At 43.7% G+C, this 144,179-nt stretch overlaps 2 protein-coding genes and 2 pseudogenes across 2 annotated transcripts in view; 2 read left to right on the forward strand and 2 right to left on the reverse strand.

Annotated features, from left to right (window-relative positions):
* The window catches only part of LOC148521559 (peroxisomal N(1)-acetyl-spermine/spermidine oxidase-like), a 57,178-nt gene extending 55,306 nt beyond the window's left edge, over positions 1 to 1,872 (forward strand). Inside the window, exon 7 of the mRNA XM_088474971.1 lies at positions 1,627 to 1,872. Within this exon, the coding sequence (XP_088331097.1) occupies positions 1,627 to 1,776 (150 nt within the window). The 3' untranslated portion in view covers positions 1,777 to 1,872. The remainder of the gene's footprint in view (positions 1 to 1,626) is intronic.
* Positions 1,873 to 28,351: 26,479 nt separating this feature from the next.
* On the forward strand, positions 28,352 to 74,169 carry LOC148521561 (peroxisomal N(1)-acetyl-spermine/spermidine oxidase-like). The gene is made up of 7 exons (XM_088475004.1): positions 28,352 to 28,654; positions 50,416 to 50,899; positions 60,350 to 60,543; positions 69,606 to 69,858; positions 70,054 to 70,166; positions 72,800 to 72,957; positions 73,939 to 74,169. The coding sequence occupies exons 1-7, from the start codon at positions 28,396 to 28,398 to the stop codon at positions 74,086 to 74,088; spliced, it is 1,611 nt and encodes a 536-aa protein (XP_088331130.1). The 5' UTR covers positions 28,352 to 28,395; the 3' UTR covers positions 74,089 to 74,169.
* Positions 74,170 to 122,589: 48,420 nt separating this feature from the next.
* On the reverse strand, positions 122,590 to 123,142 carry LOC148521562 (elongation factor 1-alpha 1-like; annotated as a pseudogene).
* A 398-nt stretch (positions 123,143 to 123,540) lies between these two features.
* Positions 123,541 to 124,025, reverse strand: LOC148521563 (elongation factor 1-alpha 1 pseudogene; annotated as a pseudogene).
* Between the last annotated feature and the right edge of the window lie 20,154 nt (positions 124,026 to 144,179).

Raw genomic sequence — 144,179 nt, forward strand, 5'->3', positions numbered from 1 at the left:
TTTGGCAGCGCCCCCGCATGAATAAGACATATTATATGTCATAATAATAATTTGGGGTTACAGATGAATTTTAGAGATACTTACTAGTACAGAAGTTCTCCCAATATTCCCTTCCTCCATTTACATAAACTATTAGCACAACAAAGGGCGGAAGTTGCTGAATAATCACATTTTGATCAATATGATGGTCAGACCTGGGCAGAACAGCAAGTTGCCCTAAACAAAAATGTGTTTATACAAAAAAAAAATACAATAACAACATTCCATTCTGTTGGCTTTTCTAATGAACATAAAGGCGTGGAGACAATGCATATTTGGAAATGTTCATAATTTGTCTGCCAATATTTTCTGGCAAATAATCCCATTCTTACACCACAAATCTCTGTGCAGAAAGGATCACACAGGGAGAATACTTGAAGTCATCTAACTTTAGGGGTAAATGCATCAAGCCCTGGGGGTTTATTTACGAAGTGTCGGTTTGCAAAAATGTAAAAGGGCAGAGCTTTTACTAGTAAGACACGACTAATAAAAGCACTTTCCTTTTAAATATCAGACATAAAAAACGAACAGACGTGTCGGGTCTTACAAACTGTCACTTTGCAAATAAATAACCAATCAGCTTCTGACTGTCATTTCAAAGACTGTTAGATAAATGCCAGTTTTAGAAGCTGATTGGTTGTTTTGGGCAACTTCTCCACTTTCTTTCTCTCCAAAGCTTGATAAATCTCCCCCTAAATGTATGGATATTTTTGGTTGCTGCTTAAGTTTGTATTATCTGTATGTTATGTTTAGGATGACTTTTATGAGCCTTTTATTTCTAACAGCCTTTTTCATTATTTAGTTTTAATTTAAGAGCATGATAATATCACATTGGGGGTCTATTTACTAAGCAGTGTTAGGAGACAGAGTGAAAAGTGATAAGGTGCCAGCCAATCAGCTCCCAACTGTCATTTTTCAAGCACAGCCTGTGAGATGACAGTTGGGAGCTGATTGGCTGGCACCTTATCACTTTCACTCTGTCTCTTAACACTGCTTAGTAAATAGACCCCTAAATGATCTAGATTAGCTTAAGTGTACAGTGAAATATGGGAAATTTCTGTTACGATCAATACAAAAATGTAAAACATTGCTTATGGTAAGCAAAGAAGGCCAAACATGCTATACACAAAACCACTGGTGTCACTAGGGGGCTTGCAGGCCGCACAGGGTGACACCATCCGAGGGGGTGACTCCAAAATAGCAGAGCTGTTCTACTATACTGGTGTCACCCCGTTGGATGGTGTCACCGAGCAGCCACACTGCAAGGAGATGCTGTGGACTGCCCCCAGCAGCTGCCAGAGAGTTGGGTAAGGCCACTGAGTGCTGAGAATGGGGGGCATGACATGCGATCATCCCCCCAAGATTGTGACACATAAGGGGCATGGCTTCATGGAGCGAGGCCACGCCCCCATGCAGGCGCGCACATGCGGTTTCATACCACAACCGCACCGGGTGTCATGTAGTGCCGCTACACAAAACAAGTACTGTGTAGGTGATTTGATCTATGTAATAAGTAAGTAATATCATTCTAAATGAAAAAAAAAAAACATTGTGAAATAATCCATCTTACTCTTCTTTATCATTCAGCCTTTGCAGGTTCTTTTTGCTGGAGAAGCCACAGAAAGAAATTTCTTTTCTACAACTCACGGTGCTCTGATGTCTGGCCGGAGAGAAGCGCAGCGATTAATTAGCAGATATCCAGGGCTGGAAGCTACTCATAGCAAAGCCAAGCTCTAGACAAAACTAATTATGAATTTGCACTAATGAATTATTACTAATATATAACTTAAATAGTGCATACAAATAAAAAACTACCCCCAATAAAAAAGTTTATTAAACAGTAATTTTACTACAATGTTGACCTTTTGTATGGTGCAAGTCTGTTTAAATCCAGGAATCTGGTGGATTATCCCCCCCAAATGAATAATCCCTCCACCAGTAATGGTATTTTAAAATATTTGATATAGAACTATACTTGACAGTGATTCCAGTGCTGAAAGACTGGTGTACATACATTTCACTTTCTTCATCTACGTGGAGATAGTTTGAGGGATCAGCAGGCCCCCTAGCGCTATATTTGTAATATTATATATAGCACATTACATTACAATCAGGCTCATATTTTTGCTCCAGACCGCGTTTCTGTATTTCCTCCTTTAGGGGCCTATTTATCAATATTGGTGAAAAACACCTAATAAGTACCATTCAGTATCACCACAAGAATAAGTTCTTTACCATAGCAAGATGCCACAGACTTCACAGTTTCCTCACAATTTGCTCATGCACCGGATCAAGTTCATGCATGCCCATTAACTAAGACTTGCCTGTCCGAATACAGCATTGATCATTTATACTTAAATGCTTACACAAATATTCACAATCTGATAATTACAATTTGTGAAATAGTTCACAATATTTTCTGTTGGCAGATCAACCTCAATTGTTAATTTCAGAGCTACTCATATAAAAAAATAAAATAAAAAGTGAGACTAAATAGAGATATGATGTTAAAAATCCCTCTCCCCAGTCTCCACAACAGTGCCTGCTGACGTCATCTGTAGATGGCATCAGCTATAGCCTTTAAGCTCAGAACACATTTTTTTTGTAGTTTGATTAATTGCACAAGATCACAATTCCTTTGGAAGCGATGATATCATGGCTATGCTTATTGAACACAGGAGGTAAAACTATTGATAAATGCAGTCATTACTAAAAGTCTGTGGAAACAGGTTTTCTCCAAGCTTTCATGAAAAAATAGATGATAAACAGCCCCCCATTGGTGCAGCATTCCATGTAATGCCACCACGGCCGTATTAAGGTCTATAGAAAAGGGGGCCCTAAGGTCTGTAGGGGCCCCTAGGCAACACACGTGTGGCGACCCCTATCAATGACATTATTAAAGTGATATATTGGCAATGTTATGAAATATATATAAAACATACACCGTAGCTATATATACATATATATGGTGTATAATATATGTACTATATATATATTTATATATATATATATATTATATACACTCCTTTTGACTGTCACTCTGTGTATATAAATGTTATTTACAAGCTGTTGCAGTGAATTTGTATATAAATCCTTGGAGTGACGCCGATGTGTTTTTCTATATATTATATACAGTATATATATATACACATTATAAGGGCACAGTCGTGCCCTTATATTACGGCTGAATCTAAAAAAAAAAGAAATATCCATAGAGAATTCCAAAAGGGGTGGCATGGTGTTTAAGGAACTATACCTCAAAAGCTATAGGAAGTACCGAGCTGACATGGGCAGGTAGATCTGTCACTGGGTGCTGCATGCCAAATTTCAGGGCAAAAAAAATAAACAATTAGGACTTGGGAGTAATCTAAAGTTCCAACTGTCAGTTTTTTTCTGACACTCAGTTAGGACCACTTTTCTGCTGTTCTCTACGGTGGATTTTTGGGAAGGCATAACTCAAGGTAGGGGGTGAATTTAGACTTGTTTTATTAGGTAGCTATTGTTCCAGGGTAGGGCCTTTTAGGGTTCAGGTAATTGTGAAAGTTACAGTTTTTAAACTATTACCTCACAATTGCACCATTATAGAGATAGGAAGATTCAATAACTTGCGCAGCCTCAGTAGGAGCCTCCAGTACGTGTACTAACTGTGGCTTCACTTGGATGCACCAAGATGGCGGTCCTCTGTGGTCGGTAGCGGGGGCCGGGATCGGGGGGATGGAAGCCAGCATTTGCTGCGGCCTGGACCCCGGGGGAGGTAGTGGGCATTAGCGGTGGCTGAGACCCAGGGGAGAAAGCAGGTGGCCGTTAGCAGCCTAGGCAGGGTGAGCAGCGTGCAAGACACAGGGGAGGTAGCTGGTGTCAGCGGCAGATGCAGGCTCATTAAGCCTGCATATGTGTGTAAAAAGATTTAATGTGTAAAAAAAAAATTTGACCCTCCCCCAAAAGAGCAAGCAGCACCGGGCTTTTACTGACTTAGGGCTCCCTCGTATTAAGCACAACCAGCACCAGGCTAATCAGAACCAGTCCTGGTTGCCAAAATACAGGGGACAAACAACATTGGGGTCCCCCGTATTCAGCACAACCAGCACTGGGCTCTGATCCAGTCGTGGTTCTGGAAATACAGGGGGAAAAAATGTATTTTCCAGAACCAGCACCGGACTTTTTCTAGCAGGGGGCTGATGCCACAGCCAGGGGAATCCTTCCACTGGACCCCCCAGCCAAAGCATCAACCCTAACCGCTAGTCAGCCCAGATGTGCTTTATTGCACACCTGAGGGAAAGGAGACGCCTTCAGTCTGGATTAGCACCCCTTCCTTATTGGTTTAAAAGCATGGAGTCTGGTAATGCATATGCACACTAGTATTAGGAACAATTCTAGGTAAGTCCTACAAGTTATATACTGTAGTGCAACTTTGGGTCAGTTTTGGTGCGTGGGTCCCCCTGAATTGCTTTGGTTGATCTGTTTCAGGGCACCGCATTATAACACATTTTTCTTTTATAACACATTTTAACCCTTCACTGTGTGTTTATTATACATGTACTTCACTTTTTTATTTTCATTCTTTATATGCAGCTGTGGCTGCTCTTAACTATCTCTTTTACACTGCACTTTTCTTACTAAGGTGGCAGCCTAGCTCGGCTAGTTTGGGGTGTCCTTTGCTCTGGATTTGAACCCTAGTATGTTAGGGGCCTACCCTAAAGAGGTTACCTGGATATGGTTGGTAGGCCCATAACCTTGGCCATGATTATGCTAAAAACCTCTATTGATTGCAAAATTTTATGGCATTTATATATTGTCAGTACTTTGGAGTTGTGCACCTGAGATTTGTCTGTTTCTGTGGATTCAACAATAAGTGTCGATCTCTCTGAGCTGTGAATGTTAATTTGACAATTACACATTTGCACAGATCTTCCCACCTGATCACAAACTTAGGTATGAAGCTGGGAGAAAGCTGGCCGAGTCATATAGGTACAAAAGTATAAAAACAAATCACTTTGTTGGTGCATCGTGTGCACATCATACAGTAAGGGACTTCCTATAAGTATATACTTTTAGCATATGGTTTCAATGGAAACTACGTCCAGCAAACAGCAATAAAGCTGAAATGTATATGTTTGGCGTCCGTATATATGCTGCAGCCCTAACTGGTTACAGTTTCTGGAGTTGCATTTATTGCCTAAAAGTAACTTTGATAAAAGGCATTTTGTTATATATCAATTCTTCCTCCTTATGGAAAGCCCATAAAAACTATTTGTTTGAATATGCAACAAAAAAACAGTCCTATATCTATATAACATTTATTGGGCATACTCAAAATTTTTAAACTTATTACAGTTATTAGAACTGATACCTCTTCAAAACATAAAAATTGGACTGGCCTTGGAGTGTCAAAAACCCTCAAATCATTAAGTGTTAACAAAAGTCCACAAACTTCCATTCTGTGTGTAGAAGTCACTTGGACCAAGCTTCTAAGCGAAATATCTGTGATCAGCTGCCCCCTTTCCGGGTCCTTGTGATGCATACATGAGAACCAGCTCCTGGCACCACACCACACTGCCGCTTGAACCTCGGATGAACCTTACCACCATATCTATACAGATCTCCTGCTCATCTCTATACATGTCCTCTCATTGGTGTAGAAGGTCTTAACACCCTGCAATGTCTTTGATTCTACCGTAGGTTGTTCTTCACCCCATAGCGCTGTAAGCAGAGACATGTCTCTTCTCTACCCCTCTCTCCAGACTAGCCTACTTGACCTCTCATCTGCCCTCCATTGCAAACAGTCAGACAGCAGTGGCAGGAAGACATCAGTAGTACTGGTACCTATACATTTTCTCTCCCACGTACACTAACTAATCACACTGATTATGTGTGGAACATTTTGCATGGGAGAGACGTATATAGCTTATGTGTATCAACTTAATGTTTTTTTTCTCTCTTTAAGCAATAAGTTTATACCTATGAAGTGAAACACTTTAATAAGGACAACTTGTCCTGCAATATTGCATGTGATAACTGTTGTCTAATAGCACATACACGTTAATCTGCCCAGACAATGAGCTTATAGCTACTCTATGAGATGTGTGTATAAAAAACAAATAATCACAGGGGTTACTGTTTATAAGCATTAAGCAATATGTTTACATTTATTTTATGAAAAGTTCTGATAAGGAAACTCATTCGTCTGCTTAGGCAATAATCCTGTGATCGCAAAATTCCTGTTTATGAGCCTGTGACTTAACGTTCCATCCTTATGATCTCTGTCATCCTCTCTGAAGATATCGCTCCAATACCTTCTATCACAGGTTCTCAAACTCGGTCCTCAGGACCCCAAACAGTGCATGTTTTCAAGGTATCATCACGGAGTTACAAGTAAAATAATTAGCTCCACCTCTAGACTTTTTAAATTGTGTCAACGAGTAATGACTACACCTGTGCTCCTGCTGGGTGACCTGGAAAATGTGAAATATTTGGGGTCCTGAGGACTGAGTTTGAGAAACACTGCCTTATCTAATGATTATATTGTTGTCTATATCTCTATAATGCAACAATATGCACATATGTTTCTAATAAATACTGTATATACAAGAGTACTGTGAGAGATTATCATCTTCTATGTCAGTGGTTCCCAAACTGGGTGCTGTGGGGGCACTTGCAGGGGTGCTATGGGTAGGTGAGCCAGGACCAAATCAAAGTATTTATGGTCCGTGTGATAGGCAAAACCAGTGCTGGTGGCTGCCAATCATAAAATACATGAACAAACATAAGCACAACCCTGTCCATAGCCACATAACTGACCCTGCGGATGACAGCTAAGCACAATTTACTTAATTTAAAATCTGTTTTTGAATTTCTCAATAATAAAACTGTTGACCTGGGGATGCCATGAAAGAAATGCTGATACTCTAGGGTGCCGTGATTCTAGAAAGTTTGAGAACCTCTGCGCTATGTGTTTTGTATCTCAGACAAACATCTATCATAGGCATATGCAGAAGCCAGCACAGGGGGTGCTGCTTTGGTACTTCCTCCTCTGCCGGGTCATGGATTACCCCTCCCGCTATTATGTCATTTGTAATATTGGATTTCACTGTGTATATTTTCTAAACAAGGTCCAAGTCACTGGCTTTACTAAAATCATTAATGATCTTACATTTCTTGTGGTATTACTATTTTACAAAAATATGTATTTGATGGTGTTATACCTAATATGTCAGAACAACTTTTAGAGATATATAATTTCCTATTGAATGATTTATGACAAATATATTATGGGGGAATTCAATTAGCCGGGGTTATGCACCACAGCTAATAGATCCCCTTGGAGCTATTAAGTTAGTCCCGAAGTGTGGCTGCTGACAGCCCTTATCAGGTATTTTTGTCAGGAGCTTAGCGGGCTTTGAAAAAAAATCCATGATAATGACTCTGTTATCGGGAAGCCGGCAGCAAAAATACATAGGTCTATGAACTTATCACTAATCCTATGTGTATTCGCTCAAAATCATGTAATTTTTTGGGTGGCTAAAACGGGCTTTAATTGAATTGCCCAAAGGTAATAATAAAATGGCAAGTTCTGTTTTATCCACCCCGAATAATTATCGGGGCAATTTAAATTTCCCCTTATATCTCACTTCTATTAACATACTGTATTTGTATTAAAAACCTATTTCTCGGGGCGTGGCTTGACTGCTGAACCGAGCGGTCGTACTTTCGGAGAGCTCCTACAAAAAACCCCAATAAACGCTGTATTGTGCTATACTTGGGTGTTGAGGCCCCCTGTTCTCTTACACCCGCCCCTGTGGACACAGTGGTCCTATTTTCTGTGGCCTCCAGTGACGGCTCCGGGGACCCACAGGTACTGAGGCCTACCTCGTGCGCACAAGCCGCGGCCTCGATTTCGGACACGGCCTGCCGCTACTCATAGAGGGCCGCAAAAAGAGACTTCCATCCCTGCTGACCTCGGGTGGTCCCGTTGACGCCCTACCTCTCCTCCGGGGGTTGGGCACTGCTCCCGTGGCATTGAGGCCCGCGCCGCACCCAGCAGCCCCGGCCTCGAGTGTGGTGCGCGGACCGCGTCGGTCGCGATTACTACTGCAAACGGCCGTGCACCTCTGCCGCACTCTCTCTGCCTGTCTGCCCATTCAGCCCGGACAGCCCATGTCACCTGTGATCCGCTGCTGAGGCCCGACTTGGAGACATCAACCGCAGGAGGTCGCCATATTGGCTCCTTTCTATTTCCCCTGCTGCCAAACCAAGTTCCCATCCTGCTGTGCTGTGGAAGATATTGGCAGCGGTGCCTCTCACTGGTCCCCCATCTCTCTCTGCACGCTGCTGGTGGCTGCACACGCTGAGGATTTGCCTCTGTCCTCTCCTTGCAGCTGATGCTCTGTGCCCTTAATATAACTGGATTGTGGATTCTGAAGCAGGAACCTCCAGCTGCTCTATACAGCACATCAAGTTAAGTACCCACACCATACCCACAACATATATCCTTACAGCTTGCTCTGCTCCTAACACCCTGCTATACAATATACATGCCCTATCTATCTCAATATTACACTCCTGCTACTGGATGAATATTTCACCCCTCAACATCTCCCTAATAGCAGGGTAGTAGCATCCATGGCTGCCATGTTTTTTCAGTGATATCCATCACTCATCTCTATGAGACCTCCACAGCCCATATTTACCTAATACTGCATTGACTGCAACAAAAACCATTTGACTTTTCATATTTGTTATACGAAGAAGACATTATGCCTAACAAAAGAAGCAAGTTGTCTACTCTCGCACCTTCTATCAAATTTGTAGCACAGAAAACCACCGATTCATCCTCTACTGGGAAATCACCGCTGACAACCAAGGTTGTCCCTTCCCCTAGCCCTGATGTCAATCTTTCTGCTGATGCTCCGCTTACTGTCCGCACTCTCCATCAAATGCTTCAGGCATTCCACACGGACCTTACCTCTGACTTCCAAGTGTCTATTAAACAACTCACCAGTGAAGTGACTGGTATTGGGGACCGTACGAATAACTTGGAGACTAAGATGCAAGAACTAGTTTCCTCGCATAATGATCTTCTAACCTCTCATAACTCGGTCCTCACGGAGTTGACGGCTGTCAAAAACAAATTGGCGATTTTGGAGGAAAGATCCAGGAGGAACAACGTTAAAATCAGAGGCGTCCCGGAATCGGTATCAAACGCAGAACTCCAGGACTTTGCTTTGAACATCTTTCAGAAGTTATTGCCATCTGCAGAGGTTCGCAACTTGTTGATCGATCGCATCCACCGTCTACCGAAGCCCCGCTCAGCTCCGACAGGCTCTCCCAGAGATGTCCTCCTGCGACTTCACTTCTTCCATATCAAAGAAGAGATATTAAGGGCGGCACGAGATTCGGGGGATGCGGAAGTTCTTAATAATCTCCAGTTATTTCCCGACTTCTCGATCCACACTATCAATACACGGAGAACATTCCAACCTCTAACGAAAGCGCTTCGGGATAACGACATCCAATACAGATGGGGTTTCCCGGTGAAGCTTCTCGTGCGAAAAGATGGTTCAACATTTATCTCTTCACTGGAAGCTGGCGTCAAATTGTTAGCAGAATGGGAGATTTCTGTCTCGATTCCCACATCTTCACAAGCTCCTCTTCTCCAATCGGAGTGGTCTCGAGTGGGATGAAGCCGATTTATATTGCCTTTTTGGAATTTTTCGAAGTCTCCTGGTCTTCTATTGGATACATCTAGATTTGTTCAGCAACAGACTACTGTGAACCATCTCAATATTCTTCAGTTATTCGCCACAACCAAGGTCCTTCTTTAGGAACTATGGCCCTCATTCAGACCCACTCACGAGCGGCTGTCCGCTCGCAAGTGGGTTGATGGTCCCCACTGCGCATGCGCATGACGGAGGGAGCTCCGTCGTGCGCATGCGCGAGACCCGACGAGCGAAGGACTTTCCTTCGCTCGGAGTGTCTCATCAAAGGGGGCGTGCTGTCGATGGTGACTGACAGCACGCCCCCTTTGGTGGGCGTGCCTGCCAGATGGAGGCGTTCCCAAGGGAACGCCTACCGTCTGAAGCCGGCCCCACTGACATCACTAGTGATGTCAGTGGGAGTGATTTTGGCTCTGATAGAGCCAAAATCACTCCTGGCCTTGCGGTTGAAAAACCCAACCGCAGGCTTTTACTCGCAGTTCCGATGGTCGCGATGGTCAAGACCATCGCGACCATCATTCTGCACGCTCGTATATGCTGTGGGTGGTGACCCACAGCTATACGAGCGTCCAGGAGTACGCTCCATATTAATGGAGGTGGGCCCTGATTCAGAGCGAGCGCTCTGGTCAGAGCATCCGGCTCTGAATCAGGGCCTATGTTTCTCTTAAATACGAGCACTTCCGGTGTAAGGTCTGTTGTATCCTTGCAATTTCTGTTTATTGTTCCATTTAAAGTCAATGGTTTACTGTTTGATTACAATAATTTTTTCCCCTTCTCCTGCCTTCTTTCTCACCACAGTATGTATTGAAATTATTTCTCTGTTGTTAGGTTGGAGAGGGGATGGTAAATGTGATATATTACTATATGTTTATAATATGTTTCATAATAGGTCTCAGGGATGGGGAACGACACAGCCCGCCCCACATGTTAACCATTTTGCCGTACTGTTTTTTCACGGCAACTGCTGTGGCCCGATATACTGGGCCTTTTGGGTTTTCTACTTCCCTTTTTTGCTTTTGTTTTTAATTTTTTCCCCTTTTCCCTATTTACATGTGTAATCTTTTTTCTTTTTTTTGTTGTTTGGTGACACGTATATTTAAAACATTGTCAATTTTCCACTGTTTTAAATGATCCAATGGTTAAAGTCTTTCGCTAAATGTCAAGGGACTTAACTCCCCACAAAAGAGATGCTTGGCTCTTTCTACTTTCCATCATCATAAGGCTAATATTGTAGCTCTCCAGGAGACGCATTTCTCATCCTCAGCACCCTCCGTATTTAAGGACCATAGATACCCTGTATGCTATACTGCTAATAGCCCTCTCAAACGTAATGGAGTTGCTATACTGTTTCACGCTAATACCCCATTTGAGTTACATAGAAAAATAGAGGATGGGAACGGCAGGTTCCTCATTCTTATTGGGAAGGTTGAGGAGACTCTTGTCACTTTGGTGTCTCTCTATGTCCCTAATTCCCAACAGGTCCCCTTTTTACAAGACACTTTTGAGGAAATATCTAAGGTTCGGCAAGGAGCACTTATTTTGCTGGGTGACTTTAATTTAGTTCTCGACCCTAAACTAGACAGATCCTTCCCCTCGTGATATGGGCCCTTCATTGGCCTTTAAGAAATTATTGGCGGAGTACGATTTGTATGACGCTTGGCGTACTTACCTACCAGATGAGAGAGATTATACCTTTTTTTCCTCAGTCCATAATAGTTACTCTAGAATTGATTTTGTCCTTTTGGATAAAAGAATTCTACAATCTACTAAAAGGGTTAAGATCCTCCCTATTACTTGGTCTGATCATGCGCCTGTCTTATGGATTTGGGATATAGGCCATCAAATTTCTACCAGGCGTCCCTGGTGTCTTCCTGAGTACCAACTAAAAGATCCTGAGACTCTGCAGGCCCTTACTGATTCTCTTAAATTATATATACAGACTAATTATCCTACTGATACTTCTGTTTTCACACATTGGTGTGCCGTAAAAGCAGTACTCCGTGGTACCTCCATCCAAAAAGGAGCTCAATTTAAGGCTCGCTCTCATGAACTACAGAATAGTCTGGAATCTACCCTACTGTCTTTAGAGTCCCAGAATCAAATCCGCCCCACCAGAGTATTGCGCAAACAACTTCAAGAAGTGCGAGCGCAGCTCCAAAAACGTTTTCTGTCACGTATGCAAGCGGCTTTTACTCGTCTTTGACATAAATTTTATACGGCCGGTAACAAAGCATCCCGTCTTTTAGCACGTAAGCTGCGTGGTCATCAAGCTCGCAATAGAATTAAATGTCTTTTAACCCCCTCTGGATCGAAATGCCTTAATCCTCTTGACATTGCTAATCTATTTTCGGACTATAATGCGAAATTATATAATTTACGTGAGGACCCTTCCATCCCCCAACCTTCGGCTAATGTTATCTCCTCTTTTTTAGACAATTTATCTTTTCCTTCTCTAGATGCGGATGGCCTGGTATCCCTGAATGCCCCTTGGTCTTTGAAGGAAATTCAGGAAGTAATTCAGAAATTACCCAAGGGCAAAGCTCCCGGCCCTGATGGCTTTTCAAACTCTTTTTATTCTGTATTTACTGAAGCCTTTTCCCCAATTCTTTTAAACTTGTTTACAGAAGCTTCTGATATCGGATCTTTCCCACCCAAAATGGTAGAAGCACAAATAGTCACCATTCCGAAACCTGGTAAGGATCCCTCTGAGAGTAAAAATTATAGACCCATTGCGCTCCTTAATACGGATGTGAAAATTTTTGCTAAATTGATAGCTAACCGCTTAAACCCATTGCTTCCCCAGCTGATACACCCTGATCAGGTGGATTTTGTTCATGGACGCCAGGCTCCCGATAACACCCGGAGGGTTTTAGATTTGGTTGAATGGGTGTCGTTCAATAAATTACAATGCCTCCTTTAATCTCTTGACACTGAGAAGGCGTTCGACCGGCTCCACTGGGAATATATGCGTCAGGTTTTATATAGGTATGGATTTCGGGGTGACATTCTCCGGTCCATTAATGCCCTTTATTCTGATCCCTCTGCTCGTGTTTTTAGTAACGGGTTTCTCTCCTCACCCTTCTCAATTTCCAATGGAACCAGACAGGGGTGCCCCCTTTCCCCATTAATATATGTGCTGGCCATAGAACCCCTTGCTCAAAAAATCCGCCAATCGTCTGAGTTTCCAGGGCTCTCTATCTATGACACCTCTCATAAATTATGTCTGTTTGCAGATGATGTTTTGTTGTTTGTCACCGACCCGGAGATTTCGTTGCCATCGCTCCACAGCATTTTAGACAACTATAGTGCAGCTTCCTACTATAAATTGAATGTTACAAAAACTGAAGCTTTACCTATTAATATTCCACCTACCTCTCTACGTTCATTAAAGAGTCGTTTCCCTTTTATTTGGAAGAAGTCTTCTCTATCCTATCTGGGAATTAATATACCATCCTCTATTAATGATGTTTTTACTGAAAATTATGTTCCCCTCTTGATGCAATTGTCTTCTCTAGCTACTGCTTGGATGAGCCACGAGATCTCCTGGTTGGGCCGTATAGCGGCGTTAAAAATTATGCTATTACCAAAATTGATGTATCTGTTCCGTGCTATTCCGTATGCTATCCCAGGTAAATTATTGCAACAGATGCGCCGCTTGATGATTTCTTATGTATGGAAGGGTAAAGCCCATAGAATGGCTTATAGTCGTATGGTTCGTCCAAAACCTCGAGGAGGCCTCAATCTCCCTGACCTGACCAAATATCATGAAGCAGCCCTTCTCTCTCAAATATGCGACTGGTTTCTACCCCCTTCTGTTAACCCTTGGGTAGATCTGGATCATTCTCTCCTCCGGCAATTTCCCCTTCCTGACCTTTTATGGATACCCCATAGACTACGACCTCCCATTATTCCCTAAAACAATCTTGGATACTTTAAAAGTTTGGGATTATAATCTCCCGGCCCATTTTGATTTTACCCTGCCTACCAGAAATGTTTCCCTTCAGACGTTGAGCAGGGTTTTACCTAGTCTTAATATGTCCTACTGGATAACTTTGGGTATTGTGTCCTTAGCAGACTTTTTTTCCTCGTCCTCTATTCTATCGTATTTAGACCTTTGCACTAAGTATCCATTGGGACCCCCAGCCTGGTTTTACTATCACCAACTTACACATTGGTATGCTTTGATGAACACCGGCCCTACCATATTCCAGACTCCACCACACCAAATTCTGAGTAAATTTAACAACCCCTCCTCTAGTGGGGCTATATCTTTTTGGTATTCCCTACTATCTCCCATAGCTCCGACAGTTAAGTCCCCTGCTCAGCTCAGGTGGGAGGAAGATCTTCAGCGTACCTTCACCTTCTCACAATGGGAGACTATTTATCTCTCTACCTTCTCTATATCTAAATGTACTAATCACATTGAAATGTATGTAAAACTTTTAAATAGATTATATTTGACACCCTCTAGATTACACAAAATCTGTCCTACAGTCTCAAAGTTCTGTTGGCGTCACTGTCACTCTGAAGGCTCTATTTTCCATGTCTTCTGGGATTGCCCTTTATTACGCCCCTTCTGGGAAGAAGTATTCATTCTTATTAAAGTTGTCCTAGGTCTCGCTTTAACCCTAGATCCCTCCCTCGCCCTTCTCCACTGGTATCCAATCTCCGTTCCCAAATCTGACCGGTACGTTCTCGGCCACATTCTGATATCTGCCAAAGCCACTATAGCTCAGCATTTGAAGACCCCTTCCCCTCCCCCATTTGCCATAGTTATAACTAAAACACAATCCTATTTTGAAATGGAGATGAGGGAGGTTGATTACTCTACAGCTACTTCATCCCCTATTGTGAAATGGTATCCTTGGCATCTGTATGTTACAGATGGAGGAGTGGTACCCCTGTCCCTGCCCTCTCCAATCCCTCGAAGTGCCTCCCCTTTTGATCTGAATGAGACTCCACAGGGGGACCAAAACATTTAATTTAATTATCTATTCTGGTAATTGTGGTTTTTTTAGTCTTTGTTTAATGTCTTTGAATGTACTGTCACCTTCCTATAATTTATTTTATGTATGTTTCCCTTTTTTTCTTTTTTCAGTACCCCCATAAATATTTAGCATTATACTCAATAAAAATTTATTGACGTTAAAAAAAAAAACTATATTCTCCAACAATTCACTTATTAAGACCTATTAGTGCCTCATGCCTAATTAGCTTATTAAGGCACTAAATACTGGCCAATTTGTTTTTTTCCAGATAGATTCTATATCCTTTTTATGTAGTGATCACTGGTTCCAACAGTGATTCACAGGGACGTCATGTAGGTGACTATTGTTTCACATAGTTCTTTTTTTGTGACTATAACAGTGTTTTCTAACTTCAGTCCTCAGAGTGCCTAACATGTTTTCCATATCTCCTTGCTGGAGCACAGGTGCATTCATTACTGGTAAAAAGATCACAGGTTGTACTAATTATTCCACTTGTAATTTTGTGTGGAGACCTGGAAAATAAAAATATGCACTGTTAGGGTTTCCTGAAGACTAGAGATGAGAAACATTGGACTATATGTTTGTGCAGTCTCGATTCCTACCCACTTGGATGAGGGGGGCTGCCGATGTAGATGGTGAGACCGAAGCATGCACACAAGCGGTGGTTGCGCTACACATGCACAAAACACCAACTTCTAGGGAGTGCATCAGCTGCAACCCCTACAAGCCAGGTAGGGCTGGCCAAAAGGCAGAGGTGCGGCTTCCCACTGGAAGCACTCTCTCTGCTAATTGCAGCCTGGACTGGCAGTCTCAAGGGGAGAAAACACCTCCCCCTGGCACTGCCTGTCCTGTGTGTGACTGGCAGGTAATGCTTCCAATGGGAAGTCACTGCCAGTCACAGTGTAGTCAGTGCAGTCACAGACTGCAGCAGGCTCACTGAGGTTGTGGATATTACAGCCATGCAGCCCCTAGTTAATATATACAGTATGGGAGATATATATATATATATATATATATATATATATACAGTGCTGTGCAAAAGTTTTAGGAAGGTGTGAAAAAAATGCTGCACAGTAAGAAAAATGCTGCACAGTAAGAATGCTTTCGAAAATAGAAGTGTTAATAGTTTATTTTGATCAATTAACAAAATGCAAAGTGAATGGGCAGAAGAGAAATCAAAATAAAATCAATACTTGGTGTGACCACCCTTTGCTTTCAAGACAGCTTCAGTTCTTCTAGGTACACTTGCACACAGTTTTTGAAGGAACTCAGCAGGGAGGTTGTTCCAAACATCTTGGAAAATGAACTACAGATCTTCTGTGGATGAAGGCTTGGTCAAATCCTTCTGTCTCTACAGACACTCATTATGGTACCGCTCTCCAGCTCTTCTGTGAACAAACTGCCTTCTGTTACAGCCACATATTTAAAATTTTGACTAATTAGTCCAGAGCACTTGCTGCCATTTTTCTGCACCCCAGTTCCTATGTTTTCATGCATAGTTGAGTTGCTTGGCCTTGGCCACTTCTGGCCAGACTTCTCCGAACAGTATTGATATGGTATAAGAAGCGCTTGGGAAATTATTGTGTGTCTGTATTGTGTCTTACGCGGGTGGGTGTATAATGTGTGTACTAAATGCCTGCAGATCCACTTGAAATATATAAATATATATATATATATATATATATAAATGAAAAATAATAAAAAATAATAAATAAATAATAGCAACAAATACAAGAACCAAGAATACCAGTATTTTATCAGATTCCAAAAATACACAAAGACCCAGAGAGCCCTCCGAGTTGTCTGATAGTATCAGGCATAGGATCGATGACATCTAACCTTTCTGGCTATGTAGATTGCTACCTACAACCACTTGTAGCGGAACAGAAAAGCTACATCAAGGACACCACAGCAACGCTACAAAAATTAGCCAACATTGTATGGAAGGACTCGTTCATACTTGTAACTTGTGATGTAAAATCACTTTATACATGCATAAGACATGCTGATGGCTGTGCACACACTTATCATTATTTATGTAACCAGTCAGACATTCCTAACAGTAAAACAAATTTTATCATGAGCTGCATATAATTTATATTAGAGCACAATTTCTGGTGCGAAGGCCATTACTATAAACAACTGACCGGGACTGCTATGGGCAGTCGATTCGCACCAAGTTATGCGAATTTGGTCGTGACCAAGTGGGAGGACGACCACATTTGGGCTAACAACCAATATGTGGATAAGATTCATAGATGATTTACTCATGATATGGGACGGCAACCAAGAAGACCTGGACAAATTCTTGACTCACATCAACTCAAATGAACTGAATTTGGAGTTCACATCTGCATTCAGCAGACACTCCATCAATTTTCTAGATCTTGAGATCTTTATAGAAAATAATAAGATTGAAACTAAAATATACATAAAAAAGTGGATTGCAAAAACTTCATGCTAGCAACAAGCAATCATCATCCAAAATGGATCAGTAACATACCGGGGGGACAATTTCAACGATTGAGAAGAAACTGCTCCAAAGATGTGGATTTTGAAATAAACTAAAGGAAAGATTTGAAGATAGAAGCTATAATAAAGATTTACTGGATAATAGCCTCAAAGTAACATGCAGAAAAAACAGAAATGACTTCATGAAGTATAAGACATCAAAAAAGAACGATAAATCACATATGGCCTTCATAACCAAATATAACAGCAACATGAAACCACTGGAAAGGATTCTGTACAAGCATTGGCACATTCTCAAAACAGATCCCCTTTTAGCTGATATCATTGCTTCAAAGCCTAAATCGATTTACAGAAGAGCCAACACACTGCAAACATCCCAGACTTCTAGCTATATTCCGTTAGCAGAATCAAGTGTGTATAAAGGCAGAAAAGGATTTTAATACTGCAACCATTGTAAAGGATGCACCACTGTGGAAAATGTAACAACCAAAGGGACATTCAATTTTCAATCAAAAGTAACCAATAAAGAATACGTGGTGAAAGAACATTTAACACAGAGGGAGTCATTTATTTGCTACAATGTGAATGTGGACTTCAATTTGTGGGACGCAAAAAAAGAAAATTGAAAACAGGAATGTGTGAACACATTAACAATATCAGGAAAGGACTAAGGGGGTCATTCAGACCCGCTCGTGTGCGGCAGTACGCTCGCAAGCGGGTCGATGTTCTCTCACTGCACATGCGCATGACGGAGGGAGCTCCGTCGTGCGCATGCGCGAGACCCGGCGAGCGACGGGCTCTCCATCGCTCCGGGTCTCACACCAAAGGGGGCGTGCTGTCGATGTTGATTGACAGCACGCCCCCTTTGGTGGGCGTGCCTGCCAGACGGAGGCGTTCCCATGGGAACGCCTACCGTCTGAAGCCAGCCCCACTGACATCACTAGTGATGTCAGTGGGAGTGATTTTGGCTCTGATAGAGCCGATTTTGGCTCTGATAGAGCCAAAATCACTCCAGGGCTTGCGGCAGCGAGACCCTACCGCAGGGTCTCCGTCGCAAGCCCGATGGTCGCGATGGTCAAGACCATCGCGACCATCATCATGGACGATCGCATATGCTGTGGGTGGTCACCCACAGCTATGCGAGCGTCCAAGAGGCCGCTCCATTTTCAGGGAGGAGGGCCCTGATTCAGAGCGAGCGCTCTGGTCAGAGCGTTCAGCTCTGAATCAGGCCCTAAGGACACACAGCATCTCAGATCGTTTTTTCATGAAGCATAATAGTACTCCCAAAGGATTAAAATTTATGGCCATACAAAAAATAAAAGAAGACTGGAGAGGGGGGACTACATACAACGAATGTCAAAAAAAGAAACACAATGGATCTATGAATTAAAAACTTTACATCCCGGAGGTCTTAATGTAGATTTTGAATCAAGCTCATTTTTAACCAGCACATAACCATTTTACCTTATTTTTTTAAATCCTGTGGTCCACTATATATATATATATATATATATATATATATATATTTTAGTTATTTTAGTTCTTTTATTTTATTTAGTTCTTTTATTTTATATAACTATATATTTTTTATATATACATTTTATATATACATTTTTCATAATTTTTGACATTATATTCATCCATTTATTATATATTTTTTCTTATTTCTGTTCTTATATACGCAATTCACAGTAAAAGTTTAAACAGCAAGCAGTATTTCTGGCTTGCCATTTTAAAGTATTTTTTCAATAAAGATCAGCAATCAGCAAACTTAATAGGTACAGCTGCAGCAATTCTCACTAATTAATTGGTGCAATCACCAGAGTATAAATTGAAGCAACTACTAACAGCCCGGCTTCCTTGACAAAGTCCGTCACGTGGACGAAATGTGTTGGAGCCCTAAAACTACTAACAAGCCGCTGGCTCTTTCCTAAATAGAGCCACTAGCCAGAGAGTTTGCAGGAGGCACAGCAGAGAACAGAGCAGGCTTAGCCGCAACCGCAGTATGCAGAACGGGAGCGAGCAGAAGCATACCATCACCACTGCACTACAGAGTGCAGAGTTCGTCTAGCACTGAGCGCCTAATGTTCACCGGCACAGAAGGATGACTCTGTGTCTCAGGGTACGATAGGGAGAGATACCCGCGTGCATTGCAACAAAGCAGCGGGCACCCAACATCCCCGCAAAAGAGTCTAAACATCTATCTGTTCGTTTAGTTCTTTTATTTTTATTTTTCATTTCTATTTCTTATATTTGTTGCTATTATTTATTCTTTTTTTATTATTTTTCATATATATATATATATATATATATAATTTTTTTTTTTCAAGTCGATCTGCAGGTATTTAGTACACACATTATACACTCACCCACCCACGTAAGACACAATACAGACACACAATAATTTCCCAAGTGCTTCTTATACCATATCAATAATTTTTTCCATTTTCCTAAATAGTAAATACAGAAGCAGCTATAAATCCCCAGATGCGCTAATGTTTTATTAATACAAACTATTCTCCGAACAGTAGATGGGTGTCCCTGGGTCCCACTGGTTTCTGACAGTTCTGAGCTGATGGCACTGCTGGACATCTTCCGATATCGAAGGGAAGTAAGCCTGATGTGTCTTTCATCTGATGCATTTAGTTTCCTTGGCCGACCACTGCATCTACGGTCCTCAACGTTTCCCCTTTTTTTGTGCTTCTTCAAAAGAGCTTGAACAACACATCTAGAAATCTCAGTCTGGTTTAAAATCTTTGCCTGGGAGAGACCTTGCTGATGCAGTATAACTACCTTGTGTCTTGTTGCTGTGCTTGCCATGGTGTATGACGTGTGGCATGAAACTGTCTTCCACAACCTCACATTTGTAGCAGAGATTGGCTGTTCCTCACACAGTTTTAAGCCTCCTATACAGCTATTTCTGTTTCATTTAATGAATGTGTTTCAACCTACATATTAAAATGATGATCATTATCACCTGTTTGGTATGATTTTTTAATCATACACCTGACTAGTCCTACAAAATCTCAGACTTTGTGCAATTGTACCTAGAAGATATGATACTGTTTTAAAAGCAAAAGGTGGTCACACCAAATATTGATTTGATTTAGATTTCTCTTCTGTTCGTTCACTTTCCATTTTGTTAATTGATAAAAATAAACTATTAACACTTATGTCTTTGAAAGCATTCTTACTTTGCAGCATTACACCTACCTAAAACTGTTGCACAGTATTGTATATATATACCTCTATGTCCACTGGGTCAGAAGTCAAGGGGAGGATGAGGCGGTCCTGCCATTTTTGTCTGTAATGTGCCCCATTATTTCTGATGGCAGCCCTGGATAAGATGATGGTCTGAGAGTGGGAAACAAGTGTTAAAAATAGAGATGAGCGGGTTCGGTTCCCAGAGAACCGAGGCCACCCGAATTTAGCATAACCGAGTCGAATCCAAGCAGGCTCGGAGGTTCCCACCTTACTCGGTTCTCGAAACCGAGGCAAAACCATAGAGACGTAAATCTTGCGGTTCGCGAGCTTTCGTCTCTATGATCAATGTAGTATATAAGGGACCACGCGACAGATGCCATTTTCACTCTGGCTGTGTAAAGTGAACAGGGAGGGTGGGTAGTGTAGGGCTGGGAGAGTACTGGTGCTATCTGCTGTGTCCTGGGCTGGTGACTGCTGATCCATTCTGGTCTCTGGTCACGGTGCTGTCACTGCCATTGTGCTGTCTGCTGATCCATTCTGGTCTCTGGTCACGGTGCTGTCACTATCACTATCACTGTGCTGATCCATTCCGGTCTGTGGTCATGGTGCTGTCTGGGCTATCTGCTGTGTCCTGGGCTTGTGCTGTGTCCATCTCTGGGCCCAAGTTCTGGACTCCCCCCAAAAAAAAGTAAAAAGAAAAAAAGTGTCTTTTTAAGTTTTTATATTTTTCTGTGTGTGCATGCGTGTTAGACAGGCTTAACCACAGTAGCACACAAGAGCCAGCCAGCAACGCACGTTGCACTTGCAACCTTTTGCTGCCCGACTCCAGTCGATCTTAAAAATAAAAAACAATACAAGTGTCACTGTCTTATATATTTTTTTCTTCTGTGTGTGCGTGGGTGTTAGGCTTAACCACATTAGCGCACAAGATCCAGCGACTACAGTACAGTTGTGTTCAATCAAAAAACAAAAACAATACAAGTGTCACTGTCTTATATATTTTTCTCTTCTGTGTGTGCATGCCTGTTAGGCTTAACCACATTAGCGCACAAGATACAGCGACTACTGTCGTGTTCAATTAAAAAAAACAATTAAAGTGTCATATTTTTTTCTTGTTTGTGTGGGTGGGTTTTCAGCTTCACCGTAGTAGTGGACAAGATCCAGAAAGTAATGCAAGTTTCAAACTTGTGCTGACAGACTCCAATCGTTCTTAAAAAAAATACAATTAAAGTGTCAGATTTTTTTCTTGTTTGTGTGGGTGGGTTTTCTGCTTAACCCCATCAGTGGACAAGATCCAGCCAGCAACGCAAGTTGCAACCTTGTGCTGACAGACTCCAGTTGTGATCAATCGTTACTCTGGGGCCAAGTTCTTCTGGAGCTGACAAAAAATATAAATCATCATTTGTCTTTTTTTCTAATATTTTTGTGTGTGCGCATGACTGCACATGTGTTAATTTTGTAACCGCACCTTGGCTACACTATTGGTGATTGTGACATTGCTTCTAGACTGCAGAAAAAATATGGAGGGCTGTCACATGACAGGAGAGCAAGGCCAAGAACCACATGTTGTAGCTGCCGGCAGCAGTGCAAGGCTGTCAACTTCCTCGACCTCTAGGAAGGCCCATGCCCCAGGGCTTAAGTCACGTCATCGATATGGTAAAGCAGGTTTTACTGAAATTAAGAAAAAAAATGTAAAAGATATTTGACTTTAGATAAACAAAAAATTGGCAATATGCCATTCACTACACAAAGTGGCAAGGAAAGGATAAGGCCTTGGCCTTCTTACTTTATGAAGAAGACTGCTGATTCTGATAGCCCTTCTGCTTGTAGTAGTAGTGGTGGTGGTCCAATTAAAAATGTGAAAGTTATTAAGTCAGCTCAGGAAAAACCAACTGTGTGCCCTGAGAAATCTAAATCACAAATCCCCGAAGAGAGTGCAAGTGTGTCCGCGGTTGCCATGTGTGAGCCCAACCTAAATACTAGTGTACTGGAGGATCCAGTACACTAGTACTGGATCCAACATTTGTGTGCCCTCTGTAAATGTGGGGAAGGGCAGTCAACATCTTGCACACGGAGTCATTGAGGATGCTTCTGTGGAATTGCACATGGAGGAGGAGGATATTTTGGTGGATGAAGGCGCTAAGGATGATGAGGATGTTGGTGTTGGTAATGAGGATTTTGATGCCGAGGATGTCCTTTGTGTAAGTAAGGCAACAGCTGTTGCCCATGGTTTGAAAAAGCCAAAGCCCATTGTTGTCATGCCGGGACAAAAGACAAAAAAATCTACTTCTCACTTGTAGAATTATTTCCATCCCGATCCGGACAACAGTTGTCAAGCAATATGTGCCCATTGCCATGCAAGAGTGAGTAGAGGGAGGGAACTAAACCACCTAGGAATCTCCTCCTTGTTATGTCACTTGGCGCGCATTCATCAAATATCAAAGTATATGTCGCCAAGTTCCAAAACTCAAAACGCAACAAGTCCAGTGTCACCTACCTGCTCCCTCTCTGTGGGATCCAAGCGCCTTCGACCTCCAACACCAACACTTGCATCATCACCTACATGATAGTGTGAAGGAAGTACAAAAGGAGGATGAGGGGGAAATTTGTGTCCTATCTGACGCTAATGTGCATGTTGATGATAAGGATGTGGTTTGCGTAAATCAGCCACCAGTGGCAGCAGTTCTTGCTAATGATAAAAAGAAAGCCAGAAAAGCAACGTCTTGGGTGTGGAATTATTTTAATCTAAATTCTGACAACAGTTGTGAAGGCATTTGTTCCATTTGTTAAGCTAAAGTTAGCAGAGGAAGGGACGTTAACCATCTAGGCACATCCTCCCTGTTACGTCACTTGCAGCGAGTTCATGCAATTTGTTTAATAAAATTATCATTTGTAAATAAATAACAAGCAGTCCAGTATCAGCTACCAGCAGTTTGGACCATAACATGCAATCTCCACCACCAACACCCTCATCATCAACCTCCTCCTTAATAATTGAAGGTAGTCCTTCCAAAAATTGTTTTGTGGGGCCCAAACAAACCAAGGAGTTCAGCCACAAAAGTGTCAGTCCTAGTGGCTAAAGTGCCTGGTTTGCTAAACTGTGCATGTCCTTTTTAATATCCCACATAAGAGTGGGTGGGAGGGACAATTCCATCTTGCACCTCTTTGCTTTACATTTGGCACAATTTAGGGCATTGCCGACTGACATTATTATAGTTTATTAAACTGCCATCCTGTCTGCCACTGCTGTGTGGCAATGTTTCATAGATGTCCTATATTTTTTTAAACTGCCGTGCGTTTGTGCCACTGCTCTGTAGCTTACTTTAGCCTGCCAGCTCGCTGCAGCCTTTGGCCTGTATTGGTGAAAAATACTGAAATCAATATTGTGAGCTGTGAGGTGGTTAAAATGCCTAGAAATGCCTGAAAATCATTGTTATTAAGGTTAATAATACTGTAGGAACAAAAACAGGCCCAAATTATGTGGTTTTAGCTGTTTTTATGATTTTTTTAAGAAAAAATCCAGAACCAAAACACAAAAACAAAACATGGAGGAGAAAAATCCAAAACCAGATTCAGATCCAAAATCAGGGGAGATCCAGATCCAAAACCAAAACCAAAACACGGGGGTCGTCGCACATCTCTAGTTAAAAAAGATCAGAAACTGAGCATACTGTAACAGAGAATAAAGCAGTGGCCATCCTGATGTGTAGCAGAGTCAGTGCATTGGGAGAGGCTGAGATAGGATGTTAGTGAGAGTAGTTTGGAGGCACACAGGGAATGGTTTATCAATGGGTATTTTGAAATCACCCATGATGATTACTGGGATGCCAAAATCAAGACTGGGATGAATCCTGCACCAGTGTCTTTATCCTAACTAACATCTTCAAATGTCCTTATCTCAAAATAGCTCAAATCTGTAGTTACATATCTCTACCGCATAGTTATATGGCTTCTATGAGGTGCTACCCACTACTCAATTTTTACATATATCATAAAAATAAGAAGAGAAAGGTAAGTAGTTTCGAGGGTGCACTAGCGACCACAAAAATATAATTTAAAAGTTATAAACTTTATTGGTATGTATTAAATATTTATAAGTTAAAATAGGTGAAATATAAAACGACAGAACATGAAAAAAGGAATGAAAAATAGTAAACTGTATTAAAATATATGTTCAACAAAACAACCATTGTCTGTGTCATTCAGTTTCTGTAAATCACTTATTACAGCTAATTGCTTCTAAGTAATCATACACTGTTATGTCTTAGTTTCATACGTTATGGCCAGAGAGATTAATAGAATTTTATTCCCTCACTAAGGAAGAGATGGGTATAGTGTAGTCTAGCCCTTTAATACCCCTTTCACATTGCAAACCCAGGTTGGACCCGGGTTTTGAACCCGGGTCCAACCCGGGTCAGACCCGGTTCAGGGCCTTTCACATCACCATAATAACCCAGGTTATTCCCGGGTTATTGTAGATTTGGTGCCCTTTAACTCAACCCGGGTTGCCCATGTTATAACAGTGTGATGTAATTTTTAAAGGATTTAATTGGCTCTCAATTATGATGATGTTTTCAGTAAAGAAAAAGGAGGGGCTGGGGAATGCTTACAGTGCAGCAATCATGGCCGACAGAACACATGTCACAGATGCAAATTGTGCAAAGGGCCCGATTCAGAGACGGATGCTCTGAACGAGCGCTTGCTCTGAATCAGGGCGGTTTTTGTTTTTGTTGTTCGGCCTCCTGGCCACTCGCATAGCTGCGGGTGACCACCCACAGCTATTGCGAGCGGCCAGGTTGATGGTCACGATGGTCAAGACCATCACGACCATCGGGCTTGCGATGAGACCCTTGCGGTAGGGTCTCGTGGCCGCAAGCCCCAGTGAGCTTCCGGCTCTAAATAGAGCTAGAAGCTCACCACTGACATCACTAGTGATGGCAGTGGGGCCGCCCCCAAACAGCAAGCGTTCCTTTCGGGATCGCCTCCATTTGGCCAGCCACCCCCCCTGCCTGCCTACCAAATGTGGTGAGCTGTCAATCACCATTGGCAGCTCGCCCCCTCTGGTGCAAGACACAGAGCGACGTATTGCCGTCGCTAGCCGGGTCTCGCACATGCACACGACAGAGCCGGCCCCGTCGTGCGCATGCCCAGTGGGCAAACATCGACCCGGTTGATAGCGCTCATCGCTTGCGACCGGGTCTGAATCAGGCCCAAAGTGTGCAGTGCAGGACAGTAATGTAAATACAGAGACATGTGCTCTGTGTGCAGGCTGGTCAGCTGACTGGAAAAAGCCAAACAGCACTATTTTCTTAGACCCGAGTCGAATATCCCGGGTCTGTACCATTTAAGAGCCAAATAACCCGGGTCCGACCCGTGTTTAACCCTTCCTTTAACTCGGGTTGAAATACTGGGTCGGTCGACCCTGGTTATTCATTTTGGTGCATTTTAAACTCATGTCGACCCTGGTTCGATCCGGCAACAACCCGGGAATAACCCAGGTTATTTTGGTGATGTGAAAGGGGTATAAATGTATCCAATCAGTTCCTCTTAGGTTACTGCATAACTGGGCACTATCACCTTTGTAATTTCATCATTCTTATAATATTCTTTATTAACCACACAGATTTTTACTGTGCTGCTCAAATGTATTCATGTCCTGCTATTGAGGATTGGTCCTGGAGAGGTGGTGGAACTCATCTCTCCCGCCGCCTACTTCTCCCCCCCATCACGCTAGTCTGACAGGCCAAAACAAGTTTTAAAACTATTCTTTACACACACAGGGCTCTATTTAATACAATACGCATATTGAATGCAGATTGTAGTGTGATATTAATGACTGAATTTGCATTGCGAATTCAGGCAATATCACAGGGATTTATTACAAATCCCTTGCAGGGACAGAGCTTGTGAAAAAGCTCTGTCCCTGTGAATCCCCTCCGCACTCTAGTCATGGTAAATTTCGGAAAAAAACCATGACAAAGTGCCCGCGCATGCACCAACCGGCCGTCGCTGCTACCCACCTGGTGCTAAGCCCCGCCCCCAGTGCTAAGCCCAGCCCCCCGCGATCGCTGACCCCCGCGACGATACCCCCTCCCTTAATTACACTTACCTGCATGATCGGGGCCTCCGGTGATGTACTTCATGCCTCCAGTCAGGTGATCTCCCATACTGCACTGGGACCCGATCACCTGATGACCGGGCCACAGTGCACTATGGGAGACCAGCTGACCAGAGGGAGGACATCCCCCAGAGCCCCGATCACCATTCCCTGGAGTCAGGTAAGTTAATTTTTTTTTTACAATTAAAAATTACAATTCTGTTTAGACCACACAGCTGATTACTGGGACCGACTCCCGGCTCTGCTCTCCCTATTAGAGTGGAGCAGGAGTCCAGTAAACTGGGGGAGACCCTGGATAACGCCACATCCAGGTGGCGTTATTATCACAGGGCCTCCCTAGGTATTTTTTTCACATTTTATTTTTAGTAACTCTGGTCGGATCACATTTCCCATTACAATTATGGGAAATGCGATCTGCTTACTAAAAATAAATGATACTCAGGGGTTGGAGTAGAATTTTACGAATTCTACTCCAATTGCCCTGTAATAACTATAGGTGATACTAAAATAATGTGAAAAGGGTGTGAACACACCCTTTTTCACTTTATTTTAGTCAAAATAATGTTAATAAATAGAGCCCATACACTGTTGTGTATAGGAAACGGTAAAGTGAATGGCTGAGGGCTATGACAGTATGAAATACATTTTAGATGCTTTTTTAGCACTCCTGCCATCAGCTTAGACATCAATATAAAGGTAACTAGTAGACATGGAAACGACAGCACGACTACGACATTGTAATCGTGCTGTCGTTTCCATGTCTAGTGATATGCCTAGACTGAACGTTCACTCATTCAGTCCAGGCACATCCATCATCCCCGCACATGCTGAACCTGACGGGATCGTCAGGTTGAACAGCATGTACGGTCGATAATAGATGTCGGATACGACCAGCGGACACACGCATCGCTGGTCGTTTCTGACCAAAACATGCCCGATGAATGCACGATTTGCAAGCAATTGCACGATAATGACGTCGTTATCGTGCAATCGCTTATAAAAATCGCTAAGTGGATACCCTCCTTTAGATTACTTAAAAAGAAAAAAAAAAGTCTATATCATCAGTATTATTTTTCTGCCATGCCTCTGAGTTTTTTTTATGAGGTCCCCACAAATTAGTCTATGCCACCTGGATGCCCAATGTTTTTTTGCAAACCCTATGTATTGCCTTCGCTTGATTCTTTCCTTAACTATATGCTGGTTTCTCTGAAGAAATTGAGCCTCCCTAGGCAGACAGTGAGTGGCTCTCTGTCTGTGGGACTTCTGTGCAGGGACTTGGTGGAGGTGGAACTAGTTCCACCTACCATTAGAGGTGACAGAACTCAGTTCCACCCCGTTCCTGTCCACTTTAATCCCTGGATACAACTCAGTATGAATTAATATATATTCTTATTATCTATTCTCACATTAATCACCAATTAGGTTGTGGCAGGTTAGGGCTACGTATGCAGTATCAATTAGCTTCTGCCATTCAATCCTAGCATATTGTTGTTATCATTGCTTTTACTCATGTGCTTCCATATTACCCTGTCCTCTGCCAAAGTTGTCAGTGCTTTCTCATTGCTTTGTTTGGAGGCGGCTAAAAAGTCACCAGGTATACAGTGTAACACATGTATCACTCTCAGTCTAACAGCATAAACAATAACAGTGTGTTTCAATATATTCAGAAGATAGACAACAGCTGCAGAGAGCCTACACCCATTTCACCATTCAGGCTTTGTCAAGGCATTCCTTACATAGCACATCTGGAAGTCTTCACATTAGGTCATTGGGTTGGGCTAAAGCAAAAGAAAAATTGCTTGCAAGAGACTCTTGATTTGTATTTAAGTTGTATTTCTAAAACTAGAGAAAAGCAGGCAACATGCAAATACAAAGAGATAGTCCTGGGACCAGGCTTCTCCTCATCCTCGTGTTCTTCACAGCTCTGGTTCTTTACTATCCCTCTGTGGTCTCCGCGCAACCTAAGTCCATTGAACCTGGGGGCCCTGTCGTGCTGATCATTGGATCTGGTATCTCCGGACTCACAGCTGCTGAGAAGCTGCACAAACATGGCTTCCAAAACATAAACATCCTGGAAGCTACTGGGAGAACAGGAGGCCGGATACGGACACAGAAATTTGGTAATACATAATTATTAGGCTATGTAGTGCAATTACAATATATGTAGTTCTGCCAAACTGGATATTCTGTCACTTAAAATGAATGCATGAGAGCTGGATTGTAGAGCGGCCCCCACTGTATTGTGCTAACTTGCAATAACGGGATCATGTACTAACTATATGGAAGAAATTCTAGTGTGAGTTTAGGGAATGCATCATTGCAGCCACACCCACTACTGCTCAATACTATGATTTGCGGGAGGCTGTTCTACTTTTTCAGGAGTCCTGGAGAGATTGCCATAATTTTTGAGTCTACCGGACAGTCCAGGAGAGCAGGCTAATATGAGATAGACAGATTGAGGTGGATATAAAACTGTAGTTATTACAGACAAGGTTGACAAAAATGTGCACAGGAGAGTAAGAACCCTGCTTGTGAGCACTTGCAGTCTAGAGGGAGAGGGCATTGATGTGATAAATGGAGCTAGTGGGACACACAGTGGACATGGGGCTGGAGAACAGGATATAAGGGGACAGGGTGAGGGGAAAGACCTGGTCTCGAGTAATAGGAGAGACGGAACTGGGGTTGGGTAGATGAGCGGAGGATAATGTCAGTGTAGGGTGATAGGTCTGGTGTGAGGAGATAGTAGCATCATGGGCTGTTAGCAGCAGGTATTATAACATTATAGTTCCCCAATTGTATAAATAAATGAATATAACATTGTTATCATTAAATATGTTTTTGTTTAACCACTTGCCTGGCATGGTCACAATCTTCTGACCACACCAGGCAGTTATTTATCTGCTCTGGTCGCATAATTTTGATCAGTCAGATAAATATGAGGGCGGCTGTAGGAAGAGAATCTTCCTGCAGCTGCTGCTCTCAGAGGGACCTTCCGGTCCCTCTGCTTGCCTGCACACTCTCCCCCTCTGTCTGCTGTGCTGTCGATCACTGCTGATCGGTCAGCAAAGCAGGACCCCCTACCCAGTGGCTGCAAAGATTAGCAGCTGCTGGGAATAAGTAATTAACCTCACCCCCCCTAGTGTACCTTGTGCCTGAAACCGATCTCAATTTGAAATTCCCGATGTTTCCGATGTTGCGATGGTAGCTCTGATCTTCTGATTTTTGAAAAACCAATATATATTTTTACAAATCTTTAAAAAAAAAACTTTCTTTTTTTTATTAAACAATTTTGATAAGTTAAAATGGATGTTACCCACCTAATTCACTCATAAAAAAAACAGAGAATTTTGGAGCGGTTTTTGGTCAGTTAAGGGGTTAACAATAGGTGCAATACAGGATAACTATTGGCTAATATCCAAAAGAGAATAAAAAAAATTAGTAATCGTGAATGGGTGCTCTCAGGCAAAGATAGATTCGTTATAGCATTCATTGGGCTCTATTTATTATTATTTTCACTAAAATAAAGTGAAAAGGGGTGTTTTCACACCCTTTTCACATTATTTTAGTATCACCTACAGTTACTAAAGGGCAATTGGAGTAGAATTCGTAAAATTCTACTTCAACCCCTAAGTATCACTTATTTTTAGTAATCAGATCGCATTTCCCATAATTGTAGTGAGAAATGTGATCTGCCTGGTAGTTACTAAAAATAAATAGTGAAAAAAATACCAGGGGAGGCCCTGTGATAATAACGCCACCTGGAAGTAGTGTTATCCAGGGTCTCCCCGGTTACCGAACTCCTGCTCTGCTGTAACGGGCAGAGCAGAGCCCGGAGCCGGTCCCAGTGATCAGCTGGTCTAAACAGAGTGCAAGCTGATCTCTGCTAAAAACAAAACAAAAAAAACCTTACCTGACTCCAGGGACCGGTGGTCGGGGCTCCGGTGATGGTCAGCTGGTCAGCTGGTCTCCCATGCTGCACTGCGGCCCGGTCATCAGGTGATCGGGTCCCAGTGCAGTATGGGATATCAGCTGACCGGAGGCATGGAAGACATCACCGGAGCACTGATGACTGCAGGTAAGTGCTATTAAGGGAGGGGGGGTCGCGGGGGATCCGCAATTGCGGGGGGTGGGGCTTAGTGTCAGGTGCGGGGCTTAGCACTGGGGGAGGGGTAGCAGCGGTGGTTGGCACATGCGCGGGGCACTAGTCACTGTATTTGTGAAAATACCGTAACTAGAGTGTGGAGGGGATTCGCAGTGACAGAGCTTTCTCGTCGCCATACTATTGTAAGTGCACCTTTGTGGCTTTTTGTTTTTCATATGTCAGTAGAAATACCTGCTGGCAGGGCTGCCATCAGAAATTGTGGGGTCAGGACTGACCAAATAGGCAGCCCCCTGCCAGTGACGTGCGGTTAGGTCAATGGCTGGGGAGGCACACATGGAGATGGGTCTGAGTACTGGGAGCCTGTCTCACCCCCTACTTACTGTAACTCTCCCCTCACTACACTAAGCTCCGGTGTCCATTGATTCTCCTACCTGCATCACTGTGTCTTCTCTTGCTGCTGCTGACTGAGCTCTGATTTCTCTGCAGCTTATTGCCTGTAATGTGGCCCCGCCCCCAGCTCTGCAAGCAGTGTCTGCAGGGGCGTATCTATAATGGGTGCAGGGTGTGCAGGGCACACGGGCCCCTGGGGGCCCACACTACACACCTTGCACCCATATTATCTAATACTTGCCTCTACAAGATTCCACGTCGGGTGTCTCAGCCTGTGCACAAAATGCAGGAAAATGGCCACCGCGGCCATTTTTCTGCTGTTTTGCGCACGTGCAGTGAGGAAATTGCCAGGAAAAATGGCAGCCGCGCCATTTTCAGGGTGACCTGTGCATGTGCAGTAGACTCTGGGCACACTCTAGGGCCCAGAGTCTACTGATGCTGCAGTCGGAGGTCAGATGTGTCAGTTTGCTGCCGGTCACCAGGGAGAGAGGAGGGGGCCCCCGACAGGGAGTGAACACAGGCTCCCTCCTCTCTTAATATGCCCCCGAGTGTCTGACTATACAGAAGCAAGGCTGAACTGCTCACCGCTCCTTCCCAGATATGGATGCCGGGTCCCTGCTGCCGCCGCCGCCCGGCCACCTGACTGAGGCCGCTGTCTCTGGGTCTCTCCCGTCTTGCCGCCCACCCTCGGTTCCGGCTTCTGGCCCCTTGCTGCTGCTGCCCGGCTGTTTGGGTGAGGGCACTGCTCCCGGCTCCTCCGTGTCACGCTACTCGCTCTCGGAGGTGGCATCCGGATACCTGCTGGTGCCACTCAACTGGGGCTGCGGCTGTCGGCTCTCCTGCACCACGCCATCCTCATTTGGTCACAGCTTCTGGCTCCTTGTTGCTGCCACCTGGCTGCTCGGCTGGGGCTGCCGCTAACATCCCTGGCTTTGGGTAGTCTATCTGCAGCACATCCTGTGTTGCCCCTGTGCCCTACACCCAGTTGTGAAGCTGCTGGACACAACTGAAGCTCTTGGGACAATTGATGACGGCTGAAAAGATCTGGATGAGATGCCCCTGAGGTCCTGCTGGTTTCCTGACATCACTGGTGAGTGTTGATGCTCCCTTGCCCTGGTTTTCTCAATTACTAATATCCCAGCCAGCTGATCACTCCAGGGGAGTTAAATAACAGCTACTCTGCAATTCTCCCAATTCTACTTCTCCCTGACTGATGATTTGGCGCCACCTTGTGGTACACAGTAATAACCACAATTTATACATTTTACAAATTCTCTCTTACTACTACCAATCACTTCAGTTTAAAATATTGAAGGTTTTTTTTTCTTGCTATATATACCTCATATACTACTATATTAATATACGGAATTACTCGTGACTCTAATACTTGCTTCATTGAAAATGTGATATTGGCTTCCGCCATGAATACCTAGCCAGCAGCCTCGGGGGGTCTGTGCTCATTTGCAGTTCCTCCATGTGATGTCTTTTTAAGTATCACATTCTGCATGCCCACTTTGCCTTCATATTATTTTATCATCTCTGAACATGGGCAAAGATAAAAAATCTGCTCAAAAGAGGGAGGACCCTCGTCCCCGAAATGACTCCTCTCAATCGGACCTGAGACCCTTCCTTCTCCCAACCCCCTCCAAAGAAGTCCCTGCACTCAATCCATCAGATTCACTTTCAAATTCTTCTAACCCGCCAAGCCCTTCCTCAGTTGAGGATTCCGCCCTTCAATCCTCTTCTAAACTGGGCAGCGTGATTAAAGAAATCTTGACATACATCAAGACATTGCCTACCAAACTGGACCTACAAACTACCATCAGGAAGGAAATGGCGTCTGTTAAACGGGACTTGTCATTACTTTCAGACCATCTCACGTCATTGGAAGAGACTCAAGAATCTACGGACACAACACTATCTAAGTTGACAGACATCATCTCATCACAGTCCGCTGAACTGCAATCTCTAAAATCCAGGGTGGATGATCTAGATAACAGAGGGAGACGAAATAATATCCGCGTCAGAGGCCTTCCCGAAGATGTCCAAACTCCTAACCTTATCGACGCCCTGACTAAAATCTTCAACGAAATCCTCGGCAATGACCCACATGATAAAATTGTTTTCGACAGAGCTCATTGGGCTTTACGTCCTCGAGGTCTTTCATCGGATAAGCCAAGGGATGTAATTTGTCGCTTGCACTATTTTTCTCAAAAGGATGAGATTATGCGTAAAGTCAGGCAAGTGGAAGGTGTCGACTTCAATGGACAGACTATTCACATATATCAAGACTTATCTTGGCATACCCTTCAGCTTCGCAGAGCCTTAAAACCGCTCACTGATGAACTCTGCAAAAGACAGTTGAAATACCGATGGGGCTTTCCATTTCATCTTCAGGTTACTTTCTCCGGTAAATCACATCTTCTCCATAGCCCCTCAGATCTTCCAGCGTTCTCTATGCTAGGCTTACCACCTGTTGAAACGCCTGAATGGAAGGATCCTCTGGCCCAATTGGTCTTACCTCCTCGCTTAGAGAACCACTCTTCTTGGCATTCAGTTCAGCATTCCAGAAGGCGATTGAAAAATCATCCTCTTCCGCCTGAATTGGAGGACACGAGGTTTTTTCCTGATAGTATATTTTTGCTATAAGCTTAATGTTTTCTAATATGTTCAGGTTTATTATTATATTCATAACCTAGGAAATAATTTTTGATGTAATATCTAAATTTGTGATTTATTATAATCTCACTGGCTAGGCCATTATAGTCTTGTAGGTCTCGATTATTTGTTTCTGGTTCTACATTTCGGGGACGACTGATTACCCTCCCTGTAGTTACATGTTTTCATGTTCTAATCCCAATCTTACTAACATTTTCTAGTTTATAGATATTTAGTATCCGCATTTGTCTTTTCTATTGCTAAGATGTCACTGTTAAAATTTATTTTTGTTTTATATTAGGACTGCATTTGACTATGACCCCAAATGACGCCCAACCCGCTATCTATGTTACCATTTACTGAGATATTGGTTTATTATAAATTTTCCACTGTCTCAGACGTGGGAATTCTAATGTTCTCGGTGTTGTATAACATTGTATCTTTATGCTTTTTTGTTTTTTCTCTCTTTTTTGTTTTCTCCTGTTTTTCTGCCCTTTTTTTTCTTTCCCTCTCTTTCTCCCAGGGACCACTACCATACTTCCCTACAAATCTCCTCAAATGACTTCAGTTGCCAAGCTTATTGTTTACTCCATTAACGCTCGAGGCCTAAACATCCCTGAAAAAAGATCTAAGCTTTTACGCTCTTTATGGGCAGATAAAGTCGATGTGGCTATGATTCAGGAAACCCATTTTAAATTTGGGGTTCGCTCCCCTTCCCTTCTTGACCGTCATTATCCTATGGTGTTCTTTAGTAATAGTCCTGAAGTGAAATCTAAGGGAGTTGTGATTCTTTTTTCAAAACGATTACCCATCTCCGATGTTAAAATTTATAAGCTGATTCCAGGCAGAGTACTTCTAATTACTTGTCAACTTTTCCACCAGGACTTTACATTTATTAATGTATATGCCCCTAATCAGGCACAACATAACTTTTTGATATCTGTCCTAGACCAGCTTGATTCTCGGTTAAAGGGTATTATAATTTTAGGGGGAGACCTTAACTGGACCATGGACCCTATACTTGATGTTTCTTCTAATTCCCCTCGATTCTCACAGGCTAAATACAGACAGGTTAAACAGAGTTTCCATAATCACTAGCTGGCTGACTCCTGGAGAATTTTGCATCCCACTGGTCGTGACTATTCATTCTATTCCAACCCCCACAAGACATACTCCCATTTGGATTATTTATTTTTGAGTCACAGACATCTCCACTTGCTCGCTGACGCCAATATTGGTCCCATCACGTGGTCGGACCATGCCCCTGTTTCTTTGACGTTGTCACTACCTGGGTTCTCTTTCGGACAATGGTCTTGGTGGCTTAACGAATCTCTATTACAAGATCCCTATTGTAAGACAGAAGTTGACATGGCTCTATCGGACTATCTAGCTTTTAAAGTTACTCTCGAAGTTTCACAGGTAACTATCTGGGAAGCTCATAAATGTGTAATTAGAGACAAATTTATTCAACTCGGCTCCTACATTAAGAAACGGAAATCTGCACGGATCTCGACTCTACTCCAGCGTATCAATCTGCTTGAGACTTCACATAAATCATCTCTATCTGGCGATATTTGTTTGAAGTTGTCAGAGGCTCGTGCGGAACTCAATAGGATACTTTCTGATGACATAAAGTTATCTTTACGGAAATGTAAGAGCCGGTTTTATCAATGGAGTAATAAGCCAGGGAAACTCCTAGCACGGGCTTTGAGGGCTCAGCGAGCATCTGGATTTATCTCAACTATTAAAGATAGTTCAGGCACATCTCACTCATTGTCATCTAAAATTGCTTCCTGTTTTCGACAATATTATTCGACTCTCTATAACCTGGCGGGTTCCTCTTCTACATCATCACCTCCTGTTTCGTCCCAAGACATATTAGACTACCTCTCCACAGCCACCTTTCCCACCTTGTCTTCTTCAGATAGAGATGCCCTAGAGCTTCCCTTCACAATGGAAGAACTCGATTCTGTCTTATCTTCTTCCCCTTCAGGTAAAAGCCCTGGCCCAGATGGTCTAACCATCGCATACTATAAAACTTTTAAGGATAAACTGGCCCCTATGCTTTTAAATGCCTTTAACACAATTTCCGCAGACTCTCAGTTTTCTAGACAATCTCTAGAAGTATATGTTTCGGTAATCCCTAAATCAGGTAAGGACCCCTCCCTGGTCCGAGCTACAGACCCATTTCACTCCTTAATGTTGATCTTAAATTATACGCCAAACTCATAGCCAATAGATTACACACACACAGGAACCGGAAGACATGTACTGGATGCTATAGCCAGCATCAGAGCAGAGAACCACATCAATAAAGAAAAAATATCACCAGATGGATCTTCAGGCACTAAAGGAAAAACACTTCTCAAAGGATTTGAAGGTTCTCCACATCAAAGCTTCCTATTGCGGCACAGAGAGAGAGAACAGGCTGCAGCTGCCTGGTCACACACCGGGGAGTAAGACGAGCCCCAGGTATTACATTCATTGTGCTTCAATGGACTTAAAGTGACACATCTGAGGTAAAATCCGAAACTTCAATTATAATGTATGAGTTTAAAAAAAGTCACTGCTTTGCTATTTAAAGTAATGGAGATGTTCCCATGCATGACCTGAAATAATAATAATGATGGTAGACAGAACATGATGTCAGGGGCATTTTAAGAGAGGAGGGGGCCCATGTGCAGCCTCCATTTGGCCCCCTTTCCCAGTGATCTGCCCATGCGTAGAAAAGATGTCCCCGGGAAAATAGGCACGGGCTCTGGATACAATGTTCCAGTAAGTAACTCTGCTTCCAAGCCATCTCCAAGCTTAGGAGACAATATTTTACCTGCTGAGTCAGGTGGTATTAGAAGTGCACTTCTAGCAGAGTGCTTCCTTTTAACTAATTCCAGAATATAGTACTCAAAAGTCCAATAATTAAATCATCTGTGCTGCACCCAGCAAAGGCGAATTTGTGGCCTGGCAGGTGGAAAATCCTGCAGAGATATAAAGATTAGTTCAGTTATTAGCAGCTATAGAACACCTAATAGTCTGTACTCAAAAAGAATACACAACACCAAGTACATTGTTTCAGACAAATGGCTTTGCCTCCAAACCTGCTTAGGCAGTTGGTGTTTTAAGATAGCTAGGATAAGCAGCTCAGCATAGGTGCACTCGGGGCCTGATTCAGAGCCGGACGCTCTTTCAGAGCGCTCGCTCTGAATCAGGGCGGCATTTTTTTTTTTTTTGAGAGCCAGCCTCTTGGCTGCTCTCTAAGCTGTGGGTGAGCGGCCAGGTGATGGTCGCAACCATCGCGACCATCGGGATTGCGACGAGACCCTTGTGGTAGGGTCTCGTCCATCGCAAGCCCCAGTGAGCTTCCGGCTCTAATAGAGCTGAAAACTCACTACTAAGGCCGCCCCTTCGGGAACGCCTCCGTTTGGCCAGCCCCACCCAGCCCACCTCCAAAACAGGGCAAGCTGTCGATCACAATCGACAGCCGCCCCTTTTTGGTGCGAGACCAGTAGCGACTGAGTGCCCGTCGCTGGCCGGGTCTCACGCATGCGCATGCCCTAGCCGGCTCCGGCGTGCGCAGTGGGGGACCATCGACCCATTTGAGAGCGCTGTGCACTCACGAGCAGGTCTGAATCAGGCCCACAATCCCTTACAGTGTGTGGACTCCAGCACTCTCCAGTTCCTGTCCCTTCTCACGCGTGCTGGGGAAAATTAGTATCTCATAGCACCCTTCTCAGTATTGCCGGATAACTAATGCTGGAGAGCTTCAGGTGAAGCTCACTCTTTCATGCCTCACTCCTCCATGCCTGCCCTGGCCATGCCCCCTTGCTGCTTCTCTTCACTCTGTGGCTGGCTCGGCTCCTTTGTCAGTGGTTCAGCACACGTGCCTTGTCTCAATATAAAAAATATATTGTTCCAGGCAGCCACCGGCAAGCAGCTGCACAGACAGAACCCATAGTAATGGATAGGATAGATTAATCTATAACTGCTGCAGTGATCAGCAAGGTGCCAGCAGTGGTTATAGATGAATCTCTGTGCCCCCCTGACAACTGTGCCCAGAGGTCAATACTCCAGAAGTTCTACCACTATACAGCTCTCCAGGTATTGGCAGTAGGAGACAGGGATGAGCCCCCCTCTCTTTCCGGGCCTGGAACTACAGTCCTGGCAGACGTATTGGCTGTGCACACATACCGATGAGCTACTGATATATTGTTGCTCCTCACTGCTCCCTCTAATTTAGCCCCACACCTATCACATCATTTCACTTTAGAGGTGGCAGTCAGAACTCCCTCTCTGCCTATGAACTCCCTTGACGTCGCTCACACCAACTAATAAAAACCGTAGTGAGGAGGCAGAGCCATGACATGGTGAACCTGAATTGACTCAACGTGGTTAGCTCTGATTGGCTGCCGGTCTGCAAGCTATGATTGGCTTGCACCAAATGCCAATTCCAAAAGCCAAGGCACCTTTTCTCCCAGCACTGGGTGTCGATCCTCAGCCCCAGTACTGGACTCCCGGCAGCCGCCCACACCGTTACACACATACAACAGCACCTCACAGTATAGAACCTAAGAACCAGTTTCTGCAGTATATTAACTAACAGTATGTTAGTAATAACTGTTCAAATATGTGTGTACAGTTGCAGATGGTATAACAGAGTAAATGTACACACCAGCAGATACCCTGAAGTCACTGAGCAGCTCCGGACTATAACCAGTGGAGTGGTTTATTTAGCAGTAACTTGAATGTACATACTACTAGCCGTTGACAGTATGTTGGAAGCAGCACAGGATGCTAGATGTGAACAACTCTGTGAATGTAGTATATTGCAGAGTCTCACTGAGCTAAGTGGAATACGTCCGATACAGTGACAAGATGATGCCGCATATGCACAGAAATACAGACAGTGGCCAGCTTGTTTATGGAATGCAGCCTTCCTAAAGCCAATATGGAGACTGCACAATATCACTCTCATCTCACATGGCTTCAACATCCCTCCCCCTGTCGTTACAAGGTTCTCCATGTTACGCAAACATTTACTTTTATCTCTCTTATAGCAACTTGTAAAACCCTTGTAAAACATGTAGGGTTTAGTCATGCAGGAAATATCAACATTTCAAGATCTTTCTAATCCATATTTTCTCCGAAACAAGATAAGTGACTGTAATGTAACTCCCTTAGTAAGTAAGTACATCAGCAAGATGGATGCCTTCTCCACAAGCTCACGAATAAAGTGATGCCTGATTTCAATATGTTTGGAACATCTATGATCTTTGGGGCTATGCGATATATCATATTGATGGAATCTTTCATACTTATGAGACTCAAATAATATATGGGGTTTTGTTTTGCACAGGCAAAACAGAAAAGAAAGTTCCATTTGTGGGGCACTCTTATAATATATAAACAATTATGATATGATGAAAATATAGCTAAAACATAACCTTTAATAAGAACATACCTTATAAAATATACATAGGTGAATCATAACAAATATGATATCTCAATACATATAAAAACATCAAGTAGCAAAAAATATTGAAAACAAAGCAGTACACAATTTTTAAATATACTGCCCTGTACTCTGAATACCATACATCATATCAATGTGACATCCGTGGTTATATTTATATATGCATTTCCTATCCAGTCTAGGGTGGTTAAATAGAACCTGTGTATAAAGTACACACAGATAAGGTTAGTATTCTATTGACCTCGTGGTAGGTATATAACAGGTATAGAGAATTAAATTCACAACAATAGGCTAGTTAAAGGTACATTAGCCCTAGGACAAAACTTCTCCCAATAATAAGTTGCGCAATTCTCAAATCAAATAGTAAATATATATATTGTTCAAAGATCACAAAATAAACCTGAAATTGATACCAATATTAATGTGATATGTATCCATGTCTGAATTAATTATAATTTATACATATATCACTTAATGAGAACAGGATAAGGCACAAAAATCAACAATTATCTGAATATCACCATGTGTGCAATATATCAATATGACAGATAATTATCGTCAACGATAGAAATCCTAGTATCTCAATTAACCATCAGCATATATTCCTAGGTGTCACATAGTTTACTTTTAACATAAATAGTTAATTTAAGTACAGGATTATATATAGAATAAGTGAAAGTAAGACACCTAGATGTCCCCCACTTCTACTTTCACCTGTTGTGCCTATTACCTGGCATTGGACAGGGGATGAGAGAGTAGGGGGCTGGTATCCATAGAATTGAAAGTATATTGGTGGGTTGTTAAAGATCCTTTAATTGGGAGTTAAATGATCTCTGATGCCAAATGGTATAGCAGAAATCAAGTGCACCCGGATCAGTCAGGTCGCCACCTTAGAAAAAAAGTAAAGATAATACCTGTACAGAGCTCTGCTTAGTTAGCATGGATATAGTGTTGGATTCAGAGTGTCCGCATCTGCTGGCTGTCAGCTGAAATCAGCTGTGTCTCATCAGTCCCCTGCATGTGCCGTAATACAGCTCACAGCCATCCGCATTGGCTATTATGAAGCTCCGTCTAAGGCAGTGGGAGTGAGAGAGCTCGTGGTCAGCTCTGCATCTGCTGCCTGTCAGCTGAAATCAGCTGTGTCTCATCAGTCCCCTGCATGTGCCGTAATACAGCTCACAGCCATCCGCATCGGCTATTATGAAGCTCCGTCTAAGGCAGTGGGAGTGAGAGAGCTCGTGGTCAGCTGATCGGGTCCGTAGTCGGAGGTACTAAGGGTTGACGCGCGTTTCGTCACAAGGGGCTTGCTCACAACGAGACACCTAAGCATCACCATCTCATTGTCCTGTTTTAACCCTTGCTGGAACCAATGAAATTTCACTCAAAAATGATTGACATGATGTTAAACCTATCATGTCACATATGCACTAAGGCCAATCAACAGCCTTAACAAATGATTGACATATTATCTAGCCAATCCTGTAGAGAACAGCAAAGATAAACAATCCAGCATGTATAGATATAATTCATATTAATAGCAATAAGCATAGCATTACATTTATCATAACAGCAAACTGGGAAAATAATTAACATATTAGTCTGCCAATCTTAAAATAAATGGCAGAGATTAATAGGATCTCCTATTGACATCTAGATTACAAAATGACAGAGTATTGGTCCAATTAACAAATAAATTGGTATCATAAAGTTTAGTTATTAATGATATCCAAAAACCTCTTATGTGTATTTATAACTGATTAAAATAATTTATAGTGCTGTGTATGTGAATAAATTTATATTTCACATGAAAGGCATAATTATTAATAATAGTGAATGTGAGATTAATAAAAAAGGTGTGAATGTGTAAAGGTGAAATAATCAAAGGATTATAAAACTATATGAATGTGAATGTAATGAATGTAATAGTGTGTATATGAAAGTGATTTTAGAGACTATCCAAAATTATGTGAATGCAAAATTACAAATACAACCTAAAATGAACGATAAGTGAAAAAAAGGGGGAAAAAAAGGGGAAAAGGGTTTTATATATAACGAGTGAATAAAAAGGGGGGTGTGAAGTCTGGAATCACATGATTACTGTCTATATAAAAACACTAAAGCTAATATTCTCGTTCATCCCGTTAGGGGCAATACTGCCCAATCTGAACGTCCAGTAGCTTTCCTTCCTAAGGAGTTCCTTCATGATGTCTCCTCCTCTAATGCCCAAATTTAAGACTTCCAGACCAAATACTTTAAGATCTTTCAATGAACTCCCATGTTTAAGATAAAAATGTCTGGCCACTGTAGTAAGTTGTTTCATCTTGGCCCTATCTGATTCTGCATGCCTAATGTGTCGCATATGCTCCAGTATTCTTTGTTTCAACATACGTGTGGTAATTCCGACGTATTTCATTCCACAAGAGCGTGAGATGCAGTAAACAACATTTTTACTGCGACAATTTACATAGTGTTTCAAATGGACTTCTTCCCCAAATTTATCTTTAAATTCCTTGATGTTATTAATATGGTCACAGATTTTACAATTACCACATGGATAGGTCCCTATCACCGATAATTTTTGGGGTAGATACTTAGTATAGTGACTCCTTACTAGATGATCTTTTAAATTCATGGAGCGTCTCCAGCTCATGGCAACTGTTCTATCCAACTTAGCTGCAAGATCTGGATCAGAAAGAAGGATAGGCCAGTGTTTTTGTATTGAATTCACTTCTGGGCATACATTTTCCTGTGGCCAAAAACTGGATTTCTTTTTACAAATCGGTCTAGTAGGAGTTAGATTATCCTGATTATCATCCCTTAAGTCCTCTAATATCTGTAACATTTCCAGATCTTGGGGTGATTGTAAAGTAGTACCATCTTCCTGTGATTTGTTGGCAAAGAATTTTGTTAGGAGGAGTTTACGGCCAAATATTCTAAGATCTGTTTCCCACTGGAACCTATCAAATTTACCAGTCGGTGAAAAGGATAAACCTCTTTCCAAAACTGATATTTGGTTATTGGTCAATATATGATTGGAAAGATTTATAATTTTATGGGGAGATATAGAATTATTTTATTCATAGGGTTCCTGCGAGTATGGTAACGTGCTGGTGATGGGGATTCCCATCTTCTGTTTCCTACCCTTCTTCTTTCCCCTCCTTGTTTTCCTCTTCCTAAATGTTCCTGTGGGGCCCTTCTTTCCCCTAAAAAAGGAAAGTGTTCTGGTTTATTGACTGCTGTTGTATCACGAAAAACTCCTTCTTGTATACCCTCTGTTTCAGAGAAATCTGTATCCGATGAGCTGTAGTATTTAGTACTATGTGTTATGGAAGTATTCTTAGCCTTCTTTGTCCATATGAAGATGTTACCTGTTGAGAAGTCTTTTTTGTCTCTGAGGAATTTATTCTTCTTCCGTTCTATAATGCTAGATTAGTATGTTTCTAGTTCTTTTTTATAGCACTCAAAGCTGTTTTGAAATTTGGTATTTTGTTCCCAAGCTTCCAGTGTTTTACCTATTGTTGTTATTTCTCATTCACATTCCTCCAAAATCAGATGGTTGTGTTTCACAAGAATATGCATCAGATCATAAAAACATTTTAATAAACATGTTTCCCACTCTCTCTTCAGAGTTTCTGATGACAACTCAAAGGTGAGAAAAACCTTAGGTCTCAAATCTCTAGGGACAATTTTTTGTTTAATATAATTTTCAAGACTGGTTAAATTCCAGTTAGTCCTTACTTGCTTATATTGGATTTGTTTCAGTCTATGAAAAACATCCTCCCAAGAGGAAGAAGCTTCTTGTTCTACCGATATGCTCAGAAAAATACTTTCTAAATCTGCTGTTTTACGCTTATAGATCAACTCATTTTTGAGATTAAAACTTGTCATCTCCAAAATGTGACCGTATCTGATAGTAGGAAATGTGAGAATACTGAGTTAGGGAAAACAGATGTAATAGTAAAGTCCGTGCAAATAATTGGAACTGTAAAGACACAGTTATAATCTAGTTTAAACAATGAGGGAAGGGGAAATTGGGAAAAATTAAATGCACAGGATCTAATAAACGCTTAATTAAGTGAGTGATTAAAGTGTACCAACAATATAAATAAGATCATGAGATGAAAATCTCTAAATAATCAACACAGTTGGTGGTGCTCCCTGGAACAAATATATTACTATATGGGGTTTTGTTTTGCACAGGCAAAACAGAAAAGAAAGTTCCGTTTGTGAGGCACTCTTATAATATATAAACAACTATGATATGATGAAAATATAGCTAAAACATAACCTTTAATAAGAACATACCTTATAAAATATACATAGGTGAATCATAACAAATATGATATCTCAATACATATAAAAACATCAAGTAAGAGATGATAATCAGGATAATCTAACTCCTACTAGACCGATTTGTAAAAAGAAATCCAGTTTTTGGCCACAGGAAAATGTATGCCCAGAAGTGAAGGTCTTTATGAATCTTGTCTCCAGGGAACTTGATGATATTTATAAAAATCATAAATATCGTAACCATCCTGATAACCTGACCTGGGAAGAAAGAAAGGCCATAAATGAACTCAAGGCGATGCCTGATGTTATTATCAAACCATCAGATAAGGGCGGTAATATCGTCTTGTGTCCCATAGACCTATACATTGAAGAAGCTAAGCGACAATTGGATGATAAAGGCTGCTATACCAAACTGCTTTTAAACCAACAGATAATTTTTTGGATAATTACATGAATATTGTCAAAAAAGCTGCTCAAGAGGGGGTGATTACTAAACAGGAGCTGGAATTTCTGTCGATTGATAATCCTAAAATTCCAACTTTTTATTTGCTCCCGAAAGTACATAAAAATTTGACTACACCCTCGGGAAGACCTATAGTGGCGGGTATAGGCAGCATTTCTGAGAAGGCCAGTATCTTTATTGATACACATTTACGCCATCATGTTACAGGACTTTCTTCTTACATACAAGATACTACTGATGTATTAAAGAAGATTAATGATATCCGACTGAATGAGAACAACCTATTAGTCAGTATAGATGTAGAGTCCTTATATACTAGCATAGGTCATGATGATGGCATAGCTGCTATAAGATATTTTTTGATGATGGAAGGTCTGGATGACTTCCACAGATTTCTCCTTAGACTTCTTCATTTTGTATTGTACAAAAATGACTTCACCTTCAATGATCAGTTCTTTTTGCAGACGAGAAGTACAGCGATGGGGGCAGCTTGTGCCCCCACCTATGCTAATCTGTTTTTAGGATGGTGGGAGCGGGAGGTAGTTTTCTGTGAGGAGAATGATCACATGATGAAGCATGTCATCACATGGCTTCGATTTATAGATGACATACTGGTCATCTGGGAAGGTGATCTTGAAGAATTACATCTATTCATGAATACCCTGAACAAGAACATGATCAATTTAAAGTTCACATATGAGGCTAGTTCCACCAGTATATCATTCTTGGATTTGAGGATATACAAGGATGATACAAATATGATAGCTACAGAACTCTTCAGGAAACAGACGGCAACTAACAGCTTGCTACATCATTCCAGCTCACACTTTCCTCCCACCTTGGAAAACATCCCCAAAGGTGAGTTCCTAAGACTTAGGAGAAACTGTTCAGATAATACTATATATCAGACCAAAAGTCAAGATCTGGTAATACGTCTCAAAGAGAGAGGATATAGTGGTAAAACGATTAAAAAAGCCAGCAAATTTGCATCCCAAACTAGACGAGATAATTTGATCTATGGGGAAAAGAAGAAAGAGAAATCTGACAAAATCAGATTTGTTGGCAACTTCTGTAAAAATTGGAGAGAAATAAAAAATTCAATACAAAAACACTGGCCTATCCTTCTTTCTGATCCAGATCTTGCAGCTAAGTTGGATAGAACAGTTGCCATGAGCTGGAGATGCTCCATGAATTTAAAAGATCATCTAGTAAGGAGTCACTATACTAAGTATCCCCCCAAAAAATTATCGGTGATAGGGACCTATCCATGTGGTAATTGTAAAATCTGTGACCATATTAATAACATCAAGGAATTTAAAGATAAATTTGGGGAAGAAGTCCATTTGAAACACTATGTAAATTGTCGCAGTAAAAAATGTTGTTTACTGCATCTCATGCTCTTGTGGAATGAAATACGTCGGAATTACCACACGTATGTTGAAACAAAGAATACTGGAGCATATGCGACACATTAGGCATGCAGAATCAGATAGGGCCAAGATGAAACAACTTACTACAGTGGCCAGACATTTTTATCTTAAACATGGGAGTTCATTGAAAGATCTTAAAGTATTTGGTCTGGAAGTCTTAAATTTGGGCATTAGAGGAGGAGACATCAGGAAGGAACTCCTTAGGAAGGAAAGCTACTGGACGTTCAGATTGGGCAGTATTGCCCCTAATGGGATGAACGAGAATATTAACTTTAGTGTTTTTATATAGACAGTAATCATGTGATTCCAGACTTCACACCCCCCTTTTTATTCACTCGTTATATATAAAACCCTTTTCCCCTTTTTTTCCCCCTTTTTTTCACTTATCGTTCATTTTAGGTTGTATTTGTAATTTTGCATTCACATAATTTTGGATAGTCTCTAAAATCACTTTCATATACACACTATTACATTCATTACATTCACATTAACTAATATTACAATAAAAATTCTATTGCATTCATATAGTTTTATAATCCATTGATTATTTCACCTTTACACATTCACACCTTTTTTATTAATCTCACATTCACTATTATTAATAATTATGCCTTTCATGTGAAATATAAATTTATTCACATACACAGCACTATAAATTATTTTTAATCAGTTATAAATACACATAAGAGGTTTTTGGATATCATAACTAACTAAACTTTATGATACCAATTTATTTGTTAATTGGACCAATACTCTGTCATTTTGTAATCTAGATGTCAATAGGAGATCCTCTTAATCTCTGCCATTTATTTTAAGATTGGCAGACTAATATGTTAATTATTTTCCCAGTTTGCTGTTATGATAAATGTAATGCTATGCTTATTGCTATTAATATGAATTATATCTATACATGCTGGATTGTTTATCTTTGCTGTTCTCTACAGGATTGGCTAGATAATATGTCAATCATTTGTTAAGGCTGTTGATTGGTCTTAGTGCATATGTGATATGATAGGTTTAACATCATGTCAATCATTCTTGAGTGAAATTTCATTGGTTCCAGCAAGGGTTAAAACAGGACAATGAGATGGTGATGCTTAGGTGTCTTGTTGTGAGCAAGCCCCTTGTGGCAAAACGCGCGTCAACCCTTAGTACCTCCGACTACGGACCCGATCAGCTGACCACAAGCTCTCTCACTCCCACTGCCTTAGACGGAGCTTCACAATAGCCGATGCGGATGGCTGTGAGCTGTATTACGGCACATGCAGGGGACTGATGAGACACAGCTGATTTCAGCTGACAGCCAGCAGATGCGGACACTCTGAATCCAACACTATATCCATGCTAACTAAGCAGAGCTCTGTACAGGTATTATCTTTACTTTTTTTCTAAGGTGGCGACCTGACTGATCCGGGTGCACTTGATTTCTGCTATACCATTTGGCATCAGAGATCATTTAACTCCCAATTAAAGGATCTTTAACAACCCACCATTATACTTTCAATTCTATGGATACCAGCCCCCTACTCTCTGATCCCCTGTCCAATGCCAGGTAATAGGCACAACAGGTGAAAGTAGAAGTGGGGGACATCTAGGTGTCTTACTTTCACTTATTCTATATATAATCCTGTACTTAAATTAACTATTTATGTTAAAAGTAAACTATGTGACACCTAGGAATATATGCTGATGGTTAATTGAGATACTAGGATTTCTATAGTTGAAGATAATTATCTGTCATATTGATATATTGCACACATGGTGATATTCAGATAATTGTTGATTTTTTGTGCCTTATCCTGTTCTCATTAAGTGATATATGTATAAATTATAATTAATTCAGACATGGATACATATCACATTAATATTGGTATCAATTTCAGGTTTATTTTGTGATCTTTGAACAATATATATATTTACTATTTGATTTGAGAATTGCGCAACTTATTATTGGGAGAAGTTTTGTCCTAGGGCTAATGTACCTTTAACTAGCCTATTGTTGTGAATCTAATTCTCTATACCTGTTATATACCTACCACGAGGTCAATAGAATACTAACCTTATCTGTGTGTACTTTATACACAGGTTCTATTTAACCACCCTAGACTGGATAGGAAATGCATATGTAAATATAACCACGGATGTCACATTGATATGATGTATGGTATTCAGAGTACAGGGCAGTATATTTAAAAATTGTGTACTGCTTTGTTTTCAATATTTTTCACTACTTGATGTTTTTATATGTATTGAGATATCATATTTGTTATGATTCACCTATGTATATTTTATAAGGTATGTTCTTATTAAAGGTTATGTTTTAGCTATATTTTTATCATATCATTATTGTTTATATATTATAAGAGTGACCCACAAAGGGAACTTTCTTTTCTGTTTTGCCTGTGCAAAACAAAACCCCATATAGTAATATATTTGTTCCAGGGAGCACCACCAACTGTGTTGATTATTTAGAGATTTTCATCTCATGATCTTATTTATATTGTTGGTACACTTTAATCACTCACTTAATTAAGCGTTTATTAGATCCTGTGCATTTAATTTTTCCCAATTTCCCCTTCCCTCATTGTTTAAACGAGACTCAAATAATGCAAACTCTCTTTGAGATTTACGGATTCCTTGGCTGACTCAGATAATGCCATATATTCTGCTTCAGTAATGGATAAGGCCACAGTAAGTTATTTACTGCTCCCCCAGCTTACCACTGAGCCTGCAAGTACAAACAGGTATCCTGTATAAGAGTGGTGATCATTCTCATCTGCCCCCCTAGTTGGCATAACAGAATGACTCCAGTGTAGAGTTGCCAGACCTGGTAAACTCTAATTTCAAGGCACGAGCATTTAAGAGAGGAGGGTGCTCGCATGCAACCTCTGTGCGGGTCCCATCCTCTCCAGCAGCAAAATAGACTCTGGCTTTGTGTTAGGGTCTATTGAACATGTGCTAGTCACCGGAGATATCTCTAGTGAGCATGCACTATCAGCCATCACATTGCAATCATACGATGGTGTAACTTTAACTTCTGAGTGTCTGCAGCTGCACAGAAGCAGCAAGCCATTGCATGGGCATTGGAAAGCTGAATCTGATGGCTAGCAATCATTAAATACCTGTAATTCAATAAGAAAAGTACTTCCATTGTATCAGGAACATCGATAGTTGCTAACCATCCATCTGCTTCCAATTTTTATTCCTAGTCCTGGGAGAGGTGCCAGACAGTGGTGTTTCGGCAACCAGTACATTCCTTCCTGTCAGTATTTCAGTCATATTTGTTCACCACCACTGCTCACCGGTGCTCAGCACGTATCTAGGAGTCTAGGCACAGTGACAAAGTAAGTAATAAATATAATGTATGGCTGCCAATCCAGATACTAGATCTATATGAATATGTAACCCTAAAATTGAAAATAACACAGGTTGTAGCCAGGTAACCTGAAGGGTCTGCTTGTAAAGGATTAGCAAACCCAGCTTTCATGATAAATGATCCCAGCTCATAAAGTTCACTTTGAGAAAGAGCAGTAAATTATAGTCAGAAGCACTCACTATTAGACACTATCAGATGTAAACTGCTTCTGTTCATGAAGAGTGAAAAAAGTAAACAAGCCTTATAACATGCAATGCTTCCATCTGCCTTCATTTTTTCTGCAGAATGCCCACTTACTCTTGACATTGTTTTGATGGCTTGGTCTTTGAACAATAGTCCATGTATTGTTATCATTAAGCAACCTCATTTCTTTGTCTATCGCTGATATCCATACACACCAATCAGCTCTTGACTTTGATTCTCGGATATCTAGATGCTCACTGAACACAATATATTCCTCATTGTATCTTCTCTTTGGTTTTCCAATATTTGATCTTGCAGAAGTTCTTTTCTGTGGCTGGATGTCCATGTCTCTGGTTCAGATATGTCTCAAGCTGCAGTTATATCCAGTGACACCTATTTGTTCTGCATTTTAAGTTTCAGGTCATCTTTAATTTGTGCTGTCTGTGTTTATGACATCTCTTGACTTGACAAGTTTTCTAGTATTTGGATTCCAGAGTCTGTACCGTTTATTTTCATGGTAATAACCAAGCATGATACACTTCATGGACTTTGAATCCAGTTTATGTCTGTGTTCTCTCTTTTGGTATGTGTACATAGGCAGTACTTGCAAAAACTCTGAGATGCTTTATACAGGGGTTGTAACTAGGTATTTGAAGGCCCCATAGCAAAAGTTTGTAGGGGCCCCTACATACCACCCAATGGTGAAAAATTTATATAACACATGTAACTTTCACAAGGAAGATGGTCCCCCCTCAGCTCTGGGCCCCATAGCAGCTGCATCCCTGGCATAGGCGTAACTATGGTAGTTATGCCTATGGCTTTATATTCAGTTTCCTTCCTGACCATACTTCAATTGGTGTTTTGTCTTTTAAGGCAGCTGTGGGAGAACATTTTTTTAAATAAGCTGCTGTAGGCAGTGCTTCCACCCAAAATTGCTTGTTTAGGCCTGCGTCCTTCAGCATGCATCTGCAAATTTTCCATAGGGTCAGGGAATTAGGATTGTTGGGGGGTGGCGGCAATAAAGACTGCTGTGGAGGACAAGGGAGAAAGAAATATGGTGGCTGGGTACAGTGGAGGGGCCAACCATCAGAAATATCTATATTGCCTGGAATAGACATCATCACCCCCCACTAGAGGGGGAAAAATAGCAATGAAAGGAAGATCCCCCTTTCTCCCGAGCCAATGAAGGTCTTCTATTATGGCACTCACAGCTGGTAGTATGTATATAACATTTACCACACACTTTTCACATTTTCTATTTTCTGTGTTTTTTACATCTGCTGAAAGAAGATTTATTGGTCAAAGTGACTATAACAGAAGAAAATGTGATTAACCAACAAACTAAGAAAAGCAATCTGAACTTAGGTCAGAAAATGCAATGAATCTTACATATCTTTAATAAATAATTAGACCATGGTTATTATCCTGAGAAAATGTAAGGCAAGTAATAGCCGGATAATTATTTGTAGAATTTACAATTTTTTTTAGCAATACATTATAAAATCACAATCTTATCTTTCAGCAAAGGGCCTGGTTGAGATCGGTGCACAGTGGATCCATGGACCATCTCCAGAGAATCCCATCTTCCAGCTGTCAGCCCATTTTGGTCTTTTAGGCCCGGATGCCATGCTCGAGGAGAACCAGAAAGTAAATGTAGGAGGTCACCCCTCCGCCATCCCAGTTATCTACAGTAGCTCTGGAAAACAGATTAGCCCAGAAGTGTTCCTGAGCATTATGAATTCATACTCATCTTGGCTGGACAAAGCACGAAATGTCTCAAACAGTGATTGTGATCCAGATGCCAGTGTGGGAGGTTTCCTACGACAAGAGATTGCCCGTAGCTCACAGGATTGGGATAAAGCATTGGTTGAAATTAATATGGCTTTATTGAAGGGACTGCTAGATAAGGAGTGCTGCTTCGTGGGAACCCATAGTATGGACCATGTGGCACTTTGTCCCTTTGGGGAGTATTTAACGTTTCCAGGGCTGGATTGCACCTTTCCTAAGTAAGTATCTTAAATAAAAATAATAATAATAATTAAAAAATATATATATTCAAATCAATTGAGGGAGGGAGTCTATTTGTTGAGAAGGAGGTTTTTATTTTTGTGTGTTGTAATTGGTAACTGATGTTCTTGGGACCAGGGCCAACAGAAATCTTGGGGCCCGGTACACTCCCTGGTATGTACATTGTGGTCAGTCATTGGCTCATCCCCGTGTCTCTCCAGCCTCATAACCATGTGTGTCTACAGTATCATCCCCACCTGTATCTCTCTAGCCTCATGGCCACCTGTATCTCTCCAAACTCATCCTCGCCTGTGCCTCTCCTGCCCCACCGCTGTGTCTTCAGCAGTATTCCCTCTATGTCTCTCCTGCCTCATCCCACATGACTCAACATCACCAACTGCTCAGCCCCCTATGTCTCTCAACCTCATGCCCCACTGTGTTTTACAGCCTCATCCCTACTATATCTCTCATCCTCATTGCCCCATGCCTCCGCTTCATCCCCCCATGTCTCTTAGCCTCAACCCCTTTGTGTCTCTCCAGCACATCACCATGTCTCTTAAGCACTATCCATCTGACTCTCCAGTCCATACATACCTTCTGCTGCCTGCCCCTCTTTGCGATTCCTCTGCCATTGTGAAGGCCGTCGAGCTGCCAGTATCATGACTGGTCTGGGGGGCTCATGCACTGCTCTCCAGATATTTCAGAGAGGATGGAGTTTCACAGAATCTTTGGGCCTATTGCAAGTGTCCCCCTTTTACCCTTCTGCTGCCAGCCTGCCAATGATGTTCCTATTTGGCTTTGTAATTACATAGTGATAATTTTTCTTTTAAAACATTTGTGTTCAATTTGCATGAGGGGAAAATGCAAACTTCATAGCTTATATGGGTACTTTATTGTACATATTGCCTACTTTACCAGGCATAAATTGTGTGGAGCTCTCTTGGGGTTCCAGTGAGTACACATCCCTCCCTCATCCTGTTGACTGCTACAGTGAAATAGGGGTGGCTGTGATGTGATTCTGTGAATATTATCATGGCTCCATCTCCCACTGCAAAATACAGCATGTTGTGGTATTTCTCAGTGGATGTCATTAGATGTTATCATGTCCTTATATGCAAATCAGTTAATACTTTCTGCAGTTGTGGATAGATAGCAAAAAGTAGCATGAAAAGTACTAACATATTTGAATGTAAGGACATAATATCATTTAAAGACTTACTAGACTTATATCAGCTCTATGCATCTTCTTAGGGGAGATATAATAAGTGGATAAAATCAGCTACAGGCTATTATCTATTGCATGATTTATATGATCCTCTAATATTTTTTATTTGATTTGTTTTTAATGAATATATTTAGCATTATTAAACAATTTTATTGATACATTAGCCAGTCACAAGAGTATATTTACTAAAGGTCGATTTTATTTTAAATCTCCTTATTTATCATAGTTGATACAAGATACAACATAACAGGTATCCATAGCATATTGCGTACAGAAATTTACTAATGAAGCATTGTGTCCAAAGAATAGTGTGTACAGCACTGCTAATGTGTCTAAAGGTAGGTATTACCATGTATTTAGGCGCTCCTCAACATAAATGCTGTGACGGAGTCGACCGTATAGATGACATAGGTCAGTGTAGACAGAAAATAAAATTTATTAATGAATACAAGGTGATGCATGGAATATAAATGCATACAGTCAAGATGTGCTGTAGATTCAAAAGGGATGAGAATTCACAGAATCAGTTGATAAATACTGGGTGAGGCAGAAAAATGGTATCTGCCATGGACATTAGACATATGCAATAGGTGAATTATATATATTGTGGATGAATCAAGGCATGAAACATAAGACAAATGACAGGTCTGGTGAGTTCTGATTGCAGCAGGAAATGTGACTCCTGTTTTTAAAATAAGCACTATCGTGCAATGTACAAATAAACGGTAATAATTGTACACTTGGTAGTAGGCAAAAAAGTACAGGATATCATACCCGGTGGGTGATGGGGAGCCAGCGGGTGTTGAATTACAGGGTGCCCGGGTTGCCCTGCAAGGCTCCTTACGCTTTACCCAAACGGAAATCAGATCCTGTGGAAAAAGTCCAGAGTCCTTGGAAGTGATTACAGGTGTAGCTTGCCGACGCGTTTCGAGATACTGGGTCTCTTCTTCACAGCACTGCTAATGTTCACGTGTGTGTGTATATATATATATATATATATATATATATATTACAAACAAACTTACCTTGCAGCAGGTCTGATGGGGACAGGACTTGGAAGGGTGGCACCACCATGTAATTAGGCCCTCTCCCTCATGGCAAAATGCCACGATTCGCAGGTCGATCAGGAAGGGGTGGGGCCAATTGACACATTTCTAATGGAATTACATAATATTGGCTCCACCTCCTCCATATTGACCTGCGAATAGCAGCAATTTGCTGCAAGGGGCGGGGCTTAAGAACATGGTGCTGCCCTACATTCCAGTCTGCAGAGAGAGTTTTGCAGGCATGTATGTGTTGCTTTTGCTGTCAACCCCTTGGAGGGTGACACCCGGTGCGCCCCCCCTTCCCCTGCCACTGGATGGATCCCCCAATAACTTGCTTTAGGCTTGATTCAGAGATGTACATTAATGTGGTCAGCGAAAATATGCAAAAGTTGCAGCCACCAGGATTTGTATTGAGACGCACACCAGCGGCTTCGCAAATCCAGCGACTGTGTACAAAGATGCAGCTTGGCCGCAGATCAGTTAATTATCGGATTTCAGAGTAACCCTATGGTCGCGCAGAATGGCCACCGGAACTGAGATGCCAGAGTCATTTTCACTGCATATGGGATTATAGTTGCAGCCATAGATACGCTTTTGAAATGGTTGCAAATCGCTTGCATTTGTTTCACCACCTCCCTGTTGCTACCAAGAAATGGCCTCTGTCTGTCAGTCAATTGGCAACTAAATCCTCACTGCAAGTGACAACGGTAAGAAAACTTGACGCATGCACAGACCACCAATAAGCAATCAACTGTGTAAACATTGGCAATGCGTCCATCCAGGGGTGTCTTAAGAGAGGAGGGGGCCCATGTGCATTCCCCATGTGGGGCCCCCTCCCCTCTCTCCAGCAGCCCAGAGTCTACTGCGCATGCGTAGAACGCCGGAAAAATGGCCGCATTACCACCATCACAACATACTGTATACAAACAGTTAGAAAAGTAATAGATGGGGACTAACAGCATTAGTTCTCTGTCCTTCCTTATTTGAAGTCAATTTGCTAACATTACAGTACAAGACTACCACCAAAGCTATGCTAACATACAACTCTTCAGTCTCCACCAAATGTTTCCAAAACTGACCCCTCCACTTCGCAGGATATCTACATCTCTTACACTCATTACCTGCTCCCATTCTCATTCAATGCAGAGCATTTCAGAACCCACCATACAATCCAGAAAGTATTACAGAGACCAACATGCAATACAGAAAGTATCCTAATGACTGCATTAAAATACAGAGAGCATCCCAGAGACTTATATTTTATACAAAGTAAGGAGCATGCCAGAGACCGGTATAGACAAGAGGTTTCTGCTCCAAATTTCTACCAACTGCTAGTCATTTCACGGAACATGAACATAGTATTAGATCACTTACCTGTAATAGACCTGAGATCTATTGTTCAAAATCCTCCTCCAATGACATACACAGTAAAATCTTGTAAGTACACATGTTGGGTGAAGAAATGGTACTGGAAAAGAAATGTTACAAGTTTTCCACTAGGTAGCACTGGTAATGTGGTGCTGGGTCCACGGCTGCAATGTCCAAATGCAATAAGGTGCTCCCATTACGACTCCTCCGCAAAAAAAGGGGACAGAGACACTATATAAGAAAGCTACAGCCTACAGAGCTACAGTATATGCAAATAGTTTAGTGACCCTGCTTCCCTGATACAGGGCCTGATTCAGAGCCGCTCGTAAGCGGCTGCTCGTTCGCTCTGAGCGATGTTCACACAACTGCGCATGCGTATGGGTCGTAATGCGCATGCGCCAACCAGTCATTGTTGTCGGAAATCGTGCGCTCGCAGAACAGCGAGGGGCTGCTAATTTGATTGACAGAATGTACTGTTTGTGGGTGGTAACAGGGGAAGGTGCTTGAAAACGGGGGAGTGGAGATCCAAACGCAGGCGTGCCAAACGGTCAAAAGGGCGTTTAATGGGAGTGCATAATTAGTAAAGGAGCGTCATCGACCACGTCACTTGGTTGTCTTTTAGCCTGAACTGCTTGCAGTGATAGCGGTAAGAAAAACCTACCACAAGCACTGCGAGCAGTTCAGATGCCTTTCGATGTACCCGATTAATCTAATAAATACCAGAGATGACTTGTGATGTGAACAGCAAAGGGGCGTCTTTACAAAATAGCAAGCGCATTTTTCGTTCGCTCGCTCAGACATAGAGGCGTCAACAAACCGCAAAGAGCAAGCGCTCAATTTAAATAGACGGACCCTTTTTTGGAACGACCGTCCGCAAATAGCTTCCGGGTCTGAATCAGGCCCACTGTTCCTAGGCAGGGCCAAAACTAGGATTGTCATCACCCAGGGCAAGGCCATAATTTGGCACCCCCCCAAAATAATACAACATAGAGGACGAAAAGGGTGTACGGTTTTGTGACACAGTAATGCCCCTTATAACACATTATGCCACACATTAATGACCCTTACACCACATTATGCCACACATTAATGACCCTTATAACACATTATGCCACAGTAATGTCCCTTACAACACATATTATGCAACACAGTAATGCCCCTTACAACACATTCTGCCACAGTAATGCCCCTTATACATTATGCCACAGTAATGCCCCTTATACCATTAATCCACAGTAATGCCCCTTATTCATTAAGTCACAGTAATGCCCCTTATACATTATGCCACAGTAATGCCCCTTATACATTTATGCCACAGTAATGCCTCATATACATTATGCCACAATAATGCCCCATATACATTATGCCACAGTAATGCCCCTTACACATTATGCCGCAGTAATGCCCCTTACACATTATGCCACAGTGTGGCCCCTTTTACATTATGCCACAGTAATACCCCTTACACATTATGCCACAGTAAGGCTCCTTACACATTATGCCATAGTAAGGCTTCTTTTACATTAAGCCAGTGGTTACCAAACTTTTTTGAATCACGGCGCCCTAGTGCATCAGCATTGTTTTCACGGCACACCTAAGCCAAACGTATGTTACTGAGAAATTCAGAAAAAATGTAGTGAAGTACAGTGAAGTAAATTGTGCTTAGCTGTCATCCTTAGGTTTGGTTATATACTGGTGGACAGGTTTGTGCTTCTGTTTGTGCACATATTTACATTACTTTGACAATAAAGAATTTGATTTGATGCTGTATCACCAACCTGAGGCACCCCTGCAAGTGTCTCGAGGCACCCCAGGGTGCCGCGGCGCACAGTTTGGGAACCACTACATTAAGCCACAGTAAGGCCCAATCTCCCTTCTCTTACCTGCCAGGGTGAGCTCGGGGTGGCGCGGGACGGGGCTGCCACATGCTGGGAAACTGTCAGTACTTATGTCATTGTAATGTGGCGCTGCTTGCGAACCAATTGAAGCTCACGGACTGGCAGCCTCTGCTGATTGGCTGCTGGTCCGCGAGCACTGATTGGCTTGCCACCAGCACCACATTAGACTGACGGTGTCTCTGTGCCTCTTAAGGCCGGTATGCGGCTCCAAACCCACAAGAACAGCAACCTAGCCTCCCGGCAGCCTCTCCCCGGCACCCTCTCAAGTCCTGCATCCGGGTGCCGTGCCCCCTTAGCCCCCCATAATTGCGGCTCTGTCCTAGGCTCCTGCTGCTGAATCATGTTATTGACCAAGCAAGAGCTTATTCTGACCTTGTTCTTGCACCTGATTATTCAGCTAGTATTGTTACCCTTCTGCAAATAACCCTTGGCGCTGTATGACAATGCTCCTGACATTGATCCTGAATCCTGAGAACTTTACTCCTACTAATGTATTCCCCAAGAAACCAGCCATTGGATTTTTTCCCTGCACTCACTTTCCTGAAAGAAGCACATTTGTAACACCTTTTATTACAGTGATATGTTAGGGAATAGCACTAAGTAGGGTTTTCTTACCACTTCTCTGTCTCTGAATGGCCCAGATTCTGACCAGGAGGTAAGTATTAAATATAGGCGATTGTATTTCACACACTTTAAATTTATTCCAGAGAGAGAATATGCAAAATAAGACACATGGAATTTAGCAATTTTACATTTAAACAATTACATCACCATAAAATTTACACTTTTTTGTAAGAATGGAAACACTCTGATCCGGTTTCTTCTATTTATCTGGAACACTGGAAGCTCGGATCCACATACTAGAAGAAGAGTTAATCAATAGATATGCAAACTGGCCAATTTCAATAAGCAAAGACAATTCTAAGCAAAATATAACTCTATTATTTTGTGCACAAAACAACTAATAGTTTCTCGTTATTTATGCATGCAAGTGGGTAACTAGTTGATGAGTTGTTTGCAAACAGTGCCCGGGTTGATGTGTAGCTTTTTATAGTAGGAGCTTATGGATCCTCAGGCAATACTAAATCCTACACAGTTATCAGTGAAATGAACTTCCTGACTGTCCTGCCAACTATCTTTAGTATTATGCAGCTCCTTTGGGGAATTATAATTTTCATCCAATTGAACGCGGTAAGAGTTAAATGGTAGTCGCTTTTCCTGGCTAAATTCCCTGCAATCAGGCTGAGAGGAACTGGTATCTCCACGTAAATGATCCTATAGAGTTTCGTATACGGTGTCCTTCTGAACTATTTGTAAGTCCTTCACTACCCCTGCAGAGACACGATGCCTGCTACCATAGAAAGCCGGGGTTTAACTGGGGAAAGTCATTGCAGAGTAATTATAGCAATTTTTGCTGGCTCAGATTATCCTGAGGAGAAAAGGGCTATCTTTATAGGAAGCACTGCTGTCTGCTGATCTCAGCTTATTCTGAAGTAAAGAGGGCTGTAACTGTAGTTAGAGTCTCTGACTGAATCTTAACTCCCTGTGCTGGAGTTTACAGTACTACAAAGTCAATGGACACCCAGGCTGTCTATAGACTGTTGGCCCTGTTGTCTCCCATGCAGAATTCTTGAGATGGGAGTGTATCTGGCTGTCAGCGGGTGTATCTGGCTGTCAGCCGGTGTATCTGGCTGTCAGAGGGTGTATCTGGCTGTCAGCGGGCGTATCTGGCTGTCAGCGGGCGTATCTGGCTGTCAGCGGGCGTATCTGGCTGTCAGCGGGTGTATCTGGCTGTCAGCGGGTGTATTGGGGGTGGAAAATGGTACTCACTGATCTTCCTTAATTATTCACGCCCCGACTGGCCCTGATCAGCCCTCCGCAGCCTCCTACTGTCACTGTGTAGCTGCCCCCGCCTCCACAGCTGCTCCGCCTGGTCCTGCCTTTCAGTCGACCTCCTCAGCTTCCCAGCCGGCAGTCACTTTGTTTGGGGGAGGATACTGGGCGGGCCGGCCGATGATGCTGCTTCCTCCCGGCGGTGACTGACCTCACCGGGGACACGCGGCTCCACACCCGGCTCTCCACTCCGGACTTGCGGTTCCTCACAGCACCTCACAGTAAACCCTGCTACCTTCCGTCAGCGCTCTCCTCAGGCAAACCACTACCCAGCAGCCCCCGGGTGTCCCCCTTATATAGATATGGTCGCGTGCGGGTCTGCTTCCCGCCGACCGCACGCGCCGCTCTGCTGCTCTTGTCTATAGCCCTCTATGGGCTCTCTCTGTTCCCCCTCTTTGTGGCTGCATAAACTGTCCCTGGCGCGTGCCCATCAGTCTCAGTGTCCAGCTAGGGCAGCCGGCTCTACTTGCTCCCCTTCATGGGGGTAGTTTGTTCCAATGTTCCCCAGGAAGGGGTTAACAGGTTCAATTGTCCTGCACATTATATATATCGAGAGACACTGCATGTATATAGCAACCAGCATATCAATCTCTACAGACAAAACAGTTTGCCTAGAATGTAAATGCATTATATATTTTATTACCATGGGTATATATGAATCCACCATTAATCACTCTAGGGGTATCACATTCCTCCCTGCTAGAATGATGCATGTCCCCATGCATTGTTTTCTCTTAATGAATCTTCAGCAAACTATTTTTACATGCAACAACTTTTAGCTACATTTGTAGCAACAACACTAGTAACATCGGGAAGGCCATTGGGCATTGCAGCAACGCTAAGCCAACCCAAATGGCAGCGATGTCTGCTGCCACACTACTGCCAATAACACAGGACCATATCTGCACATGCGCAGTGCAGCTCCTGCAAATGCGCAGACCTTAGACTTTCATTTTAAATGCGACCGAATCGCCACAGCGTCCGAGTCAGGACCAGAACACGCTGTGCTGGGAACAAAATTGAAATAAATTTTATTGTGCCGGCCGCCGGGCTACCATCAAACTGACTGGTCCAAAAAGCACATGCACCCTTGTAACCCCCTGCCAACGGGCCTACTTGGGACTAATATTCAATGTAAAAGCATTTAACAACATTCATTACACTGCAACATTACAATATTGTGTAGCCATACTCTACTCTTTCACGGTCTGCTATTGATGATTGTGTCAATTGCACTTCTAGAATTACTATTATCATTTGTGAGATAGATATAAGTGCGTGTTTTCTGTTCGGTTACTGCTCTCGCCAAAATATTTGATTCAGGTTTTGTCCAATATACACTGGGCCTCATTCAGAGGTGGTCGGAGGATGCAAGCGGTCGCTCAGAAACTGGGCGGCCACTTGCATCCTGACCGGCCGCCTCTGTTGCGGTCGTTAGGCTGTGGGTTAACACCCACAGCTCTAACGACCGCTCCGGTGATGGTCGCGATGGTCAGAGACCATCGCGACCATCGGGGCTTACGACGAGACCCTAGGGTAGGGTCTCCCTTGTCGTAAGCCCCGGAGAGCGTCTGGCTCTGTCTGAGCTTGAAGCTCTCCACTGACATCACTAGTGATGTCAGTGGGGCCGCCCCCAAACGGTAGGCGTTCCCATGGGAACGCCTCCATTTGGGCTGCCACCCCCCCGGCCCACCTTCCAAACGGGGCGAGCTGTCAATCAACATCGACAGCTCGCCCTCTTTGGATCGAGACCCGATATGACCGGCGCTGTCGGTCTTAGCGGGTCTCACGCATGCGCACGACGGCGATGGCGCCGTCGTGCGCATGCTCTGTGGGGGGCCATAGACCCGGTCCGAGCGCATCGGCGCTAACAACCGGGTCTGAATGACCCCCACTGTCTCTATAATTTCTGTCATTGTTCTCTCATGCCTGCACATGTTCTAACTGCTTTATTTTCTCTCTCTCTCTTTCCACTCCCCTTCTGTAGGTCTTTGTCTTACAGTTCTTTTGTACTTGTAGGGGCTTTGAAAGTCTTGTGGACCACATTAAAGCCCAGCTACCCAATGACACTGTGTTACTGAACAAAGCAGTGAAGAGCATTCACTGGAATGGATCCTTCCAAGGCAGCGACTCTCATGTGTATCCTGTGCAGGTGCAGTGTGAAGATGGAAACACCTTTGTGGCCGATCACGTCATTGTCACTGTACCATTAGGTAACATTATGGTCCCATAGGTAACAGTAAGGCATGTGATATTTGGTGTTCTAAGGTAATCTAATCAATTTCTCACTCACCTACCTACAGATTAGCTAATTTACAGCCTGATTCTCAGTCAGACACAAGTGAAATTGAGGATGGATCTCATGGATATCTGCATGTTGAGCATGCACTATAGAAAGAAATAGCTGACTAGTACTACCCATGGACGGAGATCACAAGTGCGGATAAATTCATCTGTCCGTTTATGTGCCACTCTTTCTGTGAAATGGGCACTACCGGGTGGCAACCATGCGGACGGAACTGTTTCTTCTAGTGGGAGTGTTATGAGCATGTCAATGGCGTGTAAGCCAACTTCCATAGCATGCTGATGGAGATGGAACCTCTTTCAAACGGATATTTTGCATCCAGCATGGAGTAGGTGGAAGGCATTCCACATGCAGACGCATGGATGTCTGGCATACATGGGTGAATTCTTGCATTAGCATAAGCCAGTAAGTTGGCTGCGGTGGACATGGAAAACCAGCCACAGATGCATCTGACTGAGAATCAACCTCTTAAGGCCCACATACATGGTGCGATTTTTTTACACAATATGGCCAATTTCAATCAGTCGTAATGACCAATCGTGTAAAAAAATTGCGTTTTCTAGATGGTTACGATGCCGATGAGCATCACCGGCGTCGTGTATCGGCATCGTAGGTCAAATGGTTTTGCAGAAAGATTTCGACCAATCAAGTACGATGTGACACATCTTAATACATCTAATCGTATGATCGTTTGTACAATCGTTCCTTTTCTTCACACAAATCGTATAGAATGTCAAGGGAAGAATTTGCAAGGGAAATCGTATGCGAGATCAGATCTTATACAAATCGCACCGTGTATGGGCACCTTTACTCTCCAAGCTAGTCTCTGGCCTACATATACACCTATTTCTGCTCCCACTTACTGAAAGACGGCAATAGGACCTCGAAACACTTAGATATCCAAATGTATAGACTAACACACACTATGCTCTCTGTTACTTAACACACTAGCATTCAAATGGTTAACACAGCCTACCCTAGTATCAGAGAGTTAACCTTACCACAAGGTAAACATGGTTAAGCACTCAGGACCTCATTCAGAGTCGGTCGTTGCGGCCGCACGGTCGTATGCCACCAATGTTCACTAAACCGCGCAAACTAGCTCTTACGATCAGAAATTTCTCTCTCCTTGAACACAGCCAGGTCGTTAGTTTGAGTGACAGAATGAACCGTTTGTGGGTGGTAACAGGGGAAGGTGCTTGAAAACGGGGGAGTGGAGATCCGAACGCAGGCGTGCCTAATTATGCGAACAGCATTTAATGGGAGTGCATAATTAACAAAGTAGTGTCATGGCACATGTGACATGGGAGGTTTTTGCTCCGATGGTTCCCGATGCTCGCGATTAATCCTTATATCCCAGGAGATGACGTGTGTTGTGATCGAGAAGGGGGCGTTATTTAGTCTTACGGCCGCTTCTTACCCTCGGTCGTTCAGCTAACGATCTCATCTTAGGACCGCAACTTGTGATCGCTTAATTTGCATATACGGCCCCTTTCCCCTACGACCGTGCGGCCGCATATATATATATATATATATATACTGTGTGTATATATATATATATATATATATATATATATATTGTGGCAGTATCACCAGAGGTGGCACTGGTGAATAGCAGATTCTGTGTGGGGGCAGGACTGATCCACCCACACAGAGTAGAAAAGCATTGTGGGAAGATGTATAATTGCTGCCGTGTGACCAGAGCCCCAGAGCCCAGTTGAGGCTGCTGGTGGACACAGCCAGAAAGTCCAGGTGGGGCTGCAGTGTGAGTGAAGCAGACCAGGTGGTCAGGATCATACCTGCAAGGAGGCAGGCAGATCCATATACCTCTGACACTGTCCTTGTGAGAGGCGGCAGCCAACAAGCTGAGAAAGCTATACCAGGCCAGGAGGCCAGTATCCAGTCCTGCATGTGGCAGAAAGGACCACAAATCTCAGAGACTGAGAGACTTTCATGCAGATTAGCTGCTTCTATAGAGAGGGTTCAAGAAGTGAGCTAGTGCCCTAAGAAAGGGCTAGGTTGTTTATTATTTTATTTCTGTTTCCTGATGTCCATGCTGAAGTAAAAGCACAATTTTTCATTTGTTTTACTGGAATGCAATGTGTGGACTCTAATTCTGCATCTAATCACTGCACCACTAACACCAATCTAATTTGTTGTCCCATGTTCCCCATGAAGGCATCATCCAATGATTATTAGGCAAGTCAAATTCTGCTTCACTATTACCGTTTGAGACAAACATGGATGACATGGTGAAGGCCTTGCTAAGAAGCCAACCACCAGAAATGGGCAAAGCTCAAGTCCCAAAAAGAAAGTGGTCAGGGTATGGTGCAAGGTCCGTCCAGAAAGGACTATATCAGCCTGGAAGAATTTGACAATATGCGTAAAGTTTTGAATGAAGGTATATTTTGCTGGGAAGGTTGATGACTTAATGGAACAATTAGCTGATGGTGGAAATTTTCATGAGCATGCTGAAAAGAAATTACGGAGTGAATTGTCCTCTTTGAAAATGGCATTTGAGAAGGAAGAAATAAAAAAATGTGAAGTTCTTAAAGAGACAGACCTCAAATTGGCAGCTATGTCTGAACACCTTAAAGTAGCTAAACTTTTCAAATGTGTTACAAAGTATGAGAATGATTTGCTCCTAGCAAATAATGACTTATTAGAGCAAGCTGTTGTTGAATTGCAGCAAAAGTGTGTGGTACTTCAGCAGGAAGTGGAGGAATTGAAAGAAGGTGTTCAGAGACATCGGAGTGGTGCAGAGCACACACAAGTGAAAGTGGCGAATCTGGCTCTGCTGTTAAAAGGAAAAGACTCTTTAATTGTGTCCACACAAGTAAAGATTGTGAATTGGAAAAAGTTCTTTGGTTGAAAAGTTTTGTGACGTGAAAGAGAAGCATCTCCAGATGCTGCAGACTCACGCTCAGTGGGAAACTGACCGTGAAGGAAAAGAGATGGAGATAGCCTGTCTTAAAGTCAGCTGTAAGGAGCAAGTACAAACTCTCCACTCCAATTTAGCTGCAGCTAGAGCAGTTTCAGAATGTCTGACGGAAAGAAATGTATTCCTGGAGGAAAGTCTGCATAAAGCCGCAGAGCAAAGCGAATCTTTGGAGAGAGAGCTTAACCTTGCTCATGACAGGGCTTGAAAGTTGCAAGAACACAGTGAGAACCTTGAGAAGTGTCTGCTAAGTACATAGGACCAGTTGCAAATGTTCCAAGTGGATGAGATTCCTTGCAGTGACTTTCAGCTTACAGTAATAGCTGAGGGTGTGAAGTCCTCCCAAAGGGGCACAGGTCATGATTGCAAAACAGTGTCTGAAGTTGGCAATAAAGAACTAATGTATATGGTTGGTGATCGCATAACCCATGAGGAAAAGGTACAAGATGTACAGAAGTCTACAGATATGTTGATGGCTTCCAAAGATGAGACTCTTATGTCACTATATGACCACAGTGATGTGAATGTGCCCAAGTCATGCATTTTTGCATTGGAAAACAGAACCTTACAGACAGTTAATGGTAACAGTCTTGTGAAGAGTAATTCTCATGTATATGAAGTGGCAGATAGCCATGAGATCAAGTCTGGGGATCAATGGAGTAAACACTCAAGTAACTTTATGTGGACATGAGAGTCCGGAGTATGAGGGTGACAGTGTCAGTACATGGTCTATTGACGTAAAGCCAAGGTCCAGAAGTTGTGATGCTGGTGACTCTCAGGATACTGTTAGCTCCTCTTCTTCCAAGGGGCCATCAGTGATGTATGCCAGTAGCCAATACAGGGCTTCAAGGCTGCAGGTCAAAGATGGGTTAAGTAGAAGTTGGCCAACAGATGTGCCTTTAGTAGGTTTAAGTGGCAAGAGTAAAGAGGAAGTGTGTCGCTTTGGAAAAAGGTACTTCAAGTTTGTAATGCCTGTTGCGGTATCCAACGAGTTGCTCCTTTTGGAGTTTTATCCTTCTATTAGAAAATAAACCCTCACACCAAGGGAAAACACCCAAAGAATAATAAATAAAATGTTCTTATAAACATAAATATATTTATTATGACATAAAAAATCTATTTTTTAAAAAAATATTTAACAATAAAAGCATATACGATAAGGTGTAACACAACTCAGTTTGGGAGTATAGTGAGAAGAATTTTCCCACCTTAGAATACTATACTCCACATCTGTGGGAACCCAAACAGGTGTGCCACATTGGTACCCAACTCGTTTCGTCCTGTGCGGACTTCCTCAGGGGTAACATACACATAAGGAATAGCGCCTCACCAGGCAAATAAATGGGGATTCTCTGGAATCCAAATCACAGTGAAATAATGCAAATATAGACCAAGAAGGTGCATTAATTTCTGATGATGTTTTTATAGAAGTGTGTATATACCAATAAAGGCACCTGGACCTGTAAATTCAGTTCCACAGCAATAATGAGCACATGACTAATGGTGTCTGTGACTTCCTATTTATTCACCCAGGCTGTGTAACCTCACTTCCTCCAATTACTAATTACCAATATCCTTAAATCAAATGGAATACTTAGTTCTCTTCATGAAGAGTATTCAGTATTCTAGTGTGGGAAAATTCTTCTCACTATACTCCCAAACTGAGTTGTGTTACACCTTATCGTATATGCTTTTATTGTTAAATATTTTTTAAAGAGATTTTTATGTCATAATAAATATATTTATGTTTATAAGAACATTTTATTTATTATAGTTTGGGTGTCTAAAACTCCAAAAGGAGCAACTCGTTGGATAAAAAAGCTTAATCAATATCTCCGAGATCTAAGAACATTTATCCACTTGGATGCTTTTTCTTCAAGTGAAAGGATTTAGCGTGGAACATACAGTTTGAAGGATAACACGGAGATCTGTGGGTCATCATTGCACAATCCTCCATAAGAATTTATCTCTTCCAATATATCTAATCACAACTGAATATAATTTAGAGACTCTTAACTAATATAAGCGCCCTCTTTCATACACTTGTTTGTTTTGTTCAATCCTTCTAATGGGATTTTTGTGAGGGGAGCAGCTGGTGGACTAACTAAATTTTGTAATTTAAGATTTAGCTACATTATCTGAAGCGCAAACTGTAGGCATTGGTTTTGTGTGTATGTATGTATATATATATATATATATATATATATATTTATTATTTATTTATTAACAGTTTCTTATATAGCGCAGCATATTCCGTTGCGCTTTACAATTGGAAACATTGATAGAACAAAACAGGGTAATAACAGACAGACATAGAGGTAAGAGGGCCCTGCTTGCAAGCTTACAATCTATAGGGAAACAGGCATTGATACACAAGGATAGGTGCTATATATATTGCAATTTGGTCTGGCCAGAATGCAGAGTTTCTTGGTGGGCTGCATGATCCAGTCACACAGGAATGTCGGCAAAATGTCATGAGGATTTGAAAGAAAGACAATATGTGAGGTTATGTGTGGACTGTGAGAGGGGATGTGATAAGACATGGAAGCTATGAAGGTTATGTGGTCGGTTCTGGAATCTGATAAGCTTGTCTGAAGAGGTGAGTTTTCAGGGAACGCTTGAAGGATTGAAGAGTAGAGGTAAGTCTTATTGTGTGTGGTAAGGCATTCCATAGAGTGGGTGCAGCCCGAAGAAAGTCCTGTAACCGTAAATGGGAGCAAGTAATGCGTGGGGATGAGAGACGCAGTTCTTGTGCTGAGCGGAGAGGTCGGGTTGGGAGATATTTTGAGATGAGTGAAGAGATGTATGTTGGTGTAATTCGGTTAATGGCCTTATGTGTAAGTAACAGTATTTTGTATTGAATACGGTAGAAAACTGGCAACCAATGGAGGGACTGACAGAGCGGGGCAGCAGACGATGAACGTTTGGCAAGGAAGATAAGCCTCGCAGCTGCATTCATAATGGATTGTAATGGCGATAGCCTGTTTTTGGGAAGACCAGTAAGGAGACTATTGCAATAGTCAATGCGGGAAATAATGAGTGCATGGATTAGAGTTTTTGCAGTGTCTTGTGTGAGATATGGTTGAATTTTGTATATGTTTTTTAGATGTATGTAACATGATTTTGAGACAGATTGAATGTGGGGAACAAAGGACAATTCAGAATCAAGGATGACACCAAGGCAGCGAGCTTGTGGGGTGGGGTGGATTGTTGAGTTATCAACAGTGATAAAGAGATCAGATTGGTAACTGTTATTGGCCGGTGGAAATATAATTAATTCTGTTTTAGAAATATTAAGTTTCCGGTAGCGAGATGACATCCAAGATGAAATGGCAGAAATACATTCAGTGACACGGACCAATACAGATGGTGATAAATCTGGGGAGGATAGGTAGATTTGAGTATCATCCGCATACAGATGGTACTGAAATCCAAAAGAGCGGATTAGTTTGCCAAGAGAGGTGTATATATATAATATATATATATATATATATATATATATATATATATATACATACCTACACACACATATATATATATATATATATATATATATATATATACACACATGATCTCATCTTACAGGATCTCCTGGTGTCAGCAGCAGCAAAAGTTGGACCAGGTCACTGGCCCGATTTGCGGCTCTTTCAAAAGGGGGCGGTGCCTAATGTTGGGAGGGGCAGGGCTTAAAAGTGGGCCGTTGCAGACAACTGCAGTACAAGAAAAAAAACTGGTACATCAGAGAGATGTGGCAGTGGGCCGGGGACAGTGTGTAGGGGCCCCAAAATGTGTAGGGGCCCCGGGACAACCGCCCCTGTTGCCCCTCCTATAATCTGGTCCTGTCTGGTCTGCAATTCAGGAAAGTATTGTAGATGCTAATGTCATTCTTTTTCATTCTGTAACATCACTCTTATATCTCACTGCCAAGGACCTCAGCAAGTATCCCTGACTGGGGGTGCAACTCTGATATAGACAGAGAGCGTAAGATGAATACCTTGCTTATTTAACTGCCACCACCAATGGTACTTACTCAGAAGGGGCCACCGGTCCCTTATCTAACTAACAATTGTGCAGGCTCCCAATCAGTTAAACTGTCGCACCCTGCTTCTAGCAATTATCAACAGTTATAGCATAAACTCCATCACAATTGTGCCGGCTGGGCTAAACAGATGACCAGACAGTTTGCAGGCCCCCTGCTTCGGCAACTAATAACAGTTTATAGCGTAGCCCTAGTGGTCCAATAATCTCAACAAAAAGACTGGGTTTTGGAGCATATATGAAATAAACTAATAAAGAATACTTTATTTACAAAAGAAGTACAATGTTTAGTTAAAAATAATGTTATAAAGAAAATTATAAATTCTCTCTTTAACATTTGTGGTGCCTTCTTGACATTTTTTGCATATTTATTCATATTCTACATTTGTGTATTGGTAATTGTGTATCTCTAAATAGGGTGTTTATTCCTTTTGTTTATTGGCATGTAAATTAAGTGACATTCATATTTTCAGCGCTTCTTCATAAATTTACAATTGTAATGATACGGCACCTATGACATGGGGATGCCATATCTACATATATGATTATCCCAAAAAATGGTTTGTGTGTATACATTGGAATTACTCATCTCAGGCTGTATTATTGTCACATTTGTGAAATTTGCATATTGGGTTCACTTTAGCTGTTATGCACTCAGGACCTTATTCAGCAGTACAGATGGGAATCTGCGCAGATGCATGACCCGTTCTGCGCATATGCAGAACGGGTCGTCGATTCTGCACGTAGACTGGCAGCAGACTGGCAGTGATTGATAGTCTGCTGCCATTTGTGGCTGGGGAGGGGGCAGTGATGCCCTCCATTTCCTGAACAGAGGCGTGTCACCTCAGTTGGGGAGGAGAGAAGAAGCCAGGATCTCCATTGGCTGATGGAGATTTCCTGGCTTCTTCCTCTCATCTGCATTAGCTGGCTGCGTGACCCCATGGGTCCCCTTAGCCGGCTGATGTTCCGCAGAGTATCCGATCTTGCGTTGGACAACACAGCTTGGATACGTAATGCAGCAGAAGGCGTGATGCCTCCTGCGGCATTACCATATCTGCACAGACTGAATTGCAAAGCTGCTTGCGAGCAGCTTTGCAATTCCGTTTGAAGCTGAATCAGGCCCTCAGTCCTGAAAAATTATGCCACAACTTAGTGGTCAATATAACAAATACAGGGACAAAAGCAAAAACTGGACACAAAAGGTAATTCTTCTCAGAAAAGTGACTACTGTGTGGCGTAACGTGAATAAGGGACACGGGATGTGGTCACAATCCCGACAGCGGAATGCCGGATAGGGATTTTTTATAGGCGTCGAAATATAGACGCCTATCATAATCCCGACGCCGGCTCGCCGAGGACGCCATCCCAAACTAAAGTAAATCCGGGGTGCCATGGGGGAGGTGGGGTGGGTTAGGATTAGGGAGTCTAGTGGGTTAGGTTTGGGGGGGGGAGATTATGGTTAGGCACCCCCAGGGAGAGGTTAGGGATAGGCACCCCCCTGGGAGGGTTAGGTTTAGGGAGCGGTAAGGGAGGATTAGGGTTAGGCACCCCTGGGGGTAGGTTACGGTTAGGCCTAGGGGGGAGGTTAGGGTTAGGCACCACTAAGGGAGGGTTAGGTTTAGGGGGGGACAGGGGAGGTTGGGGTACTTACCTGCCCCTGTCGGGATCTTGATCCTGTCAGGCATCCGCTGGCATTTCAATCCCATTCTGAGGGACAATACTATGCGGTGTAATGTGAGTAAGGGGCACTACTGTATGGCATCATTTTAATTGGGGGTACTAATATGTGGGCTTCTCCCCTGGGAGGAAGAACAAAAAGTAGCTAAGTATGACATGAATAGGCCCCAAATAGGCCCCAGTTAGAAGCTGAATGGTTACAACTCGTCCACTTTAGCTCTCCCCAAGGCTTGATACATCTCCCCCTATGTTAGTTGCATTGAGTACATATAGCACATGCATATACTGTATGTTACCAGATGTTTATCTGGTTCCAGGATTCCTGAAGAAAAGAGCCATGGATTTCCTGAGCCCTCCTCTGCCATCAAGCAAAATTCAGGCAATTAATAATTTGGGATTTGGAGCCATTAATAAGATCTTGCTGGAATTTGAAAAACCCTTTTGGGACCCAAACTGCACGGCTATGCAGCTGGCATGGGAAGGTGATTCTCTTACTGAGCCCGAGAAAGACCTGAAGCAAAACTGGATGAAGAAACTGCCTGGATTTGTGGTCCTGAAGCCACCAGAACAGTAAGTGAGACCCAGATTGTAGGACAATTTGCAAAAACAGGAGTCATAAATCAATTTACGTGCTTGAGCTTATGTTTGCTTACAGTCTAATAGAAACTGGTTATCTCAGTAAGCTGCCTTCCTATATAATTTTCTTTCTTGAATGAGTCAGAATATGTAAAATTCTGAGATTCTTCTCATGCTTTCTGTTTTCAGGCCTGGTCATGTGCTGTGTGCTTTCATAGCCGGAAAGGAGTCCAAATATATGGAGACATTATCAGATGAAGAAGTCCTCACCACAATGACTGCTCTCCTGAGACAGTTCACAGGTAATCAGAATTCTGCACACAGCTGACCTCCAAGTCAGTTGACCAAACTTCTAAGACATACATTTTGCAGCCCTTTGAGTTGGTGCTGTACCAAGAGGGCTTTCTAACTCTTACTGTCCTCCTCTATATTGGGCCACCATTGCATGTTCAGGTCTCCCTCTAGGGACAGGCATATGGCAAGGATTTGTTCAGGTGACCTCTGACGTCAGAATGGCATGAACTCTGAGCAGACACTGCCTATATAAGCTATTGTATGTTCTAAGTATGGTTTGTGCTCCTGCGATGTCTCCATAATGCTTCTCTAAGGAAGCATTTGCCCTTACCAAGATGGCAGCCAGTGAAGTCTTCTGCACATGCGCGGTTCCATCTTGTAACTGTGTATAAACGCCACAGTGGAACATGTATGTGTCCTACTTGGCTCTAAAGAGACCCTGCAATATACTGCAGAGATACCTGCTATAAAACATATTGCTATCCATATATGTGCACCGCTATCCCATACAATCACCACTCAAGCTCCGCTCCACCCAGATTCCACGTGTATGTAAACTGTGAGTATGGCTGTACAGACACATTGCTGCACAATAAACCATATTGCTGGTTAAGTCCTGAGCTATCTGTTGCATCTGGGTTTCCATTTACTCTGCTTACCACTATCCAAATAGTACACACATATCAACATAAGCCTCATTCTGACTTCATGATGCTGGCTGAGTATCAGGTCATCCTTCCTTGCTGTGGCATTCCAACAACACAACAATATATATTGTGCTTACCCATGTACCAGCTCTGGCTCATCTTGACTTGGCTCCTTTGTCTGTTATCCCAACCCATTTGCCTATACCTATGATTTTTGGTTTGAATACTCTTTAGATTCCATCCTGTACCAAGTTACTGGTTATCTGCCTTGAAAAAACCAAGCACATACTGTAGCCTGAATGCAAATGACTATAAAGAGCCCTGGCTGTTCAATGAGTTCAAATCAGTGGGCAGGCAATCAGGAATTGGCAGGCCACTAGCTTATTTATTTATAAGGAGGCAATGTTTTATTATTTATTTTAGTTGGGGTCACTTATTTATTCAGAAACTTTTTAGAAAGGCTTCATAAATTGTTGGGCACAATATTTATTGTTACCTATTGCCCAGGAGTACTTGGAAGGTCCCAATGCTATGTATCTGTTGTTTTAAAATGTATCTATTTGTTTTAATCTGTCGTGCCAGCAAAGTGCGTGTTTTATACCCGCCACACATTGGGCCTGATTCAGAGGTGCGAGCTATTGCAGCCATCCCTGCGTAATTTTACGCATCAGTGACTGCATCTTTATCCTAATGCCTCAGGCGATGGGCTTCCTACTAAGATGGCCCCCAGCTGCGGTGCATCATCAGATTGCACCAGTCCTATGGAGGTGCAATTTCACTGTTAGAACATGGCCGCCGGGGTCAGTGCAACTTTGTCTTTGGATGCAGTCACTCACCGTGACACGCTCCACGTCTTGCTAGCCACCCTCCTGTTACCTCCCAGTAATGCCCACTGAAATTGCATGAATTAGTGCGGTAACCATCAGGACGCATGCACATTGTGACTTGGACGCATGAGCTGGCTAAAAACATTGGGTGCTTGCATCTGACATCGCCACTGTGTCCAGCTCTGACACAGGCCCATTGCCTGCAGTTTGGGCTTTAACCCTCCAAATTGATTAGAAGTCACCACAAAATTCTCCCACTATTACATCCCCTCCATAGTATTTATAATAAATGCTGCACTCATTTCAGAGAAAAGAAGAACTATCACACCCTCTGAATACATGTAAGATTATTACTATTACCATAAACTTAGCACTTATAGGGATGGACATTGGAAGCCTGGCATTGAATAGTTGCCGTGCTTCCAACATAAAAACAGTAACCATCGCATCACAACCATACGATAGTATAACCATCGAAGGTTATTCTGTGTGCATACGCAGAAGCAGCCGGAGCTTTGTGCATGCGAACATACCCTGAGCTGCGGACTCCACTTTTGGGTGACCTCAGCTGAATTCAGTCAGCCATTGGTTGGCAATCACTGCAAACCCGATATTCGATGGAAAAAGTACTTTCATTGAATCAGAAACATTGATGGTTGCTAACCATCAGTTTCCGGTGTCCATACCTACTTACTAAACCTAGATGATTTATTTTATAATACAGGAATAGCATAATATAGTATTCAGGGTTAATATAAACTTTTTTTTAATGTACCCCATCAGAGTCTTCCTCTTCTAATTTTATTGAAGCTGTTTTACACCTGACAAAGTTTTCTTCACCCCTCCAACACAGCACATTGGTGAATAACTCTCACTTATGATTCCCTGCCATTTACTCAAGTCAGCAAGGTCCCGTTACGGTGTATAAGCAGGGAAATTACAATCTTGCAGCACGCTATCTTGTTCATTACGGTAAAGAATTGGTTACATATAGAAGTACATGATACATGTGTTGTTTTATCAGATTGCCAGCATAGAAGACAGATCAAAGACCATAAATTCAAGTTGATAGATAACCCATTTGTATCTGAGCAGCACTAGAAAAAAGTATTCAGACCATATATGTAAGATTATAATAGCAATATTTATCTTCTCTTTATTCCCTAGGGAACCCTAACCTTCCCCCTCCAATCAGCATCCTGCGCTCACAATGGTATAGCCAGCCTTATACTGGTGGCTCTTACAGCCATGTGGCAGTGGGCAGCTCAGGAAGAGATCTGGACATCCTAGCAGAGCCACTGCCTACAGACAAAGATGCTCTAAAGGTAATGTACAGTATATGGTAAACCATAGCCAATAAAATGAGTTTGTAATGTTGATTTTGATTACAACAATAACAAAAAACTACTGCTTCTAAATAGAAAAATATAACAACATTAATTGGTGCAATGTTATAATGATCATAAAGCAATTGATGCACTATTGGAAATGTTCATTACTTGGCTAGCAATTTTCTTTGCAAAATTGACCACATTCTAATGGTGCGTAAGCACGTAGCGATTTAAATGCACGATTTGAACGATAACAATATTGTACATATTGTTATCGTTCAAATCCATAATTTTTTGGCCCCTACCAAGCTACCCAAGACCAGCGAGGCGTGGGCACGTATGGACGATAGCGATATCGTCCATCAGCCGTGCATGCTGGCCAACCTGCTCGATATCGAGCAGGTTACTATAGGGACCCGCGATTGTTGATCGCGGGTCGCTATAGTCATTGGTGAGTTGGTGGTGTGCTGGATGATCGATATCGATCATCCAGCACACCGGTGAGGGTGCAGGACGATCAGCCAGCGATATCGTATTGCTGGCTGATCGCTCCGTGTGTACGCACCATTAGTCCTGAGCAGATGTTAATACCACATATTGTTGTGTTGCCAAATTGTCTCTAGTACTGCTAGTATGGTGATTTGATAGGAGTATTTGATCACTAGTTGTGGTTAACGGTATGTGCATTTGCTTATTTGAGTTGACATTATTTGTGTGTAGCTTCTGCTTAAGATGGAATTTTGAGACTTTTATTCCAAACATCCTTATCCATTTTCCTATATTAGTTTAGAGCATAATGAAATCTCACTAAATTAGCTGAAGTGTAGAATGATATATGGGAAGTGCCTGAAACGCAAAGCATGCTAAACATGCTATACACAAAACAACCACACCATTATAGGTGATTTGTTTATGACTATAAGTAAATAAAATGACATTGTGAAATAATCCATCTTATTCATCTTTCTCATTCAGCCTTTGCAGGTTCTTTTTGCTGGAGAAGCCACAGAAAGAAATTTCTATTCTACAACTCACGGCGCTCTGTTGTCTGGCCGGAGAGAAGCGCAGCGATTAATTAGCAGATACCCAGGGCTGGAAGCTACTCATAGCAAAGCCAAGCTCTAGACAAAGCTAATCATGATTTTGCACTAATTATTACTAATCGATTACTTAAACAATGCTTATGTAAAAAAAAAAAAAAAAAAAAAGTACTCAAAATACATTTTTTTTATCATTTTTAACAAATGTTGATGTTTTTTGTATGGTGCAAGTGTGTTTACATCTCTGCCCTGCCCCAAGTTAAAAATCCTTCCCCTGGTAATGGTATGATGCTGATTGAGGCAGGCTTAATCAATGGCACTCAACCATCTAGGATGCCCTTGGTATGTGACCACACCATTTACATAAAAAAAAATCATACAAACTCCGCACTCACTCACTTCTCATTATAATATTAATGTGTCCCCCACTAGAAATAGTCTGATGCTGGTTCTGGATAATACAGGGGTACCATACTCCTATTTCCCCCCCCCCCTGTATTTCTAGAACCAGGACCAGATCAGAGCACAGTCCTGGTTGCTCAAAGTACGGGAGACCCCTACATCATTTGTCCCCCATATTTTGGCAACTAGGGCTTGTTCTGACTAGCCCGGTGCTGGTTGTGCTAGATATGGGGGCCCCCTATGCTTTTTGTCCCCTGTAATTTCACAACCAGGACTGGCCATGAAATACCTGGGGCTGGTTGTGCTTTAGGGGGATGGGGGGTCACTTCATACATTCAACACAGCACCCACCCCCCAGGGGTGCCAGAGATAGCCCCGGGGCTATCAGCCTAGTTCCGGGGTGCCCCAGAGAGGGGGACCCCTTTATTGGGGGGGATCCCCAGCTCCCAAGGGATCCCCGGCCTGGGCTAACTAGTGATCAGGGGTAATGCTTTGGCCAGGGGAGCTGGTGAAAGGGCTTCCCTGGCTGTGGCATTACCACCCCCACTAGAAAGGGTCCAGTGCTGGTATTGGTAAATACAGGGGAACTCTACTAAATTTATTCCCCTGTATTTCCAAAACCAGGACCAGCTCAGAGCCCAGTGCTGGTTGTGCTAAATACAGAGGACCCCTATGTCTTTTGTCCCCTATATTTTAACAACCAGGGCTGGCTCTGAAAAGCAGGTTGTGCTTTGTGGGGAGTCACATCTTTTTTTTATTTTATACATTACATTTTTAACATGCATCTCTGACTTATTGATTTTATTTTCTCAGGTGCATGCCCGGTACTAGTGAGCCCTCTGTCACCCGCTGATGCCCCTGTGCACTGCCCCACTGCTGCCACTACTTTGCACCCTCGCTGCTGCCACTACCCCGCATGCCTACAGCCCACTCCTGCAGTCGTCTCTCACTCTACACCTTCCAAACCACCTTCTGTGTACTGGCTCCTCTTCCATCTGCGCTAGTGTACAATTTTGTTGCCCTTTTCCCCTGCAGGTGGCACGGTTTGCTCCTCCAAACCCTGAGAGTTAATACAGTTTAAAAAAGCAATGAAATTATATAGACAAAAAACCTTACAGTTTCCCATTTCCCATTAAGGGTTCTTAGACATGATCTGAATTTTCACAAAACCTACTCAATTTCTGCCACTCAAACTTAAAAAAGCAATGAAATTCCGATCATTATGGCTGACACCTCTATGGACGTGTTCATTGCGCAATACAAATATGGTATGCCATCACACCCTGTGGTTAACTACAGATTCAGCACTCTGACAAAGTGAGATTGCTGCCACGCACAAAATGGTGGAGCTGCTAATTCTCACATTTATGTGCTCATTGGAATACACACATACAGTCTATGCAACTGAGGTCTGAGCAGTTATGTGGCACCCATATCCCACTCAGTGCCCACAATCTTCCCATTCGGTCACCACAACAATCCCATTGGGTTGCAAAATCCTTCTCACTTTATATACGGTGTCTATCTCATTTAGAATACACATTCAGCTCCGTAATTGCTAAAACTATTATACTCTGTCTATGCATGTACACTTTCATCCTATTAAGATAGTGCGCCCTGGCAGGGAAGAAAACACTTCCTGAGTCACAGTCAAAGGGATTTGAGGCTGTGTTTCCGGGCTGGGTCCTGGATCTGTTTTGTTGGGCTTGGATGCACTCTGGAAGAGACTGGGTTTGATGAAGTACCTGTGCATGAAGGTATATATTGGCAGAAGAGGCCAGCGAATGGATACTGAGGGACGGCTGGTTCTCCGGTTAGCACTGGGAGGTAACTGGACTCTAGGTGAATGGAGGATGGCTGATTCTCCAGTCAGGACCGGGAGGTAACTGGACTCCAGGTGAATGGATGATGGCTGATTCTCTGGTTAGGACCGGGAGATAACTGGACTCCAGGTGAATGGATGACGGCTGATTCTCTGGTTAGGACCGGGAGGTAACTGGACTCCAGGTGAATGGAGGATGGCTGATTTTCCAGTTAGGACCGGGAGGTAACTGGACTCCAGGTGAATGGAGGATGGCTGATTCTCCAGTCAGGACCGGGAGATAACTGGACAGGTGAATGGATGACGGCTGATTCTCTGGTTAGGACCGGGAGGTAACTGGACTCCAGGTGAATGGAGGATGGCTGATTTTCCAGTCAGGACCGGGAGGTAACTGGACTCCAGGTGAATGGATGACAGCTGATTCTCTGGTTAGGACCGGGAGGTAACTGGACTCCAGGTGAATGGAGGATGGCTGATTTTCCAGTTAGGACCGCGGGAGGTAACTGGACTCCAGGTGAATGGAGGATGACTGATTCTCCAGTTAGGACCGGGAAGTAACTGGACTCCAGGTGAATGGAGGATGACTGATTCTCCGGTTAGGACCAGAAGGTAACTTTCAGTGGAAGAAAACTGAGGGAACAGTAATACACTAGAGAAGCACAGTATGGATGAAAACAAAGCAAGATAACTAGCTACTGCAGCAGGTATCATTTTATAAAGGTTGCAGGCAGCTGATTGGTGGAGGTGGAGTCACATGGGCAAATCCAACATGGCCACACCCATTGACTGGAGAGCGGCAGCCCAACCATGCAGATGCTGGAGCCGAGTGCAGGTGTCTGTGCAGGAGAGAAGATGCCGACAGCCAGCCAGAGAGGACAGAGCCACTGCAGCACCATGTGAGTGCTGAAGACCCCGCGGGTGAGAACCCACAAAGGTAAGTAGCGGGGTCTGGTTCTGGGGTCTCTGTGGGGCCTTGTGACAGTACCCCCTTTTCCATGAGTGACCTCTGGACACTTTTTTTGGCTTATGAGGAAACCGTATGAAATTCATTGATTATACGAGGGGCATGAACATCGGAAGAATTAATCCAGATCCTTTCCTCCAGACAGTACCCTTTCCAATTGATGAGGTAATGGAGACAATTAAAATGACAATGGGATCTAGGATTCTTTCGACTTCGAATTCTTCACCTCATTGAGTTTGGACACCAGAGGGCTTGGGAAGAAATTTCTGAAATCTGTTTAGAATTAACGGCTTTAGGAGAGAGATGTGAAAGGAATTAGGAACATGAGGAATGGTGGCAGTCTCAACTTGTAGGCAACTGGATTTAGAACTCTGATTATTGGAAATGGACCGATGTAACGTGGAGCCAGTTTCATTAACTCGGAGTCTGAGATTATGAGTGGAGAGCCAAACCATATCTCCAGTTTGAAAACTTGGAACAGTCCATCTTTTGTGATCAGCGAATCTCTTGTATCGGGCCGAGGATTTGGTCATAGCGGAATGAACCTTTTTCCAAATGTCAGAGAACTGTTGGAGAGATATCTTGGCAGTGGGCACATCCAAAACTGGGAGTAGAGGAAACTCTGGAACTTGGGGATGATGACCAAATACTGTGAAAAAAGGAGTTGATTTAGTATAAGTATGATAATGATTGTTATGAGGTAATTCAGCCCATAGGAGAAGCTTAATCCAGTCATCTTGAGAGGAAGAGATGAAGGTGCGAAGGAACTGCTCCAAATCCTGGTTGACCCTTTCGGTTTGCCCATTGGTTTGGGGATGGTATGCGGTGGAGAATTTTAGTTTCACCTGTAGGGCTGAGCAGAGTGACCTCCAAAACTTTGCCACGAACTGCACCCCCCTGTCTGAAATGATTTCTTGGGGTAAACCATGTAATCTGAATATCTCCCTAATGAAGAGTTGAGCAAGTTACAGTGAAGAGGGTAGTCCAGTGAGGGGTACGAAATGGGCCATCTTATAGAATCTGTCCACGATAACCCAAATCGTATTATGACCCCGTAATGGAGGAAGGTCAGTGATGAAGTCAATTGACAAGTGCATCTATGGTTGCAAGGGAATGGCTAGTGGTTGGAGTTGTCCAGGCGGAGCCTGTCAGGGCAATTTGGGTTAAGCACACTTGTCACATGAAGAGACATAGGACCTTAAATCCATTTTCATTGAGGGCCACCAATAAGATCGCTGGATGAACTCAAGTTTTGTCCATTCCTAAGTGTCCAGAGAAATAAGAAGCATGAGCCCACTGTAGTAACTTCTTGCAGAAATTAGGAGCAATTAAAGTTTTCCCAACAGGAGGCATTGTGGATAAATTGGTAGAAGCGAAAGTGGTTGGATCCAGAATTGGATGAGACAGTTCCATGGGTAGATTAGGGTCACTCTCCATGGAGCGAGAGAGGGCATCGGCTTTGCAATTTTGTGATCCAGGGCGATAGGAGAGTTTAAAGTTGAATCTAGAAAAGAACATCGCCCATCTGGTTTGCCGAGGGTTTAAACAATTTGCAGATTTAAGATATAACAGATTCTTGTGGTCTGTATAAATGGTGATTGGATATTGATATCGCCATTCTTCGAGCGCCAGTTTTATGGCGAACAGCTCTTGGTCACCGATAGAATACTTCCTCTCTGCTAGCAAGAACTTCCATGAAAGGAATCCGCAGGTATGAATTTTTTCATCTTCAAATCGTTGGGAGAGAACTGCTCCGACTCTTTCAGAGGAAGCATCCACTTCCAGTATGAATGATCGAGTTGAATCCGGTTGCTTTAAGATGGGAGCAGAGATGAATGCTTGTTTAAGGAGTTGAAAAGCGGAAGTAGCTTCGACGGACCAATTAGTTGGATCTGCACCTTTGCAGGTGAGGGCTGTGATAGGTGCTACCAATGTTGAAAAACCCTTCACGAACTTGCGGTAATAGTTGGCGAAGCCTAAAAACTGCTGTATGGATTTCAGAGAGGATGGGAGAGACCAATCAAGAATGGCTTGTAGTTTTGAGGGATCCATTTGAAGACTTGTTCCGGAGATGATGTACCCCAAGAATGGTACACTAGAGACTTCGAATAGACATTTCTCCAGCTTGCAGAAAAGTTAGTTGGAGCGTAATCTCAGAAGGACTTCTTTTACCTGATCCTGATGACTCTTCAGGTTTTGAAAAAAGATGACATCAAAGTAGACGACCACATGCTTGTACAGGAGGTCTCGAAAAATGTAATTGACAAAGAATTGGAAGACAGCCGGGGCATTACAGATGCTGAAGTGCATAACGAGATACTCGTAATGCCCATCCCTGGTGTTGAAGGCTGTTTTCCATTCGTCTCCGGGGCGAATACAGATCAAATTATAGATCAAATCCGGGGCGAATACAGATCAAATTAGGCTTGACTTAAGGTAGGGTCTCACTGCCGCATGCCCTGGAGTGATTTTGGCTCTATCAGAGCCAAAATCACTCCCACTGACATCACTACTGATGTCAGTGGGGCCGGACTCAGACGGTAGGCGTTCCCATGGGAACGCCTCCGTCTGGCAGCTTGGCCATTGGCATGCCCATTAAAGGGGGTGTGCTGTCAGTTACCATCGACAGCACGCCCCCTTTGGTGCGAGACCCGGAGCGACAGCTTGGCTGTTGCTCTCCGGGTCTCACGCATGCGCACGTTGGAGCTCCCTCCGTCGTGCACATGCGCATTAGGACATCATCGACCCGCTTGCGAGTGTCCTACGCTCGCGAGCGGGTCTGAATCAGGCCCTCTGTTTACTGAAGACATCTTGGAAATCTGAGTAGGACTTGGGTAGGCCCATGGGATCCTGTAGGGCAGAGGAATGAGCAGGTACTACCCGATAAAGGCAGTTCTTGAAACAAGCAGAACTCCAGGAGGTTATCTGCATAGAAGACCAATCCATTTGTGGAGAATGTTTCAGTAGCCAGGGTAGGCCAAGAACTAGAGAATGAGAGGCTTTGGGAATCACTAGGAAGGACAATTCTTCAGAATGGAGCACCCCAATGGTGAGTTTAAGTGGCATAGTACGATGAGTGATGGTTCCACTTGTAATATGACTACCATCAATGGCAGTTAACGTGATAACTCGAGGCAATGCTTCAATGGGAATTTGATGTTTGAGAACAAAGTCTGAAGTCACGAAATTCCATGCAGCTCCGGAATCCAATAAGTCTAGAACGACTTTGGATTCCCTGGAGTACTCCAACTGGGCTTGGATGGAAGAGTCAGACTTCCTGAGTGAGTCGATGGCTACTCTTAACTTACCTCTCTGTTGTAAGTTAGGAGGAGGCGTTTCCCGGATGGATGGGACAGGTTTTAACTAGATGTCGAGCCGAACCACAGTACATGCACAGATTTTCTTTCTGTCTTTATTGCCACTTTCTATGCTGTAGGGCATGCTCTCTATGTCATAGTTCCACCGTATTGCAGAGAGAAATCAAGTAATCCAAATTGGGCGAAAGGTCAAGGGAAGCCAGATCATCTTTGAGCCTCTAGGAAAGCCCACTCCAAAAGGCTGCAATGAGGGCGTTCTCATTCCAGTTGAGTTCTGAAGCCAAGGTTCAGAATTGGATGACATACTGTCCAACAGTTTTGCTGCCTTGCCGGAGACATAAAATATCTGTTGAGGCGGAAGTGGTTCTTCCAGGTTCATCGAAGATCCTGCACAACATGGAAATGAATTCAGGGTAGTTATAAAGTAGAGGATACAATTTTTCCCAGAGAGGCGAGGCCCAATTAAGTGCTTGCCCAGAGAGCAGAGAGATTATGTAGGCTATTCGGGTTCTGGCTGTCGGGAAGTTGGCCGGTTGATGCCCAAAATCTCGCACTAGTTTAGGAAACCCCTGCATAGTTTGGGGTTACAATCAAACTTGCTGGGAGAGGCGAGTTGGAGTCGAACAGTAAGTGGTGCTGAGGGTGGAGACAACACAGAGGAGGAAATTGCAGCTTGAGCGTTAACTGGAGCAGGGTTTGACAATAGAGCCTGAATGCTATCCAAGTGAGATGACATATCTTAAATGAATTGGATAAGTTGTATTTGAGAAGTTTCTTGTCTCTCCAGATGTGATAGAATATCCTGAGAGGAATCTACTCCAGATCCCTGACCACTTGCCGAGTCCATCGGGCCAGTGCAAACTGTCACAGTCAAAGGGATTTGAGGCTGTGTTCCCGAGCTGGGTCCTGATCTGTTTTGTTAGACTTGGGTGCACTCTGGAGGTGACTGGGTTTGATGAAGTTCCTGTGCATGAAGGAATATATTGGCAGAAGAGGTCTGCAGATGGATACTGAGGGACGGCTAGTTCTCAGGTTAGGACCGGGAGGTAACTGGACTCCAGGTGAATTGAGGATGGCTTATTCTCTGGTTAGGACCAGGAGGTAACTGGACTCCAGGTGAATGGAGGATGGCTGATTCTCCAGTCAGGACCGGGAGGTAACTGGACTCCAGGTGAATGGATGATGGCTGATTCTCTGGTTAGGACCGGGAGATAACTGGACTCCAGGTGAATGGATGACGGCTGATTCTCTGGTTAGGACCGGGAGGTAACTGGACTCCAGGTGAATGGAGGATGGCTGATTTTCCAGTTAGGACCGGGAGGTAACTGGACTCCAGGTGAATGGAGGATGGCTGATTCTCCAGTCAGGACCGGGAGATAACTGGACAGGTGAATGGATGACGGCTGATTCTCTGGTTAGGACCGGGAGGTAACTGGACTCCAGGTGAATGGAGGATGGCTGATTTTCCAGTCAGGACCGGGAGGTAACTGGACTCCAGGTGAATGGATGACAGCTGATTCTCTGGTTAGGACCGGGAGGTAACTGGACTCCAGGTGAATGGAGGATGGCTGATTTTCCAGTTAGGACCGCGGGAGGTAACTGGACTCCAGGTGAATGGAGGATGACTGATTCTCCAGTTAGGACCGGGAAGTAACTGGACTCCAGGTGAATGGAGGATGACTGATTCTCCGGTTAGGACCAGAAGGTAACTTTCAGTGGAAGAAAACTGAGGGAACAGTAATACACTAGAGAAGCACAGTATGGATGAAAACAAAGCAAGATAACTAGCTACTGCAGCAGGTATCATTTTATAAAGGTTGCAGGCAGCTGATTGGTGGAGGTGGAGTCACATGGGCAAATCCAACATGGCCACACCCATTGACTGGAGAGCGGCAGCCCAACCATGCAGATGCTGGAGCCGAGTGCAGGTGTCTGTGCAGGAGAGAAGATGCCGACAGCCAGCCAGAGAGGACAGAGCCACTGCAGCACCATGTGAGTGCTGAAGACCCCGCGGGTGAGAACCCACAAAGGTAAGTAGCGGGGTCTGGTTCTGGGGTCTCTGTGGGGCCTTGTGACAGTACCCCCTTTTCCATGAGTGACCTCTGGACACTTTTTTTGGCTTATGAGGAAACCGTATGAAATTCATTGATTATACGAGGGGCATGAACATCGGAAGAATTAATCCAGATCCTTTCCTCCAGACAGTACCCTTTCCAATTGATGAGGTAATGGAGACAATTAAAATGACAATGGGATCTAGGATTCTTTCGACTTCGAATTCTTCACCTCATTGAGTTTGGACACCAGAGGGCTTGGGAAGAAATTTCTGAAATCTGTTTAGAATTAACGGCTTTAGGAGAGAGATGTGAAAGGAATTAGGAACATGAGGAATGGTGGCAGTCTCAACTTGTAGGCAACTGGATTTAGAACTCTGATTATTGGAAATGGACCGATGTAACGTGGAGCCAGTTTCATTAACTCGGAGTCTGAGATTATGAGTGGAGAGCCAAACCATATCTCCAGTTTGAAAACTTGGAACAGTCCATCTTTTGTGATCAGCGAATCTCTTGTATCGGGCCGAGGATTTGGTCATAGCGGAATGAACCTTTTTCCAAATGTCAGAGAACTGTTGGAGAGATATCTTGGCAGTGGGCACATCCAAAACTGGGAGTAGAGGAAACTCTGGAACTTGGGGATGATGACCAAATACTGTGAAAAAAGGAGTTGATTTAGTATAAGTATGATAATGATTGTTATGAGGTAATTCAGCCCATAGGAGAAGCTTAATCCAGTCATCTTGAGAGGAAGAGATGAAGGTGCGAAGGAACTGCTCCAAATCCTGGTTGACCCTTTCGGTTTGCCCATTGGTTTGGGGATGGTATGCGGTGGAGAATTTTAGTTTCACCTGTAGGGCTGAGCAGAGTGACCTCCAAAACTTTGCCACGAACTGCACCCCCCTGTCTGAAATGATTTCTTGGGGTAAACCATGTAATCTGAATATCTCCCTAATGAAGAGTTGAGCAAGTTACAGTGAAGAGGGTAGTCCAGTGAGGGGTACGAAATGGGCCATCTTATAGAATCTGTCCACGATAACCCAAATCGTATTATGACCCCGTAATGGAGGAAGGTCAGTGATGAAGTCAATTGACAAGTGCATCTATGGTTGCAAGGGAATGGCTAGTGGTTGGAGTTGTCCAGGCGGAGCCTGTCAGGGCAATTTGGGTTAAGCACACTTGTCACATGAAGAGACATAGGACCTTAAATCCATTTTCATTGAGGGCCACCAATAAGATCGCTGGATGAACTCAAGTTTTGTCCATTCCTAAGTGTCCAGAGAAATAAGAAGCATGAGCCCACTGTAGTAACTTCTTGCAGAAATTAGGAGCAATTAAAGTTTTCCCAACAGGAGGCATTGTGGATAAATTGGTAGAAGCGAAAGTGGTTGGATCCAGAATTGGATGAGACAGTTCCATGGGTAGATTAGGGTCACTCTCCATGGAGCGAGAGAGGGCATCGGCTTTGCAATTTTGTGATCCAGGGCGATAGGAGAGTTTAAAGTTGAATCTAGAAAAGAACATCGCCCATCTGGTTTGCCGAGGGTTTAAACAATTTGCAGATTTAAGATATAACAGATTCTTGTGGTCTGTATAAATGGTGATTGGATATTGATATCGCCATTCTTCGAGCGCCAGTTTTATGGCGAACAGCTCTTGGTCACCGATAGAATACTTCCTCTCTGCTAGCAAGAACTTCCATGAAAGGAATCCGCAGGTATGAATTTTTTCATCTTCAAATCGTTGGGAGAGAACTGCTCCGACTCTTTCAGAGGAAGCATCCACTTCCAGTATGAATGATCGAGTTGAATCCGGTTGCTTTAAGATGGGAGCAGAGATGAATGCTTGTTTAAGGAGTTGAAAAGCGGAAGTAGCTTCGACGGACCAATTAGTTGGATCTGCACCTTTGCAGGTGAGGGCTGTGATAGGTGCTACCAATGTTGAAAAACCCTTCACGAACTTGCGGTAATAGTTGGCGAAGCCTAAAAACTGCTGTATGGATTTCAGAGAGGATGGGAGAGACCAATCAAGAATGGCTTGTAGTTTTGAGGGATCCATTTGAAGACTTGTTCCGGAGATGATGTACCCCAAGAATGGTACACTAGAGACTTCGAATAGACATTTCTCCAGCTTGCAGAAAAGTTAGTTGGAGCGTAATCTCAGAAGGACTTCTTTTACCTGATCCTGATGACTCTTCAGGTTTTGAAAAAAGATGACATCAAAGTAGACGACCACATGCTTGTACAGGAGGTCTCGAAAAATGTAATTGACAAAGAATTGGAAGACAGCCGGGGCATTACAGATGCTGAAGTGCATAACGAGATACTCGTAATGCCCATCCCTGGTGTTGAAGGCTGTTTTCCATTCGTCTCCGGGGCGAATACAGATCAAATTATAGATCAAATCCGGGGCGAATACAGATCAAATTAGGCTTGACTTAAGGTAGGGTCTCACTGCCGCATGCCCTGGAGTGATTTTGGCTCTATCAGAGCCAAAATCACTCCCACTGACATCACTACTGATGTCAGTGGGGCCGGACTCAGACGGTAGGCGTTCCCATGGGAACGCCTCCGTCTGGCAGCTTGGCCATTGGCATGCCCATTAAAGGGGGTGTGCTGTCAGTTACCATCGACAGCACGCCCCCTTTGGTGCGAGACCCGGAGCGACAGCTTGGCTGTTGCTCTCCGGGTCTCACGCATGCGCACGTTGGAGCTCCCTCCGTCGTGCACATGCGCATTAGGACATCATCGACCCGCTTGCGAGTGTCCTACGCTCGCGAGCGGGTCTGAATCAGGCCCTCTGTTTACTGAAGACATCTTGGAAATCTGAGTAGGACTTGGGTAGGCCCATGGGATCCTGTAGGGCAGAGGAATGAGCAGGTACTACCCGATAAAGGCAGTTCTTGAAACAAGCAGAACTCCAGGAGGTTATCTGCATAGAAGACCAATCCATTTGTGGAGAATGTTTCAGTAGCCAGGGTAGGCCAAGAACTAGAGAATGAGAGGCTTTGGGAATCACTAGGAAGGACAATTCTTCAGAATGGAGCACCCCAATGGTGAGTTTAAGTGGCATAGTACGATGAGTGATGGTTCCACTTGTAATATGACTACCATCAATGGCAGTTAACGTGATAACTCGAGGCAATGCTTCAATGGGAATTTGATGTTTGAGAACAAAGTCTGAAGTCACGAAATTCCATGCAGCTCCGGAATCCAATAAGTCTAGAACGACTTTGGATTCCCTGGAGTACTCCAACTGGGCTTGGATGGAAGAGTCAGACTTCCTGAGTGAGTCGATGGCTACTCTTAACTTACCTCTCTGTTGTAAGTTAGGAGGAGGCGTTTCCCGGATGGATGGGACAGGTTTTAACTAGATGTCGAGCCGAACCACAGTACATGCACAGATTTTCTTTCTGTCTTTATTGCCACTTTCTATGCTGTAGGGCATGCTCTCTATGTCATAGTTCCACCGTATTGCAGAGAGAAATCAAGTAATCCAAATTGGGCGAAAGGTCAAGGGAAGCCAGATCATCTTTGAGCCTCTAGGAAAGCCCACTCCAAAAGGCTGCAATGAGGGCGTTCTCATTCCAGTTGAGTTCTGAAGCCAAGGTTCAGAATTGGATGACATACTGTCCAACAGTTTTGCTGCCTTGCCGGAGACATAAAATATCTGTTGAGGCGGAAGTGGTTCTTCCAGGTTCATCGAAGATCCTGCACAACATGGAAATGAATTCAGGGTAGTTATAAAGTAGAGGATACAATTTTTCCCAGAGAGGCGAGGCCCAATTAAGTGCTTGCCCAGAGAGCAGAGAGATTATGTAGGCTATTCGGGTTCTGGCTGTCGGGAAGTTGGCCGGTTGATGCCCAAAATCTCGCACTAGTTTAGGAAACCCCTGCATAGTTTGGGGTTACAATCAAACTTGCTGGGAGAGGCGAGTTGGAGTCGAACAGTAAGTGGTGCTGAGGGTGGAGACAACACAGAGGAGGAAATTGCAGCTTGAGCGTTAACTGGAGCAGGGTTTGACAATAGAGCCTGAATGCTATCCAAGTGAGATGACATATCTTAAATGAATTGGATAAGTTGTATTTGAGAAGTTTCTTGTCTCTCCAGATGTGATAGAATATCCTGAGAGGAATCTACTCCAGATCCCTGACCACTTGCCGAGTCCATCGGGCCAGTGCAAACTGTCACAGTCAAAGGGATTTGAGGCTGTGTTCCCGAGCTGGGTCCTGATCTGTTTTGTTAGACTTGGGTGCACTCTGGAGGTGACTGGGTTTGATGAAGTTCCTGTGCATGAAGGAATATATTGGCAGAAGAGGTCTGCAGATGGATACTGAGGGACGGCTAGTTCTCAGGTTAGGACCGGGAGGTAACTGGACTCCAGGTGAATTGAGGATGGCTTATTCTCTGGTTAGGACCAGGAGGTAACTGGACTCCAGGTGAATGGAGGATGGCTGATTCTCTGGTTAGGACCAGGAGGTAACTGGACTCCAGGTGAATGGAGGACGACTGATTCTCCGATTAGGACCATGAGGTAACTCTCAGTGGAAGCAAACTGAGGGAACAGTAATACACTAGGGAAGCACAGTATGGATGAACACACAGCAAGCTATGAGTCCTGTTGCACTGGCAACTAGCTACTGCAGCAGGTATCGTTTTATAGAGGAAGACGCTGACAGCCAGCTGAAAAGGACGGAGCTGCTGCAGCACCATGTGAGTGCCGAAGATGTCATGGGTGAGCGCCCGCAAAGGTAAGTAGCGGAGTCTAGATTCTGGGGTCTCTGTGGGGCCTTGTGACTTCCTGATTTTTGCAAACTAAGGCCGTCGCTTCTTTTTTCGTCATTTTGCTAACAAGTTGTCCACCAGTGGAACTTCTTTAGGACCAGGCGAACCAGAGCAGCCCCCAGGAACCCGGGGTATGGTGGTTTCCAGCACATACATGGCAAAATCTGTATTGGGTATGACACCTCTGCAAAAGTGTTGCAGATTTCTTTCCTCAGACATTAATTGTGCAGAGGCTCTCTCTCCAAAGAGGACTAGCTGTGCTTTTCCACTCTTCTCTCTTTACCAAGGTAGGCCCTGGGAGACTTTGTTGCAGCTTTGTCTCTGTGGTTCCTTTAAGAGCTCAACAAATCCTGGGAAATGTCCCAATATAATAGGATAGGGGAGCTTAAGACCCACTGCGGTGACCACCTCATAAGTGCAGCCCTTTATGGTGAGGCTCACTTGCACCCGTGAGAAGTTTTTTGTGGATTCATGAATGCAGAGTACTTTGACTAATCCTGGCACCTTTTTCACTGGACTGGGCAGGACAGCCTCTGAGATCAGGTTTAGCTCACTCCCTGATTGGGAGTTCTCGGCCATTCAATGATACAGTTTCCCACATAAACAGGGGTCTGGAATCCATTGTGCGAAAACTGGAGTACATAGCGCCCATACTAACACCCACACACTCCATAGGCTCTGTTTTTCTGGACAGTCCTGTCTTATATGACCTGGCTTCCTGCACTTATAGCAAACACTCCTCGCATCTCCAGTGGTGTTTCCTTGAGGAGAAGTGATAGTCACGATCACATGCCAATGGAGTGTCATCTTAATGGGTCACCTATTCCCTGGTTTCTTTTCTGGCATTCTGGGGGATCTCACTGACTGTATTCCCGGTGGTCTCCCCCGTACCCGCAGGTGTGTCTATCATGTGGGGTGCCGGCAGTGAGGAGGGGTCGTCTTTGTCAGTGTGTGTGTGTTTGTGTGTGGTACTTGGAGAACCACAAGTACCAGCATGCGGGGCATTAAGGACCCACTGGGACCTGTAGTTCACCTGTAAAAGAATGTTGAAAGAAACACATACACACCATACAGAGTATAAGTTTAATAAACATACATGCACTCACACATGTACACACACATACACACACATGTACACATACTCACCTATGTATCCCTGTAGCATCGGTTCCCTTCTCCAGCAGAAAATCCATAGGGTTCCTGTGGGAAAAAAAACCTACTCACCGTCTCCTATGCGTGGTTCTGTCCTCTTCTGTCCTCCTTGGGGAAACTTCCTGAGGAGCATAGGAGCAAAAATGTCTTGGGCATTAGTCAGCAGCATTCTTCCGGGCCATATAAGTCCACCATCTACTGGTTCATTATCAGCTCTGTGTGAAAAAATCTTTGTCTAACTGTTCCCGGACACATCCCAATTTTCTGGTTTATTGGAATTGATGATGTTTAAACAATACAGGGATCTATCCACCTGGTACTGTATGGAGCTTAAAATTTGGAGGCTTGGACATAATAAATTTTCCATTCAGCATCTTCCCCTTATGTAATTCAAGGACCTCAGAGACATTTAACGGGAGTGGTACTAGTCCTACATTATGTCGTCCCTGAGGCACATGAGAGCATACCCAACATTCAGTCTGATTTAAGACATTGCCCACCAAGGCATGATAATCCTCTAAAGGATACCCACCCCAATACTGGTTATACTTGGGCTGGCACTGTTGGAGACATCTCTCATTCATTAAGGACCCACTATACTCACAAATACAGTATTCCTCAGACAATAACCCCTCACACTGTCTCCGAGTTTCTGGGATAACAGATCTTTTAGCAATTACTGTACTGAGGGCCTGATTCAGAGCCACTCGTAAGTGGCCGTTCGTTCGCTCCGAGCGATGTTTGCACATCTGCGCATGCGTATGGGTCGTAATGCGCATGCGCCAACAAGTCAGTGCGGTTGGAAATCGTGTGCTCGCAAAATAGCGAGTGCCTGCTAATTTGAGTGACAGGATGAGGCGTTTGTGGGTGGTAACAGGGGAAGGTGCTTGAAAACGGGGAGTGGAGATCTGAACGCAGGCGTGCCAAATGGTCAAAACGGGCGTTTAATGGGTGTGCATAATTAACAAAGCAGCGTCATCGACCACATCACTTGGTTGTCTTTTAGCCTGAACTGCTCGCATGATTGCGGTAGGAAAATGCTACCACAAGAACAGCGAGCAGTTCATACGCTTTTCGATGTACTCGATTAATCTAATATGCGAACGGCCAAGGGGTGTCTTTACAAAATAGCGAGCGCATGTTTTGTTTGCTCGCTCAGACATAGAAGCGTCAAGAGACCGCAAAGAGCGAGCGCTCAATTTAAATAGCCGGCCCCTTTTTCTGAACGAGCGAGCGCAAATAGCGTCCGGCTCTGAATCAGGCCCTGAGTTTGGTCAGATACCGCCCTTGTGAATGTATGGCTCCTTCTCCCAACTCCACTCCATCAATATCACCATCAACCTCTCCCTCCATCATCTGCCCACCGTTACAGAAACAGGACATCTCGAAAAAGCAAGGATGATGAGAATTATGGAAGAAAATAGGAACGCAAACCCTGCCTGCCATTCCATTGCTGGAATAGTGAGCTGCAAATTTCTCTAGCTCAGGTATCTCACTGCAGTCTTTAACTCTCCCAGAACAAGCTCGCAATTGACAGGTCTACGTTATCTGCCTCGACTCCGCCTTTTATCTCCACCGGTTGTTTGACTTTTCTGCAGTGAGTGGAATGGACCCAGGTATCTCTCTCTGATACTTTCAAGGATGTTGTACTTGTCAGCAACTCTTGATACGGACCTTCCCACCGATCTGTCAGATAACCTGAACGTAAGAAATTTCTGATCATAACAAATTCTCCAGGTTCAACATTATGACAGTATGAATACCCTTAAATTGCTAGAGATAAATAATCGCTGTCCAGACAATAATTGTGGTTCCAAAGCACAAAAATTCTTATTGCATTCAAAAAGAAAGGTACATGCTTTGATCTAGTACAATTAGCGCAAAGACAATTAAATACAGAAAATAAGATACAGCCCAATACATACGTGTGCGCACTGGTCCCAGCATACAGTCATTAGTCCAGAAGCCTGTGGTCATCCAAGGAGAATGGCTGTATGTTGGGATCAACAAGCAGGCTATATACTTTACAGATCACAGATAATAACAATGTAGACAGACAAACATAATTCCATTGGTTCTTGCTCTTGGTCTTTGTAGTACGCTGTAGTTCATAGGACAGTTCATATGTTGACAACAGGGATATGGTCCATCCCTCCAGACGAGATAACACTACATACAAAGTACATAGTCTAACCAATAATTCCCTATAATCCATAACCACCGAACGCAAAATGCGACTCCTTCACCGATAGATTCAGATATCTGGAATTAAACAAGGTGTCGGTATGATGCAAAACTTGACAGGTTTACTAAGACATGTGACCACCCACAGCTATAGCGAGCGGCCAAAATGATGGTCGCGATGGTCAAGACCATCGCGACCATCGGGCTTGCGACGAGACCCTTGCGGTAGGGTCTCGCTGCCGCATGCCCTGGAGTGCTTTTGGCTCTATCAGAGCCAAAAGCACTCCCTCTGAGATCACTAGTGATGTCAGTGGAGCCGGCCCCAGACGGTAGGCGTTCCCATGGGAACGCCACCGTCTGGGCAGCCATGCCCCCGGCACGCCCACCAAAGGGGGCATGCTGTCAATCACCATCTACAGCACGCCCCCTTTGGTGCAAGACCCATAGCGATGGTTTGGCCATCGCTATCCGGGTCTCGCGCATGCGCACGACGGAGCCACCTCCGTCGTGCGCATGCGCACTTGGACAACATCGACCCACTTGCGAGCGCTCAGCGCTCGCGAGCGGGTCTGAATCAGGCCCTAAGTTCAAAAATGACAGACAATGGAGTTGTTCTGATCAGAGATGGCCAGCAGATACTTGATGGAATCACAATGATGGAATCAGCCTATTTGGAAGGTAAATGCTAGTTCCTTTGGGCATACAATGATAGTCAGACTTAAAGACAATGGTTCATTCTAGGGGTGAGCGGATTCGGTTCTACTCGGTTCCGTTCGTTTTTTTAAACTGAATCTTATTGGCTGTCCAAAACTTGTGACGGCGGATAGCCAATAAGATTCGGTTTAAAAAACCGAACGGAATCGAATAGAAACGAATCCGCTCACCCGTAGTTCATTCAGAACACTCCTCTGCACCTCACAATATGTGTGTGTTTTTCAATTATCTGCCACAGACATGTCCACATATATATAAAGTATTTTAAATACATATGTGTATCCGTGCGCATTTATTATGTAAAGACTTTAACAGTGTGCAGTAACACGGCAGATGTACGCAATGCTAAATAGCGCCGTACACAATGATATTTTACTGACTACACCAGGTGGCATTGTGCAGACAACGCAAACATGGCGTCTTCAGATATTTTCAAAGATCTGATCTCAGCCAATCATCCAGCTTCGACAGACCACCTTTTGATAGCAAACAATATGCTATCACACTCTGGTCTTAAATTTATTCAGTTATACACTATGAAATATTATTTAAAGTTATGTTATGGGATGGCGCAATGTGGTCATTAATCCATCAATAATGTGTCCCTGGGAGGGACCTAAAACTACCCTTATGTGCACACCGCGGATCTTGGAAGATCATGGGAAAGATGTGGGGATGCACCTAACCTATAAAGGAAGTATTGAAGAGGATAGGGACTTACATTATTTCGGATGTTTAAAATAACATTTAATAATACATTTCATGCATGACTAAATCTATACATCATCTGATGGTACATTCTAGTTCAGGATTGTTATGCAGTTCTTCATTTACCTTAGTATGCATACTATTACTACTAACCACCATCATAATTTCATTCTCCCAGTTTACCACAGCATTATATTTTCCACACTTCAACACAGCAGGAACACATCTGACACATAAGCCAATTACTAAAATGACAACCATTTCCTGGACCCACTCTCCTAGACCGGAGAACCATTTTACAGGATTCAACCAAGAGAACCACTCTTCTACCTTTTCCTCTACCTCAGTCAATGAGGCATTATGGTTCTTTCAAAATTCCCATTTCAGCTGCAGAATCTTATCCATCTTCCGGTCTATCACCTCCTTGGAATTGCCAGTATGATTTGTGATATAAGTGCAACACTTGACACCAATTTGGGTGGCCAGAGTCACACAGTATTCACCAGTAACAGCTGTTAAATAATTTAATACTAGTCTATTTTGCACAAGTTCTTTCTTATAGGCCTGTAGCTCCTTACCAGTGTACCTGAACATGTCATCATACATCTCGGTGATATTATCTATTAATTTAGCAAGGTCTTGGATGTATCTAAAATTGAAAGTACCCCAAGCGATCCTGGTGGGATCTAATGCTACCAAAATTTGGAAGCCAGTTGTTTCGCTAATCTACTGTGTGGCTGTATGTACATCACCAGGTATCATATTTATTTTGTCTCTGTGTTCATACTGTGTGTGAAGATATGGTGATGGTGTGTTTTTATGAATACCAAGCATTTCACCATGTGTAAGGGTCATAACCTCTGGGAGTACCCTTCCCAGATAACATAAACCTTCAGAACTCGGAGAGAGCCACTTATACGCTTTCCTTACACATATAAAATACACATCGTCTGGGAGTACATAAGGAATAGAATGCATCATAATCATCAAACACATTTCCCTAGCAAATGATCCTATCTCAGGTTCTCCCATCTGACTAACACACGTTTCTGGCTGTATAACCCTGGCACAGTACCCTTCTGGAACCGTACCAACCATTTCTTTGGTGTCACTACGTGTATACCGATACCAGAAGTGTCTCCCACTCAATCTAATTGTGCGTAAATGTTAAAAATGTATAGGTTCATTATCAGCTCTTAGTGAAAAGGTCATCGTCTGGTTATTCCCAGTCACCTCCCAACTTCCTGGTTTGTTGAAGTTGGTGATGTTCAAACACAAAAGTGATCTATCTACTTGGTACTGGTGGAGTTTAAAATGAGGTGGTTTGGACATAAGAAATTTTCCATCCAGCGTCTTCCCTTTTTGCAATTCTAAAACCTCAGAGACATTTAATAGAAATGGCACTAACCCTACTTATGCTGTCCCTGAGGCACGTGAGAGCACACCCAACAGTCAGTCTGGTTTAAAACTTTGCCCACCATGTTATGATAATCCTCTAAAGGATACCCACCCCAATACTGGTTATACTTAGGTTGTCACTATTGGATACATCTCTCATCAACTAGGGAACCACAAAACTCACAAATACAATATTCCTCAGATGATAAACATTCATACTGTCGCTGAGTTTCCAGGCTACCAGATATCTTAGCAATTACTGTACTGAGTTTGGTCAGATACTGCCCTTGTGAATGTAGGGCTCCTTCTCCAAACTCCAGTCCATCGACATCACCATCGACCTCTCCCTCCATCATCTGCCCACCGTTACAGAAACAGGACATCCCGAACCAAACAAGGCTGATGAGAATTATGGAAGAAAATAGGAACGCAAACCCAGCCCACCATTCCATTGCTGGAATAGTGAGCTGCAAATTTCCCTAGCTCAGGTATTTCACTGCAGTCTTTAACTCTCCCGGAACAAGCTCGCAATTGACAGGTCTACGTTATCTGCCTCGACTCCGCCTTGTATCTCCACCGGATAGTTGACCTTTCTGCAGTGAGTGGAATGGGCCCAGGTATCTCTCTCTGCCACTTTCAAGGATGTTATACTTGTCAGCAACACTTGATACGGACCTTCCCACTAATCTGTCAGACAACCTGAATGTAAGAAATTTCTGATCATAACAAATTCTCCAGGTTCAACATCATGACAGTTTGTTTCTGGCATATCATGCGACAACAATTTAAATTTCTGCTGCTGCTGTTTCAACTGTTTACTCATTGTTATAAGATACTTTATAGTTTACAGTAACCTCGTTGTTACTCTTCAAATCTTACTGTGGACTTACAATCAGATGAGGTTGTCTCCCAAACAGTATCTCAAAGGGGGACAAATTAAGAGGGGGTCTAGGAGTTGTCCTGATGCTATGAAGGACTAGCGGTAGGGCTTCTGGCCAACCTAATCCAGTTTCAGCCATGATCTTACTCAGTTTGTTCTTAATAGTACCGTTTACCCTCTCCATCTTGGCACTGGCTTGCGGTCGATAGGGGGTGTGAAGTCTACTATTAATACCCATCAACTTACACATGTTCTGGAAGACATCACCAGTGAAATGAGTACCCCTATCACTTTCTATGATTCTAGGGATACTGTACCTGCATACAAATTCCCGAGCAATCTTTTTAGCAGTAAATGCAGCAGTATTAGTGGCAGCTAGATATGCCTCTACCCAATTAGAAAACACATCTGTACAAACTTATACATATTTGAGGTTGCTGCAGGGTGGTAATTGGATGAAGTCAATTTGTATTACCTGAAAAGGTCCGTCTGTCGGAGGGGTGTGGGATGGCTCGGTTGGTATTGTTTTTTCAACGTTCTTCCTCAAGCATGTCAAGCAGGACATTGCCCTCTTTTTGGCTTGGGAAGAGAAACCTGGTGCACACCAATACGCCCTGACCAACTTGCACATACCTTGCTTTCCCAGGTGAGTCAGACCGTGTGCAGCCTCAGCAAAGCTTGGGTAGTATGCCTTGGGTGCCACCGGCTTACCTTGTCCATCTCTCCAGAGTCTGGAGGACTCTTGTCCACATCCCTTTGATCTCCAGACTGCCTTTTCCTGAATGGAACACAAATTTTGCATCTCAATGAATTTCTGCGTATCAATTGCATGAAAAACCATCATTTTATTAACTGGTATTTTAATTCTTAACCCTGTTGCCCATTTGGCAGCTTCATCTGCCCTTCTATTGCCCAGTGACACAGGGTCTTCTTCACATGTATGGGCTTTACATTTGATGACAGCTACTGCCTTTTGTAACTCAGCATACATAAGTTTTATCACTGCAGGATTTATTAAACAGAAAAAAATGGAACAGAATAAAAATGGAATGATATACCATGAATGTATGTGTGTGAAGTGTACATGTGTGTGTGTATGGGGGAAGGGAATTTTTTTTTTTAATTATTCATCTGCACTTCCGGCCCAACTACTCATTTATAGATAAATTGTGGAAAACCATCTATCAGAGAAAATAATTATTGGTGCATGTATGTGCGTGTGTGTGGGGTCTCATGGTAATGTAGTCATGACGGTATAAAGAGATTGTTCTTCGTCATTTACAACAACATAATCCTGTGTATCAGTATACCTGCAAAACTCACCTTCAACCAGCGACTCACCTCTCTCCACCCTTTGTGCATCACATGGCAAGCACGTCACTGGATTTAACGTATTGCACCATTTACCTGGCTGAAGAAACATGTCTGGTTTGGGCAGAATTCAGCAAAGCAGACACATCATGTGGTGTATAAACAATCATGTCATGATCTAATACTACATTCTCGCTCTTGTTTACCAGAAGAGCGTTGCTGCTACACTTCTTAAACACGTTGGGAGTGATCTTGCCACAGTGTCCAACTGTGCACTGTAGTATGCTACAGGTCTGCTAGCATCACCATGTTTTTGTGTGAGGACACCTGCCGTGCAGCCATCAGCTTCTGTATAATATAACTCAAAAGGTTTTTTCATAATCTGGCATCCCCAGGGCAGGTGCTCTTGTCAGACTATCCTTAAAGTTTAGGAAAGCCTGCTATGTTTCCTCAGTATGTGTGATGAGGTTGGGCCCTGAGGATGACACCAATTCCTGCAATGGTAGTACCAAAATAAAAAAAATCTTGGGATCCATGATTTGCAGTATCCACACATGCTCAAGAAGGTACGGATTCTGTCAGTGCTCAAGTGTCGAAGCTCCTGGGTTAGACAGTGTCTCAAGAATTTAATCTTAGTCTGATATAGCTGTAATTTGCCCTTTGCAACCTTGTGTCCTGTTTGTGAGAGATGAAGTATCACTCAAACATGACATAAATGAATTAGAGTACAACACATATTCAGCAAACCCTCAAATCATAAACTGCAATATAATATGTGGTTTACATGCGATCTAATACACAGATAATACAGTATAATACACCACCTGTTACCTTACTAAAAAGTGAATTCCTTAAATGCTGTATTGCAAGGATTTTTTCACATGCGCACATACAACAGAAAATTCTCATATGCAGCATGTACAAACTTATACATAGAGAACCTTCATATTTGGGTTTGCTGTGATTAATTATGAATGCATAAGTTTCAATGCAGATTGCCTAGACTTTCAAGGAGATCAAGGAAAAATTAACACATATAGTAGCTGTTCTGGCCTCAGTTCTCAATGTAAATATTTACTGTAAACAAAGACACCTGATTTTTTTTTTCCTAGAGGTGTAATGACTAAGGCTTGTACAAACTTAGAATTCTTAGAGGTGATTTAAAACACATTTTCTTTTTCTTTTTTTTAGTTACATTTTTTTTAAAAGTTACTTGTTACAATTTTTATCATTTTTGGTATGAGCTGTATCTTCACCTTCCATCGCGTAGGGCAGTGGAGGTGCGCCTGCGCTACTAACTGTACTTTCAGCAACGCTATCTTGCCATGCATACGCGCTCCCTTGCAGTGCGCACACGACGCTATTTAGTGTTGCATGCGCGCTCCCTTGCATTGTGACAGTGATGCTATTTTGCGCCACGTGCACACCACTAAGCCACATGTTCCCCTCATGCTGCCACAGCTTCAAGCGATTGTTATATTTTACTCTTTTCTTCAGAGATTTCACCACACAGATGCTATCTCTAACATTGTTCAATATTTCCACATCAAAACTGCCAATATTCAGAAAAGGTTTCACACACTTCCTCGTCATCTTAACCCATACATCCCAGTGCGTAGTTGCATATGCACCATACTTTGTATGCATTACATGCCATGCCGAACCTGTTGGACCTTACAAAAGCAGTGCATCATCTAACATTTCCACTGTTTGTTTAGCACTCATCTGGGTCAAAACTCGGAACTTTTCAATAGAGATTTAGACCGGTGGACGAATTCACAGGCTGCGTCCACTCACCTACACCCGCTGTGTACAGCCAACTTGCTAATCATTACAGTCAACCTACACAATGAGCAGCAGAATGCTGCCTATACTGCCTATACAATATCCTGCCTTCCGGATAGGGAACACACAGTACCCCTAACCAATGGGAACACACAGTACCCCTAACCAAATCCCTTTTCAAGTACTTTCCACTGCTAGAAGTTCCAATAACCCTTACCCTTTTCAGTGATTTCCTCCACCACAACTCAGTTCCCAATCACGGTCTGCCTCAACCGTGCGGTTCAATCGCAATGCCCAAAGAACCTAACTGATCAATGGATTTTGCAATCACACTGAGAACTGATTTTAACTCTAGGAAACACACAGTAAACCTAGTAATAGGAAACACACAGTACCCCTATCCTGCAATACACCTGCTATGTGTACCCTAGGAAACACACAGTAACCTAGCTCTAGGGAACACACAGTACCCCTAGTAATAGGGAACACACAGTACCCCTAGTAATAGGAAACACACAGTACCCCTAGTAATAGGAGACACACAGTACCCCTATCCTGCAATACACCTGCTATGTGTACCCTAGGAAACACACAGTAACCTAGCTCTAGGGAACACACAGTACCCCTAGTAATAGGGAACACACAGTACCCCTAGTAATAGGAAACACACAGTACCCCTATCCTGCAATACACCTGCTATGTGTACCCTAGGAAACACACAGTAACCTAGCTCTAGGGAACACACAGTACCCCTAGTAATAGGAAACACACAGTACCCCTATCCTGCAATACACCTGCTATGTGTACCCTAGGAAACACACAGTAACCTAGCTCTAGGGAACACACAGTACCCCTAGTAATAGGAAACACACAGTACCCCTATTCTCAGCACAAATATACGTCTATCATGCACCTTTTCTGCGCAGAAAAGAAATTAAACTTTTTCTCAAATATGGCAGTATGATTAAGAGGCTCAAAACAATGTAATCACTCTATCAATACAACAATGCAATCTTGAACAATTTGTTTGAACATGTGGCAGCAATACCGGAAACACGTATACGCTATTGTGCGAATCGCACTTTAGCGTCGAGACAGATTATGAAAGAAACAGACTTTTCTCTCCCGTTCCCAGGTTCTAATCAGCGCTCCTTGAATTCACACAACAACGGTTTTCAGCTTCACAACACCAGATGGTGCAGGTTTCGAACAGTGGGCCTGATTCAGACCCGGTCGCAAGTGCTGAGCGCTCGCAACCGGGTCGATGTTTGCCCACTGGGCATGACGGAGCCGGCTCCATTGTGCGCATGTGCGAGACCCGGCTAGCGACGGGTGCTCCGTCGCTCCAGGTCTCGCACCAAAGGGGGCGAGCTGTCGATGGTGTTTGACAGCTCGCCCCGTTTGGTAGGCGGACAGGGGGGGTGGCTGGCCAAACGGAGGAGTTCCCGAAGGAACACCTGCCATTTGGGGGTGGCCCCACTGACATCATCAGTGATGCCAGCGGGAGAGCTTCTGGCTCTATTAGAGCCAGAAGCTCTCTGGGGCTTGCGGCCACGAGACCCTACCACAAGGGTCTCGTCGCAAGCCCGATGGTCGCGATGGTCTTGACCATTGCGACCATCAACCTGGCTGCTTGCAATAGCTGCGAGCGGACAGGAGGCCGCATATATCAAAAAAAAACCACCATGATTCAGAGCGAGCGCTCGTTCAGAGCATCTGGCTCTGAATCAGGCCCACAGTGTGTTCTTTCCTGCGTTATGGCGCCTTTCCACCTTTTGTTGAGAGACCGAGGACCATGCTATCTAGCAAATTCTCGGTAGCGTGACCTCCAATTACCATGAGCCCCCAACTATGAATACCCCTAAATTGCTAGAGAGAAATAATCGCTGTCCAGACAATAATTGTGGTTCCAAAGCACAAAAATTCTTACTGCATTCAAAAAGAAAGGTACACGCTTTGATCTAGCACAATTAGCGAAAAGACAATTAAATACAGAAAATAAGATACAGCACAATACATACGCGTGCACACTGGTCCCAGCATACAGCCATCAGTCCAGAAGCCTGTGGTCATCCAAGGAGAATGGCTGTATGTCGGGATCAGCAAGCAGGCTATATACTTTACAGATCACAGATAATAACAATGTAGACAGACAAACATAATTCCATTGGTTCTTGCTCTTGGTCTTTGTAGTACGCTGTAGTTCATAGGACAGTTCATATGTTGACAACAGGGATATGGTCCATCCCTCCAGACGAGATAACACTACATACAAAGTACATAGTCTAACCAATAACTCCCTATAATCCATAACCACCGAACGCAAGATGCGACTCCTTCGCCGATAGATTCAGATATCTGGAATTAAACAAGGTGTCAGTTTGATACCAAACTAAGTTCTATACCTTACATATCATATATGCACACTTTATACCATAATGATTGTCTAACAAAACCTTTTCTTAATGCTAGGGAACCTTTTCTATATGTGCTTGCATAAGTAATAGTCAGATATTTACAGGAATTCAGCAATGTGTGTTGTGCGTCTGAACGCAGCGCAAAGACTGCGCTGTGTGCAGGGGTTGTGTACAGCGCAAAAATGTGCTGTCTGTTTGTTTATATTTACAATAGCAACTGTGTGGTTACAGATGCGATCGTTTAAGGTATGTATGTATATATATATATATATATACATGTGTGTGTGTGCAAATGTGCATCAGTGTGATGGGTATATATATATATATACATATATTTATAATTTTATATATATATAGAACCTGAATAACTGCGGCACTCGGAGACTGATATGGAAATAAATATATTGAAAATAGTCACAAAAAAATCCAACGTTTTGGGGCTCTTGGGCTCCTTTGTCAAGGTGTGAACAAGTGAATGAGGTGAAAACATAACTTATATTGAGTAGAGAAGTGACCACCCGCTGCGTGAAGGAAGAACAAGCCGGCCTCTCCGTCTCCATCCGTGCTCCGGCACTTCCGAGGTCGCGGACTGGTGACGTCACGCGTGTCAGGCGCTAGGTTGCCATGGCTACCTAGGATGCTGCTTAACGCCGTGCGGCTGGATCTGTGAGACGAGAGAAGGAAAAAAAGAAGAAAGCAAAGGACCCGTGCTCTGCAGAATGAAGTGGAAGAAGTGAAAAAAGATGAAGCTGTCGAAGCTGGATAATTGGCAGAGACAGGATCGGTGTAAACTTAGATCGGGGCAACGCCAGTTTGCAAATGGCAATGAGACGCCATTTTACAACTGGCCACCCAGGCCATTTTAGTGAAACTCGCCATTATAAGTACATACGGTGAAGCTATTATTTAGCGTCGTGCGATTACCTCGCAATAGAAAGAAGTTAAAGGTCCTCACCATACAAATACAGACAGTCATTAAAACATATAAAACATTTAAAAACATACAAACATATAAAATTATTATCCCTGCAAAACATGTACCATGGTGTACTCCACAAAACACATAGTCGCACAACGCTAACTAGCGTCTTTTCCCAATTCCCCAATACTTACACACTGCACACTTACATAAAAGGTTCCCTAGCATTAAAGTGTAATATCCAAGGTTTATGCAGTAATTATTAATGTTGTGTAATAAAGGTTATTTGATATCTAAGGTTTAGTACATGGTAAGCAGACCATGTTGGGTGTTGTACTGATCCACTGTGTCTCCACAGATTTCCGGTATCATCGGTGAGAAGATCGCAACATGCGTCTGCAAACTATGGACTATAGAGAGTTAAAACATTAAAATGTACTCTGTAATGTTAGCAGCTTAGATTAGCATGCAGTGGAAAAAAGGACACAAAGGGTTGTTAGAGGCTGTTTGTGTCCATTCGAATTGACCTATGAACTATCCTGTAACAGAAGTACCTTTAAGAAGAACCAATGGAATCATGTCAAACTTGTCTATTGTATTGCCTATTCCTGTAAGACTATATATGTGCGCTCTCTGATGCCAGTCGAGAGTCTTCTTGCTGTGCTGCTGACGGAGGTTTCTAATGCTGATGCCGGTATCTGGGCCCAGAGCGCGTGCGTATATAACAACTGTACCTTGGGTCTGTATGATTTATTTGCGCTAATTGTCTTTAGATCACAGCGTGTAACCATCTGTTTTTTTATATTGAATAATACCTTTTTGTGCTTTGGAACCACATTCAAAGTCTGAAAGCATTTATTTACTGTGCTAATCATTACGCTAAATAGCGACAATTTTAGAAGGTATAGACAGGATTGCATAGAGGTTTTAATTAGGTATCCATAAAGCATATCACCAAAATAGTAAAAGGAAAGAAAAATGAAATGCATAGAATGGAATGCTGACTATAATAAACAATGATAAACCCAAATATTAAATAAATATATTGAAAATAGTCACAAAAAATTCCAACGTTTCGGGGCTCTTGGGCTCCTTTGTCAAGGTGTGAACAAGTGAATGAGGTGAAAACATACCTTATATTGAGTAGAGAAGTGACCACCCGCTGCATGAAGGAAGAACAAGCCGGCCGCTCCGTCTCCGCCTGTGCTCCGGCACTTCCGGGGTCACAGACTGGTGACGTCATGCGTGTCAGGCACTAGGTTGCCATGGCTACCTAGGACGCCGCTCAACGCCGTGTGGCCGGATCTGTGAGACAAGAGAAGGAAAAAAAGAAGAAATCAAAGGACCCGTGCTCTGCAGAATGAAGTGAAAGAAGTGAAAAAAGATGAAGCTGTCGAAGCTGGATAATTGGCAGAGACAGGATCGGTGTAAACTTAGATCGGGGCAACGCCAGTTTGCAAATGGCAATAAGACGCCATTTTACAACTGGCCACCCAGGCCATTTTAGTGAAACTCGCCATTATAAGTACATACGGTGATGCTATTATTTAGCGTCGTGCGATTACCTCGCAATAGAAAGAAGTTAAAGGTCCTCACCATACAAATACAGACAGTCATTAAAACATATAAAACATTTAAAAACATACAAACATATAAAATTATTATCCCTGCAAAACACGTACCATGGTGTACTCCACAAAACACATAGTCACACAATGCTAACTAGTGTCTTTTCCCAATTCCCCAATACTTACACACTGCACACTTACATAAAAGGTTCCCTAGCATTAAAGTGTAATATCCAAGGTTTATGCAGTAATTATTAATGTTGTGTAATAAAGGTTATTTGATATCTAAGGTTTAGTACATGGTAAGCAGACCATGTTGGGTGTTGTACTGATCCACTGTGTCTCCACAGATTTCCGGTATCATCGGTGAGAAGATCGCAACATGCGTCTGCAAACTATGGACTATAGAGAGTTAAAACATTAAAATGTACTCTGTAATGTTAGCAGCTTAGATTAGCATGCAGTGGAAAAAAGGACACAAAGGGTTGTTAGAGGCTGTTTGTGTCCATTCGAATTGACCTATGAACTATCCTGTAACAGAAGCACCTTTAAGAAGAACCAATGGAATCATGTCAAACTTGTCTATTGTATTGCCTATTCCTGTAAGACTATATATGTGCGCTCTCTGATGCCAGTCGAGAGTCTTCTTGCTGTGCTGCTGACAGAGGTTTCTAATGCTGATGCCGGTATCTGGGCCCAGAGCGCGTGCGTATATAACAACTGTACCTTGGGTCTGTATGATTTATTTGCACTAATTGTCTTTAGATCACAGCGTGTAACCATCTGTTTTTTTATATTGAATAATACCTTTTTGTGCTTTGGAACCACACTCAAAGTCTGAAAGCATTTATTTACTGTGCGAATCATTACGCTAAATAGCGACAATTTTAGAAGGTATAGACAGGATTGCATAGAGGTTTTAATTAGGTATCCATAAAGCATATCACCAAAATAGTAAAAGGAAAGAAAAATGAAATGCATAGAATGGAATGCTGACTATAATAAACAATGATAAACCCAAATATTAAATAAATATATTGAAAATAGTCACAAAAAATTCCAACGTTTCGGGGCTCTTGGGCTCCTTTGTCAAGGTGTGAACAAGTGAATGAGGTGAAAACATACCTTATATTGAGTAGAGAAGTGACCACCCGCTGCATGAAGGAAGAACAAGCCAGCCGCTCCGTCTTCGCCTGTGCTCCGGCACTTCCGGGGTCACAGACTGGTGACGTCATGCGTGTCAGGCGCTAGGTTGCCATGGCTACCTAGGACGCCGCTCAACGCCGTGCGGCCGGATCTGTGAGACAAGAGAAGGAAAAAAAGAAGAAATCAAAGGACCTGTGCTCTGCAGAATGAAGTGAAAGAAGTGAAAAAAGATGAAGCATATCGCCAAAATATAAAAGGAAAGAAAAATGAAATGCATAGAATGGAATGCTGACTGTAATAAACAATGATAAACCCAAATATTAAATGATGCAAAACATCATGCACAGGAGGACATGGCTACATTTAAGGAAGAAAGATTAATGTAAAGTAATAGTAAGTGAATTGAAACGTCCTCACTACTCAAAAATGAGAACAACAAAAACATAAATAGAAACAAACAATACAGCAACGGGTAGCAGGCTGTCAAAAAAAGGAAAAAGTGTTAGTGATGAGAAAGATACTGTAGATGTGTGTGCTGAGCTGTGAGTGAATGAAAAAAGGGAGAGAGCACCTGCGTATGTATATGATGCAATGAAAGTGAACCATGAGGTGAAATGAATGTATAAAACAAAACGTGACATGTGAAGCAAATAGAATGTGCTGAAAAACGAATAAGTGACAAAGGCCCTGATTCAGACCCACTCGCGAGCGGCTGTCCGCTCGCAAGTGGGTCGATGGTCTGCACTGCGCATGTGCACGACGGAGGGAGCTCCGTCGTGCGCATGCGCGAGACGCAACGAGCGAAGGACTTTCCTTTGCTCGTAGTGTCTGATCAAAGGGGGCGTGCTGTCGATGTTGATTGACAGCACGCCCCCTTTGGTGGGCGTGCCGGGGGCGTGCCTGCCAGATGGAGGCGTTCCCAAGGGAACGCCTACCGTCAGAAGCCGGCCCCACTGACATCACTAGTGATGTCAGTGGGAGTGATTTTGACTCTGATAGAGCCAAAATCACTCCTGGCCTTGCGGTTGAGAAACTCAACCGCAGGCTTCTGCTCGCAGTGGCGATGGTCGCGATGGTCAAGACCATCGCGACCATCATCCTGCACGCTCGTATATGCTGTGGGTGGTGACCCACAGCTATACGAGCGTCCAGGAGGACGCTCCATATTTATGGAGGTGGGCCCTGATTCAGAGCGAGCGCTCTGGTCAGAGCGTCCGGCTCTGAATCAGGGCCAAAGTGTGGAAACATAAGTGAAATGAATGAAAGAAAGTGTGAATATGTGTGTGTGACTTTAAAGTGTGAAGAAAATGCTGGTAAAGGATGATCAATATAAAAAAGGAAAAAATTTCAGAGAGAACCGGTCCCTGTAGGGGTAACCGTAACCACCTCCAAAAGATACCAAAACAAAAGGTCGCCCACCCATAGGGGGGGTCAGAACAAGAGGGAACAAAGGTCCAAACATAAAGAAGAAACCTTAGTCTTTAACCTTTCCTCCAGGTCGTTTAATGAGGTGGAACTTAAAGTATTGAACAAGGGCTTGACTTTCATCCCCACCAATCATCACGATGATCTCACCTGGAAAGTCGATTTACACCGTTTTTCTAGAAAACTCCGCTTACATGAGTTCTTTCAAACAAACCAGACTGAATCACCCCCTTCAATATTTAATAAATTTTTATCTTCTAGGTCCAAGTCCAACTTTGATCCTCAATCCAGTAATCCTTCACTGAAAACTTTTTTGCGTCTTTTGGACAATTCAGTGACCAAGTACACAGGAGCTACCACCACCAGACACCATAACCTGTCTAAAGCAGAGAGAGACGCACTTAAAAAGTTGGGTCAATCAAGATGTCATTTTTCGCCCCGCCGACAAGGGGGTCGGAGTAGTGGTACAGGATTTAAAGGATTATTTGAATGAATTGTATAGACAATTGTCTGACATCAACACTTATTACAAATTGCCAATGGACCCCACTGCAAAATACAAAAAATTATTAGACATTATTCTTTCACAAGCAAAAGAAAACAAGTTTATTTCTGATAATATCTTTAAGGCATTAACCCAAGATTTTCCGGTATCCCCCGTGATGTTCTCAGTTCCAAAGATTCATAAGAACCTCAGTCACCCACCAGGGAGGCCAATTATCTCAGCCCGCAACTCATTATACCAGCCTGTATCTCAGTTCCTTGATGTCATACTTCAACCGTTGGTGGTCAAACAACCCACCTACATTAAAGACACCACCAGCTTTTTAAATCTTCTTCAAACAGTTGATCATGTTCCTGAAGGCACCATAATGTGCGTTATGGATGTTAACAGCCTATACACTAACATTCCTCATCAAGCAGGTTTGGAGGCAATTCAAGAATTTTTAATCCAGGAAAACATGCAGGAAGTAGACAATGCCTTTTTCATGAGTCTTTTAGAGCTCACATTAAAAAGGAATTATTTTTTGTTTGACGGCAACTTTTTTCAACAGTGCTCAGGATGTGCCATGGGCAGTAACGTGGCTCCATTTTTTGCTAACATTTTTATGTTTAAGGAGGAGAAGAAGTTATTTTTTGACAATCCATCAACATCAGTCCATATCCTAAAGTATGCCCATTACATAGACGACCTGTTTCTCTTATGGACGGGAGGAGTATCAGAGTTTATCATCTTCATGGAAAATATTAATACACAAAACTCCCCCATCAAATTCACCTATCAGCACAGCCCTACAGTATTTAACTTCTTGGACGTGCAGATCACCTTGAGAGGGAATAAACTGAGCACTCTCCCGTATTCTAAACCTACTGGCAAAAACACCCTTCTCAGAGCAAACAGTCACCATCCGAAAGCTTTGATTAAAGGGTTACCTAAGTACCAACTGATCCGTATAGCTAGAATCAACAGTGATCCAGGATCGTTCAATAGGGAGTTGAATAAAGTAGTGGAGAGGTTTTTGCAACGGGGTTATGATCCGTCTTCACTGAAACAACAAAAGGAAGAGGTCTTGTCTCTTAACAGAGATCAATTACTACAACCAAAGAACAGAGATCAAAAACAGATAATTCCCTGGAAGAACAAATTTAGCACATCCAGCCCCGTCATTCAAAGTGCAACTAAGGCCCTTTGGCCAATCGTCTCCACAGATAAGGACCTTCCCTGCTTTAGACACAAGAGACCCATGGCCTGTTAAATGAGAGCAAGGAATATACGTGACGTCATAGTGCATCCAGATGTAACGAATTTTGATGCTACACCGAATGCTAATTTCCTTTCTAAAGCCCCCGGTTGCTATAGGTGCTTGCGGTGCGTAACGTGTCAGTATATGACCACGGGCCCCTCTTTTAAACATCCGCATTCAAGTCGATTGATTCAGATTAGACATATTCTTAACTGCATGTCCAACCATATAGTTTATATTATCACGTGCCCTTGCGGTTTGATGTACGTGGGGAAGACCACTAGAGCAATGAGGGAACGCATGGCACTCCATCGTTCAGCCATCAAGACAGCCCTGACAGGAAAATTATCGGAACAGCCAGTAGCAAGGCACTTTGCTGATAAAAAACATCCGCTTTCTTCATTGAGATACATGGCTATAGACCACTTTCCCCCCTCCATGAGAGGGGGTGATCTTGGAAACATACTTCTACAAAGAGAAGCTCGCTGGATCCACAATCTGAACACCATCCGTCCCTGTGGATTGAATGACAAAATTTCGTGGTCCATCTTTAATTAAACTAGACTTTTTTCAATTAACTGAAATCATCATTTGCAGTTTCCAGAAATCCATCTATAGATAACCATCCCAGAGGCATTCTTACATGCAACATCTATATCCCAATAATTTTTTTAACCACTTAACTGACAAATTCTTTTTCCAAAAACCGCTCCAAAATTGTCGGTTTCTTTTATGATTGAATTAGGTCAAGAACATAATTTTAAACTTATCCATCACTATTTTATTTGAAAAAAAATATTTTTTTAAAACACAGTATACCATAAAAATAGCAATTTTTATATTATACTGTAGTGTTGGCCATTGACGGCTGTACCATCGATGGTTCAACCATCATTAGAAGCCATCAATTGTTTTGCGATTGGTCGAGGAGATCTGTGTACACCACAACTGCTGATGTTTCCAAAACATCGATTGAGGGTTGCCATCGATGGTGCAACATTGATGGCCACCAGCAATGGTAAACCACTTGTTTTCAGGTAGACCATTGAAGGTTTGCAAGCCATCGATGGTCAGTTGCCATCCCTAATCAGAGGCTTTGCGATATCGATCGATATATATATATATATATATATATATATATATCGATCGAACATTATATATATATATATAATATATATATATATATACACAGCATATATATATATATATATATATATATACACATATAGACATATACATATATATATACACACACACATGTATATACATATATATATATATACACATATAGTCCAAAGTTACCGGCACTCCTTTACCCAAACAACTGCCCTGGTGCCTGTCCTGTATAAATCCATAAACACAGCAGAATGGACGGCACTCATGAGACTAATAATGAAAATGTAAATGAGACCATGACACCGGTCGGCGTGCAGTCAACGTTTCAGGGACCTCTCCCTTTTATCAAGACTAACATATAACATATAAAACAGACAATAAATACCTTAGTGTGACACCCCAGTGACTCGATCAGCCGCGCGGCATCCGAGTGGAGACCTGATGACATCACTGGCGCGACCATGCGCCCACGTTCCAGGCGTCTCCAGGGGGCGTGGCTATGCTCCGTGCACCATCACCATGGTGATGCATAAACAAATGACACTGCAAAGAACAAGAAATCTGTTGTAAACTTCCAAGATATTACAATAAATATATGATGTCAAGTCAAACTAAAGTAGATGACATGCCTGTGGCACTGAACCTACCTAGTTCTGGGATTAAAAGAAAAATAAAAGTAATCAAAAGGGAGAATAACTAACTGCATCAGAGACTGAACTATATATGACAAATGCAGGGCAAAATAGACCTAATAGACACAAAAGCCTACATACAGAGGACAAAAGGCCTAAAAAAGCTTATAAACATGTTACAAAAAACAAGTAAGGGATGTTCCTTCATTAAGTCCCAATGGATAAACTGTTTGTAAAATGTGTATCCATTTCGCCTCTCTCTGGAGAAGGGCACGTCCTCTGTCACCACCCCTGGGATCTGGGGGGATCCAATCGATCATTTTATAACGAATAGTTGACAAACTATGTTGATGTTCCCGAAAATGTCGAGCAACTGGTAAGTCCGTGCCCTTACCTTCAAGGGCTGCTCGTATACTGGATCTGTGGAGCGCCATCCGTTCCTTCATTTGTCTTGTGGTCTTACCTACATATAGTAAACCACACGGGCATCTAATGTAGTACACCACGTATCTACTAGAACAGGAAAGGGGATAGTTGATGTTATACTGTTTACCTGACCTGGGATGATAAAAATGACCACCCACTTCCAGAAAACTACAGGTTATACATCCTGTGTAATGATAGTTGCCTGCTTTCCGAGTAAGAAAATGGATAGGTTTAATGTCTGTATGTTTAGTCACATCGTTATGAACAACCATGTCTTTGATGGTCCTGCCACGACGGTATGAAGGAAGGATACTTGAATTATGTAAAGCAGGTAAAGAAACATCTTTGGAAATAATTGGCCAAATAGCTTTGGCTGACTTAATCAATTTATTGCTGATCGAAGAATATTCTTGTGTCCACTCCACACTATTCTGTTGGACTGTTTGTTTTGAACTTTATGTTCTAATGCCTCCGATCTAGAAAATGCTAATGCTTTTGCTTTAGCCCTGCGCAAGGTTTTGTAATGATATCCTCGCTTGAGGACTTTAGCGACATCTCATCAATTTGTTGAATGGCATCTGCTGTCTCACTGCAGATCCGCCTTATCCTGAGAAATTGTGAATAAGGAAGGGGCCTGAAAGGAGTGGGCGGGAGCGCCGGGGGAACATAGCAGCAGCCGCAGCTACCAGAGCTGCTCCTACAGTGATTTTACTGATCACTGTTCCGGAGCCGCAGCGGGAGGTTGTCCCGCTAGCAGCCCGGAAACATAGCAGCGGCGGTGGCTACCAGAGCTGCTGCTGCTCCTACACAGTGATCACCTAGTAATCACTGTAGTGCCGGAGCCGCAGCGGGAGCGTCTCCCGCTGGCGGCCCGGATACAGAGCAGCGGCGGCGGCGGCTACCAGAGCCGCCGCCGCTGCTCCTTCACACACAGTGATCACAATGTGATCACTGTAGTTCCGGAGCCGAAGCGTCTCCCGCTGGTGGCCCGGATATATAGCAGCGGCGACAGCTACCAGAGCCGCCGCCGCTGCTCCTTCGCCACGCTTGCAGAGGGACCAGAAGGTCCCTCTGATGTAGGCGGCTGCGGGAAGATTAGCTTCCCACAGCCGCCTAGTGGGCATTTCTGACATGGTCGTATCAGATACGACCATGTCTGGGAAAGCCCAGCCTGGTGCGATCACATCTGATACGACCGTGCCAGGCAAGTGGTTAATACATATCTTTTTAATTCACATTTTTTCCCTATTTTCTGAATTAATACAGGCTATTTGCTTGTTCACAGGAAGATCTGTTTCTTTCTTCCATTTTTTCTTCTTTTTCTGCTTTTCCTTTTTTATATTGATCATCCTTTACCAGCATTTTCTTCACACTTTAATGTCACACACACATATTCACACTTTCATTCATTTCACTTATGTTTCCACACTTTGTCACTTATTTGTTTTTCAGCACATTCTATTTGCTTCACATGTCACGTTTTGTTTTATACATTCATTTCTCCTCATGGTTCACTTTCATTGCATCATATACATACGCAGGTGCTCTCACTCCACACATGCTTTTGTGTTCTGTTCCCTTTTTTCATTCACTCACAGCTCAGCTCACACATCTACAGTATCTTTCTCATCACTAACAGTTTTTCCTTTTTTGACAGCCTGCTACCCGTTGCTGTATTGTTTGTTTCTATTTATGATTTGTTGTTCTCATTTTTGAGTAGTGTCCCCATTTCAGCACGTTTCAATTCACTTACTATTGCTTTACATTAATCTTTCTTCCTTAAATGTAGCCATGTCCTCCTGTGCATGATGTTTTGCATCATTTAATATTTGGGTTTATCATTGTTTATTACAGTCAGCATTCCATTCTATGCATTTAATTTTTCTTTCCTTTTACTATTTTGGCGATATGCTTCATCTTTTTTTACTTCTTTCACTTCATTCTGCAGAGCACAGGTCCTTTGATTTCTTTTTTTCCTTCTCTTGTCTCACAGATTCGGCCGCACGGCGTTGAGCGGCGTCCTAGGTAGCCATGGCAACCTAGCACCTGACACACGTGACGTCACCAGTCTGCGACCCCGGAAGTGCCGGAGCACAGACGGAGAGGCCGGCTTGTTCTTCCTTCACGCAGCGGGTGGTCACTTCTCTACTCAATATAAGGTATGTTTTCACCTCATTCACTTGTTCACACATTGACAAAGGAGCCCAAGAGCCCCGAAACGTTGGAATTTTTTGTGGCTATTTTCAATATATTTATTTCCATATCAGTCTCCGAGTGCAGCAGTTATTCAGCTTCTTTACATGTTTCTTCATCCTGAGGGCACTGGAGCAAGTTGTCTGTGTAGCAGAGGAATGCCGGTCCGTTTGTAGTATATATATTAGGGGTGAGCGGGTTCGGATTTCTGAAATCCGAACCCCCCCGAGCCCCCCCGATCCAAGTCCGATCCGAGTCAGGCTCGACTTTTCCCGCCTGACTCGGATCTGAAATCGAGGCAAAACGTCATCATCCCGCCTTCCGGGTCTCGCGGGTTTTGGATCCTATATAAGGTACCCGCGTCGGCGCCATTTTCTCACTCGGCTGTGGACAGTGAAGAGGGAGGGTGGGAGTTAGGGCTGGCTGGGCTGTGTAGTGTAGTGTAGTGTAGTGCAGAGTAGTGTTGTGCTGTGCTGTGCTGCGCTGTGCTGCTGTTGTCCACTACTTCAAAGTCCATAGGGGCTGGCTGTGTTGTGCTGTGCTGCTGTTGTTAATAGGGGCTGTGTCCACTACTTCAAAGTCCATAGGGGCTGGCTGGACTGTGTTGTGCAGTCAGTTCTCCATAGGGGCTGTGTCCACTCCAAAGTCCTGTGCAGTGTCCCAGTCCTAAAGGGGTGCTGTAGTGTTGTCCAGGGGGTGCTCTGTCCATCAGGGGTGCTCCCCCCAAGTGCTAAAAAAATTATATTTTTTGTGTGTTTGTGAATTGTGTGCGCAGTAGCCGCACGTGCATCAACAAAGTAGTGCCAAGCGTGCGCCTGTGTCATAAGTAAAGGGCCGGCTGGCTTGACCGTTAAAGGGTGCTGTAACCCCCAAAGTACACTCCAGTCCAAACCAAAAAAAAAATTATTTTCTGTGTTTGTGAATTGTGTGCGCAGTAGCCGCACGTGCATCAACAAAGTAGTGCCAAGCGTGCGCCTGTGTCATAAGTAAAGGGCCGGCTGGCTTGACCGTTAAAGGGTGCTGTAACCCCAAAAGTACACTCCAGTCCAAACCCAAAAAAAAATTATTTTCTGTGTTTGTGAATTGTGTGCGCAGTAGCCGCACGTGCATCAACAAAGTAGTGCCAAGCGTGCGCCTGTGTCATAAGTAAAGGGCCGGCTGGCTTGACCGTTAAAGGGTGCTGTAACCCCCAAAGTACACTCCAGTCCAAACCAAAAAAAAAATGATTTTCTGTGTTTGTAAATTGTGTGCGCAGTAGCCGCACGTGCATCAACAAAGTAGTGCCAAGCGTGCGCCTGTGTCATAAGTAAAGGGCCGGCTGGCTTGACCGTTAAAGGGTGCTGTAACCCCCAAAGTACATTCCAGTCCAAACCAAAAAAAAAATTATTTTCTGTGTTTGTGAATTGTGTGCGCAGTAGCCGCACGTGCATCAACAAAGTAGTGCCAAGCGTGCGCCTGTGTCATAAGTAAAGGGCCAGCTGGCTTGACCGTTAAAGGGTGCTGTAACCCCCAAAGTACACTCCAGTCCAAACCAAAAAAAAAATTATTTTCTGTGTTTGTGTGCGCAGTAGCCGCACGTGCATCAACAAAGTAGTGCCAAGCGTGCGCCTGTGTCATAAGTAAAGGGCCGGCTGGCTTGACCATTAAAGGGTGCTGTAACCCCCAAAGTACACTCCAGTCCAAACCAAAAAAAAAATTATTTTCTGTGTTTGTGACTTGTGTGCACTGTGGCCGCACGTGCATCAACAAAGTAGTGCCAAGCGTGCGCCTATGTCATAAGTAAAGGGCCGGCTGGCTTGACCGTTAAAGGGTGCTGTAACCCCAAAGTGCACTCCAAACAAAATAAAAAAATATTTTCTGTGTTTGTGAATTGTACGCACTGTGGCTGCACGTGCATCAACAAAGGAGCAGCGCCAAGCGTGCGCCTGTGTCCCATAAGTAAAGAGCCGGCTGGCTCATTTCTTAAAGGGTGGTGTAACCCACAAAGTGCACTACTCTCCAGCAAAAATAAAAAAATATTTTCTGTGTTTGTGTGTGCTTTAGCCGCACGTATATATCAATATAACATAAATGGAGGACCAAACTTTCTCCGATAAAAATAAAATAGGGAAAGATCAAGAACCACTTCCTCCTAGTGCTGTTGCTGCTGCTGGGAGTTGTTCATCATCCCAGAGAGGAAGTAGGAACATCACTACTTTTACTAAACAATTGACCCTCCAACAGTCCCTAGCGATGAGGATGAAGTACGACAGCAGTCATCCTGAAGCAAAACGTATAACTGAGGCCTTGACTGCTATGTTGGTGTTAGACGTGCGTCCGGTATCCGCCATTAGTGCAGTGGGATTTAGACAATTGATGGAGGTAGTGTGTCCCCGGTTCCAAATACCGTCTAGATTCCTCCTGCATCCTCAAAGCAGCAGCGACAAGAGTGCGTCTGTCTGTTAAAGGGTGGTGACACCCTCAAAGTGTGCTACACAAACAATAAAAATATTCTTTTTTTTTCTGTCTTTGTGAATTGTGTGGGCTGTAGCCGCACTTGCATCCCCAAACAGCAGCGACAAGCGTGCGTCTGTCTGTTAAAGGGTGGTGTAACCCTCAAAGTGCTCCAAAAAATAAAAATCTATTTTTTTAATGTGTTTGTGACTTGTGTGCGATGTAGCCGCACGTGCATCAACATAGTAGCAGCGCCAAGCGTGCGCCTGTGTCATAAGTCAAGGGCTGGTTTGGACATCTGGTCCGGACTGAAGGACGTGCCAACAATTTCTGACAAGTCTACTGTCACTGCATATGATACTGTCCTCAAAGCAGCAGCGACAAGCGTGCGTCTGTCTGTTAAAGGGTGGTGACACCCTCAAAGTGTGCTACACAAACAATAAAAATATTGTTCTTTTTTTTTCTGTCTTTGTGAAATGTGTGGGCTGTAGCCGCACTTGCATCCTCAAAGCAGCAGCGACAAGCGTGCGTCTGTCTGTTAAAGGGTGGTGTAACTCTCAAAGTGCTGAAGAGGGTGAGGAATCGGTGGATGAGGAGGATGAGGACGACATCTTGCCTCCGTAGAGCCAGTTTGTGCAGGGACAGATTAATTGCCAGCTTGTTTTGTGGGGGCCCAAACGAACCAATCATTTCAGCCACAGTCGTGTGGCAGACCCTGGCGCTGAAATGTTTGGTTTGTTAAAGTGGGCATGTCCTGTTTATACAACATAAGGGTGGGTGGGAGGGCCCAAGGACAATTCCATCTTGCACCTCTTTTTTTTCTTTGCATTATGTATAGTTTGGGGCCTAGTTTTTCAAACTGCCATCCTGTCTGCCACTGCAGTGTCACTCCTAGATGGACCACGTGTTTGTGCCGCAAACTCGTATCTTTTAGCATAGTCATCCAGCTACCTCGGTGCAACCTTTTGGACATAAAAACACTATTGTGAGGTGTGAGGTGTTCAGAATAGACTGGAAATGAGTGGAAATTAAGGTTATTGAGGTAAATAATAGCATAGGAGCAGAAAAACCCACAAATTCTGTGATTTTAGGTGTTTTTATGCTTTTTTTCAAAAAAATACAGATCCAAAACACAAAACCCAGAACCCAAAACACGGAAGGGTGGTTTTGGCAAAACCAATCCAGATCCAAAACACGAAGAAAGATCCAGATCCAAAACCAAAACACGAAAAGTGGCCGGTGCACACCCCTAATATATATATATATATATATATATATATAAATTATATATATATAGAAAAAGAAGTTGCGGCGGCACTCAGCAGGACTCGTGAAAAAAGACTCACTACGGATGTATGGTTTCCAACGTTTCAATCTCTTTAGTGTGAGATTTTCATCAGTGAGGTCATTGGCAGTTTTTAATTGCACCACTGATTTCAGTTATCTATATCGAACCTGATTGTCTGTTGGGCACATGCATTACGATATGGCCATTCTGACTTGTTTGTAATAACTGCTTTTCATTCATATTATATTTTCATTTGTAAATTTCACTGCCGCTATTGGCAGTACAGCCATGAATGGCCACCTTATCTGGAGTCATCTGTTTACGTTTGTTTTAGGTCACCATGGTTACCTGTAACCTCACTGCCGTCAATGGCAGTTTTTAATTGCACTATTCATTTCAGTCACTTATATCGAGTTTGATTGCTTCTGGGACACACGTATTGCAATATGGTCATTTTGACTTATTTGCAACAACTGTTCATTTATATTTTGTGTTCATCTGAAAATCATACTGCCGCTATTGGCAGTTTTTAATTGCACTATCACCATAGTTACTCAACGCTGCATGTAATCACGTGCTGTGGCACGTGGGGTGTATGCATTGTGATGACGTCACCTTAACTTGCCCGGCAATCGGATCGCGTTATGCACAACACATGGGTGAGTAATTATAAATAAGTTGTTTGTATTCACTTGTGTACTGTTCCCTGATGAAAATCTCACACCAAAGAGATTGAAACGTTGGAAACCATACCTCCGTAGTGAGTCTTTTTTCACGAGTCCTGCTGAGTGCCGCCGCAACTTCTTTTTCTGTGTACCGAGTAGTGCATTCTACCTGGGGAGGGCACCCAGGCAAGTAATATATCATTCTTACTCATGAATATTTCTCATTGAGTACCGGTTTCATGGACTTCTATATATATATATATATATATATATATATATATATCTTTATCCAGTAACTGGTATTATTGATATTACTTCTGTCTGAACTAAGGGTCTGATTCAGACCCGGTTGCAAGCGCTGAGCGCTCGCAACCGGGTCGATGATGGCCCAGAGCGCATGCGCACGACGGAGCCAGCTGTCGTGTGCATGCACGAGACCCAGATAGCGACGGGCAATCCGTCGCTCCTGGTATCGCACCAAAGGGGGCTTGCTGTCGATGTTGGGTGACAGCACGCCCCCTTTGGTGGGCGGGCCGGGGGGGTGGCTGCCAAGACGGAGGCATTCCAATTAGAATGCCTACCTTCTGGGGGCGGCCCCGCTGACATCAAAAGTGATGTTAGTGGGAGAGCTTTCGGCCTACCACAAGGGTCTCGTCGCAAGCCCAATGGTCGCGATGGTCTTCCATGGATGGTTTTCAATTTAAAAAAAAAAAGACGCCCTGATTCAGAGCGAGCGCTCTGTCAGAGCGTCTGGCTCTGAATCAGGCTTAAGTCAAAAATGACAGACAATGGAGTTGTTCTGATCAGAGATGGCCAGCAGATACTTGATGGAATCACAATGTAATCAAAGGACTCTCCAGCCTATTTGGAATGTAAATGCTAGTTTAGGCATACAATGGTAGTCAGACTTAAAGACAATGGTTCATTCAAAACACTCATCTGCACCTCACAGTATGTGTGTGTTTTTCAATTACTAGTCACAGACATGTCCACCAGACTTGTCTCCCAGCACTGACCAAACCTTGCATTTTTAAATATATATAAAGTCTTTAAATACATACAGTATATGTATCCGTGCGCAATTATTATGTAAAGACTTTAACAGTGTTCAGTAACACGGCAGATGTACACAACGCTAAATAGCGCCGTACACAATGATATTATACTGACTATGCCATATGACGTCGTGCAGACAACGCAAACATGGCGTCTTCAGATATTTTCAAAGATCTGATCTCAGCCAATCATGTAGCTTCGACACTTCATAGTCTACCTCACCTTCTTGCACCCTCCAATTCTCCCACTCCTGCCCTTAGCACCCCTGTACACTCCTTGTGTCATGCATTTGTCCCCCCCTTCCCTTTAGATTATAAGCTCCATGAGCAGGGCCCCTCTTTCTATTGTTCTCATTATCTACTTCTCTTACATATCAGCTATACTCTACACCTCTTTGTGCTCTCTGCCTCTGGACTCCACTACTTTGTTGTTTTCGTCTCTTCAGATGATCTAGACCAGTTGTTTCCAACCTGTAGCTCGCGAGCTACCAGTAGCTTGCAGCCTTAATTTTGGTAGCTCACCTAGCTATAGTAATGTCGAGTCAAATAGGAGGAAGTGACCTCTGACGTTTGCTCCGCCATGGCATTGACGCCATGGGTGAAACTACAGGGAAGCACATCAGGAGATTGCCGCAGCCTCTTCTACAGCAATCACCTGACTCTCACCCAGCCCTGCCGGAAACTCACACAGCGGCCCTGCCTATATCTTTTGCTCCTCTACTGCACGTACCTCCTTAGAGCCGGTAATTAACAGTGAAATGTGCCTGTGCTTCAATAATTTTTTTTACAAACTACAATATCACTAATAATTAAATGCATTTCTATTTTCTATGAAACTTTTTTTTTCATTAAATTACCTTCAATTGTTCAGTTATTGGCCAGATTTTATTTTCTACAATTTTAGTAGCTCTTCAGGAAGTTTCATTTTTCTAATGTAGCTCACACCTCAATTAACATTGAAGACCACTGATCTAGACCCATTTGCTGTGCCCATGCTAATAGGTACAAGTTTTAACATATGCAGAGTATTTCCATTGCACCCCTTGCATCAGTAGCTGTATTGAGATTTGTAGTACTATTAGTTACTTGTCTACTATATTGTACTGTACTGTTTTACCCTGTACTGTCTTATTGTTTTGCCCTCTGTACAGTGCTACGGACCACTTGTGGTGCCCTATAAATAAGTTTTAATAATAATTGTGGGGACTTCTTTGGCATAATGTGGTCCCAGTTTCAAGATGTCTCGGTGGCCCTCTGGGTTAACACTGGAATGTGAGGGAAGTAGCAGGGTGATGAAGGAGAGAAGGGGTCGGAGTGTGAGGGAAGGAGCAGGGTGATAAAGGAGAGAAGGGGTCGGAGTGTGAGGGAAGGAGCAGGGTGATAAAGGAGAGAAGGGTTCGGAGTGTGAGGGAAGGAGCAGGGTGATGAAGGAGAGAAGGGGTCGGAGTGTGAAGGAAGGAGCAGGGTGACAAAGGAGAGAAGGGTCGGAGTGTGAGGGAAGGAGCAGGGTGATAAAGGAGAGAAGGGGTCTGAGTGTGAGGGAAGGAGCAGGGTGATAAAGGAGAGAAGGGTTCGGAGTGTGAGGGAAGGAGCAGGGTGATGAAGGAGAGAAGAGGTCGGACTGTGAGGGAAGGAGCAGGGTGATAAAGGAAAGAAGGGTTCGGAGTGTGAGGGAAGGAGCAGGGTAACGAAGGAGAGAAGGGGTCGGAGTGTGAGGGAAGGAGCAGGGTGATAAAGGAGAGAAGGGGTCGGAGTGTGAGGGAAGGAGCAGGGTGATAAAGGAGAGAAGGGTTCGGAGTGTGAGGGAAGGAGCAGGGTAACGAAGGAGAGAAGGGGTCGGAGTGTGAGGGAAGGAGCAGGGTGACAAAGGAGAGAAGGGGTCGGAGTGTGAGGGAAGGAGCAGGGTAACGAAGGAGAGAAGGGGTCGGAGTGTGAGGAAAGGAGCAGGGTGACAAAGGAGAGAAGGGGTCGGAGTGTGAGGGAAGGAGCAGGGTAACGAAGGAGAGAAGGGGTCGGAGTGTTAGGGAAGGAGCAGGGTGATGAAGGAGAGAAGGGGTCAGAGTGTTAGGGAAGGAGCAGGGTGATGAAGGAGAGAAGGGGTCAGAGTGTGAAGGAAGGATCAGGGTGATGAAGGAGAGAAGGGGTCGGAGTGTTAGGGAAGGAGCAGGGTGATGAAGGAGAGAAGGGGTCAGAGTGTGAGGGAAGTAGCAGGGTGATGAAGGAGAGAAGGGGTCAGAGTGTTCGGGAAGGAGCAGGGTGATGAAGGAGAGAAGGGGTCAGAGTGTGAAGGAAGGAGCATGGTGATGAAGGAGAGAAGGGGTCGGAGTGTTAGGGAAGGAGCAGGGTGATGAAGGAGAGAAGGGGTCAGAGTGTGAGGGAAGGAGCAGGGTGATGAAGGAGAGAAGGGGTCAGAGTGTGAAGGAAGGAGCAGGGTGATGAAGGACAGAAGGGGTCAGAGTGTGAGGGAAGGAGCAGGGTGATGAAGGAGAGAAGGGGTCGGAGTGTGAGGGAAAGAGCAGGGTGATGAAGGAGAGAAGGGGTCGGAGTGTGAGGGAAGGAGCAGGGTGATGTAGGAGAGAAGGGGTCAGAGTGTGAGGGAAGGAGCAGGGTGATGAAGGAGAGAAGGGGTCGGAGTGTGAGGGAAGGAGCAGGGTGATGAAGGAGAGAAGGGGTCAGAGTGTTAGGGAAGGAGCAGGGTGATGAAGGAGAGAAGGGGTCAGAGTGTGAAGGAAGGATCAGGGTGATGAAGGAGAGAAGGGGTCAGAGTGTTAGGGAAGGAGCAGGGTGATGAAGGAGAGAAGGGGCCAGAGTGTGAAGGAAGGATCAGGGTGATGAAGGAGAGAAGGGGTCGGAGTGTTAGGGAAGGAGCAAGGTGATGAAGGAGAGAAGGGGTCGGAGTGTTCGGGAAGGAGCAGGGTGATGAAGGAGAGAAGGGGTCGGAGTGTTAGGGAAGGAGCAGGGTGATGAAGGAGAGAAGGGGTCAGAGTGTGAAGGAAGGAGCAGGGTGATGAAGGACAGAAGGGGTCAGAGTGTGAGGGAAGGAGCAGGGTGATGAAGGAGAGAAGGGGTCGGAGTGTGAGGGAAGGAGCAGGGTGATGAAGGAGAGAAGGGGTCGGAGTGTGAGGGAAGGAGCAGGGTGATGTAGGAGAGAAGGGGTCAGAGTGTGAAGGAAGGAGCAGGGTGATCAAGGAGAGAAGGGTCGGAGTGTGAGGAAAGGAGCAGGGTGATCAAGGAGAGAAGGGGTCGGAGTGTGAAGGAAGGAGCAGGGTGATCAAGGAGAGAAGGGGTCAGAGTGTGAGGGGAGGAGCAGGGTGATGAAGGAGAGAAGGGGTCGGAGTGTGAGGGAAGGAGCAGGGTGATGAAGGAGAGAAGGGGTCAGAGTGTTAGGGAAGGAGCAGGGTGATGAAGGAGAGAAGGGGTCAGAGTGTGAAGGAAGGATCAGGGTGATGAAGGAGAGAAGGGGTCGGAGTGTTAGGGAAGGAGCAGGGTGATGAAGGAGAGAAGGGGTCAGAGTGTGAGGGAAGTAGCAGGGTGATGAAGGAGAGAAGGGGTCGGAGTGTTCGGGAAGGAGTAGGGTGATGAAGGAGAGAAGGGGTCAGAGTGTGAGGGAAGGAGCAGGGTGATGAAGGAGAGAAGGGGTCAGAGTGTTAGGGAAGGAGCAGGGTGATGAAGGAGAGAAGGGGTCAGAGTGTGAAGGAAGGATCAGGGTGATGAAGGAGAGAAGGGGTCGGAGTGTTAGGGAAGGAGCAGGGTGATGAAGGAGAGAAGGGGTCGGAGTGTTCGGGAAGGAGCAGGGTGATGAAGGAGAGAAGGGGTCGGAGTGTGAGGGAAGGATCAGGGTGATGAAGGAGAGAAGGGGTCGGAGTGTTAGGGAAGGAGCAGGGTGATGAAGGAGAGAAGGGGTCGGAGTGTTCGGGAAGGAGCAGGGTGATGAAGGAGAGAAGGGGTCGGAGTGTGAGGGAAGGAGCAGGGTGATGAAGGAGAGAAGGGGTCTGAGTGTGAGGGAAGGAGCAGGGTGATGAATGAGAGAAGGGGTCGGAGTGTGATGGAAGGAGCAGGATGATGAAGGAGAGAAGGAGTCGGAGTGTTATGGAAGGAGCAGGGTGATGAAGGAGAGAAGGGATTGGAGTGTGAAGGAAGGAGCAGGGTGATGAAGGAGAGAAGGGGTCGGAGTGTGAAGGAAGGAGCAGGGTGATGAAGGAGAGAAGGGGTCAGAGTGTGAAGGAAGGAGCAGGGTGATGAAGGAGAGAAGGGGTCGGAGTGTGAAGGAAGGAGCAGGGTGATGAAGGAGAGAAGGGGTCAGAGTGTGAAGGAAGGAGCAGGGTGATGGAGAGAAGGGGTCGGAGTGTTAGGGAAGGAGCAGGGTGATCAAGGAGAGAAGGGGTCAGAGTGTTAGGGAAGGAGCAGGGTGATGAAGGAGAAAAGGGGTCAGAGTGTGAGGGAAGGAGCAGGGTGATGAAGGAGAGAAGGGGTCAGAGTGTTAGGGAAGGAGCAGGGTGACAAAGGAGAGAAGGGGTCGGAGTGTGATGGAAGGAGCAGGGTGATGAAGGAGAGAAGGGGTCGGAGTGTTAGGGAAGGATCAGGGTGATGAAGGAGAGAAGGGGTCAGAGTGTGAAGGAAGGAGCAGGGTGATCAAGGAGAGAAGGGTCGGAGTGTGAGGGAAGGAGCAGGGTGATCAAGGAGAGAAGGGGTCGGAGTGTGAGGGAAGGAGCAGGGTGACGAAGGAGAGAAGGGGTCAGAGTGTGAAGGAAGGAGCAGGGTGATGAAGGACAGAAGGGGTCAGAGTGTGAGGGATGGAGCAGGGTGATGTAGGAGAGAACGGGTCAGAGTGTGAAGGAAGGAGCAGGGTGATCAAGGAGAGAAGGGTCGGAGTGTGAGGGAAGGAGCAGGGTGACGAAGGAGAGAAGGGGGTGTTAGGGAAGGAGCAGGGTGATGAAGGAGAGAAGGGGTCGGAGTGTGAAGGAAGGAGCAGGGTGATGGAGAGGCTGTGGTTTGGGTGGGAGGGAAGGAGATGGATGATGGAGGAGAGGATGGAACTGGGTGTGAGGAAAGGAGAATTATCAGTAACTGATCAAACATTAGAGCAGACTGCAGCCTAGGATGACAGGGCTTCAGTGGCCATAGCCTGAGCAATCATGTTGAGATGCACCCAACTATTCCCAGTACTTTCAGTATCGTTACACTGTGGTATTGGCAGATTTCAGTGTAGATGAGCTGGAAGGGAGCAGTCTCCAGTACTATAAAGAAGATGCAGGGTGCATAGGATGGTGTTTGAAGTAGCACTACTAATAATAATACATTTCATACTGTATTGGTTTTGAGACCTGTTGTTTTGGCGTAGATGGGAGTTAAGGGGGTATGTGGGTTGCAGGGTTATGGGGTTCATTGTATTGTTAACAGAAGGGACATTTATCCTCTTAGCCTCTCACATCTGCATTATTATAGCAGCTTATAGCAGGAGGCAATGTAACAGTGATGTAAAATAATCTATGCTAGAAAATAAAATTATATGTTAGGTGAGGTGGGCCGGAGTAACATTGAGTGACAGTGTCATTATGAATAATTAAAATGTAAGCAGACTCCTTCCCCCATTTAAGGCTCCTTCAGAAATGTCCTGGGCTGGTTCTGCATCCCAATCCACCCCTGGGTGGTGCAGCAGACCCCAGAAAATATATAGACTCAGCTCTGATCTGCACAGGCTCCCACAGAGGTATAGATAGTAGAGGCAGGAGATTGTTAGGGCAACCACCTCTTTACAGGTCCAGAGCACCAGTAGCAGTTGCAAAGGTAATAACTCCAGGAGAATCAGGTATCAGCAATGCAGTTGCACACAGTAGGGCAGACAGGGGGTCGTTATGGCAATATGTAAGAGAGCAGTGTCACTAAAGCACTTGTGTTTAAAATGATGTACAGGATGCATTAGAAAAATATCATAGTTTATTTAGGACAAAAATAGCAAAAAGATAGATGCAATAAAGAGGTCACTAACAATTTTACAGATAGTTTACAATAAATGAAAATCTGTGATTCCTCAAAATACAAAGTTTGGTGACATTTTGGGTACGTATCAATGCTCATGGACCTAGAAAGCAATAATATAAGAAAATCCCCTAGAATCCATTTTGTTGACACCAATGATGAACTGCTTTACACCCAGAGTGTAGGCCAGCAGACCATGCTCATGAGTTTGTCTATTCTTTGAGATACCAGCTTCAAACTCAACAACACCAGCAGCAACAATTAGGTCAGCACAGTCAGCCCGAGAAGTACCAGTGATCATGTTCTTGATGAAGTCTGTGACCAGGAGCATTAATATTTGTGACATAGTATTTGCTGCTCTCAAATTTCCAGAGTGAGATGTCAATAGTAATACTACATTCATGGTCAGCCCTCAGTTTGTCCAAGACCTAAGTGTATTTGAAGGAGCTTTTTATCATCTCAACAGCTTCCTTCTCAAACTTTTCAATGATTTGCTTATCAATACCACTGCATTTGATTAAAAGATGTTGAGGTGTTGTGGACTTTCAGGAATCTACATGTCCAATGAGGACAAAGTTTATGTGTGTCTTTTTTCCATTGTGGGTCTTTTGTTTTAAATTGAGTAATTTTTTTACTGTTATAACAAAAGTTAACATATATATAAAAAACAAATACAGACAATACAATATCCAAAGAAGTTTAGTAGTACAAAGATATATCACATGCTGCATATGAGTTCAGTCCATAAGAAAATAACCACACATGTATACATACATACAAACAATATAAGAAATCCACTGTCAGGAAATACAACAATATGAACATATCAATTAGCTCACATAGGAGAAAGTATGTATCAAACAAAGTCAAAGTCAATAAGTTCTATTGAGCATCCAAAATTCGGCATATATAAAAGCTGTCCGGGTAAGTAGCAGGGTGTCTCCAGAAAAAACCTTGCTAGACACTCACAGGCTTAGGTTCCAAGAGTCTGGTGGCTGCTGGTGATGGCATACAGGTACTTTGTTAGAGTAGTCACTTGCTCACAGGAGATGCTCTATCCCTTGAATAAAGGTATATTAGCACTGGGTTCAAGAATGTTCAAGCACCGTTCCAGCCAGAGTTAGGTACAAAGTCAACGGTATCCAATCTTCTTGATGTAAGTGCTTACTTCCTTTATAATTTCCTTGTATCAACAATTAGGTTAGCACAGTCAGCCCGAAAAGTACCAGTGATCATGTTCTTGATGAAGGCTCTGTGACCAGGAGCATTAATAATTATGACATAGTATTTGCTGCTCTCAAATTTCCAGAGGGAGATGTCAATAGTAATACTACATTCATGGTCAGCCCTCAGTTTTTCCAAGACGTAAGTGTATTTGAAGGAGCCCTTTCTCATCATAACGGCTTCCTTCTCAAATTTTCCAATGGTTTGCTTATTAATGCCACTACATTTGTAAATAAGATGTTGAGTTGTTGTGGACATTCCGGAATCTACATGTCCAATATGGACAAAGTTGATGTGGGTCTTTTCCTTTCCCATTGTTGTCTTTTTTTTTTTTTTTTAAATTGAGTAATTTTTTTTTTGGTATAACAAAAGTTAACATATATAAAAAAACAACAACAGACAATAGAATATCCAAAGAAGTTTGGTAGTACAAAAATAAATATCACATGTTGCATATGAGTTCAAACACAAATAATAAAAAATAGTAATATGTTAAATAAAATATTAACTTGAAAACTTATAACATGAAAAAGAGGAATAATGAAAAAAAATAGTAATATGTTAAATAAAATATTAACTTAAAAATGTATAACTTGAAAAAGAGGAATAATAAAAAAATTTTAATATGTTAAATAATATATTAACTTGAAAACTTATAACTTAAAAAGAGGAGTAATAAAAAATATAGTAATATGTTAAATAAAATATTAACTTGAAAACTTATAACTTGAAAAATAAGAATACAAATAATAATAATATGTTAAATAAATATTAACTTAAAAACTCATTACTATTTTTATTATTCATTTTTTAAGTTATGTGTCAAACAAAAATATTAACTTGAAAACTTATAACTTGAGAAAGAGGAATAATACAACAAATAGTAATATGTTAAATAAAATATCAACTTGAAAATGTATAACTTCAAAAAGAGTAATAAAAATAATAGTAATATGTTGAATAAAATATTAACTTGAAAATGTATAACTTGAAAAAAGAGGAATAATAACAAAAAAAGTAATATGTTAAAGAAAAATATTAACTTGAAAAAGAGTACATAAATGAATTAAATAAAAATAATATACATCATTGGTTGATGTAGTCACACTACCCATGTGCCCCAGCACTGAAAAGGTATTAGCAAAAACAACAAAGCCGGGAACAACAAAACCACTAGTAACTGTCTAACAATAAACTCCATTGTGGATCTTTAGATGTTTTATTATGGACTCCTTATAATGCACCATAAACATGGTGAGAAAAACCATGGAGTGTTTTCTTTAAAAGAAATTGATAATAGCAGAGGTGTCCATGATGGAATTCGGACATATTAAGATGGTCGATGAATTGTTGCATCTCTGCATACGGACTCCTACATATAATGACAAAAACAGAAGAAGGAGGGGGGGTGAATTATAATGGGAAACACAGATTTTATAATGTATCCACTATCCACTATCTAAGCTAAAGCTTCCACTATTAGTATTATATTAGCTGATAGTGGAAGCTTTACACAATGCTTGATATTAGCTATAACCTATAGATATATCCACTGACTAATCTTCTCCAACTACTCTCCCCCTATAATTCCACCATTGGACCTGTAGCCCTTGCATGGTATTTCCATCATCGCCACGCCTGTAACTAATTGCTCTGCCCCCTCCCCTGTGATTGTTTCTCCTTTACTCTATTTTCCTCCTCCAATTCATTATCTCTCCCTCGGTCATTTATTTTACCTCTTCGTTAGTAATTAATTCTCATTCTCATCTGTAATTTATTCCTCTCCCCTGTAATTCATTCTCTATCTACTCTGCCTCCCCTTCTTACCTGATACAAGGGTGCTAAAGGAAAGAAAAAAGAAAATAGGTTTCTTCTTCAGTGCACTTCCCCCAAGATGACATACATTATTCAAATCTATGTACTGATTATTCCATTAAAACATAACCTTTATTGTTAATTCATCCTAAACTATAATTGTCATAGCAGCGAAATATCTATATTAAAAACATAGCTGTAATATAGATATGTTTTTAATATAGATATTTTGCTGCTATGACAATTATAGTTTAGGATGAATTAACAATAAAGGTTATGTTTTAATGGAATAATCAGTACATAGATTTGAATATTGTATGTCATCTTGGGGGTAAGTGCACTGAAGAAGAAACCTCTTTTCTTTTTTCTTTCCATTAGAATCAGTGTGTTACAAGGAGCATCAGTGGTACTCCGGTTTAGACAGGCATCCCTGTTTAGACAGGTTATGTTAGAAGGAGAATATCCTATCATAGAGAGATTTATAAATTAAAAACAGTAATACCCAGAGATACCACTCAGGACAATAACAGATAATGGGCCACATTTATTAACAAGTTTCATCATTCACAGAGAGTGATAAAACTCGCTGCATATGATAAATGGTTCTCCAGCCAATCAGATTCCAAATGTTATTTTTCAGACAAATGACAGGTGGGAGCTGATTGGCTGGAGCACCATTATCATACACAACAAGTTTTATCACTCTCTCTGAATGATAAAACTCATTAATAAATGAGGCCCAATAAGTGGTCATCTAGGGGCCTGTTCATTAACACATAAAATTATCTGGAGGTAATTAGGTTTAGTACTCGCATGGAGTTCTACCTAATTACTGGAGGAATTCATCATTCCTTTTCCCCATAAGTATCTATTCCCGAAAAGCTGTAATTTTTGTGATGACAGCTTTTCAGGAAATAGATACTTTTCCCTATCTACTCTACTTTACTACAGCTGTAATCAGTGCTGCGCATGCGCTGTTACATCCATAAAAGCAGCGCATGCGCAGCACTGCCTACAGCTGCAGTAATTCTGTCCCCCCCAACCCCCCCATCTCCCTTCCGCTCACCTCCCCCGTCCCCCACTTACCTGGCCACTGCAGCCGCCTCAGGCTCCGTCTGCTGTGATGACACTGTGTTCTACAGACAGAGCATTGTAGAGTTTAGAAAAAAAATAAAAAATTTTTTTTCTAAACTTTACTGTGTTCTGCTGGGAGAACACAGTGTCATCACAGCAGACAGAGCCTGAGAAGCGGCCAAAGCGACGGAGGGAGCCGGTGGAAGACCTGCCCACGCTGACAGCAGGTGTCACCTGCTATACACCACCTCAGAGTGGCGTATAGTAACACCATCAAATTCCAAAAATACATAATTTTCGGAATTTGATGAATAGCATAATTCCCATATCCCCATACTAATGTATGAAGAGTGTGGAAATTAACGCAGGTGGACTTAACCAGGAGACATCAGTGATATCTCCTGTGTTACGTGTCTTCATGAATACTAAAATAACGGTAATTAAGGAATATGTCCTTAAAAACGCTATTTTAGTGTTGATGAATACGCCCCTAGAGTTGGAATACAATTTTGACAGAAGAGAGGATGTCCCTGGTATCACACCACATGATGATCCTTCTGGCCAGTGATGGGCTGTTAATGTGAACAGTGCAGTGATTACATCACCAGGGCTCCCTGCTCAAAGCAAATCAGTGATTCAAATAGTGTGATACAGGGACATCCCATCCATTCTCACGTCAATTTGAGTCTTTCCAGAGAGAGGCATCAGTGGCTGGCTGGCAACTTTCAGTCTGGTGAGCAAACACAAGCAAGTGCCCTGGCGCATTGTAATTCAAAAAAAGGGTGTGACAAAAACCCTGTATGTGTGGTTTATCTACTGCGGGTGTGGCTTAAATAGGCAATAACATATTGTTCTGTCAAAAAGCTATAAACAAATATAATACCCAAGATTCTTATCTGACAAAGAAGAGACTATTGTAGTGACCACTATTAAAAACAGAACATTCCTTGAACTGTATACATTACAGAAAGGATTTTAGCTAATGATATACAGCACAGCGTGCATCGAAAACACCCAAATAAAATACAGGTACCATTTTAGTGATCAACATACACAGGAGAGGACTGGTAATTTAGAGTGTCCCCGTAAAATATTCTGAACGCACCTGTGTAAACCTCCACATTATGGCACATATATATAAAAAAATATGTGCAGGATATCCTTTTCGGGGTTACCTGCAAATATTAAGTACCATCTGGATGGATGGATGGGGGTCAGCAGCAGCAGAGATGCTGAGATCCTTTATTTTTTAATGCTAAACTAGCAAATAAGCAAGGAGCCACATACTTAAATTCTGGAAAGTGAATCAGGAAACATACCACTCGTGAAATTTTATATATATATATATATATATATATATATATATATAGATAGATAGATAGAGAGAGAGAGAGAGAGAGAGAGAGAGAGAGAGAATCAACGCAGCACTTGATACAAAAAAAGGATAACATAATGCTTTACCAAGAAAAATACGCACACCGGACAGTCTATGGCATTGCTTAACCGCAGGATTCCGGGGCTATTCAATTCAGTGCGATGTTTGGTCCAACTAAAGGATTTCTCCTCGCACCCTCCTGAGAAGAAATCTGACTAAAGTGACAGCCGCAGGGCCGGCACTTTAGTCAGAGAATGACGGTTCTTGCGACCAAACAACCAGGTTAAGTGAGCGAGAACCGGCATTTTCCGACTTAACAGCGCATTGAATTGAATAGCTCCATTAGCTCCCTCCCGGGGCTATTCAGCTTCACTTTCAATTGAACTGCGGCCTATATTTTTACAAATATACAGATACATATTTATAATATACACACACATACAGTATGTGAAAAATCACACGTGCTCTATATACTTTTTAATATGCACACATATATATTTTATTTTATTAGCCCTGATTAAATCTTTTCTTATAAACATTGAAACGTCTGTGAATTGGTCTCTCGTTTTAACTTTTTTGCAATGAGTGCCGCCTTGAATGGATTGTAAACACCTGGATCCCTGGTTCATGGGTTTCCCGAAGTGAAGGACACTTGCTTAATGTTTCTATTGGATATGGTGAGGAGTGCTGCTTGAGGAATTGCATAATATATATATAGGGATACGTCCGGGATTCCAGTGGTCGTGATGCCGACGCTTATATTACTGGTGCCTGAATGCAGACGCCGATCAGTAAGTAGCGGGGTTGGGAGGAGTGTTAGGTTTAGGAGTTAGACAATAGGGAGAGGGGTTAAGATTAGGCACTAAGGGGGGAAGGTTAGGTTTAGGGTGTGGGGAGGTTAGGTTCACGCACTGGGGGGGAGGTTAGGGTTAGGCACCAAAGAGGGTGGGTTAGGGTAGGGTTAGCATACTGACCAGCAAGTGTCACTATGTTAACCGTCGGGATTCCGACTGCCGGGATCCTGACCGACTGTCGGCATCCCATACCCAGCCCATATATAATATATATATTTATATATTTTCTATAGTAGTATAGAAGAAGCGCCTCAAAGAACACCAATAACAAATTGTTCACTTCAATTAGATATATTATAAAGTCCAATATATAATTAGCTCATAATCCAATTTACAGTATTATAAATTCTTGGAAGAGAAGAATCCTACAGCCGACTTGTCCACTTTCTGAATGTTAAAGACTTTAGTGTGGCTTTTCTCCCATATGATTGGATTTCCTTAATAGGAAGATAAAACTCTTTATCTTCTTTAGGAGATATAGATCTAAAAATAGACCCTTGCACCAAGAATACACCTAAAAAAGGCCCAAAGGCCACCATTAATATAAAACTATTTATTACATATAAAATATTTTTCAACAGTGATATACAGCCAGATAAAATTCACAGTTGTATTGATATAGAATAATATCACACCTCAATATGTATATCACCCCTATATAGGGTAGATAAAACACACCCAATGCTTTTCATCCTCGACCAGGACTTCATCAGGGGTATAACACAATTTTGATAGTGGGCAAACGCTCCTTATTAGGTGCAATTTTGACAGTGGCTCTTAAACAATTTTTTTTCCTTGGTTGTCCAAAAAACTGCAAAAGCAACAACCTAGCAAGTAGCTCCTTACTTTGGTCTGTCTAATCTCAACAGGAAATCTGGGGGAGGGGGGTGTTACGCGGCTCGTGACCTGGGGGCGTGGCCTCAGACATCCACTGACAGCAGGCTGCTGTGTAAACACTAATAGGGGTATTCAATATGGGTGCGATAACATCGTTTTTGCGTTAATATCGGAGCTATGACGTCATTATCGCAGGTTTTAGTTTTACACTGTATTCAATATCACAGACTTATCGCAGTTTTGAAAAGTCTTTGATAAAAAACGGGAATAACTTTTCACCATTGAATAGGTGTCGAAAAAAAGTGCAGAATTGGGGTTTAGGGGTGCAGGCTTAAAAAAATAGCCTGCACCCCTGAGAATGACATTTAAAAAAGAACTGTGTCAAAAAAAGTAAAAAAAAAAAAAAATAGGGACACCCCAAAAAATTAATTTAAAAGTTGGGGTGCTAAAAAAAAAAATGGGAAAAAATTGTTAAACAATAGGGAAATAGGTTCAGGGCTATTCTGCATGTATGCGGCAGGTGTTTTGAAGAATAGAATTGTAGTGGCAGGTGCACAAATGCAGAATTTTTAAAAACTTACTTTAGGGACATCAAAATACGCTAGTACCCATTTTCATGTACCCCAAATTTGATGGGACCACTTAAAAAATCGAAAAAAATAACCTAAGTGCTCTTCTGCATCACTTCTTCAATGTCGGGAAAAAAACACCTGCTGCGGCTATTTAAATCCCCGACTTTCAATTAAAGGCTAAAACGGGGGTACCCATAGTGTTCCCTCATGTTTTTACAACTTTAGGGGGGTCTTACAATTATTTTAAGGAAAAATTCATAACTTTACGCAAATCCAACTTCGGAGTTTCCCGTTTTTGTTAATTTTATATTGAATACGGGGATAAGCGGGAGCGCGCACCATACTTTAACGCAGGAAAAAACTCCGACATGAAACGTTAACTTCGACAGTGAAGTTAACGTTTCATATTGAATACCCCTCTAAGAGGCAGGCTGATGAGTCTCTGGGGTGTGCCGGCGCCCCAACAGTAGTAGAACTGTACTGGGCCAGGGGGCAGATGGCACCCTGCCCCTCAGCCCAGCCCGCCCCTGAGGGGCATAGACCAATAAGTCTGTAGTATAGTTGTTCCTTGGTCCAGCACTAGCACCCGCTATACCTCCAAGGTACAGAAGTGTCCTCCAATATGGATGACAGAGAAAGTAGCACGTTGGCAAAATCAAGCCCTATTACATTTCCCTCAATATGTCTTCACCACTGTAAAGCATATAGTATTATTGTACACGTGCATATAATAGTTTGATGAGTTGTAATCAATAAATGGAGTCCAATTACTTACTAATTAGATGTTCTCCCAATTTGGATTGCAGCCATTTTAAGATCTTATTTTTGGGCTTTTTTCTGTAAAAAAACACATATGTTGGTGCATGCAGCAGGATCTGGTTCTGTACCAATGTGACAGTTTTGTTTTATAGAACAGCAGCATGTTCACAGAAGAAAATACACTTTGTGTGTATGACTACTGTGTATGTGTCTAACATGTATATAGTTGTGTGTGTATGTGTCTAACATGTAAATAGTTGTGTGTGGTGTGTATAACTACTGTGTATGTCTCACATGTAAATAGTGGTGGATGTATGACTACTGTGTATGTGTCTCACATGTACAGTATATAGTTGTGTGTGTATGACTACTGTGTATGTGTCTCACATGTAAATAGTTTGTGTGTAAGACTACTGTGTTTGTCTCACATGTAAATATTTGTGTGCTTGTATGAGTCTCACATGTAAATAGTTGTGTGTGTGTGTCACATGTAAATAGTTGTATGTTTGACTACTGTGTATGTGTCTCACATGCAGTGGCGTATCTAGTGGGTGCCCAGGGAGGCGGCAGACTGGCGGCACACTGGGGCGCCACCGGCCGTGGTCCAGACACTCGTTTCAAGTCAGTGTAGTGTGGACCGCACTACACAGTAACAAACACCGCCGCCGCAGGGTAGTACACTCATACTACCTGGCAGCGGTGTGTTTGTTTTGGCAGCCAATGAGAGTCAGACAGACTCTCACTCACTGCTGCACCCACGTCCGGAGCCGGGCTGGAGCTCACTAATGAGCTCCGCCTCCTGGCTCCCGCAGTGGGTGATTGGAGAGACATCATGACGTCTCTCCCACAGTGCCGAGCAGGAGGACGGAGGAGCGGGTGGCGGCAGATGCAGGAGCAGGGATTCAGGTAAGTGTTGTGTGTTTTGTGTGTCTTATATATGTAAGAGGCACTGGCACTGCATAGGGGGGGAGCACTGCATAGGGGTGACTACTACTGGGGTCACTATATAAGGGGTAATACTGAGGGGCATTGCATAGGGGGACCACTACTGGGACACTTCATAAGGGGGAACACTACTGGGGGCATTGTATAAGGGGCACTACTGGAAGCACTGCATAGGGGGTACCTATACTGGGGGCATTGTATAAGGGGGACCACTACTGGGGGGCACTGTATAAGTGGAAGCACTGTATAAGGGGCATATAAAGGGCACTGTATAGGGGGGATAACTACAGGGGGCATTGTGTAGGGGCAGTACTGGGAGCACTGCATAGGGGGGACCACTACTAGGGGCACTGCATAGGGGGGACCACTACTGGGGGCACTATATAAGGGGCACTGCATAGGGGTGACTACTACTGGGGACACTATATAAGGGGCACTACTGGGGGCATTGCATAGGGGGGAACACTACCAGGGGCACTGCAAAGGGGGGGCTACTACTGGGGGCACTGTATAAGGGGAACTGCATAGGAGGACTACTTCTGAGGGGCACTGCATAGGGGGGACCACTACTGGGCGCACTGCATAGTGGGGACTACTAATGGGGGCACTGTATAAGGGGCACTGCATAGGGGGGACCACTACTGGAGGCGCTATATAAGGAACACTGCATAGGGGGGACCACTACTGGGGGCACTGTATAAGGGACACTGCATGGGGGGACCACTACTGGGGGCATTACTGGGAGAACTGCATAGGGGGCTCACTACTAGCAGCACTGTATAAGGGGCATTACTGGGGGCACTGTATAAGTGGCACTACTGGGGGCACTTTTCTAAGGGGCACTACTGATTGCATTGCATAAGGGGCACTGTATAAGTGGCACTACTGGGGGCACTGTATAAGGGTGCATTACTTGGGGCACTGTATAGGTGGCACTGTATAAGGGCGCATTACTGGGCCACTGTATAAGGGGCACTACTGGGGGCACTGTATAAGGGGCACTACTACAGTGGGCATTGCAAGAGGGGCACTACTACTAGGGGCATTAAGGTGCATATGGAGTGGAAAGGAATGTTCCCAGAGTGATGAGAAACGGTGGTGTGTCATGTTGACACGACCCCATTTTCCAGTGGCCACACCCCTTGTGGCATGTGACCATGACCATTTTTTCATCGCGTGCACATACTTGGGGAGGGGTCTCCATTTTTTAACTTGCCCATGGCTCCAAATACCCAAGTTATGCCACTATTAACATGTAAATAGATGGAGTAAAAAAGTGGCCCCAGAGGTGCTTTGCAGAAACTGCTCTTCCACCTGATTTATAATGGAGAGAGGAACATTGTGTTGATCAGACAATTCAGAAGTGCAGAAGCACAATACTCCTGGACTTACGTGATGTAATGAAGGTAACTGCTTACATCCTTTGTGTATTTATTGTACTGAATATGGTATTTGTATCTTGTACTTATTGAGTGTCTGTGTGTATGACAGCGGTCCCTCACAGCCAGGAATTCTTCCTAACTACATGAATAGCTGGAAGATGCATCCAGCTTCTGTACATAGACACTTCAAACACTTGTGTTTGCTACATTTCCAGGGAGAATGATGTTATAAGGGTTTGGCGCATGGTCTAATACTAGGTAGAGACACTCCATGGCTTAACCAGGCCCTTTCTGGCTTTATAGACTGGTCCACTTGGGTGGATTTTATCCTTGGGGTAAACTTTATCATCCAGGCCTTGTCTACCTGCCCACGGTCCTCACTTATGTATAAGCATCACTTCAGGAGAGGACACATACAATACGCTTTTATTGTTATACTTCTATAAGGAGGAATACTATATTTTAGTGCCAGAAAATATATTTATTCATGGTACATACGGGAATGCAGTTACTGGGTCTTTAATGACTCTATTAGCAGGGGCCCAGGGGGCATGTACTATACGTCCCTATCCTTGCCACCCACCACTAGCAATTGAAAAGTTTTTATTTTTTACTCTTAAACAGTGTCACACTGTCAGTTTGCTCTGTATCATGTTGGGAAAGGTCAGTGGCATGTAGGTGACGTGTTTTGAGGTCAAAATGGCATGCCAAAACACGCAATGAAGGAATGATTTTAGATTGGAATTGGTATGAAATATTCCCGGCAGCGGCAGCCCGACATCAGCAGAGATCCCGGCAGCGGAAGCACGACAGCGCTGGAAATCCCGATCGTGGATAGGTAAGTATTGTCTAACCTAACCCCCCTAACCCTCCTTAGGGGTGCCTAACCCTAACCTCCCCCCCAAGTGCCTAACCTTAATCCCCCCTCTAAGTGCCTAACCCTAACCACCCCCTTCCCCGCTGCCTAAACCTAAGTCCCCTGAGGGGGTGTCTAACCCTAAGTCCCCCCCCCAGGGTGCCTAACCCTCCCGGGGGGTGCCTAACCCTAAGTCCCCCCCGGGAGCCCTAAACCTAACCCTCCCCCCCCCCGCGCGGCTGTCCGCTCGCGGCGCCCGGCATCTCTGCGATCGGGATGCCGGGCGCCGGTCTCCCGGCGTCGGGGAAATGCCGGGCGTCTACATCTAGACGCCCGGCATTTCCCCCTTGCCGGGATATGACAGTTGGGAAGCCGGCTGCCGGTATTAAGGCAGTCGGCTTCCCGATTGCATACGCGTCTATATCTAGACGCCCGGCATTTCACCCTTGCCGGGATATGACAGTCGGGAAGCCAGCTTCCGGTATTTAGGCAGTCGGCTTCCCGATTGCATACCTTTAGATTAGTGGTAAATTTACTAAGATGAGTGTTTTTAGAAATGGAGATGTTGCCCATAGCAACCAATCAGATTCTAGCTATTTTCTTCTAGAAGGTGCTAGTTAACTGTTAAGTAGAATCTGATTGGTTGCTATGGGCAACATCTCCACTTCTAAAAACTCTCATCTTAGTAAATGTATCCCTTAGAGTCAGCCCAGCCACTGTCTGTTGGAGATATGAATGTGTGTATTTTAGTGCTCATTGGGACTTTAGCAATTACTACTGATACAGGGTCTGATTCACTATCGCAATTCTGCTTATACGCACAGCAGTTCCACACCAGTTTGCATTCACATTGCGATCGCAGCCAGACATAAGGACGCCTACATCCCCTTACTCACATCCGTATACTAAGGCAATATAGCAAAACAATTTGTAACATTGGACCCATATGCACACTTGCACAAGCCCTGACCTTACTCAGAAATTGCTAACAGCCACACATGCTATCCGTGCTATGGCTGCTATGGCCACGCAGAGGATCATTTATGCACGCCCCTGCAACGGCGTTGCAACACACTGGCACATCTGCGTTCACCCGACCACCCCCCGTCACCACCCACAAACGGCACTTCCTGTCATTCACTATGCTCTGGGTCAACGTAACCTCTGCAATTGCAGTTTTGGTCCCAATTGCTTGGTTGCGCATGCGCAGAACGCCACAATTGACCGATTCCGTGCATATTAGCAACCTGTATTTCTGTCATGGAATAAAAGTATATACACTTGTCTGGGGTAAATTAAGAGAGAAGGGGACCTGTGTACAGCCTCCGGACTGGCCCCCTCCACTCTCTGTGACGCAGTTGCGAGTAGACTCTGGCACATGCGCGGGTCTCTGAAAAAAACATGGCGGCTGTGTCATATTTGCGGTGAGTTCCGTGATGTACATGCGCAAATATACGGAAAAATGGTGGGCGTACTATTTTACTGTGATTGGTACCAGTGCTGACGAGTGACTCTGGAGAGGCAAGTATACTAAATGGGTGCAGGGTTTGCGGTGTGGGCCCCCCTGGACACAGGGACCTGCGTGCACCACACACCCTGTGTCACAAACCGTGTAAGAGACCTCCGCCTGAGACCACTACATCTCCCTGTGCGCCTGTGCCATCGCGGTCTGAGGTGCCACCGGCCTGCTGGCCTCGTGATTTTCAACTCTGGGCCTTCTCTAGGAAGTCATCTGCAACATCCCTGCTGCTGTCTGAGTTCCTCTGCCACTGATCCAAGTGCGCACAGCGCGCTAGTACACAGGTCTTCCGGACCATGGGCGCGGCCATCTTGGTCCAGGTCAGGTGGTGCCCATGTATCCAGTCACCAGTGGTCTCAGCTTGCCTCAGCCTATCCGCATCCGGCGTCCTGTGACCCATGCTAGTTGCCAGTGCAACAATGTCCATTACTCCTGCATGACCTATGTTCCTGAGCTCCCAGTGTGATACTTCTGTTTCCAAGTTCCACTCTACTCCTGTACGGAGTCAGATCCAAGTTCCACTCTACTCCAGTCCGGAGTCAGATCAAAGTTCCAAGTTCCACTCTACTCCAATCCGGAGTCAGATCCAAGTTTCAAGTTCATTCCCTATTGCTCCAGTCCTGAGACAACTCCAAGTTCATTCCATATTGCTCCAGTCCGGAGCCAACTCCAAGTTCCAAGTTCATTCCATATTGCTCCAGTCCGGAGCCAACTCCACGTTCCAAGTTCATTCCATATTGCTCCAGTCCGGAGCCAACTCCAAGTTCATTCCATATTGCTCCAGTCCGGAGCCAACTCCAAGTTCCAAGTTCATTCCATATTGCTCCAGTCCGGAGTCAACTCCAAGTTCCAAGTTCATTCCATATTGCTCCAGTCCGAAGCCAACTCCAAGTTCATTCCATCTTGTGCCAGTCCGGAGCCAACTCCGAGTTTCAAGTTCATTCCATATTACTCCAGTCCGGAGTCAACTCCAACATTCAAGTTCATTCCACATTACTTCAGTCCGGAGTCAACTCCAACATTTCAAATTCATTCCATATTACTCCACTCCGGAGTCAACTCAAATACTCAAGTTCATTCTTCATACTCCAGTCCGGAATCTTTTAATTCTTCAAGCTCATCCTTATCGCTCCAGTCTGAAGTCTAACACCAATTCTTCGAGTTCATTCAGTTCCAAGTCTACAGTTCTTCCTACAGATCCTTTCCAAGTCCAGAGACTATTCAAAGACTTTTGTTCTACAACTTTATTCAGTATCTTCTAGTTACGTTATCTCTGCACTGTGGACTATATTATAACTTCATATATTACAGTTACCTCTATTCCTGTATGAGTAGAAACTACATTAAACCATCCAGTTTTCAACCATCCGTTGGTTCAGGTGTCTCTGTCACTCAACCCAGTTCGGGTTCACAATCACAAGTTCCTAGTTTCGTGACACCCTGCACCTATTATAGATACGCCACTGACAGTTGTACACCTAACTAATGCCTTGGGCAAGTGTTACTGCAATTAAGCTGAGCACATAGGGGGCAATTTAGACCTGTTCGCTAGGCTGCATTTGCACACAGCCATCAGCTGCTAATATATGTATATGAAGCGATTGCACGGTAAGGCATGGGGACGCCCACTATGTCTTAGCGTGTGACAGCAGAGTGATCGCACGCCAGTCTAAAGACGCCCCCTTCCCTTCGCAGCACACGTCATCTCCAGGAAGTGTTTGAAAAAACAGTAACATCGAGAGCCATCAGAGCTGCACGCAGCCCTTGAGGTCGACCCTACCCCGCCGCAAGTACTGCGATCACTGCAGTGTGAAACACAACCAGGTGACATGTACAATTACGCTTCCATGCTAATTATGTATGCCCATAAAACGCAGTTAAAATGCACAGGCACGCCTGCGTTCACACATTCACTCCCCCGTTATCATAGACCATCCCCTGTCACCACCCACAAACGGCACTGTCTGTCATTCAACTTAACGTTCAAAGTAAGGCTAGCGTGCGATCATTTTCTGATCTCAGTGACTGGTCCGCACATGCGCACTGTGATTTATACGCATGCGCAGTTTGCAACAATCGCCCGGATGCAAGCGGGTCTGAATCGGGCCCATAGTGAGATGTGTGTATCTGACCATTTGCACATAGATACTTTTTTACTATGTTCTATAATACAATGATATACATACTTCTGGCCCTGGCCGTCCTCTTCAGGTGTCCTATTACACATACAGGAAAAGAAAATGTGTCAGACTCTAAAATATATTATACCTGCAATATAGTTATATAACAGTATTCTTCATTTCTTTATGTAGTACAATTTATTTTACAAGATATTGATTATATTATGATTGATTGCATGGTAATTATTGCTAATCTATATGTAAATAGCATTAACATACAGAATATAACATAGCCCGTTACATCCTCCTGTACACCAGCCCCTGTGTCAGTGGAATTTAGGAATACATTTGCTAAGTGGCCACTTTTGCATGTCACTGCTACTCTATGTTTTTTAATCCCAAAATGTAAAATGGTAATCACGATAAAAGCACGGATTAGCATTAAACATGACTATTTTACATTTTGGGGTTAAACATGCTGAAAATTTGTGTTTAGCAAGCTTAGAACATTCACCCATATCAGACTAAATCAGAGGTTACCAAACACGATCCTCAAGGCTCCCCAACAGTACAGGGTTTCGAGATATCCATGGTTGAGCACAGGTGATTAAATCAAATCGACTGAGGTACTAATTAACACCCTTTTTACACCAGAGCAAGAACCTGGGTCTACCCAGGTCGCAGCTAGGTGTAAAAGGGTCCCTGAAAAATAACCCGGGTCAAGTGACCCGGCAATCCAAACCAGGTAGCTACCAAGGTTGAACCCAGGATGGACCTGGGTAATGGTGCAGTGTAAATGGCGCAACCCGGGTCATCCAACCTGGGTCATGCCTAAAATGAGCTTATTGGTGGTTCTGGAGCAGTCACCTCCCACTTTTTATGACCTCACAAGTTTAGCAGGGCAGACCCAGGTTCAGTCTGAACGGGGCTGACCTGAGAATAACCCAGATCAATGGTGATGTGTAAACGGTGTCTGACCTGGGTTGGAACCATGTCTGAAAACCCAGGTCGGACCCGGGTTTTTAGTGGAAAAAAGGTATAAGTCACCTGTGCTCAACCATGGATATTTCTAAAACCTGAACTGATGGGGAGCCTTGAGGACTGTGTTTGGGAACCTCTGGTCTAATTTCTTTATCACACAAACTAGGGTCACTTTGACCCAAAACTAAGTAACCTGCCACTACATCTTGTAAACTTTTGGAGTAGAAAGAGAGTTCTGTTGCATACAGACTGGGAAATACTACATTTTACTGCACATGTGCAGTATGAAGAAGCGCATTTTGCACTGTTGGAATTATGGTCCAACTCTACATGTGTATGACTAAATATAGGGGATAATTTAATTCCCCCCTATATTGTTTGAACTCTTGGGGAAGAAAGAGAACCTGGAAGAGTCCCGCTACATACAGACTGGGAAAAACTACATTTTACTGCACATGTGTAGTATGAAGAAGCGCATTTTGCACTTCCATGTTGGAATTATGTCCAACTCTACATGAGCCCCATAGTGATCACTGATCCCTATGGAGAGATGCTAGGACAGTGCACAGAGCCATCTAGGCAAAACGAATGATAGAACAGGGAGAGGGAAATTAGAGCTTGCACTGTGGCCCTGATTCAGAGCCGGTCGTTCTTACAGAGCGCTCGCTCTGAATCAGGGCCGTCCTTCTTGATTTTTAGAGCGGCCTCCTGGCCGCTCGTATAGCTCTGGGTGACCACCCACAGCTATAGCGAGCGGCCAGGAAGATGGTCGCGATGGTCAAGACCATCGCGACCATCGGGCTTGCGACGAGACCCTTGTGGTAGGGTATCGTTGCCGCAAGCCTAGAGTGCTTTCGGCTCAAACAGAGCCGAAAGCACTCCCACTGACATCACTTGTGATGTCAGTGGGGCCGGCCCCAGACGGTAGGCGTTCCCATGGGAACGCCTCCGTCTGGGCAGCCACGCCCCGGCACGATGTTGAGTGACAGCACGCCCCCTTTGGTACGAGACCCGCTTGTGAGAGCATAGTGCTCGCGAGCGGGTCTGAATCAGGCCCTGTATCTCCAGTCATATATTGGGGGAGATGTATGAAAAGGTAAAGTGGTATCAGCACACATTATGTGCGTTGATACCGCTTCTCCCCGATGTATGATCGGGGGGTTTGGCGGTAAATGACAGGGGCACTATGCGCCCCTGTCATTATCGGCGCAGCTATCTACAAGGCGATGTATGAACCGTCGGTTCGTCTGACCGTTCCGCCTGCTGTAGCTGTTGCTATCGTCACAGCGGGGACAGCACCGTCCCTGCTGCGGTGGCTGCCGGCTCCAGGGTTGCACGTGGGATCTCGTGATACTTGCGAGATCCTGCACATGTTCAGTGGAGCCAGCCAGGACTGAGACACAGCGCATCAGCACTAGGCCGATGCGCTGTGGTCTCTATGGGAGATCACCGGAGGGGGGAGTTAACGCTCCCCCAATCCGGCTGATGAGATGTTCATATATCTCATTGTTACTGCTTCCTGCTTCACCTCGGTAAAGAGGCGAAGCAGGAAGTGATATAGCAGCGCATAGCGTGCCGCTATAATACATCTCCCCAAATACCTTGTCAATACACAGAATAAAAAAAGGCATTTTGAGGCTCTAATGACTTCTGATTGAGTTCTGGCCTCTTCAGCTAATACTCCTTTATCATCAGAGCTACATTATATGAAATTACAACAGTTTATTCATATTACATTCAATAAGGGCTCGACAAATCCCAGTCACCAGGGTGACCAAGTTTTCAGAACAGATGGCTGGATTTTGCAGTGAAGAGAGAATTCCTTAGAAGCTCTGGAGATCCCCGGCATGGAGGTCTCTGAGTCCCGGCGTCCCCGGCGCGGAGGGTCTGGGTCCCGGCGTGGAGGTCTCTGGGTCTCGGCGTCCCAGATGCGGAGGTCTTTGGGTCCCGGCATCCCCGGTGTGGAGGTCGCTGGGTCCCGGCATCTCTAGCGCGGAGGTCTCTGGGTCGCGGCATCCCTAGCGCGGAGGTCTCTGGGTCCTGGCATCCCCAGTGCGGAGGTCTCTAGGTCCCGGCATCCCCAGCGCGAAGGTCTCTGGGTACCGCCATCCCCGGCGCAGATGTCTCTGGGTCCCGGCATCCCCTGCGCAGAGGTCTCTGGGTCCCGTCATCCCCGGCGCAGAGGTTTCGAGTCCTGGCATCCCCGGCAGCCTCTGGGTCCCGGCATCCCCAGCGCGGAGGACTCTGGGTCCCGGCATCCCCGGCGGTCTCTGAGTCCCGGCATCCCTGTCTGTCTCTGGTCCCAGACACCGTCTTCCTCGGTGATCCCAGCAGCTTTGGCAGAACCAGTGGTCCCAGGCATCCCCGATGAAGAATCAGAGCAGCAGCAGCAATCCGGTACGGGTAAGACATGTTGCTTCTATCTGCACATTTACACCACGCCACCATCCTGACACCTACTATCTTGGCCTCCTGCTTTGCCTTATTTGGTCCTGAAGCCACTCCTCTGATCTGTTCAGCTGCCCCCTCACCTCACTGCTGGGCTTCAAGTTTAGTCTACTGCAGACATTTTATTTTAAGGTCTTCCTCTTATAAAAGTATTATTAATTGGGGGCCCTGCTGTGTGGCATGCTATGAATTGGGAGTTCTACTGTGTGGCATACCATATATTGGGCATCAGAGATAGGCATATGGCTGGGTTTGATGGGCATTGAAGAGGCATGTGTGGTGGTTAAATGGCATGTTTGGAGGTCTGAGGGGCATTGAAGGTGCTTGTGTGGTAGTGTATGGAAGGTTTCATATGTTTTGGTACGGAACGATGGTCTGGCTCCTAAATGTTTAAGCTGGCTCCTAGATTTGGTGAGCCCCGACTTAAATTATATTTCTATTAAAATATATTTGATTTTTAAAGGGGAAAACCTCAGATATTAGTATTTATGTCATTTTGTTTGTATTTCTGTTATACTTTAATTACTTTTTATATTGAAAATGTGACTTTCACATATATTATTAACACTGTAATGACTCTAGTCTCTCTTTTGTGTATGATATATAATTATATTAATATATTATATAAAAACATAGTAATATGAGTACAGTAATTACTACTGACACAGTCACATTACTGTTCTACGCTCTCTATGCTATTATGGGGTGTAAGTATATACAGCTGTACCCCTGACTAATTGCTGGGGCAAGTGTTACTGTGATTGTGCTGGCCACATACTGAGATGTCTGACTGAACATTTGCACATAATTACACTTTATTTTGCATTTTATCTACATCCCATAATACAGCACATTGTGTACAATGTTATACATACTCAGAATCCATGAGATCTTCCTCTGGTGGCCTATTATACAACAGTAAAAACAATGGTGTGAAAATCAAAACCATACCTACATTATAGCTGTATAATAGCATTAATTACATTATAAAGTTTAGTTCTGCTTGCTAGGAACTGATTACATGTAATGTATGCTGGATGATTGCAATGTATCTTAATTAACTACAAAGAGCTCTAGTTTCATAATTATTGCTTGGAAATTATTATTCATCTTAAACCAACATATGACATGTACAGCAGCCCCATGTATCAATGAGACTTACACTATAAATTCTCTACCCCATAAATGAAGATGGCACAAAGCAAAGTAACCTACCACAGGGCCTAATTTAGGTACTATATACATAAACCCATAAGTGACACTCAGCGATGTGCAAATCTGGGGCTGTGATGTGGCTCTCAGTGCCCCAATTTCCACAGCATGATTGACATGCTCCTGGCACTTGGGGGCGGTGTGTTACAGAAAGTGTTACAGAAAACAGGCTTGTCGGCCCCATTTTCTGGGGGTGCTGAAGCCTGTGGCTGTGTCCTTGGATGCAGCTTCTCTAGCCCCAGAAGCATCATTTTGTTGAACATCTTCAGTTACCTGAGGATTACTCAGATGTCAAATGTTGCATCCTCAGATGCAGCAGTGTATCAGAGGCCGGCAGTGGGCCTCTTTTAACTCAAGATGCATCCTGTGACTTTTGCATACCTTAGCACAGTCGCTGCACGGTGCTAACTGCATCCATCTCTGAATCTTTAAATTCTTTGAGAAGAAACCACATAACCTGGAGGAGTCCCACCCACAGGAAGACCATAAAAGATGATACATACTCTACACAGATCAGTGGTGTAACTAGGGTATTTGGAGCCCAGGGCAAATCCCCCCCCCCCCCCGATGTGTGCGTGCGGCAGAAAAAAAATGGGCGTGGTCACTTAAAAATGGGGCGTGTCAACATGACACACCCCTTTATTTTCACACTGAACATTCCTATCCATATGCACCTTAACCCCAGTAGTACCCCTTATACAGTACCCCCAGTATGCAGTTGTGGTCCCTCTTATGCAGGCCCATAGTAGTGCCCCTTATACAGTATCCCCAGTAGTGGTCCCCTTTATACAGCCCCCAAATAGTTCCCTTACTCAGTACCCCCAGTAGTGGCCCCCCAAATGCAGTGCCCCATGTAGTGTTCCCCCTTATGCAGTGCCCCCAGTAGCAGTCCCCACAATGCAATGCGCCCAGTAGCGGTATCCCCTTAAGCAGTGCCCTTTATATGGTGCCCCCAGTAGTAGTCCCCCCCCCTATGCAGTGCCCTTTATATAGTGCCCCCAGCAGTAGGTCCACCCATGCAGTTTTCTCAGTAGTGGTCCCCTTATGCAGGCACCCAGTAGTGATCCCCCTATCCAGTGCCCCCTGTAGTGGCCCTTCCTATTATTGCCCCCAGTAGTGGTTCCCCGAGTACAGTGCCTCTAGTAGTAGGCCCCTTTTATAATGCCCCCAGTGGTAGTTCCCCCCCGCAAGTAGTAGTCCCCAGTAGAGGTTCCCCGTCCCGATTAAGTGTCCCCAGTAGTAGCCCCCCCCCAGTAGAGGTCCTCCCAATAATGGTGCCCCCAGTAGTAGCCACCCCTCCCCCGTTGTGCCCCAACACCAGTAGAGGTCCCCCCCAGTAGTAGCCACCCCCCTCCCCCGTTGTGCAGATAGGTTAAAAAAATATATATATATAAAAATATACTTACCTGAATCCTCGCTGCTGCTGCTCTGGTCCGCGACGCCGCTCCCGCCCACCAGTCCTCCCGGGCTGGCGCACTCAGCATTATGGGACAGACGTCATGACGTCTGTCCCATTACCCACTGCAGGAGCCGGACGGAAGTCCGGCTCTTGCAGTGGGTGCTGCAGCAGTCAATGTGAGTCTATCTGACTCTCATTGGCTGCTGTTTAACACACACATCGCCGCCAGCGCTGGCGGCAATGTGTGTGTTATGCACAGCCTGAGCCCGCCTCCTAGCGCTATTGGGCAAGCGCTCAGGGGGAGGGAACGGGCTCAGGTGT

This window comes from Taudactylus pleione, unplaced genomic scaffold (genome assembly GCF_031769625.1).
Source record: "Taudactylus pleione unplaced genomic scaffold, aTauple2 ptg000157l, whole genome shotgun sequence".
In the NCBI taxonomy this organism is placed as follows: Eukaryota; Metazoa; Chordata; class Amphibia; order Anura; family Myobatrachidae; genus Taudactylus; species Taudactylus pleione.

Excerpts from the sequence above, each read along its gene's own strand:
- LOC148521561 (XM_088475004.1), top strand. The coding sequence starts at position 28,396 with ATGCAAATACAAAGAGATAGTCCTGGGACCAGGCTTCTCCTCATCCTC. Across the intron at positions 60,544-69,605 it reads CATTGTCACTGTACCATTAG|GATTCCTGAAGAAAAGAGCC; the intron begins GTAACATTATGG and ends ATCTGGTTCCAG. Across the intron at positions 70,167-72,799 it reads TCTCCTGAGACAGTTCACAG|GGAACCCTAACCTTCCCCCT; the intron begins GTAATCAGAATT and ends TTTATTCCCTAG.